We start from the raw sequence: 129,513 nt of genomic DNA, 5'->3' as shown, positions 1-129,513 counted from the left end.
AGTGCAGTCTCTACTCCTTCAGCCCCTGCCCGGAGTGCCCTCTGCCGTTCCAGCCTCCTGCACATGCCCTGCCCAGGCCCTCCCTCCCCAGCTCTCTCCTGGCACATGGCTTTCACCTGACAGGCCCCATCTCTGATGCCACCAGCCCCCGCCTCGGTTCCAGCCTAACCTGGGAACCATTTGCATCTCAGCATCCCACGTGAATGAACTGAGCCTCGAAACCAATGACCTCCCTTTTACTGATGGGGAAACCGAGGCACAGAGCAGAGCAGTGACTTGCCCAGGATCATGGCCCTCCAAGGCCTGCACCTCAGGCACTAGGCCCTGCCTCCTCCCCATGTGCCCTGTCCACCAACAGCCGCTCTCCCTCACTCCCGTTTGAACACATGCACCTCGCAGCATCAACAGACATTGCAACAATACACCGGAGAGTGTCCAAGGCAGAAAGCAGGCGGCGCTAACCCGGATGAGCCCGGCCCCTGGAGCACTGACAGCAGGAGCCAAGTACACCGGAGCAAACCCTTCTATTTTATATACGGATTTTATATATATGTATGTATTTGTATATGTTTTATATTATTATAAATAGAGCTATGGGCCCAGGCGATTGCTGTGGTCGGTATGGTGCAGTCCTTTCCCCCCACACCTAACCCCTGCGCTATTCTGTACTGCGCCCGCCTGCCGGGGCTGGGCTGGCTGTCCCTGGTCAGGCAAGCTGTTGCTGTGCCGGCCGCGGGGTGGAAACGGAGGCTGGTGGAGACAGGAGATCAGGAAGCAGGTGGCTTCTTCGGCAGGGAACGTTTACAGACAGCGTCTGACAGCTGGCGGGGGGAGGGTTGTAATTGAATTTATGATAAACCCGAGTGTGGGACTAGAGGTGTTATCTGCTGGGATGCCCAGGGCAGGGGCTTGCCTAGATGGGAAGTATGAACCCCCCACAGGCTCATAAGGGGTTAATGCGTGCCTGAGAGCCTGTTGCACCTGGAGGGCATGTCAGGCTTAGTTCAGGAGCAGGCCGAGCTGGGATGGTTTCCATATGGCGGGCGGGGGACGTAGGGTGGTCAGGTCGAAGACCAACCCAGCCTCAAGGGGAAGAGAGAGGAAGCTGCAGGAGCCAGGTTGCACTCCTATGGTGGCGCCTAGGGAGGGGTGAGGAATTGAGGGACGTGGCCCTGGGGGTCGGTGTCCTGACGGGGATGGGAAGAGAGAAGGGGGATGGGAAGAGAGACGGGCATCTCAGACTCCTAGGAGGGGGAGCAAGGTGGTGGCGTTGTTTGATGCTACTTGCTGAAGAGCCTGGCCCTGAAGTGAGAGGCTGGGTGGGGCAGAAGACTTCTTGGCTTGCTACCTGTGTCTCTTAATACGGGTGACGGTGGGATGCTAGAGGGATATGACTGGAGGGCTGAGTTATCCCCCCACACACACACCCATGTCATGTGGTGGGGGACATCGCTATTAACAGGCGCTGGCAGAACCATGTTGTTTTCCCTTTGGATCAGCCCGTGAATGAACCACTGCTCTCACCATTCCCGTGACACCCAGGCAGAGCCTGCAGGGCAGCTGAAAAGGGCCTTGGCTAGGGGCCTAAAACGCTAGTAAAAAAAACCCTAAACAATAATGGCCGGTGATAACAATTTTATAGGGAGCCGGGGGTTTATTGCCCCCATAACAGAGTGTGATGTAACGGCAAGGAGCTCACTTCCTCCAGAGTCTAGGAATCCCTGGAGGGAACGCTGCAGGAGCGCCCAGTGCGGGGCAACTCCCAGCGTCTCCCAGCAGGGGGTGCTCTGGGAGGGGGGCAGCAGCTCTGGTTTGGGGGCGCTCCCAGAAACTCTACCCCCCGCTGGTTTTCAACGAGGAAGTTGAAGCTGGCAAAAAGACAAACTTCGCTGCCTTTTGCGGGTTGCCCCCGGTTTTCTCCCTCCCCTCCAGGGCATGCTAAGCCCCTGGATCTGATCGCAGTCCCTCCAGGATTAATCTAGCCCATAATCTTCAAAGCCCCTGCACCAGCATCCTGCATTCAGGCGACTCCCCTCCCCAGCCGGGCCCTTCTCAGACACACAGCAGACACAGTCAGAAGGCGAGGGGAGTTCGCTCCAGACTCATTGGCACCTAAAACAAGATAGCGTCTGTGCAAGCGGGTAATTACAGCGCCTGGGTCTTCCTGCGGCCCCTGTTTGCAGAGGGCCAGCTCAGCGCTCAGGAATCCCGCTTGTCACCTGGAGATGGGAGAGCAGAGCAGGGGGAAGGGGGTGAGTGGGTCTGAGAAACCCAAATTGCTCCTAACTGAAGGGGTGGCAGAGTTCAGGCCGAGACTCCATCGCCCTTTGAAACAGTGGTCAGAGGGGAAATCCCTCCACGTAACAAGCTCAGAGAATCAGAGCAGGCGAGGGCTGGAAGGGACTGGAGAGGTCAGCTAGTCCAGCCCCCTGTACCCAGGCAAACCAGCGACGCCCCCCTAGGCCATCCCTGACAGGGGTTTGTCCAGCCTGTTCTTAGAAACCTCCGGTGATGGGCCGTCCTTCCACCACCTCTCTGGGTCCCCTATTAACTAGCCGATAGTTACAAAGCTTGTTCTAATCCCTAGCCTAAAGCTCCCTTGCTGATGGTTAGGCCACTGACCTGCTGGCCTACCTTCAGTGGCCATGGAGAGCAATGGGTTCCTGGCTTCTTCGTAACCTACTAACATCTCTGAAGCCTCTTAGCAGGAATGTACAACTCAGATTCCAACATCAACCTTAACTCTGCCCTCTCCCTGGTCCTCCTTCCCTCCAGGGTGTGAACCTTCAGCGGGTGTATCTGCCCCCCGGAGTATTCCGGCAGCATGGTCCTTGCCTGAGTGAGGATAGATCCGGCCTCCACCCTCACAGCTTCAGAGGGGACTGGTGTTTGTGCTACGCTGGGGAGGGCTCCCCGGATTAGTCAGGAGTCTGTGCATGCTGGAGGCTTCACCCCACAGGACCTGCTGGGACTGGCATAGCCGTGAGCTCCCCACAGCCCGTCAGCACTCAGCCCCTGCTCCCTACAGCGCCTCCTGCTGGGAGAGGCTGAGGGTAGGGGAGTGAGGAGCTGCCTTTCCTGCCAAGGCAGGTGAGGAGAGCAATCCCACTCATTGCAGCAGCAGCCGGGGCCTAGAGCGTGAAATCCCACAGGAAGAAAGCCAGGGGTCCAGGCAAATTCATCTCTTTGCTCCCCATCCTGTGGAGCGGGAAAGTCTGGCCAGGGCCGGCTCCAGGCACCAGCCCAGGACGCAGGTGCTTGGGGCGGCTAACGGAGAGGGGCGGCACGTCCGGCTCTTCGGCGGCGGGTCCCTCGGTCCCTCTCAGAGCGAAGGACCAGCCGCCGAATTGCCGCCAAAGACTGAAGCGGCAGCGGCAGAGCTGATCGCAATCGCGGCTTTTTTTTTTTTTTTTTTTGTGCTGCTTGGGGCGGCAAAAACCCTGGAGCCGGCCCTGAGTCTGGCTCAGCCGAGCAGGTGGGCACCGTGCCTGCCTGGGGCGCTGTGTATTTCTCAAACCACCTGGGTTAACATCAGTAGCAATTAGCTAGGGCTGAACCAGCTTGTTTTAAATATGAATCCGCCCCCTCAACCACTGTGAACCTTTCCCTACCCCTCTGCCGGAGCCAGAGTTCCGCCCTCCCCTTTCCTCGAATGCACAAAGGCCTCTTCCCTGGGTCACCGGGCCACCAGGTCACCCCCGACTAGAAGGGAGCCGAGTGGCTGGGGGGGATCTGCCAGAGCAGCTGGCTGAAGCTGAGAAGGCAAGTAGCAGGCTGCTGCAGGAGTAGGGCCCGGCCATGGGGCCTGGGGACAGAGCAGGCCTCAAAGGTGGTTTTGGATTCGGGTGTGAACTCTCGGATGCTTCCAAAGCAAAGGGCAACCGGCAAAATTTCTGGGGTTCTAGCATCACTGGGGTCAGTCATCCCATCACGGGGGAGGGGAGTGCTGCCTCACTGCCTCCACCCTCATCCAGCTCCTCCTCACGGCTCCTGCCCCATCCCCGCGGCTTTCCCTTCTTCCCCATCTGGGCCTGAGCCCCTCCGGCTGCAGCGCTTCAGAGGAGATAGGGAGGGAGTCAGGATTTTAAGTCAATCTCATGATGTGGAGGGCCTGATGCGTGATTTTTGAATGTGTGGGTTGGCCAGACGGGAGTACAAGGGGAACGAGGATCCGAGCTACTTCTGTTTTAGGATTGGCCCAACTACTAGCACTTAACGCACACACTCCTCTCGTGCCCATCCTTAGTTATCATCTGTGTTGTATACAGCTATGGATTGTTATGGCCTGGTTTTCTGTGCCCTCCACCTGGACATTTCACGGCCTCTGATGGGGGCTGCCGTTTGCTAATGCAGCATTGTCACGGGAGGGGCACACTGCACTCTCTCTCGTAGGAATTTACTTATGTTGTTTCCTTGCATGTCAAATCCAAGTCACTCCGATTGTGTTCCATCCAGATACTGTCAATCTGGTTAAACACCAGGTTCCAGGCGACTAGGAATAATCCGGCTCCATCTTTCAAAAACAACACTAGCGTTGGATTTCTTTTTAAAGCCACAGAGGGTGAGAATTGGAGTGGAGAGGATGCCGAGACGTTATTGATCCAGAGGGCGTCAGAGTTGACGGGGGAGAACTGGGGACGTTTTGAACTAGAGAAGAAACATTTATCACAACATTCTGAAAAAAAAAAGTTCATTTTTTGGTGAAAATGTTGCAACAGTGGAAAAGAAGGAGTTGTGCTGAGCCATGGACTTTTAAGGCTAGCAGAGCCCAGCTGTCTGACCTTCTGTATAATCATAGGCCAGAGAATCTCACCGGTACCGCTGCACTGAGCCCAATATTTTGTGTCTGGCTGACACATATCTTCCAGAAAGGCAGCCAGTCTGGGTTTGAGGACATCGAGGGAGCGGGAGTGTACCTGTTCCAATGGTTAATCACCCTCACTGCGGGGTGCCAGTGAAAATGCCAGTCCCGGCTGAAACCCGACTTCACCTGGCATCAGAGTCGCCGTCCGGTCTGTGTCGCAGGGCACATATTTAGAGAGAACGACAGAGCAGAGAAGTGTAAGTTTAGAGGGACTCAGCGATGCAATGTTATTAAAAATTGATATTTCAATGAGCTAATCCCTTTCTCTCTGGCTTTTAATTGATTGTCTAAAAAGCATTACCTCCCCCCCTTTTTTTTATTTGCGGGGAACATTAATTTTTTTATGGCCAAACAAATCTGATCGTAGTGGTAGAGGTATCCACACAGCACTTTCAGCAGCCATAAACAACTAGGCTAGCTGCAGACATCTGGGGCAAGGTCATTGGCTGGCAGAGCCAGGAGGTCTGAAATGATTCTCTCTGGAAGGCTGGCATGGCAGGACACTGATCCATCCTGAAGGGACAGGCCTGATTTTGACAGTGCAAGAAGGGATGGTGTAACGTTAAGGGCCCAATCCTGCCAGGTGCTGAGCACTTGCCTTGATCCAAAAAAAGCACGAAAGCCTGAACTTTAGAGGCAAAAAACAACCTGAAATAAACCTTTCCAGGCCAAAACAAGGTCATCATCCAGCTATGCTGCAGTAACAGCAGTGTCATGTAGTGCATAGCGCACTGGATGGGGACATGGGAGACCGGCGTTCTATTCCCAACTCATCCACTGGGGGACTTTGGGCAAGTCAAGTCCCCGCCGTGTGCCTCAGTTTCCCCATCTGTGAAATGGGGATAATGCTGCTGACCTCCTTTGTAAAGTGCTTTGAGCTCTACAGATGAGAAGTGCTGTATAAGAGCTGGTGACACAAAGACACTGAGCTGTGTTGGGCGCTAGTTACGTCATGATGACTGATGTGGGGTGTACCAGGCCTTTGTGGCCCCCTATTGGAGGCTCCACTGCTCGCCTCTGCCCCAGAGAACAGTTATCTGTGAAGAAAAAGCAGCCGATTTGGAAACCAGCAAGTTCGGCCCTGCAGCAGCCGGAAGGGCTGGGGACCAATAAACAGCCTGCAGCTGATCTCCAGCCTTTCTCCATGATCTTCCTTCCCGCATGCTGTGGGACGCGGGCACGGCCTGTTTTCAGGGGCAGGCTCGGTGCTCCGCCTTGGATGCTGGCCTTTAGAGTTGGTGCCATGTGTTGGCAAAAGGGCTTGCGTCCCCCAGCTCCAGACGCAGAGCTGCCCTCCCTCCGCTGGCATGGGGCGAGTGCACAGAGCAGCATCAGCTGAGACCACCAGAACCAGGCCGAAGTGAAGCAGGAGATCCTCGGAGTAGGTTAACGCACAGGGGTCCCCCACTGTTCCGGGCCCTGCACAGAGAGGGCAGAGTCCCTCTCTTCCCGGGGGCTGGATTGATGGAGGAGGCCCGGATCTGAGGGAACACAGGGGCTGGCTCCCTTCTCCCAGCAGGAGGAGATGGGTTTTCCCAGTGGCACAGGATGGGGAACTCCAGGATCTGATGTGATCACCGGCCTCGGGTAGGCAGAGCCCCTGGGTCTGCCCCCTGCCTGGCTGCAGGGCTCCGGCCCACACAGGGTTAAGGAGAGGAATGCTAGGCTGGGCTCTTTGCGTTGCTGCTGCAGGAAACAGCCAATGTCTGTTTCTTTTCTCTCTGCCGCCTCATCCGTCTCTATTAACGTGACAGGCGGGCGAAACACAGGCTCCTGTGGAGGCTGACACAGCACCTCCCAGATGGGCCCTGTGGGGGAGCCCAGGCAGGCCTGCTGCACTCTGTGTAACCTCTGACTCAGCCCCCGTCCATCTCTGCACACCGGTCCCCTTGGCTTGCCCCTTCTCTGTCGCCCTTTCTCTGGGAGAGGAGGCGCTGGCAGCAGTGGGAGGACAGAACAGAGCGTTCTCATCCTCCCAGCAGTACGGCTCAGCCCCACACACCTGGCAGGAAGCAGAGCCCGGCTGGGCTTCAGGTGTTGGACAATCAAACGCTCTACAGCGAGGGGCTTCCCATCTCTTCACCCCATGTGCCCCATGAAACCTGCCCCGGCACACGCCCGGCTGAGGACCGATCCCGGGCCCCGGCTACTGCCCCGGTGCGCGCCCGGCTGAGGACCGATCCCAGGCCCCGGCTACTGCCCCGGCGCACACCCGGCTGGGGCCCGATCCTGGGTCCCGGTTACTGCCCCGGTGCGCGCCCAGCTGGGGCCCGATCCCGGGCTCCGGCTACTGCCCCGGCGCGCGCCCGGCTGGGGACCGATCCCGGGCTCTGGCTACTGCCCCGGCGTGTGCCTGGCTGGGGACCGATCCTGTGCCCCGGTTACTGCCCCGGCGCATGCCCGGCTGGGGACCGATCTTGTGCCCCGGTTACTGCCCCGGCGGGCGCCCGGCTGGGGACTGATCCCGGGGTCCGGTTACTGCCCCGGCTCGCGCCCAGCTGGGGACCGATCCTGTGCCCCGGTTACTGCCCCGGCACGTGCCCGGCTGGGGACCGATCTTGGGCCCTGATTCCTGACTGGGTGCGCTCCCAACTACATGGGTTCCAACCAGTCTGGACAGAGCCGAGGCCTCTGGCACCTCTCTAGGCGCTCTGCCCAGTGGGGGTTGGCCCCAGCTCCTTGGCACCTCCCCAGGCTCTCTGCTGCCCTGCATTCCCTGGTCATTTGTCACCCTTCCATACTGGAGCAGCGTCATGCCATTCATGGCCTTTGCTGTAGGGTTTCTAAGGACGCCTCCCTGTATGGTCCCCAGTTACACAGTGCTGTCCGAGCAGACGCAGCTCCATCCCATCACAGCTCCATCCCCGGTACCCAGCAGCGCCAGCGCCCTCTCTGTGGCCTACCTGGCAATGCGGGGCTGGCACGGCTGAGAGCTGTGTGCAGGTGGGCACTGGAAAGCTGTCACCTCACTCCTCAGTGACCTTACCTGTGACACTATAACAGGGTGACTGGGCCCTTTATGAAGGTGTATGCAGCTGTGACTGATTACCTGCTGCCCAATTGGTCTTAAGGGAAGACACGTGGGCCTTACGCCGGGGGAGACAGCAGCAGGGGAAGGCTGGTTGCTCACCCAGTGACCTTTTCTAACCCAGGGAGGGAATGAGGAAGCTGCAGTGAGCAGGAGATCTTGGGTAACTAGGGTGGCCAGCAGAGGGGTGGTTGCCTGCTGGTCTCTCTGAGCCAAAGACAGGGTGCTGAGGAAGGCTGAATTCTAGCTCGGGAGGGCTGGGTGTGGTTAAGAGCCGACTGGGACAGATGAGCACCAGGCCAGTGGGAGATGCTAGGGCAGAGTGGGAGCTTTCGTGTTGTGGTGGGGGACTTGGAGGGTTGCTTTGAACTGTTTGTGCTCCTCAACCAGCTCCACGCTGGGGTGGTGGTAGCCACGAGGCAGCCTGGGTGGAGAGAAATGGAAACTGAGCCAAGCTTATGCGGAGCCAGGCTCGGCTAGCAGGGGGTGCTACCGGGCAGGAATACGCTTTGACAGGCTGGCATAGGGGATCAGGCTGGATGGCGGTCAGGGAAGGAGGATTCCAGTCAGGGCCTGGCATATCCTTAGCACACTGTTGAGGCCTTTCTGAGTGGTGCCCAGAGAGGAGGGGAGAGAAAAGGCCTGGCTAGTCCCATCTACTGCTAGGGCAGAGCTGGCAGTGCCCAGCTAATGGAGCATGGCCGGTTAATGGGGCACTGTGGGCGATGGTATTGCTGCTGTCACACACCGGGGTCAGTGGGGCAACAGAAGTGCTCAAAGAACAGGAGTACTTGTGGCACCTTAGAGACTAACACATTTATTAGAGCATAAGCTTTCGTGGGCTACAGCCCACTTCTTCGGATGCATATAGAGTGAACCATATATTGAGGAGATATATATACACACACATACAGAGAGCATGAACAGGTGGGAGTTGTCTTACCAACTCTGAGAGGCCAATTAAGTAAGAGAAAAAAAACTTTTGAAGTGATAATCAAGATAGCTCAGTACAGACAGTTTGATAAGAAGCAAGTGTGAAAATACTTACAAGGGGCGATAGATTCAATGTTTGTAATGGCTCAGCCATTCCCAGTCCTTATTCAATCCTGAGTTGATTGTGTCTAGTTTGCATATCAATTCCAGCTCAGCAGTCTCTCCTTGGAGTCTGTTTTTGAAGTTTTTCTGTTTTAAGATAGCCACCCGCAGGTCTGCCAAAGAATGGCCAGACAGGTTAAAGTGTTCTCCCACTGGTTTTTGAGTATTATGATTCCTGATGTCAGATTTGTGTCCATTAATTCTTTTGCGTAGAGACTGTCCGGTTTGGCCAATGTACATGGCAGAGGGGCATTGCTGGCACATGATGGCATATATCACATTGGTAGATGTGCAGGTGAACGAGCCCCTGATGGTGTGGCTGATGTGATTAGGTCCTATGATGATGTCACTTGAATAGATATGTGGACAGAGTTGGCATCGGGCTTTGTTACAAGGATAGGTTCCTGGGTCAGTGTTTTTGTTCAGTGATGTGTGGTTGCTGGTGAGTATTTGCTTTATGTTGGGGGGTTGTCTGTAAGCGAGGACAGGTCTGTCTCCCAAGATCTGTGAGAGTAAAGGAGTGCTCAGTAGCTGGGACTGGGAGGGTACTGGAAGTGGCTGAGAGCTGGCACTGCCCAGCTTGCTGGCAGGGAGTTGGCACTGCCTTGTTTTGGGCACTGAAGGAGAAGAGCGAGAGGACGGCAGCTTGGAGACTGGACGGGGGAGGGAGTGGGGCTCCTCATTCGGCAGCCGTTGGCAGTGTGTGGCCCATTGGTGCCAATTCTGTGTAGGCGAGACTGGCGGAGTTAGGCCGAGCTGTGCCAGCAGCACGCATGCTACAGTCCATGGTCGGCGGGCACCATGCCCGGCACTCTCTGAGTGAGGGGGGTGGGGTGGGATCCAGGTGACTCCCCTGCTCCAGGGCTCCCTCCCTTTTCCTTGCCCACCAGATAGAGCCCAGCCCAAACCTGGGATGAGTGGGGAATCAATCTCCAGGGGGGAGTTATAGTGCTGGGACTTTTCCCAGTCCTCCAGCGCAGGGTTAAAATGTAGCTGCTGGTTCTCCCACTCCCAGTGCCCCAGGGGAGTGAGGAGTCAGAGAGAAGCTGCCACATTGCTTGGGTCATTTCAGCCTTTAGGGCCAAATTCAATCCTGGTGTAAGAAGGCAGAGCATCCTCCACTGCCAGAAATGTTCCTGGGTCAGTGGGTCTCAACCTATTTACCATTGTGGGCCGTATCCAACACTACCTGTGTGGCCCTGAGGATGTCACCTGGGCCGCAGCTGTGTGCTGACTGGGCCGCAGGCTGAGAACCACCGCTGTAGATGGAGGTTGGCTCTCCTGGAATCTGGACCAGCTGCTGCAGGGTGTTATTTGTATCAAGGCTGAGACTCGAAATCCGGACCAAGCCACACTGGGCCAGGCCCTGTACAAACCTAAAGTGAGTGAGAGCCCCAAGTCAGATAAAGGGGAAATGGGCCCAGGCAGGTGAAGTGATTTGCCTGAGGTCAATTAGCATGTCAGTGGCACAGCCAGAAATAAAACCCAGCTGTCCTGAGTCCCAATCTAGTGCATGCTGCAGGCTCACACTGAATCGGCAGCCTGCGGAGGTGCTATTTAAGGCAAAGCTAAAGGGCATTTGACTTCATGGGTTAGATCAACGGGCATTTTATTTTCCCATGTAAAGTGGTTATTTTGCACATGCAGCAGCTGTTCCACCAGCAACAATCAATCAATCGCACACAAAAATAAAGAAACATCCTTGGCCGATTATAAATTTGTTTGAAGGAAACACCCCACAATGCTGCATTATGTATCACTGGCCAGATCGTCAGCTGATGCAAACCGGTGTAACTCTACTGAAGTTAATGGAGTGATGGCGATTGATTTGCACTGGCTGAGGATTTGGCCCATTGTTTAGCTAAAACAGATGGAGAGGGTGAAACACAAATGCATCACTCCTCCCCCTTCTTGTCTCCTCCCCCCCCAACAAAATAATTTCAAATGGCTCATCTCTGAAGTATTTCTACATCCCAGTGTGATGAAGTAAAAATGTTCTTAATGTTGTCTCTAAATACTGTGTGGGTGCCTCAGTTTCCCCTATGCATTTCTTAAGTATCTAGGTGGTGGGATCAGGGTGTGCGATTGTTGCAGAGCCCTAGAGGGCAGGGGTGTGCAAGGGTCTGCACAGAGAATGGCCGACACCCTGTCTCCTGGCAACCAATGGCCTGGGCCCCTCCCCTGCAAAGGTGCCAACACAAAAGATGTTAAAAAACAAAAAAATCAGGTAACCTCCTCGCCCCACCCCAAAAAAAAAAAAAAAAAAAAAAGGAAAAGGAAGGGCTAAAAAGTTTCAGTTTGAAGCTGGCTAAAAAAATGGTGGGGAGGCCAGACAAACCTCCTGGCCTCCCCTAGCCCCCCAAGATGAACCTGACTAAGGGGGTCCTGTTATCTGTACCTGCAAGGCCTGTCTTGAACTGTGTTCCTGTCATCTAAATAAACCTTCTGTTTTACTGGCTGGCTGAGAGTCATGGTGAATCGCAGGAAGCCGGGGGTGCAGGGCCTTGTCTCCCCGCACCCTCCGTGACACCCAGTAATTCCCATGATGTTGTTGGTGTTAAACATGTACGCAGAAGAAACCGTGTGTTATTAAACAGACACCCTACCCCCGACAAGCTGAGGTTCAGCCTGGAACTGATTGTTGTATGTGCATTATAACATCATAATAAAACAGGGGGCCACCTGCTCAGCGTGTTTACATCAGCAGAGTGCCGCATGTCAATAGAGCTACGCTGCTCTGCACCAACTGAGGACCTGGCCCACAGCTGGTAAAGTCAATTTGGACAAAGCCCCGGTGAGAGGAAGGACGTTCCGGTGGTTGCATCACTAGCCTAGGACTATGGAAATCTGCATTCAATTTCCTGCTCTGCCACAGATTTCCTGCGTGACCTTGGGCAAGTCGCTTAGTCTGTGCCTCAGTTTCCCCTCATCCGTAAAATGGAGCTAATAGCACTGTCCTATATCAGAGCGGGGTGAGGGTAAATGTATTACATATTAGGAGGGGGCACGGGGAATGGGTGACCTAGAAGTACCTGAAATGGAGAGACACAACAGTTGCCCTACTGGACCAGGCCAAAGCTTCATCTCATGGGTGACAGGGGCCAATACCTGATGCGGAAGGTATAAACCTACCTGAGCATGCAGCTAGGAAGCACTTTCCACCCTAAGGCATGCATGGCAGTCGTTTGAGCTGCTGAAACTCCTTCTGGTTAGTGTATCTGCAGCTGCTCTTCTAATGCATGTAAATCTCCCCTCTGGTTTTGAAATGCACTACATTGAGGTTAGTCACCCCGCTGCCACCCTGTTCTTCCACAGCTCAGTTTAACCAGTGGCTGGTGGAATGATTGGAAATCTGCCTTTTTCTTGAGTATTATGGGATGGGAGAAGCCGAAGTAATTGCTCCTGCGTCTCACTTACTATGCAGTATAATCATTATAAATTAGTGATGTTCCCTTTCCCCTTTGACCGGAGGCTCTCAAAATGCTTAACACTAGCTGCCTAAACCTCACAGCACTGCTTGTACAGATGGGGAAACTGAGGCACAGAGCGGGGAAGGGGGCTTGTGTAAGGCCACCCAGTGAAACAGTTCTTAGGTGCCCACAAGTCCTGGTGGTCCAGTGGGAGCTACTCCTGCTCCATGGGGAAGTCACCTCACAAGGTAAGGAGTGAGGTGAAGAGAACAGACACTCTCCAGGCTAAGGCACTAGACTGGGACCCAGGAGACTGACTGTAAACTCCTCCGGTGGGGACTGTACTACAGCACCTAACCCAGTGGGGCCCTAGGGTGACCAGACAGCAAATGTGAAAAATCGGGACGGGGTGGGGGGTAATAGGAGCCTATATAAGAAAAAGACCCAAAAATCGAGACTGTCCCTATAAAATTGGGACATCTGGTCACCCTATGGGGCCCTGATCTCACTTGGGCTCTCTAGGCGCTGCCTGGGATAGAAATAATAATTAATGATCTGGATTCGGTTCCTGGCTCCGATGCAGACTCATTTAATTGGTCCGTGCCTCGGTTTCCCCTCTGTAAAATGGGGTGGGATAACACCCCTTCCTTTCCGTCTAGACTGAGAGCTGGTGGGGGCAGGGGTTGGCTCAGTCTGTATTGTACAGTGCCTGGCACCACAGGGCCCCCACCCTAAAATACCCCCGAGGAGAGGGGCCGAAAGGGGAGGGGTCAGGCTTGAGCCCACCCTTTGCATGGAGCTGGCGGCCGCGCCCCCGAGCCCGCGGGAGCCGGGGAAGTGTGGGCTGCCCCTCTCCTCGGAGGAATACGGCGGCGGAGGGGCTGGGCTGGGACGTGCCCGGGACCGAGACGGAGCTGGGAAGCCGGGGCAGGGCGCTGCGCTCTGCCCGTAGCGCCGCTGCCGAGCTCCCCGCCCCAGCCCCGGCGGCGCGGCCCGGACACGGGCGTCCATGGAGCCGGGGCGCAGCGGGCTCGGGAGACGGGCAGCCGGGAGCGCCGGGGCCGGGCAGGTAGGAGCCGCCGCTCACCGCCGCGCTGGGGGGCACCGAGCCCGCAGGAGCCGGGCGCTCGGGAGTCCCCGGGGGAGCGCCAAGGACGGGACCCGGATCGGGGCACCCCCTGGGGTACCCACCGCCCCATCCCCTGCTATAGGGGACCCGGATCGGGGCACCCCCTGGAATACCCACCGCCCCCACCCCTGCTATAGGTGACCTGGATCTGGGCACCCCCTGGGGGTACCCACCGCCCCATTCCCTGCTATAGGGGACCCAGATCAGGCACCCCCTGGGGTACTCACTGCCCCATTCCCTGCTATAGGGGACCCGGATCGGGGCACCCCCTGGAATACCCACCGCCCCCACCCCTGCTATAGGTGACCTGGATCTGGGCACCCCCTGGGGGTACCCACCGCCCCATTCCCTGCTATAGGGGACCCAGATCAGGCACCCCCTGGGGTACTCACTGCCCCATTCCCTGCTATAGGGGACTCAGATCGGGGCACCCCCTGGGGTAACCACCGCCCCCACCTCTGCTAGGATCGGGGCACCCCCTGGGGTAACCACCGCCCCTGCCCCTGCTATAGGTGACCTGGATCAGGGCACCCCCTGGGGTACCCACCGCCACATCCATCCCCTGCTATAGGGGACCCGGATCAGGCTGCTCTTTTCCATCCCAACAGCTGGGTGTATAGGGGCTGTTTCTTTACAGCAGGATGTAGAGGCCTTGGGGCTGTTTCTTTTGAAAGGAGCCCAGAGCTGGAGAAAGAGTCCAGAACTCCCCTTCTAATGGCCCCCCAGACCTTTCCCCTCCGTCTAACACCATGGGCCTGATGAAGTTCTCTCCTCCTTAGGGGTCTGTCAGCTCATGCCAGGGGGTTGGCCTGTCTCCTCTTTCTAAAGTAGTCCCAGGAAAGAAACCTCTCTCCGGGGAGCTCTGTATTTCACACCTTGCTAAAGGTTTCCCAGGTTGGAGCAGTCCTTCCACCCCAACACCAGAGCTGTGGGTAAAGTTCCTCCAGAAAGGTGCTCCAGATGGGGGGTTTCCTCTGTGACCCCTGGGTGATCACATCACTGATTGTTTCCTTATTCACTTAGCCCACAGTCCCAGTCCCTCCTGTTTTGCTGTGTGTCAGAGAGGAGCTTTTCCGGTGCTGAGTCTTGCTGAGTTGATTGGGTGCCCGCTCCTGTGCTATCCTCAGTGACAGCAGGCCAGGAGCCTGCCTCTCTGGGCTGTTGGTTGTGGTGAGCTGTGCTTAGAGAGGGACCAGGTGAGGAGAGTGGCAGTAATGCTCTGTCTCTCCATAGCACCGTCCATCCTAGGATCTCAAAGCACTTCGGACTCGGGAACGAATTAAGATCTCTGGGTGGTATTATCCTCATTGCGCCAACGGAGAAACTGAGGCACAGAGCAGTTAGTGATTTGCCCAAGGTCACAAAGTGCGGCAGAGGCAGAGCCTGTGAGTGGGCAGGATGGAATCGGGGCAGAATTTGATTGGTGCTTTTCCTTGAGGCAGTGACACAGCCAGGGGATGAAGGTGCATTTCCCAGGACCTCAAGGACCCTGCATTGCAACTTTTCCCATGGCTGCGGACATGTGAGCTGGGTCCCACTTGGGGTTGTTCCATCTGGCTTGCTTGAGAGAAAGGGTCCCACATCACAGAGAGCTGCAGGGTTCACAGCCGGAGTCCCCCCTCTCTCCCAGGGCATGACTTAAGGATCCTGTAACTCCCCTTGTACCCGCTCTCCCCACCACCTTGTGGGTCACACCCTGATAAGATCACATTGCTTTAGGATGTGACTCTGCTGTGGAGACAATAAGGGTGTGGGCAGCACAGTTTTCACAAACCCTGCTGACGTCCCTGGCGGGTGATAGGACGGACCCGGGGAGCAGACAGCTGGATGTGTGGTTTTTACTTTCCTAGGGCAGGAGAAACCCTGATAAGATCAATGTGCTGGGGGTAGGGGGCCCACAGCAGAGACAGCGGGAGCCCTGCCTAGGCATTTCCGAAGGCCTCTGATAAGATAAGATCACCCTGCTGCGGGCTCTTTTCTCTCCCAAGGTTATTGGTTAACCTGCAGGATTCCTTGGCCATAGTGTTTGTTTAGAAAACAATCCGCCCAGGAAGAGCCCAGGTACAGGATTCTCTGGGGTCAAAGGGAGCCGGGCTGGAGAGGAACCCAGCCCTACTGCATGGGACCAGTGTTCAGTCTAGGCTGGGAGCCTGGCTCTGACCGGGGCTAGCACCTGGCTTCCAGAGGAAGGTGTCAGAACCCTGCAGTGGACATGACCCGTGGCTCCTTCCTAAGCTCCATCAGTTAGTGGCTGGAAGGCAGGTGACAGGGAAAGGTCCCACTCTCTGCCCTATGATACCTCACTAGGGTTGGGCGGGTGAAGGAGTGCTTGCTGCTTCCAACAACAGCCCCTTGTGTCTCTTCCAAGGACACCCCTGTCCGTAGAGGGGGTGTCTCCGGGGGTGACCCACCAGAGGGCTGCAGCTGCTCTTGGAGGCTTTAGAGAGAGCGCTTGAGGTTCTGCCGCAGTGTAGGCTGACCCAGACTGGAGGCCTGTCAGAGACTAACCCTGTGAAACATAGATGTTAGAGACAGGAGAGACGCGTTATTGTCCGGTCCAGTTCTCCAGTACAGTATTGTTCTCTATGGGAGAGTCCTTAGTGCTTTGTGGTGTGTAGCTTTAAAAATCCTCTGCACTGGGGCTGCCATCCCTCCCATGGCAGACTGTTCATTGCAGCCCGCGATCCAGGATTCGTCCTGATGGCCCGGCTGCATTTGGCCTTCCCGCATGGAAGAGGAGAAGTTTTCGATCCCCTGGATTGACCCCGCCCTCTCTCCAGACCACCTCTGGAATTCCAGAGCAGGCAGAATGTTCTGGAAATTCGAGAGCTCCTCACTCATTTCCATAGCACCCAATTAGCTTCATCCCCACTGAATCCAACCATGTTCAGTGAGTGTCATAACTCCATCCTCTGAGCCCTAGTTACGCCCCGGCCATCTCCCTCCTCCTCTTCTCAAAACCTAGGCTTGAGTGGAAGCGGAGGAGAGACTGAGACCCAGAGGCCTGCCGAATGGAGACTCTGTAGGCAAGCAGGACCCGCGTCGTCCTCCTTACAATCCTGCAAAGGGGTTCTGGCTCTTGGAGGTGTTCTACACGGTGCCCACCTTTGTTATAGAGAGGCCCATGGGACTGTTAGCTCACTGTATTGAGCTGTCCATGTAAGGAGTGCAACCAAGCTGAGGTATATGGGCACCGTCAAAAATCTGCGCTCATTGCCTGTAACAAAACCTGCTGCACATTGGTGAAGTGTGAGCTACACAGCCTGAGAAGTTGACTCTGGAATCATAGAGGTTAAGGCCAGACTGGACAACCTGATCATCCAGGCTGACCTCCTGTACATCACAGGCCACCAACACCACCCAGCACCTGCACGCCAAACCCAACAACCAGCAAACTAGCCAGCCTCGGGTGGGAGGCTCCTGTTTCTCGTGTCCCAGCTGGACGGGCTCGTCTCCTGGTTTGGAGACACCCCTACTTACATCAAATTCCCCCCAGTCCCCTCTTACTCCATGAACAAGCTGTAAGGGGGAAATACCCCCTTCCCTATACCCCCTGCAGCAGCAGCATGATGATGGTGTCCTGTGCCACAAGGGGAAATCACTCGTGTGTCGGGCAGGGGGCAGCGCCTGGGAACTGCCAGACCCTCCTGTTCTGGGTGTTCTAGACATCGTGATCTGGAACCGATTACAAGTCACCTAGGTGTAGAAGACAGGCCCAGGGCCCTGCCAGAAGGTGTTTACAATCTAAAGCCCGCACTGGCTGGTGTTGCTCTCACAAGCTTGGACTGGCTGCACGTGTGCCATGGGCGTTGAGGTCTTGCTTTTTGGAAGCCGCTGGTCTCCATTTGCAGAGATGCCCCTGCAGGGCTTCCCCTTTGACTTGTCGCTCATGGGCGCCTTCTGCTGCTGTGACTCCAGTTCTGCGCGTGTGTAAGTCGGGGGCCGAACCCTCCCGGCTGCACACGAGCGGAGCAGGCTCTAAACGGGTGCTGTGAAATCAAGGGGCTGATGGATTTGCCTGCACACCGGCATAGGGGGCCAGACAGGCGCTGTGCAAAATTCCCTCCCCCAGCTCTGCCAGTGCCCCTCAGTCCTGCCCTGCAGCCCCCCCTGCTACCCCAGCCCCGGGCCCTCCCCCAGCTCTGCCAGTGCCCCTCCGTCCTGCCCTGCAGCCCCCCCTGCTATCCCAGCTCTGGGCTCCCACCCAGCTCAGCCAATGCCCCTCCGCCCTGCCCTGCAGCCCCCCCCCCATCTATCCCAGCCCCGGGCCCTCCCCCAGCTCTGCCAGTGCCCCTCCGTCCTGCCCTGCAGCCCCCCTGCTACCCCAGCTCTGGGCCCCCACCCAGCTCAGCCAATGCCCCTCTGCCCTGCCCTGCAGCCCCCCCTGCTACCCCAGCCCTGGGCCCTCCCCCAGCTCTGCCAATGCCCCTCAGTCCTGCCCTGCAGCCCCCCTCTGCTATCCCAGCCCTAGGCTTCCCTCCCGTACTCCTGCAGATGCCCCTCAGTTCATCCCCGTGCCCCACACACTGCCCTCTGCTCTAGCACAGGTGGCTCTCACCTGAGCAGAGGCGGCCCATGCTGAGCGCCTGTGAGGTGGTTTAATGGTTTGCACAAATAGGGAGTGGATGAGATTCAGAAGTTTGGTTCCTCTGAGAGGCATTCGCCAGCCCGACCTCTAGAGCTTAGGGGAGCTGTACTGCTCCCTCTGTGCATTTCCCATCCGATTCTCCCCCCTTTCCCTCAGATACAGCATCCTCGTGTTCTCTGCCTCCTCCCGCCCCTTGCCGCTGTCTCTCTGCACAGCCCCTCCACACCTGCGTGCGGGCCTCTCTTCTCACTGCCCTGAGCTCACCCCGGTCCTGGCTGCTCCAACTGCTGAGGCAGTGGTTCGATAGCTCCGTAGCTCAGCGCAGCCCTGGCCCGGTGGAGTCGGCCCCTGCTCCAGCTTCTTGCATCCGGAGCTGAGATTGCGGGTCGGCTTTTCCGGCTCCCCTCCCTTCCGAGCAGCGGCTGTGGCGGATGCTGAGGCTTGGGGGAGAGTGAATCCAGACAGGCGGCTTCACTCTGCCTTCCCAGCTCCCCTGCTGTTCTCATGATGACCTGGTTTTGTGGGCGGGGGGGGGGGAAAGCTATTCCATGTCTGGGAGGGGGCAGCTTTTCAGTGTCTCAGCTGTGCTCATTGCTGTGGGGGCTTCCAGAGGAGAGGCTATTGGCCACCTTGGCCTGCTGCTGGATAATGACGTGCCCCTAGGGAAAGAGAGGGCAGGTCACATGCAGTGTCAGGGCCAAAATGCAGGGGCCTTGCTGGGCACCTGCCTGGGGTGGGTGGCAGGATTCTGAGGACCCGAGAGCCTGGACCAGCCTCTTCCGTGCCCTGCCGTGGGTCAGTGAGAGTGAACACGGATGCACGGTGCTTGGTACGTAGCACTGCGTCCGGGGACCTTTTGTTCCTCCCCGTCCGTGTGCAGCTGAGCCCAGGACATTCAGGAAGCAACAGACCTGGCCAAGCAATATGTGTTCTGGGGCTCCTGACCAGACCCTTTTTGTCCCATTGACTCCTTCCCCTGCTGTAGCTCATTCTCTATTGCACGGCTACCAGCGCTCTGGCCAGATCCAATTCAAGGGCGCTGAGCAGTGGGGTTCCCACCCCTTCCCTTTCGGAGTCTGGGGTCCTGTTAGAAAGCCAGGCCTGCTGGGAGAGCTGGTTGCAACCCGGAAATGCCCGATGCAGCTAAAGCAGATGGTTGTAGAAGTACCGCCCAGGGCTGTCGCGTGATTTGGTAACGTGGGGCTACACAGTCGAGATGATGCTGTTGGTTCACAAGTGGTCCAGGCACTGCTGTGTTATAAAGGAGTCCCAGTGGGACGTTCCTGGGCTCCCTGACATGGTAATTGTTCAAGGGTAAACGCCGAGTAGATCGCTTTCCCTGGCATTAAGCCTTTTCTCCCTGTTAATTTCACCCTATTAACGCTGCTGCTCAAATCCCCTAGTGCTCCTTCCAGGCCCCTCGCTGCATGAGCAAACCACAGTGTTAAAGTCCTGTCTCCACTGCACTCAAAACCGGTTTAGGATTCTCGCCTCTGACTTGGTTCCAACCAACTTGGGTGAGTTGGGTCCACACAGCCAGGGGCGGATTAGGGTTTTGTGGGCCCTTGGCCAGAGCAAGTGTGGGCCCCTCCCCACCCCTTCTACCTGCATTATCCCCCGCCCCAGCTTCCCCCCCTCCCATGCTCTAGCGGGCTTCCCCCGCTCCACCCGCCCGCCCGGGGCAAGCCTCCGATCCCCGGGTAGGCGGAGTGGGTTGGGGCACAGAGGTGCCCATTTTTCTGGGGCCCGCCAATTGGCTGGGGCCCCTGGGCACAGGGGCTAATCCGCCCAGCGGCTAATCCGCCACTGCACACAACAGCTGTGTTTTACAACACAACTGTGTGTCTGTCTAGAGCGTGTATCCTCCGCTACCCCACTTCCTCTTTGTAGCCGTGCATCTTGGAAAATCGGGGCAGCTACGCCACGGCGTCCTAGCAATGGCGAGAACGCCTAGAAGATGTACGCATGTGGCATCCGCAACATGGGGCAATGCATTGTGGGACGTTCTGCCACAGGACGGTCTGAGAAGGAGGAGGAATGGCCTGCTCAGCTAGTCAGGCACAACTAGTCATGTCATTAGTGTTGGGCTTCCAGAGTTCTCTATGTGAGAGGCAGGCTGCCCTAGTGGATAGAGCACTCGATCTGGGCTTGGGGGACCTGGGTTCTATTCTTGTCTCTGCCACTGGCCTGCTGGGTGACCTTGGGCAAGTCACACCATAGTTCCGTGCCTCAGTTTCCCCATCTGTAAAATGGGGATAATGATACTGACCTATAGAAAAGCTTGATATTATTCGCCATAGTGTCATTTTGCAGCATCGATATTGGGCTGAACCAATTAACAGGAATCATGTGCCAGCCAGCAGTGAAGACAGGTTCTTACCTGCTGAGGCACCGAATTGAGTATGAGCCACGTGGTTTGCCGATGCAATCAGCGTTTAGACCCCACTGCACCGCCGGCGGGTCACGCGCTCCGTTCCCAGCTAGGGCCTAGGTTTCCCCACCTTTGGTCGAGACCAGCTTTGGAATTCTCTTGCCGTGGCCCCTGGAACGGAGACCCAAGCGGCAGCGCCGCCGCCACGCAAAGCGGAGCCGGTGGTGTTTGGCTTCTGAGTAATTCTGTTGGTTTTTATGATCGCTTTGAATTGCATGAATTATTTAACGTGCAGCCTCCGTGACTTGCTGTGAGCGGCTCCAGCTGGGCTGGTGCAGGCAGGCTGTTGTGTGTGGTAGATGGCGGTTGCCTTTAGGAAGAAAGCGAGACGCTTGCTGCTTCCTTAGGAATGGCCCAAGGCTACGGCCTTAGGTAGACTGGCCGCAGGACGTGATAGCTCAGATACCGCGGTGATGGGCACAGTCTACAATCCTTGAGAGAGACAAGGTGGGCGAGGACCAACTTCTGTGGGTGAGAAAGACAAGCTTTCGAGCTTCCACCGGGCTCTTCTTCAGGGCTGGGCTATCACTGCTGTCTCCCGGCTGCTTGGGGGCCCATAGGAAATGAGTTTGGTGCCTGACTGTCATTGTTCCCTTTTGGCTTTGTGGAGCGTGCGGGGAGCCCGGCACCTGTCAGGATCGGGCTCTTGGGAATGAACATCACCCCACCCCCCCACACTCCGTGATCACGACCGGTGTCTGCTCTCAGCAGCAGCACTGGGCAGAGTGACTGCCCACGGGGAAGCTGGCACTGCCCCGCGCCTTTCTTGGGCACGGAGGCCTCTCGTCTCTAGGGCTGTTGGATCTGGCGCCCGTTCACCAGCGCTGGGTGTGCTCGGCAAACCCACCCATCGCTGCGAGTGCTTTATTCAGAGCACGCAGGGAAAACCACACGTGGCCGTACGCTGTGTGGGGCCGTGGCCGCAGACTCGCAGACGCTGACTTGGAAGATAATTGCGTACAGCTCTCTAAAACATGTAAGGGATGGCATGTTTCATAACAGTGGAACGCCCCTCAGAGGCAGGAAAACGAGCCCTGTTTCCTTGTCTCTGTTGTTTTTTCCCCTTCATCCCATGTGAGCCCCACTGGTTTATTATGGTAGGGTTAGTCATGAACCGGGAGGTCCATGCATTAGTTTGCTATTGTAGAGGTGCTCATAAACCCTGAGCTGCATCAGAGGTTTGTCACTGCCAGGTTGGTCATAGGCTCCGTGTACTGGTTTGTTATTGTAGGGTTGCACCTAAGGACAGAGTGCCACGCACTGGCTTGTAGCAATGCTCAGGGGTATGGGCTGCGGCACACCCTAGTTTGTTGCTGTAGGGTTGGGCATAAATGCTGAGCTGCCGTCAGTGGTTTGCTGCTGTTTGCCTGTTCCAGGAAACAGTCGTGGAAGCCTTTGTCTTCGGGATATAAAGCAGCTAGGGAATCACAACGGGTGTCAGGAAAAAAGGGGAAATTGTTGGTAGGTTTCCCCCCCTCCCCTCCTTTGACAGTGTCCCTTAAAAAAACAAACAAGAACCACCCACATCTTTTATGTCTTAAATGCAAGAGAAATGTGTGTTGCAGACAGGACTGCACTGGGGTAAAACAGAGCCCGTTTCACAAGATAACGGGGCCTCTTACAACAACAATCCAGGATTGGGCTAAAGAAGGATTCACCCCTTCCCCATCCCAGCCCTCTCCTCTTGCCAAAAGCTGTATAGGTTCTGGTCAGATAAGTGTCCAGGTGGTCAGGGGCTTCCCGGAGTTCTCAGAGGCTCTTCGCTCTGCAGATTTCCTGTTGAGACACTTGTGGATCACAGAGTTTAGATCTGGATCTAAATGTCCCGGAAGCCTGAGAGCTTGAATGGGCAGCTGCACACTTCCTGTATTAAATGGTTTCCTTTGTTTGATTAAGGAACCACAATGCAAAGAAAGAACAAAAGTAAAGTCTCTGTCAGAAAGAGCATGGTGTGTGCCTCCCCTCTGGAACAGGCTGCAGCAGCAGCTCTGAGAGTAATATGGCTGCTGCCTCTGCAAGTAGATGAATTTCTTAGAAATGTAAAAGTGCAGGAGGCAGAAAACAGGCATCTCCATTTCCAGTGTACACAGCCCACGGAGCACGCTGCTGAGTCTCTGATGCTGCCTGCTTGCGGCTGGGTTGGAAAACTGAGAGAGGAAAAACCATTCTTATGGGTTAACAGCAGTTCTACTTCTGGCCCTAGCCAAAACCAGGTAGCACAATAGAGGAAAAATGAGTTAAAATGCGAGTTAAGAAGGTTTGGGATGAGTAATTTTGGGCTGGTTCTTATTCTACCCAGGCCAGTTTGCCCATCCCTACACAGAATAATGATGTAACAGTGAAGGTTTATCTGTGAAACATTTCTATTGTGTTTTCTTAGAGGGCGTCTCAAATGCCAGGTGTTACTGACCAAGCGAGCTGGGTGGCAGTGGCTTGGTGAGCTGGGACTTGTGCACCCGGATCTAAGTTTCCTTTTTTAAAAAGTCTCAAATCCCTTGTGATTGCAAAGAACTTTCAAAGTGGGACCAGAGTGTGAGTGGTGTAGCGATATCTGCCTTGGGCAGCCTGAACTTTCCCATTCATCTGAATGAGATGATGATGATGATGATGAGATGTTGACTCTGAAACCTAACAATGGCTGGTTAACTGTCAGCTGTTTCACGGCTGATCAAGGCATGCAGTAAAGGAAACAGTCTCACAAATTATGGAGCCTGCTGTGAGTGGAGTCTAGTTTGAGTGTCCAGGGGGTGGGGCTTGGTTTGTAGCTTGGGAGAGTACCATGACATTTGTTTCCAATTCAGTCCCTGACTTCGCTCTCCCCCAGAGGTAGCATATTAGTGTCAGGCTTCATAAGAGAGAGAGACAAAGCCAAAAAGGAAGAGGCGATGAAAGAAAAGGGAGAGAGGGAAATGTCAGAGCAGGGAGGGTTGCAATTCAGTGGTGTTAAGGGTCCACGGAGACAGGCTAGAGGTCTTGAGGGACAACAGAGAGGTGGATGGTTGGACAGGAAGAAGATGTGCCGAGATGGATGGGTGAACAGATGCTCCAGGTGGAAATCTGCAGAACCACACTTGAGCTCTTTGCATTTCCACTCTCGTTGCTTGAATGTGCCAAACAGGCCATCCCATCTGTTCCTCATTAGGAACTCGAGGTCTCGGAGAGATTCATTAATGCTGCACTGCTGTCAGCTCTGGCAGAGAGAACCTCATGGCACAGACGTTGGTGTCCCCGTCCCACCCTCGCCTCGCTCGTCTACCTGGCGCCGGGAACCCCGCTGTGGTGTTAAGCTCTGACGATTCATGCCTCATGCCAAGAACTCCTCCCTGGTGCTGTTCTCTCACTCCTGGCACCAGGATCTGCCCTGGGAACCCGATTCTGATTCGCTAAAGCAGCTCTGGCGCCAGGAAATCCACCCAGCTGCTGGTAACTCAGCCTTGGCGCTACTAACCCATCCACCCCGGAGCTAGCAATACAACGTTGGCACCGGTTATGCACCCCAAGGCCAGTAACGTGATCCTGCTCTGTGCCGTTACTCCACCCTGGCACTAGATATGCAGAGCGCTGCTCGGTGCAGGGCTGCCTGCCGGCTCCGCTCCCCAGCGGAAAGAAGCAGGGTGTGTCTGTGACGCCTGGAGAGCTCTGAGCAGCAAACCTTCAGTGACCGGCTTCCCTCCCTGAAAACAGAAAAAAATAAAACCCACATTATGATCATTTCACAAACGCCAGCAGCCCCTTTGGCCCCGGCGGGGCTGCTGGCGTTTCAGCTGTTTGCAGTTTGGCCCCGTGTGTGCCCGAGGGCTGGTAACGTAGCGGTGGCCCGTAGCCACCCTGGCAGTGCGTGGCAGCACTGGATGGAAGCGAGCGCCTCTCGGGGGGGAGATCCAGGAATTGTTCTGTGCCATCTGTCCATGTGCTGGCATCTTCCTCCCGTCTCTGGCCGCGGGATTCTGGCACTGTCTGCTTTCTCCTGGGGTTGGTAATCCGGTCACGGTGCCAGCCTCTCCGTGCTTGTGCCCATAACTCCATCTCAGGGCATCAAACTGTATGTTGGTCACTCCGTTGTAGTGTCAGCAATTCTTTTGAATGAGAGTTCCTAGCGCTGACCCCTTCTGGCCATGAAAGACCCCACAACACTTTTCCTAAAAGCCGGGGCATTCGCTCCAGCATCCCGGTCCTATTCCAAACAGCGTAATTCTGTTGTGCTTGCGTAAGTCATCCGTGTCCCCCCCCACCACCACCTTCAATGTAGTGTCATTCTGCACTTCCTGTCCTAAAGTGTCGTGTGCAGCCTATGGGCCCGCTTACAATACAAAATCAGCTGGGTCACTCGACATGGCTACATCCCACTTGTCTCCTGACAGTTCCAATATTGTTGTGCCTTGTCGTGTAGATGGGACCTAAACCCGTGTCTGCTGCAGCCCTCCTGCCGCACAGTTCAGTGACATGGGATCAGATATGCTTAGGTTGGTATCTAACAAATGTCACTCATTTTAATCCCAAAATGTCCTACATTCCCCACTCTCGGAGAATTATTTGACAGAAATAAAAATTTGTGCTCCAGAGGTTCTAGTGAGTGATTGATGCTAAAGGAGGGAAGCCCACATAGTTTGTTTCCTACATACACAATGTTTAGGTGCCTGTCATTTTGGGGGTTCCTCAGGCATTTCTTTCCATATTGGAAAATGGCATGCTGAAAGGCATGCTTAGGTCCTGTCCGTGCTATGAGGTGGAACAATGTTTCAGACACGACACAGTGTTGTGACTTGGTTGCTCTCGCAACGTAGACGGGCCTTTTCTGTACGCTGTCAGACAGCTCTTGTGTTCCACCCCAGAGGTGGCCGCATTTCGATGCAAGGAGATTTGACTGGCATGAAAAGGCATACAAGTGGTGCGAAGGTATATTTTAAAAAAAGATCTGTCCGAGAGGAACAAGCGACACACCGTTTGGGGGCTTGATCCCCTGTTTGTCAGAAGCGTCCAGGCCTGATCAGCTGGTCGGTCACTATGGCGTGTGTGCCATCTCTGCCATCACTTTCCTGGCTCCCAGGGTCAGTGGTAGATGGATTGACTTGGGGTACAGTCGGCTTCTGCAGTTGGTCGGAGTGCTTTGGGATCTTTGGAGACGAAAAGGGCTGTAGATCTGTGAGATGATGTCATTATTTATGAGCTCAAACCTCCTGCTGCCCTGCAGCGACCCTTGCGCTTTGATTTGCGTTAAAGCTCTGGAGAGCCTTCCTCAGAGATGATTTCTCCAGGGCCTGCAGCAGCCTGGAGCTAGCCCCTGTTACATCCCTGCTGCCAAGTCTCATCCCCACACACCTGTCCCGGTTCCCCTCTTGGAGCCGCAGCAGATTCTCAGGCATGGAGAAAGTTGGTCCTTGTGCATCTCGAGGAAGAATCGAGGGGTTAACAACTGGACTGTTCCATTTCTCCTCTTCTGTATGATGCACCTTGGTTTTTCCCGAATGGTTCAGCCAGAAAGAGAAAAGCGGGAGGGGGAACCAAGGGGAAGATGTCACTATCTCTAATCTATCTGTCATTTTTATTTTACAGCCAGTGCCGGGGAGGAGGGGAGCATGAGGCTGCTAGGACAATGCTGAGGAGGCCCCCGACCCGGACCCCGGGGAGGATCTGAAAACAGGTGAACGCAGAAGGAGGAGCGAGGGGTGGGGAGGAAGACAGACGGAAGGAAAGCAGGCTAGGAAAAAGCCTGGAGCTCCTTGGGAGTGGATCCCGGCTGCAGAGGGCTACGCCATGGCTACGAATTTTAACGACATCGTCAAACAGGGCTATGTGAAAATGAAGAGCAGGAAATTGGGGGTAAGTGGGGAGGGGATTGTGATGCATGATTCGTTATCGTTAGCTTTGAAGGTCTCTCCCCCCCCCCCCCTTCTCCCTGCTTTTGAAACACCGGGGCAGCTGCAAAATGCAGAAAGACCCCCCCCCCCCCCAGTCCCTCTTTTGTGTTGAGAGCATCCTCGCTCGAGATTCTGTCTCTGGGTTATGCCCGAGCATCCTCCTCAACCCCAGCTGGCTCTGAGCGCCCGTCCCCAGGACTCCTGTGCCGTGGGTAGGGGGCTGGCCATTGTCGCTGGTCATTCTGGGGACGGGTAAAGTTGCAGCTGTGGGGTTTCCACTGGGGGAAGGCGAGGGGGGTTGTCCTTTGAATTCAGCTGTAGGAATCTCCCTCCGAGAGCAAAACTCGGCTGAATTTGGATCAGCCCAGCAGACAAGCTGTGCCTGGATCATTTTTTTGGAAAAAAGCACCTGACCCCCTGGGTTATTTATAGGCTAATGGGAGAGAGGCGAGAAGATGGTTTTGCACTTGTTGCTTTCTGTGTAATTCAGTAGGAATTTGGCACTGTGGTTTGTGCTCGTGCTGTCCAGACAGGGCAGGCTGCGGATTTAAAGCCACGAATCAGGCCTAGCGGCCAAACCCAGCTTAGATCCCTACACCCTGGTCACCCCTGGGCCCCTTCCATGCCACTGACTGCGTTTGCACATGACGTCAGCACCGGCTAGGGAATAGTTAAGTCGCCCGTTGGGTCCCGAGCCTGTGCATCGCCTGGGATCCCTGGGAGGTTGGTTGTGCAGGCGGAGGAGTGTGTGGGTGGAAGTCGGGGGTGGGGGAGGCGTACATGGTGCTATACTTCCCTGTAGCCCTGAGGGGGATGGGAGGCAGGGTGGGATGTGTTAGCAGGTCACTGATTTGGGGCCCAAAGCTGGGCATGCTCCGCTCCCATGGATTGCAATGGGGCCTTGAGGTGATTTCCAAGGATTGGGTCCTTAGCGAGAGAACCGGGGTCGTTGATCTGCTTACGGGAATCACGCTCGCTGCATGGCCCGAGTCCCAGGAGCTCTGTGCCGCTCCGGAGCCAGCGGCAGGCAGAGGCTGCTCGAGGCGCAGGGATGGCAGGGGGAGCTGCTGGTAGAGGAGGTGCAAGGTCTTGCTCCACCCTGCCCCTCCCCCAAAGAGCAGTTCATTTTTTGTCAGGCGAGATGCAGGTGATCCCACGTGACCGGGGCTCCCAAGCTGGTTGGCTTGACCCATATTTTAGGCAGAGTTGGTGGAGAGCCGGTGTGCTTCGCATTTCAATGGAGATCCGTTCTTAAAGGGGCCAAACTGCAGTTGCTGAGACAAAGAAACCCCCAGCCTGGCGCTGGGTGGAGCCGTGGGGCGGCGCACGGGCCTTTCCCCCCTGCAAAAGGAGGTCAAACCCTGGTTCATGGCAAGGGCAAGATCTCGGTCTGGATGTGAAATAAACCATCGCACAGGTTATTTGGCTGTGAGTGGCATCTCTGCTCGGGATGGAGTCCGGTCTGGGGCAGGGCAGGGTGGACGCTGGTGTGGGGGACCAGGGTTGGAATAGCATGGGGGGGCTGCGGGTCAGGATTGAGGGGCATCAGCGGAGCTGGGTGTTTGGGCCCAAGCACTGGGGTAGAAAGGGGAGCGGTGGGTTGGGATTTCGGGGCACTGGCAGGGCAGGACTAGCTGGGCCCCCACATCTCAGCTCTGGTGGGTTGCAGCTGGGCCTGGCTGAGCTGTTTGAGGGCAGGGTGTGCACAGTGCCTGGGCTCTGGCCAGCTCCATCAGCACTAAATCACCCCCAGATAATGTCACCCAGCCATCCCGCCTGCAGCCGCCGTCTGGGCACATTCTTCATCCCGGCCCCAGCTGCCCTGGCTCCCGCCCATGGGGAACGGCAGCTGTGGGGAGCCCATCGAGCCTCCCGATGTTCCCCAAGCCTCCACGCTGCAGCAGCCCCTGGGCCCAGCCACAGGGTACAGTTTGTTCCCGCATCTATGCTCGTGGCCCCATGGTGGGCTGCAGGATCCAGGGCTCCAGCCCTCCAGAGGGACTGCCTGTGGGTCTTGGCTTTAAAGTGGAGTTACTGCTGCTGGGCACCAGTCTGTGCCCACTGGAAAGGAGCAGCTCCTGCCCCCTGCCGTACGGGGTGAGAGAGGAGTCTCGCCTCCCCACGCTCCCTGGCATTTCCTGCCGACAAGGCGGCCGGTTGCAACGTGGCCCATGGGAAACCTGCTAAGTCTCCCAGGCCAGTCGCTCACTAAGGACTTGGGGCCGATTTGAACCGGCGACCTCATGGTGAAAGGCCTTGTTGGTCGGTCAGCCCCAGGGCCCTGCGCCAGCCGGATCTCTGCCGTGCCCTGCTGACCATTGCCAGCTGCGATCCTTTCCTCTTGCCGCTGAGTGGGTGCGGCCTTCTGCCGAGCCACCAGACCGGAGCCGCCCGGGTGCATGTGGTGGATCTGCGTCTATCTTGGGCATGGTAAAGTGAGACAAAAGAGCTTTCGTGGCTTAGTGCTTCTGTAACGCATTCACCTGCCCTTCGCCGGCATGAGGGACCCAGCCTCCCAAGCTCTCCTCTCGGATGGGTCTCTAGCCCCCTTGTGCAGCTGGGGAGACAGAGCCCCAGAGCTGGGGGAGGGGGACAGGCCAACGTTTTCCCAAAGTGGCTGCTTGAGGCATCTGGGTGGGGCCCCGGAGGCGTCTGAAACCAGTGGCCGCGCCCGGAGCTTTCCCAGCATGCTCGGGATCTGACGGGGGCCTTGTCGACGCCAGGAGCGGTCAGCAATTCTCTCCCCGCTGCCCCAGCATTGGTGCAGCTTCAGGGGAGGGAGCCGGGGGGGCAGCCGAGGTGGCGAGACCCAGCTGTGGGGACGCCGGGCGTCTTGAGCGGGGAGGCCAAGCGCGGCTAACGTTGCTCCCGCCTCTGGATGGAGGGAGAACGTCTGACTATCTTCCATGCCGGGGCCGCCTCAGCCTCCTTTCCATGGTTCCGGCTCCTGGCGCCCCGTCCCTGTGTGCTAGGCTCCCCTCTCCTCATTCAAAGCCCTCCTTTAAGGGGCACGGCTGCTGTGAAGCCAGCGAGCGTCGGCCAAGTGCTGCCGCCGGCATCGGGTGCTGAAGAGAGCGAGGTTCTGAGGGGTAGGCCCGGGGCCAGCCTGGGAGTGGGGAGAGGGTCCCCCAGCCCTGTGTGGCTGGGATACATCCCCTGCCCTTGTACTGCCTCTCGTGCGAGGGCTGTTCGGTGAGTGCTGCCCTCTGCAGGACTGGGTAGGACTCGGCCCAGCCCAGGTGGCCGTGCTGATGTGCAGAGCTGAGCGTCCGCCGCACTCTCTTAACACATGGGGCAGTGGCCTGGTGTCGCCTCCTCCTAAGGACACAACGCGGCCTGGGCCTGCAGCGGCCTGGGCCTGCAGCAGCCTCTGGCTCTCCTGGTTGGCATTATCTGCCCCTTTACATTGTGAGCTCCTCAGGGCGGGCTGTGTCTCCCATTGGGTCGTGCACCGTGCGTAGCCCGCTACTGCCACTTAACGACACTGTGAGGTTTTGGGGTTCAACCCAGACCAGTAGGGGGTTCTGTCCTCACCTGCCCTGCCGTTCTGGGGGCCTCTAATGCTGTGCTGCTGTGGCTCACAGCCCGGATCCCGGCCGCCAGCATGCGGGTCACAGCCTGGCTTCCACTGCCTGGTTACTGTTTGCAGAGTGACTCCATCGCCTTGCCCCCGGTCCCAGATTTACCCCAGTCCGCCTGCCTGGGTCGTGTCCAGCGCTCTCCTGGGACAGTCACAGACGCTGATAAGTTCGTTGCGTCTTTACAGAGTCAGTGCGCTGCGGCTCGTTAATGTAACTGGGCTTTGACATACACCCTCATTTCAATCCCAGCGCTGGGTTGGTTTGGATCAAAAGTACAACAAGTTTATTTAATCCAACAGAGAGAGGATTAAGTGATGCCAAGTATAAGGAATAAAGATAGATGGGGTTACAAGCAAACAGAATTTAAAATACACTTCTAAGGCACAACGTGGTTTCAGAAAGGGACAGTCTTTGGTAAGTAGGGTGACCAGATGTCCCGATTTTATAGGGACAGTCCCGATTTTTGGGTCTTTTTCTTATATAGGCTCTGATTACCCGCCACCCCATCCTGATTTTTCACACTTGCTGTCTGGTAAGCAGGTTTCTCACCTACACTCAGCTCCCGGAGACGTCAACCTCTTTGGGCGACGGAGCCAACGCTCTGTGATTTTTAAGAGCTCTGGCCTCTGGAATCCCCCAAGTGATGGATGCCCCCCCCCGGTGTCTTTTTACCCCCCTTGTATCACCCCAAAGTTCATTCTTCAAGCTTTCTGCTGCTCTTCCTTTTTTGTGGACGTCCCATCCTCCTGCTGATGCGTGTGCAAAGGGACTTCCGACGTTTTGATTCCAGGCTGCTTAATTTACATTGGAGACAGGTAGACAGCAGCCACCCCTCCAGTCTGGGAGAAAACCTGTTTCTCCCTTTGTTTGGTCGCAGACTTTAAAGCACAATATATCAGTGAGGATCCATAAATCCTCCTACAGTGTTAGTGTCTGCATTTTACAATGATAATCAGCAGTGCGTCACAGGCTTTTATAAAAGACCTCACTCCTTCACTGCTGTAATACAGTAACATCGTATACAGTCAGTTGCTTCAATTGCTTCTCATTTGAGGTTCCGACCCCCTGTCTTTGTAGCTGAGGCTGTCTCCCCTACTGATGCCTTTCTTCACCTTTTATGTAAATGGACCTTCCTTGTCTCTGGTCACATGTTGCCTAATTTACATCAGAGACGCTTTCAAGCAGGTGGAACACGTTCCTTTGTCTGCGACAGGCGTGGCTTAGGCCAAATACATTTTAAGGACATCTTTGCAGCATGTATCTCTGAAGTCCTTTGGGGGTTTACCGGACGTACATCGTGCGAGAATATTAATGATCAGTGAGTTATTAGTTTTCCAATGACGTATGACATGCCACCTTTGGGGTATATAGCATGACCACAGCGTGTTAGGTGTAGTGAGTATGCTCGGCCTGACGAGTTGCTGATGCAAAGTAGCGAACCCCCACTGGGCCTCTGTCACAGGCACCCCAGGCCAGCACAGACAGCCGGCTCCTGCTCTCGTTGAAGCCATCGGTGGTGTATGGAGCTGTGGAGGCAGCAGCGGCATGACGCACACACTGTGCTCTCCCTTGTGGAGCCTTCATTTTAGTTTGTTCCTGATTATTTATTTTTCTCCTTTAAAATAAAAGGCTGAGAGGAGCTGAATGCCTGTTGGATGTGGCAGGACAATGCGGTTGACTCCAGCCAGGACCAGGGAAAATGACCAGCACAGGACACATGGGATCAGTTCCTTGCTCTGTCACTTAATCTGAGCCTTGGTTCCCCATCTGTAAAATGGGCACATTGATTGGTGTCTGTGAGGTGCTTAGCTACTGCAGGGCTGGGGCCAGCGGTGTCCAGACGTAGACTAGCATCCCACTCACAGAAGCCTCTGGTATCGTCGTCTTCTCTGTAGCCTCAAAGTGAGTGGGCTGTAGCCCATTTCTGACACTGAGCCAGGCCCATCTGCTGCTTATCAGGGACCATCTGAAAGGAGCTTCTGTTCCTGTCGGGGGCTGGCACTTCTCCAGTTCCCCAGGTGCTGCAGACACTCCCCAGACAGAGGTGTGTGAGGGACACACCCGCCTTGGAGGCAAGAAACAGTCAGGCCTGGATCCTGTAAGCCAGAGCTCTGTGTGCAGAGGGCTGCAGGACTGGGCCCACTGGGAGCGCTGGGGTTGCGGGAAGCCCCCTCTGCAAATCAGCTCTCGGAGCCTCACTGGCTGTGGGTGTCACGGGCTCTGAAATCTGCATCGGGGGCTAATTCTCCCAGACAGCTCAGTAAAGATGTTTTCTTAGAAGCAGCCGGAGATTCGCCGGAGGCGGGCCTGGGCGACCGGGCTGGGAGGAAGTGCTACGTGCCAAACAGCCGCTGCACTCCCAGGGGGCTTGTTATGTGTCTGCAAAGCTACAGCGCTCTGGCTCCCTGCGTCTGGGCTGTCCAGAAACCTGGGTGTTTCACACAGGCTTTCATCCTTCATGCTCACTGCGCTCCCTCCCACACGGGGCGCAGAGCAAGTCTGGTTATACGAAACCAAACTCGTGAGGAGATGTGATCAGCACAGTCTGGCCTGGCTCCGGCGGGGCACTGCTGGGGGGAAGCTCGCTGCAGTCTGGCCTGGCTCCGGCGGGGCACTGCTGGGGGGAAGCTCGCTGCAGTCTGGCCAGGCTCTGACAGGGCACTGCTGGGGGGAAGCTCGCTGCAGTCTGGCCTGGCTCTGACAGGGCACTGCTGGGGGGAAGCTCGCTGCAGTCTGGCCTGGCTCTGACAGGGCACTGCTGGGGGGAAGCTCGCTGCAGTCTGGCCAGGCTCCGGCGGGGCACTGCTGGCGGGAAGCTCGCTGCAGTCCGGCCTGGCTCCGGCGGGGCACTGCTGGGGGGAAGCTCGCTGCAGTCTGGCCTGGCTCCGGCGGGGCACTGCTGGGGGGAAGCTCGGTGCAGTCTGGCCTGGCTCCGGCGGGGCACTGCTGGGGGGAAGCTCGCTGCAGTCTGGCCTGGCTCCGGCGGGGCACTGCTGGGGGGAAGCTCGCTGCAGTCTGGCCGGGCTCCGGCGGGGCACTGCTGGGGGGAAGCTCGCTGCAGTCTGGCCTGGCTCCGGCGGGGCACTGCTGGGGGGAAGCTCGCTGCAGTCTGGCCTGGCTCCGGCGGGGCACTGCTGGGGGGAAGCTCGCTGCAGTCTGGCCTGGCTCTGACAGGGCACTGCTGGGGGGAAGCTCGCTGCAGTCTGGCCTGGCTCCGGCAGGGCACTGCTGGGGGGAAGCTCGCTGCAGTCTGGCCTGGCTCCGGCAGGGCACTGCTGGGGGGAAGCTCGCTGCAGTCTGGCCAGGCTCCGGCGGGGCACTGCTGGGGGGAAGCTTGCTGCAGTCTGGCCAGGCTCCGGCGTGGCACTGCTGGGGGGAAGCTCGCTGCAGTCTGGCCGGGCTCTGGCCCAGCAGCTGGCGCTGAGAGCGGGCAATGGGTGCCAGGGTGCAATCCCCGGGATTAGAGGCAATAGCTCCGTGAGCGGACAGACAGACCTTCTGGCTCAGCACCAATGGTAGCAGAGCAGGGAAGGGCCAGTTGATCTCCTTCCCTCCAGCAGGCAGGGAGCAGAGAGCGAGCTGGTTAATTTCATGCGAATTACAGAGAACAAAGAAGGGGGGCAGGAAAGGGAAGGTGAATAGCTGGGAGGGAAGTGATGCCGAGGGCTGGCAGGGAGAGGAGACGAGGGGGGGGAAAGGGGGCAGCTCCCCCAGAACAAAACCGCTGGGAAGGAGGGAGCGGGGGTCGAACTGCTGCAGGGAGAGGACCAGGAGGGGGCTGCTGGGGCCTGAGGGGTAAAGCAGCGAAGGGCTCTGTGCTAGGCAGAGGGGGCAGGTGTGTGTGTGCCCGGGGGAGCACGCGCAGTCAGGCAGACATGGCCGCTGCTCCGGCTGCCGCTCATTAAGTGAGACTGCGCTGCAATTAACGCTGGCAGAATGACGGGGGGGGGGGAGGGCTTGAGCACCCCAGGGGAGCAGGGGGTGGGGCAGGAGAAGCTGTAAATCCAGCCGGCCTCCGCTCCCCCCAAATCCAGGTTAGCCTGCAGGGCGAGTCCTGGGACTCTGCAGACGCTGGTGCAGGCAGGGAAGTACCTGCTGCCCGTTTACCCTCCAGAGAGGAGCCAGACCACAACAGCCCGTCAGTCTGCCCACCCACGGTCACTGGCATCTGGACTAACTGGATTCCTATTGTAGCACCTTCTGCCCAGAGTGCTCGACAGACACTAATGAGTTAAATCCCACCCCCCCCTGAGTGGTGGTATCCCCCAGGGAAACTGAGGCATGGGAGGGTCAGCGCAGGGGCCACAGCTCGGGCGGTGTTGATTCCTTGGTCCCGGGCTGAGATCGCTAATCACCCCACAACAGTTCAGGACAGGAAGTGAAGAAGGAGCAGCCAGTTGGGTCTGGAAGAGCCTCGAGATGCGTCATGTCCGGCGGCAGCAGAAAGGCAGAGCAGGCGGCTCTGAGCTGCCGTGACCGGTTGGAGCCCGGCTCGGCTGCTGCGCGCGGTTCTGTCTGGCGGGAAGCGGGCGAGGGCGCAGCGTGATGGGAGAAAGACGATAGCGGCGTGGAGCAACGTCCGTTCCGAGCTGAGACAACAGGCGTTCGTGGGCACGGCGAGGAGCTCCCTCCTTCCTGTGCGTCGTAGAGAATGTGTCCTAAACCCCACCAACCTTTGTGGTCCAGGACTCCTGGGTTCTGTTCTTGGCTCCTTGCGTGCGTCTCTGCCCCTTGCTGTGGCTCGGTTTCCCCTCTGTGAACTGAGGCTAACGATGTTCCCTCGCCTGGAGGCTGGCGTCTCTCATGTTCGTACCGCGCGTTGAGCTCCTCGGAGGCAGGCTGCTGGGGCGGTGTGTGGTGCTGGCTGACGGCGGGGCGCCTTTCTCGCTGGGAGAGAAACCGTCTTAGGTGGCAGCTGGTAACAAGGGAGTCTTGCCCGTTCCTCTCAATGGGCTGGGAATGCCCCTTCGAAATGCCCCTGGCGTTAACCCTTTCCCTGCTCAGCTGGTGCCAAGACTGGTGCTCCCTGCCCCATCCTCCCGTGCCAGCAGGCTGTCAGCCTTCCGTTTGCCGGCTGCTCCAGACGTTGGCTGCGGTGCTTTGGGATGTTACAGTGGTGGCGCTGTCGGGCGAGCGGCCGGTGCAGCCGGGGGAGGAACCCCTGGGGCACAGCAAAGGACGAGCCATTGCCCTGTTTGGAGACGCCCAGGCACTGGCTGGGCACGCTGCTGCGGACTGGCTCAGTGCGGTGTTGCCGGGATTTTAACCACCTCTCCCGGCAGGTTTATGGTCCGGGCTAAAACACGAGCCGCTTGAGCCCAGCTGCTCAGTGGAAGCTGTAACAGTCACCCATAGGCTCTCTCACCCCAGAAACCCCGAGGGTGGAGCCCCGTGGGATAGACAGCGACTAGAAACGGTTGCACATGGTTCCTAACCATTCTCTCCGGGACGTGGCTAGTAGAGCACAGAGCCTGGCACAGGTGGGGCCTAGCGCATGGGCTGGGGCTTGGGAGAGCTGGGTTCTATTCGGGGACCTCAAGCCAGTTGCTTTGCCTCCCTGTGCCTCAATTTCCCCATCTGTAAAATGGGGACGCTGATCCTGCCCTCCTTTGGGAAGTGCCGAGGGATTCATTAGTATTGTCTTTTGGAACAGGGTGAGGAGGGATGCGGGGGAAAACCTTCCTGGGAATTTTAAATACCTCCCCTCCCACCTCAGCAAAAGTGCAGTTTAATCCACTGCAAGGGTGAAAAACAGCAGAAGCTTCTGGGTGGGTCCCAGGGCTGAGCCCTTCCTGGCGGATGACTTGGTACTGCCCAGGGGAACCACTCCACCGAAGGCAGGGAAAGCTGCCCCACCCACAGCTCGGGTTGGTGGCTGAATTTGAACAGGGGTGCTCCCGGCCAGCAGATGGTTGGGTTGGCACCTCTGCCAGCCGCCACCAGCCTCCGCTGCCAGCTACAGGATTCCTGGGGCCCGTGGAAACTCTGGGCTGGCCGCGGCGAAGGCTCTCTGGTTTAACAAGCAGACGAATATTTATGAATGCCCCCTGCGTTTGTACGAGCGCCATGAGCAGCGCTGGCTGCTTTGGTTTCTGTGCCAGCCCTCTGCTTCAGCAGCCTCATGGGGCTGCAGGCGTCAGGGGTGTCTGGTCCCCCCGGCCCTGCATCCCGGCTGGGGAGCGGTTTGCACCCGTGCTATCTGCGATGACGGCGGCAGGGCAGGGCGGGAGAGAAGCGGGCTCCTGGTCCTGGTTCCCCTCCCGTCCTGAACTGCAGCGGAGCATTGCTCTAAGCCACTGAACAGCTGCCGGGCCAGACCCTCAGCTGGTGTAAATCGGCATAGCTCCAGTTCAGGTTGTTTAAAGTGGCTCTTGAAGTGACCCGTGTGGATTTAGGACCTGATTCTGATTTTAAAAAGGGAGTATCTCCATAGGAGCCAGGGCGGTTACACACCGGGGTGTAAGTCGGGAATAACTCCATAGGGGCCAGAATGATTACGCACTGGGGTGTAAATCGGGAATAACTCCGTAGGGGCCAGGGCAGTTCCACATGAGGGTGTAAGTTGGGAGTCACTCCGTAGGGGCCTGGCCAGTTCCACATGAGGGTGCAAATCAGGAGTAACTCCATAGGGGCCAGGGCAGTTATGCAGGGTATAAGTCAGGAGTAACTCTGTGGGGGCCAGGGCAATTACAGGATCGGAGCTGTTGCTGGGAGCAGCTTCCGCTACACGAGGCATCGGGGTGTTTTCCAGTTTGACAGGCAGGGCCGGGAACAAGTGTCTGTGAGGCTTGGGGTGTTCCCGTGCAGTGGGGCCGAGCTGTCCCCACCTCTCTCTGTCTTTCAGCTCTGGTGGGTTTGGGGTGAGATGGACCCTGGGGCGCGGCTCCTGGGCTGGGCCGCAGTGCTTGGGGCACACGATCCTTTCTCAGGTCAGGGCCGTGCGCTGTGACTGGCACGGGGCTGCCCTGGCTGCGGGTGTGAATGAATCCATCGCCCTGAGGAATGGCAGCCCAGCACTCTCACAAGGGGCGGCGAGGAGACGAAGGGGGTGAGCCAGTGGGGCTGCAGAGATGAGAGGATGTTGGGGGAGGGAGGATGTGATTTTAGTCAATTAGGCATTAACGGGCCATCGCGGGTAAAATGAGGGTCCGGCTGTAGAATCTTGCCTGTATGCTCGGGGTTCTGCTGATCGCCATATTTGGGGTCGGGAAGGAATTTTCCTCCAGGGTAGATTGGCAGAGGCCCTGGAGGTTTTTCGCCTTCCTCCGCAGCATAGGGCAGGGGTCGCAGGCTGGAAGATTCTGTTGTGGGTGAGTCAGCTTTTGTGGCCTGCATCATGCGGGAGGTCAGACTAGATGACCATATTGGTCCCTTCTGACCTTAAAGTCTATGAGTCTATGAGTCTATGAGACGCCGCGGGAGAGCGTCGGCATCAGACTGTGCATGCGGTGCGAGCAGATGGGAAAGAAAGGGGCGTGGGCTCACTTGGCATCCGGGATACCAGGAGGGGGTGTGGCCGAGCGCTGCCCATCCTGTCCTTACCTTGCCATTGTTTGCTGCCTCGGCATGCTGGCCTGGGGACCCCCTGGCTGGAGCGGCCCATGCTCTGTGCTGGGGACCGTGTGCTCCTCTGTCTCATAGGCCACGTACTGCTAACAGCTAGTGGAGATCCTCCTGGAGTTAGTTCTGCCCTCTCTTCACCCACGGCTGCTCAGCAGAATCTTGTGGGGGGCAGGAGAGTGACACGGGGCGGGTTCGAGGTCGCCGTGGCTTTGTTACACCTTGCACGCCGCCGCCATGCCATCCTCCATCCGGGCATCAGCTGGCGGGCGCTGCCTCTGCTTCCTGTTCTGTTCCCAGCCACAACCTCCTGCCAGACAAGAGAGGAGCGAGTAGGGGGCGGAGAAGGGGTGGCGTGAGGGCGGGGCCTCAATGAGAAGGGGTGGGGCCATGGTTCGGGCGCTGTTGGCTCCCCCACTTTGAGGGACCTTCTGCCGCTCCTTCCCTGGTCCTTCCCCAAATCTCTGCAGGGCTGTTCCCTACGGTGTAGGGTCCAGTCTGCATCACACAGCTCCATAAAACAGGCGGCTGTAAAGTGGTGTCTGGTCCTTTCTCATTGGATCGATTGATCGATCTGACTGTCTTGTCTAAGACCCCAGGCCCTGCAGTTTCTGAGCCCAGTTACTTGTTCAGATTCACACAGATGTGGCCATAACGCTGACAGCTCCTCGGCTCTCCTTGGCCTAGAAGAAGCTGGACTGACCCATGATAGGAAGCAAACGGGGTTTCACTGCAAGAGGTTTCCCCTGGATTTTGCTATAAATGAGGTTTGGTCATTGCTCAAGTTTAGGGCTTAACGGTAACCCGATGCTGCCCCTTCTTCAGGGATGTAGCAGTTCCCTGGGCAGGGTCAGCAAAGGGAGGTGCTGAGTGTTGCTTACTTTGCTCCATGTTGGATGCTGTGCGTGGGCTAGTGGTGACAGGAAAACCCCAGTCAGGACGCGTTTGATCGCTGGGTAAAAAGCCCCCTGCCAGATGTCCCTGTGCAACTGCAGGGGTGCTGCAGCCTCTGTGTTGGTGTCTCTCTGGCAGATCTATCGGAGATGCTGGCTGGTGTTCAGGAAATCCTCCAGTAAAGGGCCCCAGCGGCTAGAGAAGTATCCGGACGAGAAGTCAGTGTGCCTGCGTGGAAGCCCAAAGGTTGGAGAGTCTCTGCTTACCTGCTGCCCCTTTGCTCTGACGCGGCTGAATAAATCACCGAGGCAGAGCTCCCACCCCCAGCCAGCGCTCTTACCCCATTCCCCACAGCGCCGCCTGCTGGGTGGGACCGGAGCAGCTGGGCGCTCCCCCATAGCCAGCGCTCCCTCCTCACTTGTCGCAGTGATTCTTACGGGGCCTGGCCAAAAGTACGTTGCGGTGAAGAATACCTTGGGCAGGGTGATTGTTATGGGGTATGCACGGTATGAGGGTATGCAGGATCCAAGTGTCATGGCCCTTTACCTGCCTATGCCCCGATGAGCTTACGCTTCTCCTTCCCCAACCTGGGTTCCTCAGGAGAACCGTTTTCTGGCCAGATGTTTTCTTGCTGCAATTGATCTCCGATAGCTATGGGACTCTTCCCTTGAAATACAGGTTCTCACGTGGCTTTCTATGCCCCCCATGCTGAGGGCCCCTGCGGCTCTCCCTGGGGAAGGTAGAGGCTCCCCCTGAATATCTAGTGCCGAGCGGTGGAGAAACCAAGAGGAACCAGGCGGAGGAGGGAGACTTTGAGGGAGCCCCGTTGCTCGGTGCAGAAAAGGAGGGGAGTGGGTGGGGTGCGGAATGCAGATGGCAGCAGCTCAGGAACGCGTCTCCCTCTGCAGGTCACGGAGATCAGCAACGTGAAGTGCATCACGCGATTGCCGAAAGAGACCAAGAGGCAGGCCGTGGCCATCATCTTCACCGATGACTCGGCCAGGACCTTCACCTGCGACTCGGGTAGGAGGATGTCTGCGGGTTTTGGCTTGGAGCTGGCACGGTCACGAGCTGCCGGGCTGGGGAAAGGCCAGGGGAAGCAAACATAGAGATTGGGACTGGCAGCCAGGACGCCTGGGTTCTCCTCCCAGCTCTGCCTCTGATTCCCTCTGTAACGGTGGACAGATCACTCCATCTCCCCAGGCCAGGCTTTCAGAAGGGTGTGGAGCCCTTTGGAGAATGTGGCCCACAGTGCCTGTCGCCCTGTCTGTGCAGCGAGGCCCCTGTGACTGCCAGGGCAGTGTGATCTAGAATTGCCGCTTTCACGTTCCCAGGCCTTGTGGTTGCAAAGTCAGCTTTAAAACGTGCCTGACTGGCTGGCGTCTGCCTGAGTCTGCAGAGAGCCTGAACTCGCCGCTGGCTGGGTGCAATCCCCTCACCTCCTCTTTAGGGCTCAAAGTCACCTCCACGGGCTAAAGATGACCATTTAAACAGCTACATTAACTGGTCATTTTTAGCAGCAACACCCATCTAATACGTTTACCCCACAGACCCAATCCCCTCCCTTGCCTTTCTGGGGGGCCCAACCGCCCCTAGCCAGCGGCTGAAACCGCCTGCTTCCCCTGGACAATTTCTCTAACGCCGCTGATCCAAAAACATGGGGGCAACATAAAGACAGAATCGGAGCTCAGCAGAAATAACCCTGGGGCCACTGTGCTGATTGCAGGATTAATTCTCCTTCGCTAATTAAATCCCTTCGTTCTGAATGCCAGGGAAGCTGGCTCAGGAGTTCCAGCTTGCCACCCAACCCGGGAAGCTGCCTGCAGGACTGGGGGCCAGCCTGCTGCGGCACGCCGGGGGGCTTGAGGGAGATCAGCCCGCCCCTTGTATGGGGACTGCGGGCGTTAATCCGTCCATGTGGGTAAAGCGCTTTGAGATCCAGGCTCCTGACGCCCTGGCCTGGCCTGGCTGGGGGAAGGAGGGAGAGCTCCTTCAGAGGCGTTGTGCCTTCCCTGGCTTACAGCTCCACCACCGCAGCTGGGAGCCTCTTTGCTCCCGCAGGCGAGGCAGGGTTGGGCCTGGGCCGGAGCCGGTTGGGAGACTCCCAGGTGCTGGCGGCGGGGTAGGTGATTCTCTTCCCTCTGAGTCAGTGCTGAGCCAACGCCCTGGCATGGTGTCATGGGCCAGGCTCCCATCCTAGTCTGGAGGTCACGGTGTTCCCCGTAACCGTGACTTTGATTGAAGTCCGTAAGCCCCGCGAGGGCAGCTCCTCTCCCCTCTGGGTGTTGTGACCTGGCCCGCGTGGTGGTGGCCCCTCGTAGGGGGAGATGTGCCAAACCCCAGTGACGTGGCGACCCCATGCGCTAGGTGGCAACGCCAATCAAACCTGGCCCTCCACCTCCATCTCCGGAGGGGCGGATGCACCAAACCCCGAGAGGTGCGGTGTGCACAGGTCACAATGTTCAGAGCAGGGAGCTGGCACCCCCCGCAGGACAGGAGCCGCTTCTGCGGAGTTAGCATGGGGTGGGATCGCTTCCCCGCCCAGCCCCTCACTCCCCCCCCCCTTTCTGTGACATGGCCTCGTTTCCAGCACCTCTGCCAAACATTGATTGAAATTGTCCATGAAAAAATTGTAGTCTTCGCCATGGGGCACTGTGTTGGGAATAAGGTGTCAACCCCCCGGTGCTGAGCACTTGTCGTTATTGGAAATCGCATGAGGAGGGGTGTTAACTCTGGGGTCACCGTCAAATTCAAACCAGAGTAATTTCTGCCAACCCCAAATCTCCCCTGGATTTTCCACTGGAGAAGGCATTTTCCACTACCCTGGCTAAAAACTACTCTGTAGTACTGCTGGTGCAGAATGTCTGCTGTGTTCCGCCCCAGAGGTGGCTGCATTTCACTGTTGGGCGAGTGATCTCTTTACTATATGGACTGGGCCACAATCCGGACTCCCTCCTTTGTCCTTCCTGTGGCAAAGTGCCCACTGGGCACCAAGTGCCCGTGAGGACAAAGGAAGAGTCTCCTAAGCATGGACTCCGGGAACTGGCCCATCATACAGCACTTGGGATCCTTTGTGATGAACGGGGCTAGAGAAGGGCAAGAGGGCTGTCGTCAGCAGCCTGGCCAGCTCAGTCTGTAGAGCATGGGGCTCTGGCGGTGCAGGTTTGAGCCCCGGGTTCGCTTGGGGGTGCTCCAGGGTGAACAGATTGGATAATAGGTGGCCCGTTGATCTAGCAGACAAAGGTATAACAAGACCTGGAAGTTAACACTAGACAAATTCAGGCTTAAAGTGCCACGTTTTAACAGGGAGGGTAATTAACAACTCACCAGGGGTCGTGGTGGATTCTCCAGCACTGGCCATTTTTAAATCGAGATTGGCTGGTTTTCTGACCGATGCCCTAGATCAACCAGGAATTAATTCAGGGAAGTGCAATGGTCCTGGTTATGATCACATTGGCCTTACAAGCTGGGAAGTCCCAGTGGTGCATTTCTGCTCCAGCAAGCAGGGGACACACGGCAAGGTGTGACCATAGTGCAGGGCACGTCTTCTGTTTGGGGAGGGGGATCCTGTGTAACGGGGCGTTCGCCAGCTGGCTTGTGCTGGGGGAGCCTGTGGGACGCTGTGGGGGCAGGGGCTGACGGGCGGCTCTTGGCTCCCTGCAGAGCTGGAGGCCGAGGAGTGGTACAAGACCCTGTCCATCGAGTGCCTAGGAGCACGTCTCAACGACATCAGCCTGGGGGAGCCCGACCTCCTGGCTCCCGGGGTGCAGTGTGAGCAGACAGGTGAGCGCTGGCGGTGCCTGGCAGGCTGCCCTGGGGAAACAGAAGGCAGCTGGGACGGGGACCGCCCTGAGAGAGGGGGCTGGGCTCCCCCCTCCTTTAGGAGTACGAGGGGGCATTGGGAGGGGGCCTGGGTCTGTCCCACCGTGGGAGTGGGGGTTGCGTGTGGAGGGTCCACACTGGGACAGGGGGCCTGGGCTCGCCCCCCCTTGGGGATGGGATGGGGGGGCCCTGGACTTGCCCCCCTGGAGAGGGTGGGGGTATAGGGATGGCGCCTTTCTTGGTTTCAGCTGCCTGTCTCCCCCCGCAGATCGGTTCAACGTGTTCCTGCTGCCCTGCCCGAACCTGGACGTGTACGGGGAGTGTAAACTGCAGATCACCCACGAAAACATCTACCTCTGGGACATGCACAACCCCCGGGTGAAGCTCATCTCCTGGCCCCTGTGCTCGCTGCGCCGCTATGGGCGCGATGCCACCAGGTTCACCTTCGAGGCCGGCCGGTAGGACGCTCCTCTCTCCTTCTGCCCGGCCTGCTGGGAGCACCAGGCAGGGAGCTCCGGTGCTGGGGCAGTGCGCTCTGATTGCAGATGGGGGGCGAGCTCTGGCAGGCCGGGATCCTGAGCCACTGGAGACATCCCTATAGACACGCTGGGGGAATACGAGTAATAATTGTGCTTGTGGAAGTGAGGGAGGGTGAGATTCCCTCGCTGCTCTGCCGATGCACCTCGGTTCCAGCCCGGGGCCTCTCCGGAATGGAAAGGAGAAGGGATCCTGTGGGGGTGGTTTTTGCAGTAGGGACTAGTGACAAGAACGCTTGTCAATTACAACGTGTGGCAGGATTTGAACCAGGGTCTCCAGATGTCTAAGTGCAGTTGCCTGACCACCCACCTTCCTCCCTTGAAGGTTTGTGCCAACTTGGTTTGCAAAGTAACTTGGATCAGCCAGGCCTGACTGTATTAGGGACTCCAGATAATTACCTGCTCGAGAGGAAAGAAACATGAGCTTTCCTTTCATACGAGACCTTCCCCTCCGCTGACTCACCACACTAGGCTTTTATAGCGAGAGAAAAACCCTCATCCTCTCCAGTCTGCCCTGCCCTGGAGACGTCGAACTGGCGCCTGCAAGAAAAAAGCTGCGTATTTCTTTGGCAGCCGAATCTGGCAGTGATTCTTCGGGGAACATCCCATCCGCTTTGTGCATGAGACCGCGCTAGTCCAGGGCACCTCGCTTAGTCCCCTAGCATGGGTAGATCCCAATTCCTTAGAATTGAGAGGGAACGGATTATTTATTTGGAGACTTAAACTGGTCAGCTGTGGTATCGTGTCAGACCCAGAGCACACAAGGGGCCTACGGCTGCATGGAGTTTTGTGGGCCAGTTGGCAAAATTGGCTTCAGTGTTCTCCCGGGACTAGTTTAAAAAGGTGATCACCAGATCAGGATTTCTCTGGGTTTTAGAGATCAAAGGTACTTCTCGCTAAGGGGCTGTGACTATGGGGACAGCCAACTTGAGAAGCCATAGAGCAGAGGTCCCCAAACTGTGGGGTGCGCCCTCCTAGCGGGGGGCAGAGGAATGTTCAGAGGGGTGGGGAGGGAGTGCCACCCAGATCTGCTCCTGGCCCCAGCCCTGTGACTGGAGTCCCACTCCCCGCTGTGGCTGCGGGCCCCAGCCTCCTTGCCCGTCTGCGTCCCACCCTCCCGAGCCACATCCCTTCTCCAGGGGAAGAAGGGAGGGACGGACATGGACAGGGGTAAGAGGGGGCGCGAGGTAAAAAGTTCGGGGACCACTGCCATAGAGGGACCTGAGTTTCAGAAAGTGCTGATCCTCCCATCTCTGAAAAACAGGCCCCTTTAAGGTGTGTCAAACTGGGAAACCCAAATCACTAGCCACCATTGGAAATGTAGGCCTGGCTTCCACTCGTGCTAGGCATCTACATCCCCAACTGAACAAGAGCTGGAAGGCTGAGCCCCTCTGGAAATCAGACCCACCGTGTTTCCAGATGCTGTAGAAAACTGGTTCTTTTGGGTCCCTAGAGTGAAACCTGTGCTGCTCCCATAGGCCAAAGGCTAATGCATACAAAATGATCCCTTGCCAAGATGTATCCAGGTCGTTTTGTTAACCAAACCCCGGTCGGGTTGCTTCTGGTGTAGTGTCGTTCAGCGATAACGCTCCAACAGCCTAAGTAACGTTTGCGGGGTCTGTGTGAGGGGATGGAGGCATGTGAGTGTGGCTCCAATGTGTCTATGTGAATGCACGTGATGTGCAAGCGGGGGGCATGTGTGCATAGCATGCGCGTGTGTGAGAGGTAGGAATAGTGTGTGTGTAGGGGGAGCATGTGAATGGCTGTCAGTGTGGATGTGTTGTGTCATCTCTTAGTCAGTGTGTGCCTGGGCGTAGCAGGCACAGCGTATCTGTGCGCCGTGGGAGAACACCATACTCCGGGTGACACTGTACATTGATGTCCTCTTGCTCAGCAGGATGTGTGACGCAGGGGAAGGGCTCTACACCTTCCAGACCCAGGAGGGAGAGCAGATTTACCAGCGGGTGCACAGCGCCACCCTGGCTATCGCAGAACAGCACAAGAGGGTCCTGCTGGAGATGGAGAAGAACGTCAGGGTGAGTACCTGGGGCCGGGAGCCCTTCGTGAACCAGCTCCCTGAGCACAGTAGCTTATGGGGGAGGAAATCAGGGCACAGGATGGGGAGTCCTGTCAGCAGAGCCATTGTTCAGGGGAAATATACAGATTTGTAGCCTTTATAACACAGATGGTTTGGTATCACCAGTGGTATCTGAGCCCACAGTGACCTTTGCCAAGGGTTCGAGCTCCCAAACGACGACCATGTCAGAATTAGCCGGGTGAGACTCACTCTTGGGAAGATCATGAGGATTGGAGATGCTCGGCACACACGAGGAAGGGTGACCCCCAAGTAATACCCTGACAAGTCATCCAGAGTTTTATTAAGCATATGTACAAAGCCACAAACACATCCAAAGAGACCCCATAAGCTAGCCAGCATTAATGATTTCATACTCTCCTCCCAACAGAAACACCGAGATGGGTGAGATGAACAGGCAGGTGGCCATCTCGTTCGGTGTTTCTGGATGTGCTTCTCTGCCCACTTTGATTAGGCAACACCTTTTATCCTGAGTTTCTTGTATGCCCACGAGTTTCACCCCCTTGTCCTTATTTTCCACGCCCCATGAATTTGAGGGTGTTCCATTTCTCATAGGCTACCCACTTCGTTCCCCTTCTTCTCATTAACATCTATGTCAGTGAGTTACCATAGCAACTTGAGGTTATTACTGTACAGCATTCCCTGAAATGTTACTCTCCGGCTTTTTGCTGTAGTACCTGGTACACTGCGGCATGTTTTCCAGAACATCTCGTACTGTCATCTTACACTTTACAGCTCAGCTCGTTGTTGTCTGCCTGTTTCAGCATGAGGCGTCTAGGGCCAAGCCACCTCTCTTACAGCCCTAAAGCCTTAGGCCTTGCAGCACATTATCTTACTTATATACCTAATACGCACTCACCAGTCCTATAGCCCTGTGGTGTGGTCCTACCCCTTCAACCTATAACTTCCAATCTCATCTAGCAGCCATACATTAGTCAGTCAATCATAGGATTATATATGTGATTAGCTACAAATTCAGTGCACAAAGCTCGGACAATAAAAAAGGTGAGGGGTCCCCTGTAACATTTCCGTACCTTGTACGTGCTATGTAGAGCAGTGGTTTTCAAACCTTTTTTTTTTTCTGGCGACCCAGTTGAAGGAAATTGTTGATGCCTGCGACCCAACAGAGCTGGGGATGAGGGGTTTGGGGTGTGGGAGGGGCTCAGGGCTGGGGCAGAGGGTTGCGGTGCGAGGGTGAGGGCTGTAGGGTGGGGCTGGGAATGAAGGGTTCAGGGTGTGGGAGGGGGCTCTGGGCTGGGGCAGGGAGTTGGGGTGCAGGAGAGGGTCAGGGCTTTGGGGTGGGGCTGGGGATGTGGGCTTTGGGGTGCAGGAGGGGGCTCTGAGTTTGGGGGGGCTCAGGGTTGGGGCAGGTGATTGGGGTGTGGGAGAGGCTCTGGGCTGGGGATGCAGGCTCTGGGGTGGGGCAAGGGATGAGGGGCTTGGGTGCAGGAAGGGGCTCCAGGGTTGGGGGGGGGCTCAGGGCTGGGGATTGGGGTTGGGGTGTGGGCTTACCTTGGGCAGCTCCTGGTCAGCGGTGCAGCCGGGGTGCAGAGGCAGGCTTCCTGCCTGTCCTGGCACTGCGGACCGCGCTGCACCCCAGAAGCGGCCAACAGCAGGTCCGGCTCCTAGGCGGAGGCGCGCGGCTCTTGCCGGTGCTCGGGGTGGGGGCAACGCGCGGAGCCCCATGGTCTCCCCGCCCCCCAGGAGCCAGACCTGCTGCTGGCTGCTTCCAGGGCACAGCAGTGTCAAAACTGGTAGGGACTAGCCTGCCTTAGCCAGGCAGCCCCGCTTAGGGGACTTTGAAAACCACTGGTGTAGATCACTACACGTGATCAGTGCACCTAGAGATCACAAATACATGGGGATGAGTTCATGTTATAGGCCCTGGTCCAGCAACGCACTGAAGCATGAAGTCACTGGGACTAAACCAAATGCTTCACTTTTTTACTCATGTGCTGCGATGGATGGGGACCACCGTGTGGATTGTCGTTTTCTTTTCCTGATGTGCCCGTTGAAATGCCTGACCTCTGCGTAGGGCTTAAACGTATTTCCAGGGCCACGTCCCTGTCTCCTCTGCCTGGAACTATAGAGAACTCTCTGACTGGCTAATACCCAGCACAGTTCCACAAACCGCAGGTAAAACCCAGCCAGGGAGCAAAACCACTTCCGAGCAACAGACACGAGCAGCTACGGCAGACACCAAAGTGACAAGCACCGCAGAAAAGCCTAGAAAGGAAAAGGAAGCCCTGTGAACAGGTTAAAAAGCACTCGCACGGTGGTTTATATTTCATTTTTCAATTATAAAAACAGTCCATCCCCCCCAACAATGAGATTGGTACAGTCCATGGGCTTTTTCCCTCCATGAGGGGACATCTCCATTCATAAAAACAGGCGGCTGCTATGAAAGTCTAGCCAAAATGCGGGAGCTGATTGGCTGACCAGGTTTACCTGCTTTCATGAAGCAAAGTATGGGATGGGCCCTATGGAATTAACCCTTGCCTATGGGGAGCCTTGCTCTGCATTTTTAATGCATTTTCCTTTCTCTCGCTGCTTGTTCTTGGAATACAGTCGCCCCAGTCCTTTGTGAGTATAGTCCATTCCTTGCGGTAACCTTCTTTGAACCTCGTTATCCATTACAGCGCAAACAACAGAATCTCTAATTAGTCCATCTGCAAACTCTTCACTTTCCCATGGCTTAGTTTTGTTGCACAGGTCTGTCACAGGAAGGTCAGTGGTCTCGCCGCACTCCTTGTGAGGACAAGGCACCTTTCCCAAGGGATGCTGCGTGACTGTCTAGCCATGTGCAGTCCCCTTTGTGCTCACACTGGGCCGTATTATAGCTCTCCAGTGCTTCCGGGCTGCCCCATGGAGCAACATGGAGGATTTCGCCCTTTCTCTGCCAATGCCACTTGTTTCCAGGAGAATTTGGGAGTGCTGCAGCTCCCGTTCCAATTCCCGGCCACGTCGCCTTCCACGCTGAGGAATCCAGGGGGCTTCGGGGGCTCCATTGTTTTGCCCAAGGTTTCTGAGCCCAAGTAATAAAGGTGACACATGGAGAAATTGATCTCTCCTGATCCCAGTCACCCGACACACTTGGGATTACAAAAGATGACGCCCCACCACGTGACAGAGTTCAGAATCCGCTGACTCCAGTGGCTGCTGTCAAAGTTCTCAGGCCCGACAGCTCATGCCACCTTGGCCAGACAATAATTGTATTTAACTCGGTGGAGCTGAAAGCAACTGGATTTTCCAGGCTGATGTTTAAAATAGTCCCCACCACCTTCTGTCTCTCTGCTCCAGCTGCTGAACAAGGGCACAGAACATTACTCCTATCCCTGCACGCCCACCACCATGCTGCCCCGGAGCGCCTATTGGCACCACATCACCGGCTCGCAGAACATCGCCGAGTCCTCCAGCTACGCCGGTGAGTGTCTCCGTCATTCCTCCTGTGCGCCGTGGGATCATTCCATCCCAGAGTTTCTCTAACTGCCTCTACTGAAGGGGCTGGTTTGCTGCTCCATAGGCTCTGTATAGGGCTGGTGAAGCTTACTGTGCTTCCCATCCTAGCTTCTCATCCCTGAAGCCACTGTAGGGAGAATGCGGTCAGAGCACTGGCAGTCACTCAAAGCCCAGATTCTCCCAGTGGGCTGCTGTACAGGAGCTTCCTGCTACTCCAGTCCCAGCCCCTTCCAGCAGGAGGCGGTGTAGAGATTACTGCAGGAGCTCCATAATAGTCCAGTCCTAGCCTCCCCCAGCAGGAGGCACTGAAGGACACGATTGAGGTTCCTTTACTTCACCTTGCAATACTAGGAGGACCAGGAGCGGCGCCTGGGTTTTTGCCGCCCTAGGCGGCAGCGCTCCTCCTCTGAGCATTCAGGGGGCCTGGGGTCTTCGGCGGCGGGGGTCCTTCCGCTCCGCATCTTCGGGGCACTTCGGCGGCGGGTCCCGGAGCGAGTGAAGGACCCGCCGCCGAATTTCCACCGAAGACCCAGAGCGGAAGGACCTCCCGCCGCTGAATTTCCACCGAGGGCGGCAAAATGCCGCCCCACAAATCCTGCCGCCCTAGGCAACCGCCTAGTGGAAGCGCCAGCCCTGATGAGGGCCACGAAACAGTACAAAATTCTGCTTTGTCCACAGGTGAAGTGTACTCCGGGGCCCAGGCCAGCTCGGACACAGACCTCCTGAACAGGTTCATCTTACTGAAGCCAAAGCCTGCAAAAAGCGGCAAGAGCGACAGCAAAGAGCCCAAGTCTGCTTCTCAGTGACCGTGCTCTGAGTGGAGAGACCCCCCCCCAGGCCAGGCCATGCTGGAGAAAGGGGGCGTTAAGTGCAGGAGACATTTGTTTTCCAGTGCTCCCCTCCCCTCCTTTCCTGAGGGTGCTGAAGTTCTGGGAACCCTCCCCTCTCTTTGGAGAAGTTATCAGAGCTCCTGCCTGCAGGGAGAGAGTGTGAGACTGGGTCCTCTGTGCTGGGAAGAAGGCTGGAGATGGCCCCAGGTGGTCTGGAACTCTAGCCCTGGCCATGCCGTTCTAGCAGACCGAGCATGAGGAGCTAACGATAGGGAAGAAGATGTCTAGCTCTATGTTGTTAAATGATTTTAAATATCTATTGCTTATACATATTCTATATTAAGAGACTTTCCTTCTCACACGAATGCAAGTTTCTTAGCCACTGAAGAGACACTGGGAAGATGAGACACCAGAGATTTTTAATTCTTGGGTGGGTGGATCTTTCTTTTTTCCTTAGGGTGGCATCGTGCGGGAAACCCAGCCCCAGTTGGAGCAGATGCCCCACCGCCTCTGCTGGGAAGGGAAATCCCCCAGGATCCCCTCAGCAAGGCTCAGAGCGGAAGGATGGCGTTTTCTCAAGTGGCCGACGGGTTGCGGTTATTGTTGGCAGCCAGTGGGAGCAATGAAGTGTCACTCGAAGCGGGGCAACTGAAGTGAACGTTTTGGAGAGGCTGCTGCAAATCCGGCCTGTTCCTTTAGGGGCAGAGGTGCCCCGGAGAGTCCCATAGGTTGCCCAGGCTGCGAATGGATGCTCCCTCCTGAATCCAGTAGCGCTTTCCCTGGGAGAGGGAGTATTGGGGACTCGCAAGTCTACGCTCATTTTGCACTTCTCGAAGATACCAGAACACACACCGTGGAACTTTCTGACATCTCAGGAGAAACTGGTTTTCTTTCCGAACTGTGACTTCTGCACAAACGCCCCCAGCTTCCGGAGGGCGGCGTTCTCAGTGGGCTGGGGACCGGCTGAGCGGGGTTTCACTCCATTAGCGGCGTGTCCTCAGTTCAGATTCTAGCAGCTAAGCGGCTGCAGCATGGATTTCCCTTCCAAACCAAGCCCTTCTCTCGAGATAGCCAAAGCACGGCAGTTTAGTTACACGGGACGGGGTATCTACAGGGCTGCCTCGTTTTAGCACAGGCTGGCAGGGCTACACCCCTCCCACCCTTAATACACAGCCACTAAATATTGCATTGCCTCTAAGCTACGGTAGCAACCTGCCCAATCTACCTGTTTGGCAGAGCCAGCCTTGTTGGGAGACGTCCGTGTTGAGAAGTTCCTTTCTTTTACCTCCCCGGGTCGGCCAATGGCCCCCGTTTCCTCTGGGGCGCTCTCAGCTGCAGCAATGCTGAAATCCCATTGACAGGAGGCTAGCCAGAGACAATCAGTTGGTCACATGACCTCCTCCTTGTAAGAGACATTGTGCTTCTAGCTGATGGTGGGGGACCCAGGTTTCATTTCCACTAGATGCCCCAGAGCCTCAAGGAGCCAATGCTGGCAGAGGGCTGGAGTGCAGCCCAAGGCCCCTTTCAGTCTTCTTTGTAGCTCCTCCCTCCCCCCATGGTGCCAGTGGGTCACTTCCTGAGAATAATTAGTGAACCCCTGGGCATGTGGAAGTTGGTTTTAATATGCTGAAATCAAATCAAAGCAATTGATTTTCTAGTTCTGCTATTTATTGAATACCTTTCAGAAGGGCTATCTTTTTATTGCAGTACCAACGCTGGGGTGTCCTCGCTTGGGTGGTTTTTAAAGCGTAAGGTACTGTCTCTTGGGGATGGGGAGACCCTGTGGACTATCACCTGTAAATACTCTTGTTTTCTGGTTGTGCGTGTAGATGATGAGTAAGACGACGAAGACCTTTCAGACAGATCTGCTGGAAAAGTCCTGGCACACAAGCCCAGCGACTGTCCAAACTGCCCTGTTGCAAGCCCCACTAAATTCAGTGCCCTTTTCCCACGACACTTGTTTAGAGTGCCAGGAACCAGCCAGGTTCAAGTCTAGACCACATACTCTGTGGTACAGTGGATCAGATGAGCTTAATGGATGTACGTCCTCACGGATGAGGTGTAACCTGCTATCATTTCCTAGCCTAAATGCCTATCTGGGTTCCCTGGTTATTAGCTCTTGTTTTAGGCACTAGGGTCAAATGCTTTTGTTCAGGCTCCAGGAGCAGACCAAGTCCTCAGCTGTGGTTCTAATGGAAGTACACAGAGTCTCTGGCCCTGTGCCTTTAAAACATCGCTGCAGAGAGACACTGTCAACTTTGAAAAGTGTTTGTAAGACTAGAGCCGAAGTGCTGGGCTATCCCACGCCGACAGGCCCTGCCCTGAGGTTTGGAGGTGTGGAGCTGCTGAATGCTGGGACAGGTGAAAGCTTGAGCAGGAACTAGGCTGCCTCAGGAATTTGATGCACAGATGCGTTAAGCCAGGCAAGAGGGGACATAGCAGTTATTGCCAAAAATGTTGTGTTTTTTAAAGGAACTGCTCAATCAATAAACAAACTTTACTCACCCTTCCTGTTTGTCTACTAACTCCAAACACGGAACAGGGTGCAAGGAGGGATACATAAGAATAATGGTGCAGTGAAGACAAAGATACTGATTATCAGGGAATGCTTCCTAACATCTGAAACACTCCAAGACTGAATTAGATCCAAGGCCGCAGTGTGTCAAAGGTCACTCCACAGGCCATTTCATGGGAGCGTCAATGAAGCCTTAAAGCAGAGTATTGGCGGAGAGGGGGCCGTCTTTTCCAGAGTGAGTGATCTTCACTTAGCTCCTCTTTCTTTAACCGTTATGTAATCCTCTATCCATCACTGTAGTGATTCAAATGATCCTAAACCCCTCCCCAGACTGACCCAAACAGGGTGAATGTTGCTCCCAGCTGTCCTGCAGCTCATTATATGCTCTCCCGGCTCTTCAGAACAGACGCTGGGGGGTAATTTTCAAATTTTCAGAAGTACACGAGCAAGACAAGTGCACAAGTCCCACTGAAAGGCGTTGGTACTTGCATTCCTAAACCCAGTAGGAGCTCACTTCATCAGACAAGGGCTTAGAACAGTCTGGCAGGCGCCCAGGCTGGGCTGTTTGCAAGCAAGGGAAGGGGCGGAATCCCCAGGTGGTTAAGGCAATGGGTGGATTTTCACCCCACCGGGAAAACATGCTGCCTCTTCTTTTCACAGGGCAAGGAGCTACTAAGTGGGGCACGGGGCTCTTACTGGAAGATTCTCTGCACCTTGAAGTCTTTAAATCATGATTTGAGGGCTTCAATGGCTCAGACATAGGTTTGATACAGGAGTGGGTGGGTAAGATTCTGTGGCCTGCGTTATGCAGGTCAGACTAGATGATCATAATGGTGCCTTCTGACCTTAAAGTCTATCCCCTGCCCTGGCTTGGTTATCCAGGGCATGCCGCAGCAAAGCATCAGGGGAAAGCTACACTTCAGGCCTGGACATGGAGGCAGTGTTGCCCAGCCAAGACCCCTGCACCACACATTTGTGGTGTGACCAGAGCAAGTGGCTCTCTGCCTGTTTCCATCTCTATTGATCCTGGCCGCTGCGCTCGGAATGCCCCTCCTCCCTGACTGGAGTAATTAAACACAGATCACTGTCTGCCTCAGCCTGCCCACAGACAGCCAATGGCATTTCTTTAGACTCTCATCTTTAAAGTCCTGCTGGGTGACAGTGGTGGGGGGAGGCCAGGAGTGTCTGGGGGAATTTCAGCCTTGGCACCTGTAGTGACGGTTTGATAGGTGTTGATCTCCCGGCACTGTCCAGGTGTGACGCTGGCTGAATCAGAGGGGTTATCAGTGACAGGCACCCAGCTACCCTGTTCCCCATACAGGGTACATACTGCTCACGTACAGCACACCCCCGAGGAGTCTACATCCAGCTAAGCCTCCTTGGCACATAGGGTCTCTCTTGGAGCACTGCCTTCTGCAGCAGCCCAGCTCCCCAGCCCAGCTTCAGACAGACTCACCTTAGCCACAGATGCCGCGTTATATACGAGTGCCAGGGCTGGTTTCTATAGGAGATAATGTCAGGAGCAGCAGAAAGCAAAGAGAGCAGTCGGTCCTCCAAAGCAGACCTCATTCTGTGAATGTCTGGTGGCGAGAACTGATGGCTGGGACCTCTCCTCCCACAGCCTCAGACAAGCTTTCAGGGACGGCTGAACGTAGGAAAAAGGCTTTATTCAGCGTGGTAACAAACAGGATACAGCTGTGCAACTGAGCTGAGATACATGCTTCCAAATCCCAACCGACGGATGGCCAGAGTCCAGTGACAACAGGCAAGAGATAGGGTCATTTACACAGATTCACCCCCCCACTCCCCATTACAATAATATACCACACCTGGGAGCGTCCCTGCACTATGCTGGAAATCTCGCCCCTGCTTCCCCAGAGCAGCTTCCATGCTCTAAGGGGCGACTGATGGGAAGCCGTCTCAATACACATCACATCCCCACCAGTTGAGTGCCAGAAAGGCCTGAAGGTTCAGCACACAAGGAGCAGGGCTGCACGTTCACTTGGCTACGATTAGCCCCACCCCAGGAAAAAAGCAGGTGGCTCCATGAACCGTGCGGCTCATCAGTGTGACTTGGTCACAACGGGAGATTCTGCAGGAAAGGGGCAGGGCTCAGTTTATAGTCAGGACATCACTCTGGATCTCGTGACTTAGCTGGGTCTGGAGGTCGCTCAGTTTCTTCTTCAGCCCGGACAGTGCCGAGAGGACGATGGTCTCCGGCCGCAGGGAGCCGCAGGACTCCACGTTGTAATAAAACCTGGGGGTATTGGAGGAGATTAAGATTCTTATACAGGAAGGCAAAGAACTGGAGATTTCTCTCTGTAATGTGTTTCCACCCTATTGTATTTCACTGCAGGGAGATCTCATTCTCAGCTCCTGGGAGTCTTGTTAGCCCTTCCTTTCCACCCACCTTTGCAACAGCAGCCGTAGATCCAAAATGACGGCTTGTAAGTTTACAGGCTACTGCATATCGCTCAGAGAGCTTCCACGACGAATTTCTGTACCTGCTCACAATTGCTATGCAGCGCCGAGCACAATGGGCTTGGATCTGACTGCGCTGGTGGCAGCTTTGGCCACTACTGCAATACAACTCACTAGCAGTCATTTCAGCACTGGAAATGGGGATACCAGTATGTCCCAGAATCTCAGCTCAAACTGCCCAGCTTCAAACACATTCATCGTAGACAAAGATGCAGCATTGTACTCAAGTGCCAGAGCAGAGAAGCCAGTGGAAGATGAACAAATGTCTCAATTTGAACATCAACGCGACAGCTCCGTACCACTCGCCCAACTCCCCAACAAGCCTTTGATGACATCAGGGTCTCCATATTCATTCTAGTCCTTCCCGATGCCTCCAGAGAAGCCTCATGTACACTGTGATGGGTTATACACACCCCGCCCTGTCTGGGGCAGGGTTAATCTGCCCTGCCCTGCTTCACCTGCAGGAGCAGTCAGGCATGGAGGGGGCAGTTAAAAGGAGAGAGCCAGCTCAGCTCAGAGGAGGCTGGGAAAGAGGCAGATCCCTTGTGCTAGCTCCTGAAGGACAGCCCAGCCTAGCTGAGGACCAGGATATAACCACACACTGGAGCCTCTCTGTGGGAAGAGTAGGCCTGGGGCAGGACTATTGTGTTTCCTTTGTTACCTGGGGCTACTGTGTTTATTGTTCTACCTGGGACAGGCTTGTGGTCTGAAGGGGATTACTGCAGTTGAGACTCCTCCTCCCCAGGAGATGAGAGCCCTCCACAAAGCTCTGCTGGTTTGTCCCGTCTTGGAGACCATGTAGTGATTTGTCATGAGCCCCAAAGCACCGTGGTCCCACCCAGCTGATCTGAGAGGAGAGGCTCACTGAGTCCCACTGAGTGATTCCCATTCTCTGGCAGGACAGGCTCTCTTGGAGGGAGAAGTCAGCCAGTCCTGGCTGCCATTTCACTACTCCATCAATGGGCCCTAACCTACTCTCCAGGAAACACCAGCTCCCGAGGCTGGCAAATTGTTCTGCAAAGTCACTGAACCCCACCAGAAAGGCCCAGACAACGGGCTGAGGCGCTTCTAGGTGGCGTTTGGAAATGCCCTCCTCCTTCCCCATGCGCTGCCGCAGAGAGCCAGCTCCTTACCGCTCTGGCTTTCCATTGGGGTCGTAGGGCGCCTGGGCCTCATCCTCGTCAATTTCGGAGTATTCGCTCTTTGGCCTAGGATCAAACACAGCAATTAAGGTTAGTGCTGAAACCCACCTCCCCACCGGCTCCTTCCCACCTTGGGCAGCAGTTTGGTCCCAGGAGTGGCCAACATTCAGCAGCTGAATGAACTGGGGCAGGAGGATGGCGTTAGTGTATTTAAGATTATAGAGAGGGAAGAGTCCAATGGCCAAAGCATGATACAGTCTGCCAATAGACATTAGCCAGCACGACTTTACATTGATGCTATACCTCAGTGGCTCTCAACCTTTCCAGACGACTGTACCCCTTTCAGGAGTCTGATTTGTCTTGCGTTCCCCAAATTTAACCTCACTTCAAAACTACTTGCTCACAAAATCAGACATAAAAATACAAGTGTCACAGCACGCTATTACTGAAAAATTGCTTACTGTTATTTCTACCATAATTATAAAATCAATTGGAATATAAATACTGTACTTATATTTAAGTGGGCAGTCTATAGAGCAGTATAAACAATTCACTGTCTGTATGAAATTTTAGTTTATGCTGACTTCGCTAGTGCTTTTTATGTAGCCTGTTGTAAAACTAGACAAATATCTAGATGAGTTGATGTACCCCCTGGAAGAGCTCTGACTACCCCCAGGAGCATACATACCCCTGGTTGAGAACCACTGCTATACTTTCTTAACTAAAGACCTATGTGTGTTTCCCAACCTGGGGGACAAGCCTGCCGTTGGAGAAGGGGGTGCCAGGCTAGTTCAGGGCTTGGCACAGGAGAGGATCAAAGAGGATGGGGAAAGGACCCCAGCTTCACTTCCTGCCTCCTACCCTCAGACTGCAAACAAGCTACCATGTTTGCAAGATGTCTCATTAAAAGCCACCCAATCTTCCCGGCGCATCTGTGGGGGCAGCTCACAAGTACAGGGCCGCAGGCAGCAGTCTGCCAGTCCAAGTGCCTCTTCTCTGTTCCCCTGGCACTCAGCTGAGCCTTGGATGGCACCAATGGTCACTCCTCACCTGCAGCAGCAGGTAGCCTTCTAGTGCGGATGTGTGTAGGAGGGAGGAGGGTGTCAGGAAGGGGAGTAGGGGAAAATGTCTGCAAAGAATATGGAGAAGGGGTGTGTGTGTGTGGAGTACTAAGATAAAAGGAACAGAAAAATGGAGAGAGAGGAGCAACTGTGTCAGCACATGGCATTAGGACTAGGAGAGGGGTGTGTGTGTGTGTGTGGGGGGGGGGGGGGGGTCCCATTGGCCAATTCACACCATGGGCAGCTCCAAGAAAATAACTGGGAACCACTGTTCTATTCAAATACACACACTATTTCATCGTTGCTCTGCCTAAGGGCGAGCTGGCATTTTCATTCCAAACCCCTATTTTCAGTTGCTTACCAAATTCTTACACGTTACCTCTGGGGCTAGAACTTGACCAGCTATTGGAAATGATGTGAAATGAAATTAAATCGAGTTTGTAGTGAACACGTGTTTGACTAAGAATATTTAGAAGGGGAGACACTAAGCTGTCAAACTAAGGATCACCCAGGCCTAATACTACGGGAATATCTCAAGCTGAAAGTAGCATTAACCACCCAGATGATCACCTTTACTGGAGGGACAATACAGATGCTATGGGAATCCTAACTTTAAGTAATCTCATGACTTGTGGTTTTAATTTCTCAGCCACAGTGTTGCATTAATGTAGTCTCTTGTACTGAATACAGAATATTTTCTCTTGGTTGTGATCACAGGTGCCACTCAACCAATGCTATTCTCAAACCAGAACATACCATTCCTCCGGCTTGGGGTAAACTGTGTGCCTCAATGCATTGTCTGGATCGTACTCAAAGGCTACCCCTGCTGTAGGGTTCCACTTGGCATGCTCCTTGCCAAACCCCTTCTTGGCATAGGCTCGCAGTCTCAGCTCCTGGCCTTTCCGTAACTTGACAATGAGGATATCTGAGAAGAACACACACTGAGTCAAATGGGGTGGGAGAGTGGCTGCAAAGGAGAAATCCTCGCATGGTAGCACGCTTGCATTTGAGTGATGAGTGAGTGGGGAACTATTCATGTAGAGGGAAATCGCCTTAGAAAGCGGAGCTCATTTACAATCTTAGAAGGGCTTATTCATGCCTGGATATCAGCCATGCAACTCCCACCGATGGAAAGACGGGAGCTGTACACGTGGCTGAGGGCATGATTTGGCCCTTAGACCACAGCAGATGGGGAGCAGCTGTTTTTGCATCTTTGCTGTAATACCCAGTTATAACCGTGAGAGAGAGAGGATCTCCTTTACCTCCCAAACAAACACTCTAACTCCAAAGTAGCAGTAAATGCAGGGTTCACATCTGTTTACTGGAACAAAAAGTTAACCCTGTGCACACTGGCATTTCCACACTGCCTGCTTTGCCTGTCAGTGCCACATCTGCAAATGCCCCAGGGTTAACTGACTAGTAATTTGGGGTATGGGTCAAAGAGGAAAATCGGTTTCTCTCTGCAGCCCTTCTATACAGTGACTCACTTACCATCCTGCTCCACATAGTCATTGGGGTCATTGTCTCTGCTCCGTGATGTCACCTGCATAGAACGAGCCACAGATGAGGTCATTGGGGGACCAACCCCTTCTCCCAACTTCAAACCCTGAGTCACCCACTAAACTAAGAGGACAGTCACTGCAAACAGACTTAGCCTGTAGTGAATTATTGAAGGCAGGACAAGAAATAATGGGCTTCATTTGCCACAAGGGAGATCTAGGTTAGATATTAGGAAAAACTTTCTAACTATAAGGATAGTTGAAAGTCTTGAATTGGCTTCCAAAGGAGATTGTGAAATTCCCATCGTCGGAGGATTTTTAGAACAGGTTGGACAAAAACCTGTCAGGGTTGGTGTAGGTTTACTTGGTCCTGCCTCAGCGCAAGAGGCAGGATTAGATGACTTCTCTTGGTCCCTTCCAGCCCGACATATCTAGGATTACAAATACGGGCCACCCTATTGAATTTTAGTGGATCAGCTTTGGACAGCCACACCTAGGCTGGTGATTTTATAGTGAGGAAGAGCCAGCCTATACATCTTTCCAACCAGCGTTCCCATATGATAGGATGACCGAGTGGTGCAGTCTGTGGGCCAAATGTGACCCCTGTGGTTCCATAACACTGCACAGAGTTGCTCTATCTTTAATATGGAGGCTTAGCCTGCAGGCAACAGATCCCAGCATGCAGTGCTCCATCATAATCAAAGTGGCCTGGCTGCTCAGAGGAAGGTTCGGCACAGTATTTTTTAAAAAGGAAAACATCTCCGATCTGCTCTACTTTGTGAAAACGAGGGGCAGCCTTCAGACTACTCCCCTGTGGTTAGGTATTTAGTTGTATTTTAAAGACTCGCCCCACCAAATCCCTTTGAATCCATTCTCCTGAGGCTCTCTTAACATCCTTCTCAGAGGCCTGTCAAGAGCCACATGGCTCTGATGCCTCATCTGAGATACCGCTGCTACCTAGCACTGCCGAGGGCCAACGAGCAAACTTGCAGGCAGCAGAATTTCTGCCAGGCCTTTGAAGGTTCTGAGAGCCCTTCCAAAGAGCCCCACAGCCATCATGATTTAAAGCACAAGTCTAGGTGATGCAACACTGAGGCTGTCTAGGAAGAACTTGGCAATGGATGATCGAAGAGTGCGTACTTGGAACGTGGAGGGGAAGATAGACAGAATACATGAAAGCCTTGTACGAGCTTGAGCTAGGATGCCTAAAATGTAAGGACGTCATATCTATCAGACAGGAGCCTTGCTCTTTCTGCTTAGAGAAAGGGTAGGGAAGAGACCTTAGAGACTGACTTGATCTTATACTGACCGGTATAACCCGGGGGTTGTTGGAGATGAGATCACGGGATGTCACGTGACGAGTCTGGTCTTCATTGCACCGGACATCCAGGGTAAACTCCACAGAACACTCTGGACAGAACTCATCACATGTACAATCCTAGGGAGCGGGGGTAAGAAACAGGTCAGGACCACTGTTCTCTGCCAATGAGAACGTGTAGCATCCCATGTCAGATCAGGCCATTCTCCCCACACAGCCCTCTCAACGAGAGCTTGGCGTATCTCTGAACTCACCCTGGAGTACTGCAGCTTATCCACAATGTCATCGCTGGTGAGTGGGATCAGACCTGAGGCGAGATGTTAGTTAGGGAGAGTGCAGAAAACACCATGAAATACATCTAAGTGATACCAAGGGACCGAACACCCCTCCAGTGGGACCACCAGAGAGGGACAAAGCTCCCGGCATCTCACCATCACAAAAGGTCCCATCAGTAGTTAGAGACAGAAAAAACCCAATAGGGTCAGTTTCCACACATCGTGTGGGCCAGTGTAAAATACGGTGTTGATGAAATTACTGTAAGGTGGGTGCGTGACTGGTTGAAAGACTGTACTCAGAATAGTTAGCAATGGTTCAGTGTCAAACTGGGACCTATCAAAGGGGTGGGGGAGCCCCAGCGGGGTTTGTCCTGGTCCAGTACTAGTCAATATTTTCATTTATGACTTTGCTGGAGCGGAAAGCATACTTACAAAATCTGCTTGTTGCCAGTACACCTCTACCCCGATATAACGCTGTCCTCGGGAGCCAAAAAAAATCTTACTGCGTTATAGGTGAAACCGCGTTATATTGAACTTGCTTTGATCCGCCGGAGCGCGCAGCCCCACCCCTCCGGAGCGCTGCTTTACCGCGTTATATCTGAATTCGTGTTATATTGGGTCGCGTTATATCGGGGTAGAGGTGTACTTTGGAAGACAGGATTAGAATTCAGAATGATCTTCATAAATTGAGATTCGGACTGAAATCAACAAGAGAAATTCAACACAGACCAGTGTAGTGCTCTGCACTCAGGAGGAAAAATCAAATGCACAAATACAAAATGGGAGCTGACTGGCTAGGCAACAGTACTGCTGAAAAGGATCTGGGGGTTATAGGCGATCACGAATGAGTCAACAGTGTGGTACTGCTGCAAATAAGGCGAATGTCACACTGGGATGTATTAACAGAGCATTGGATGTGAGACATGGGAGGTAATTGCTCCGTTCTGCTCAGCACTGGTGAGTACTGCTGGAGTACTGAGTCCAGTTTTGGGCTCTACACTTCAAGAAAGTTGTGGACAAATTGGAGTGGGTCCAGGGGAGAGCAACAGCAATGAAAAACGGTTTAGGAAACCTGACCTGTGAGGAAAGGTTGAAAGAACTGGGCATGATTAGTCAAGAGAAGACTAAGGGGGTGGGGGACATAAGTCTACAAATATGTCAAGGACGGTTATTAAGAAGATGGCAATCAACTGTTCTCCATAACTACCCAGGGTAGGATAAAAGGTAATCAGCTCAGTTTGCAGCCAGGGAGATTTAAGTTAAATATTAACTATCCTAGTTAGAAAGGATTTTCTAAGGACTGGAATAGGTTACCAAGGGAAGTTTTTAAGAACAGGCTCACAAACACTTGTGGTCTAGGTTTACTTGGTCCTGCCTCTGCACAAGGGGCTGGACTAGATGACCTCATGAGGTCCCTTTCAGCCCTATGATTCTAGGATTGTTCCCTACAATACATTCTAGACATACTTAGGGACCACAATGATTTTCCTCCTTTCTTTAAGATACTGGTTACTCACCCAATCTGTGTGCAATGAACTCATCATGGAGCACAGAGGAGTTAGCATCTATCTGGACCCAGTCTATGGCTTCAAACAGAACAGAAACAAGTAATCAAAGCTCTTGGCGGTAGAAAGAAACTGAGTTCATGGGGCCTGCACCCCCATGATGATATATGGTTTCAGAGAGGCTGAAAAGTTTTGATGGTCTTAGGTCCCATGTGCAAAACCTAATAAAAATAACTTAACTAAATGTTAAAGGCTCACGCACATTAGCAATTCATTTGCATACCTTTCCCCAAATACAAAGGGCACAGGGAAGTCTGGCACAGGTGAGAGGGTGGCTGGGAACCCAAGGAACAGTGACAACGGCAGCTGATTGAGTCTAAGGATATTCCTACATGGCAGTTTGGTGGGTGATTCCCAGCCCAGGTAGTACACGTGCTAGCTGTGCTTGAGCGACTGTGCTAAAAATCGCAGTGTGGTCACGGCAGCAGAGGTGACCACTCAGCCTAGTTGCCCAAGGGGATGCCTGGGACTGCACGCAGCTGGCTAGCCCAAGCCACGGCCTGTGCCACTGTGTCCCCGCTGCTATTTTTAGTGTGGTCGCTCAAGCAGACCTAGTACACGTATGACCACCCAAGCTGGGAATCCCCCTCTTCACTGCTGTGCAGATGTACCCCTACGGGATCTTCTTCAGGAACAGACAACAAAAGACTAAAGGAGGAGAAAATACCTATTATGGGAACTTCAGCTATAAACACTCTTCGGATGGAATTCGCTACCCTGTAACAGAGGAGAAAACCAGCATTGAGACACTGAGAAACACAAGTCATGAACATCAAAATGCATGTAATCCCGTGTGAGAGAGACAGACATGAGGAGTTACCCTGAGCTCAGCTAACATGAACTATACCCAAAGGAGAGCTCAGTATGAGGACAGGGACATTCAGGGTGTCTCTCTCTCTCTAGTCTGATACCACATCCACCATCATAGTATCCGAGGGAGAGTACGTCTACACTGCGGAGGCTGTACTGACACAGCTCCTCCACTGCTCTGAACGATGGTAGTCATGGCGATGCATTTGGTGGCACATCTGCATCTACACTAAGAGTTAGGTTGGCATAGCTACATTGATAAGGGGCGTGAGCTATGTCGACTTAACTTTCACGCATAGACCAGGCCTGAGTGTCTTAAGATACAAGGTTTGCCCCAAATAGACATGGCCAAAGTGCAGCCTGCCAAGACTAATGATACCTGCTCCCTGGATCCTTTTCATTCTCCATTCATCCACCGCTAGATTTGTTTGCCCACCAGCAAAGCTTTATTGATAAGAGTAAACCCAATGGGGCTCTATGCAGCTTTCACCACTCTGCTCCTAATGCCACTGCCCTTCGTTAATAGCGGGCAGTCTATAAACAGAGCCCGGAGCCTTCATCTGTGATCCCTGTTCTGACCACTCCTGATAAGAGGTTCAATCATACTCTTTCAAGTCTCCCCATAACAAGCCACCCCCAGGTTAATATGACTGGCAATTCCTGCTGAGGAGAGAGGCCCTAGTGGAAAAGTAGGACGTGCTAATGATTATCTGTGAAATTCTTACAGAGGTCACAATGCCATAAACTAAAGCGTACACAGTAATACAGTCACGGCCCCTTGTGCTCGGCAGAACATTGGAGCTAGATTCTCCAGCAAGGTCCCTGGATTGCGTGGAACTCTAGCGTGGCAGGCCGAAGATTAGTTTAATTTAAATTAAAAATGGAGAGTAATAAATTAAATATGAAAATATAATCTGAATCCTAGCTCCTACTTATGTGTGGAGGCCATTTATTTCACCTTTTCCCTATGTTTCACCATACCACAGACTTTTGTATTGATAATGCATCACAGACTTTTCTTTATCTGGAGGGGAGAGGTTAGAGGTTTTGGCAGCCAGGTAGGGATAGTTGGCCCTTTTGGCATCCTGGTAGGCATGGGAGGTCTTCTGGGTTTGTGGGATAAGCACATTATCTGTGTCTACTAAAACAACCAGCAGTGAAATGGCAGACAATGCTGACACTTAAATTCTGAACTGTAGGTTAACAGCTCCACTGAAATAAATGGGGCAGTTCACACCTCTCAGAGGTATGATTTCAGGCTGTCTACAGATTCACGCAGACAGTAACGGCTTGGGTCACATTTGTTTCATGTTTTTAAGGGATTCTTCACAAACAAAAACTAGAAATGTTATTTTTTAAAAGGAAAATAGATTCTGGAGTACAATTCTGTGGCAAAAATGAGGAGTGCACAGAGCCCTGAATATACTTAGCCAAGGATCATGCTAAACATCAAAATGTAAAGATGAAACATACTTGTGAATGAACCTTTAGAGCCAGGGCACAGATAGTTGGGGGACAGGGTTTGTTTACGGGGAGACATTTCTTTGTCTTCCCCCAGCCAAGGCACAGAAAGGTCAAGACCAAAGTAGCGGGCCCAATCTATGGAGCTGGAGAGTGGGAATTGTGGTGCCTGGATCATCCCAGTGTGGGTGGCATTTCTCCTTGTTTTGCCCCGCCCCCAGCAGTCCTTCAGCCTGGTCACCTGCCCCCAGGGCCCCAGCAGACAGGTCTGTGCCCCAGCATCATCCTACCATCTGGCAGCACACTGAGGGGAAGAGGGCACCATGCACTAGGGGGTCTCCTTCTCCCACCTAGTGGGGCACCCCTCAGGCATCTTAGAGCCAGGGGAGGACAGGAACCTAAGGCTGGAAGGTGGGCAGGGAAAAGCTCCGAGAGGGAAAGGAGTGGGTGGAACCTCAAGGTGCAGTGAAGCCCTTTGCCCTGTTCTCCCCAGGAGGAAGGGGGGGGGGGGGCAAGTGAGTGTGGGATGCGGCTCAGGCCCCTCTCACCTGTGGCGCAAGAGGATCAGGATCCTCCCCAAGGGAGGAGTGTCTCTCCCCCCCACCAGCCTTGCAGCTCTATGCAGCATAGCACCCCCTGGCCCTCCGCAGCCCTCCCACCATTCCCTGAGTGTCCCACTCCCCACAGCCCCCCCCGCTCCCTGCAGCCCCCCAACCATTCCCTGAGTGCCCCACTCCCCGCAGTCCCCCCAACCATTCCCTACAGCCCCCCCGCTCCCTAGAACCATTCCTTGAGTGCCCCACTCACCACAGCTCCCCTGCTCCCCACAGCTCTCCCAACCCCCTACAGCCCCCCCAACCATTCCCTGAGCACCCCACTCCCTGCAACCCTCCCAACCCCCTGCAGTCCCCCAACCATTCCGAGTGCCCCACTCCCCGCAGCCCTCCAACCCCCTGCAGCCCCCCCGCTCCCCTCCAACCATTCCCTGAGTGCCCCACTCCCTGCAGCCATCCCCCCACTCCCAGCAACCAGCCCCCCGCAGTCCCCCACCATTCCCTGAGCACCTCACTCCCCGCAGCCATTTTCCAACCCCCTGGAGCCCCTCCCGCTCCCCGCAGCCCTCCCACCATTCCAAGTGTCCCGCTCCCCCCCACTTCTTGCAGCCCTCCAATCCCCCGCAGCCCCCCACCATTCCCTGAGTGCCCCACTCCCCGCAGCCCCCCCGCTCCCCCACAACCATTCCCTGAGCGTTCACGCCCCGCAGCCCGCCCAACCCCCTCCAGTCCCCCAACCATTCCCTACAGCCCCCCCGCTCCCTAGAACCATTCCGAGTGCCCCTCACCGCAGCCCCCCGCTCCCCACAGCCCTCCCAAACCCCTGCAGCCCCCCCACCATTCCCTGAGTGCCCCATTCCCTGCAGCCCCCTGCAGCCCCCCAACCATTCCGAGTGCCCCACTCACCGCAGCCCCCCGCTCCCCACAGCCCCCCCACCATTCCCTGAGTGCCCCATTCCCTGCAGCCCCCCCACCATTCACTGAGCACTCTCACCCCCTGCAGCCCCCCCAACCATTCCCTGAGTGCCCCACTCACCGCAGCCCCCCGCTCCCCACAGCCCCCCCACCATTCACTGAGCACTCTCACCCCCTGCAGCCCCCCCAACCATTCCGAGTGCCCCACTCACCGCAGCCCCCCGCTCCCCACAGCCCCCCACCATTCCCTGAGCGCTCTCACCCCCCGCAGCCCCCCCAACCATTCCGAGTGCCCCACTCACCGCAGCCCCCCGCTCCCCACAGCCCCCCACCATTCCCTGAGCGCTCTCACCCCCCGCAGCCCCCCCAACCATTCCGAGTGCCCCACTCACCGCAGCCCCCCGCTCCCCACAGCCCCCCCACCATTCCCTGAGTGCCCCATTCCCTGCAGCCCCCCCACCATTCACTGAGCACTCTCACCCCCTGCAGCCCCCCCAACCATTCCGAGTGCCCCACTCCCCGCAGCCCCCCACCATTCCCTGAGTGCCCCACTCCCCGCAGCCCCCCCGCTCCCCGCAGTCCCCCCAACCATTCCCTACAGCCCCCCCGCTCCCTAGAACCATTCCTTGAGTGCCCCGCTCCCCACAGCCCCTCCCACCATTCCCTGAGCGCTCTCCCTGCCCGCAGCCCCCGCTCACGCCAGGTCCGTGTTCTCGATGATGAACTTGACGTTCTCGTCGGTGAGCTCGGTGATGCGCACCGTGGGCTGGTTCGCGTACGGCATGGCGGGCCCCGGGCCGCGGCCTGCTCCGCTCCGTCCCCAGCGCCGCCGCGCTCCGCCCCCGCCGGCCCGCGCCTGCCCCCCAGCGGCCGCGCGCCGCCCTGCGCCCCGGGAGGACCCGCACCGGCCAGACCCGCCCCGCTCCGCAGCTGTGCGGGGCCGCCCCCAGCCAGCCAGCGCCGGGCACCTCCCCCCGCCCCGCCCCCGGGGCTCGAGCAAGGGCGGGGCAGCCCTAGCACGGCCCGGGCCAGGACGGAGGATGCACCAGGCACCCAAACCCGGCTCCCTCTGTCTCCCCCGCCTATGATCATAGCATCTGCGGGCCCCCACCAGGGCTAGGCGCTGTACAAACACCTTCCCGCAGGTCACCTCCTCCCCTTTGATCTCGGGCCCAGCCCTGTGCTGGAGCTGGCCGAGCCAGGGGCGCTGGAAGCAGATGTGCAGCGAAGGAGCCGTAGGGTGACAACACACAGGAACCCACTTTAAATAGGACTTTTTTAATTCTTTACAGTTTACAGAATCGTTTCTAACTAATTTACAAACAAGTCAGCCGGCTACCAGGGCCGGAGCCCAGCAGCAGGGTGGATCACACATTCAGAAGCAGGCTTTACAGCTACAGTCACTAGTGGGTTGGTTGGGGAGTCGGTATGCCCAACCTCTGCACCCAGTGTCATGACCATCTTTGATTGCATTACTCCCATAAGAAACAAATCCAGGAATGAGTTCACACAGGTAAAAACAGTATGGGGAGAGGGGCACTCAGGATATCCCAACGACAGCCTTCCCAAGAGCACCATCTAATAATGCCAACTGGCCCCTGCTGTGAGGTCTCTTCCTGAAAGTGTTATTTCCATCAGTGATGTGAAAACATGATGTCCAGGAGGGGTTCAAGGCACACGTGGTCTCTGCAGTTATAGAGGACTGGGGCAGTGGGGGAGTGCAAGTGAAAGATGTCATTGGGGGCTGGACTAATTCAGTTCAATCAACCTTTCGTCACAATTGTCTAATAATACACTAAGCAGTGTTTTTACTACACCTGGGATACTAGGAAAGTCTAATCAAAATAGGCAGCACAAATAGGAAGCCCCGTCTTAAGTTATTTACAAATCCCAGCAAATATAGATGCTTGTGCCATTCTGCTAGACAGGCTTCTGCGGGGGGGGGGGGGGGGGGGGGGGATTTTAACAGTGCTGGGGACGTTCACTGTTATGATGGCTCTATATTCTTGTGCGCACTGGGATTCTGCCTTCAATCTTCTTATAGGCAAAGGGCATGGCACAGACTCTCAGCTCCCCCTCTCTTCACCGCCGCTGGTTCAGTCCCGCCAAATTCTTTATCTGTTGCACACCAAGTGAATGGAACAGAAATGAAAAGACGATGAAAGTAATTAATACCAGTGGTACATGGATGTTCAGTGTGGCTCCATGTAGCTGTTCCTTCCAGGTGGTTGGGGATCTGTCTCTGTGGGAAGGGACTAGGCAGATATCAGGCAGACTGGGATTACAGCAAGAATTCCCCGATATTGCATGCTCACCACCACAGCAATCTAACCTGTTTTCTTCAATTACATCCATCCTCTCCTCTCTTGCACTGGTGTCAAGCCTTCTTAACAGCCAATGAGGGCTGCCGCGTGGCTCCCGCTACAGCACAATCAACATCACTTCCTGAATTGGCTAGAGGTGTCCTTGGAAAGCAATACAGACCCTCTTTCCTAACTCTCCGGGGTCTTAGTGCCCCGCGTAGTAAACTCCAGCCTTGGGAGGAACAATCTCAGCACCTGGACTTGGACTCCTCCCATCACTGACGTGCTGCTTTTGAACTACTGAACTTGTCCTTTTCCTTTTAAATGACCCCTTTAACCTCTCCCACTTTGTGAGTAATGTAACTGATGGTAAAAAGATGCCCCGATACACTCAATCTTCAACAATGGGATGTGCCCTGACACCTGGTGCAAGCAGAGTTCATCTACAGTGATGAGATTCGCAGTGTGGCAGCAGTAACTCTAATATAGCATGCAGATTTCTTGTGGCAGAGGATCTTGGAGTCCTTTCAACAAATGGTAGGAAAAACCCTAACGGTCTGAGGTGAAGAAACTATTCTGACAGGTGACCAGTCTAGGAGGGTGGGATTAATCCTTAACTGCAACAACAGTAAAAATTGTTCCCAAATAATGCTCCAGTCTTAAACATGAAGAAAAGCTTATTTCTATTAGTGGGAAGGTAGTTTTGTTGCATGTGTAATCTGTGTTGTAGAGAAATCCAGTACAGAAACACAGTGCTGACAGGCTTTGCTTGCTAAAATAATAGTATAATATAATCTATTTATTTAGCACCCTTTCATCCCAAAGGAACTCAAAGCACTTGATCAGTTATAAACAGGCATAGAGGAAACACTTCATATATCACAGACCTGCTACCTCCTCGGTGGTGGAACACAGCCTCTTTTTAGTGAAAGAAGAGGATACTGTATCCAAATGAGATTGTAGAAGTAATTTAATCCAGAACATAATCCCTCGACTAACAGTATGGCCAGGACACTGGCACAAGCACCCTGACTCTCACAATAAGTGCACCAGGGGATATTTAGCCATCACAAGTGGTCAGGAACTTGGTTTTACATCTTACCTGAGCACAGACCTCTTCAGCAGCACAGTATCTCCTACCATAAAACTGGAGCAGGGGTTCAGGACTGACTCCGAGGGAAATGCACCCCCTACTGTTTAACCAAACACTAATTCCTAATTCGGTCACTGACCAGGAAAGACATTACAAGGGAAAAAGACGGATACGTTCTTTATTCTGACCTCTCTTCCTCTCCTCCTTCCTTCCCCCCAATCCTCAAACATCCAACCTGTAGCTGCATTTTTTTTTTTTGGCACTGTATTGTGAGTTCTTTCATAGGGAAATCAGCAGGCCATTTAAATATTTCCTCCCCAGAAAAAAACATTTCAAGATGCTCGTGACTTGAAGCTCCACCAGTAAAGAAGCTAACTGACACTAAGCTACTATCTCCCTGACAGAAATACCTCAAGAGACATGCTCTCAGCTGGGTTCTAAACTTGGGATGGAGAAGAAACCAACGTCAAGTCTGGGTGAGGAACAGAAACAACCCTCTTTAGATGCTCTGTTTTCAACACAACTTACAGTAACTGCAGCTCCCATTAGGCCCTGGACGAGTGCTTCTCCCGTTGACTGTACCTAGGCAATACAAGAACACACTATTGCTTTTTGCTGATTTTACACTTGTATAGGCTCATAGGAGAGGTTTACATACATGTAACTCATTGCAAGCATGTGTTGCCGTGATGGAGGTGTTTGTATACACCCAGTGATGCAGAAAGGTGACATCCAAACACAGGTTCAGAGTGGAGCACACCGACAACCAGTACATAGGCCAAGTGGTGACACGCACGGACTAATATACTAAAACCATAACACAGGAATGGTTCAAAAGCAGAGGAGGGACTCGCCTGGAATTCTCCCAGTGATGTTATCAAAGTGGGCCAGTCTGGCATCAAACACCGTGACTCAATGTAACTATTTTGCTGGATTTACATGGAGAGGCATACACATGTAATTCACTGTCTGTGTGATTTATACACATTTGTTGTTATTGTACTAACAGTGCACATGGCTCGCCCCTCAGTATATTTTCTGTGTGTGTGTACTGGCTGGTTTGTGCCTAGGTGCTTGCTGTGCATTAGCACTGAACCACGTCCAGTTGCACACACATCACCTCACCTATGTAGGGCAGAGTGTACGTCTACATTGAAATCACGGGTGTGATTGCAGCTTGAGAGGCCGAGGCAGCATGGGCTGCAGAAGCCTGTGTGGAACCCTGGGTAATAACTCAGGCAGCTAGCGCGCACTTAAACGCATGCTGCTGCAGCTTCTCGGGTCCACTGCCCAAGCTAGACTAAAGATAGCTTGGGTATGTCTGCACAAGCTGCAACCAACCCATGAATGCAGTATAGACATGCCCTATGTTCCATAAACTATAGAGATAGTGTTACCTGTTTAGCTGTATGACCCATCTTCATGGCATCAGCTATTCTGTTTTCCAGGAAGCGCCAAGTCTCTTCAAAGTCAGAAGACGAATCCTGCATCATCACCAACTCAGTAGTGTTGTAGATGCCAGCCAGCACTGTCCGACGAGTGTACCAATTAATCTGCAAGGACATGAATCATGAGTAAGGCTACGATTTTGTCACAGATATTTTTAGTAAAAGTCATGGACAGGTCACCGGCAATCAACAAAAATTTACAGAAGCCCGAGACCTGTCCCTGATTTTTGAGGGGGTCCCCCATCAGGGCAGGGGCCTGGGAGCTGCGGGGGGGGGGGGGGGGGGGGGCGGCGCTGACTGGGAGCTCCAGCCTCTGGGCAGAAAATGTCACTGAGGTCTCTGGAAGTCACGGATTCTATGATCTCCGTGACATAATTGTAGCTTTAATCATGAGACACAAGGTTAAGCACTGTCCAGTAAAATGCAGATCTCATAAGCTGACCTGGGGAGGGGAGAGGTAGAATAGAGGTAATCTCTCCCAAGTCACCAGCTGGGCAGTGATTGATCCAGGGTGAAGGGACAGCTCAGCAGACAAGACAGATTTAAATCAATGGAAGTTAGAACCCTAAATACCTTTGTGGCTCTGGGCCTTAAACTAGTATTAATGTACAAATTGTGCTTATGCAGTAGGCCACCACCCTCTGACACTGCAGCTGCTCTCCTGGCACCAAACTGATATCACAATTACACTGACCACCTGGTTCTGAGCAAGAGAGAGAGAGAAAAAGAAGCATGGAGAAAATTGCTGACCAAAAGTCACACCACCACTACCTGCTTCAGAGGGCAAATAGGTTGCTGCAGGGGTCAGGAAGGAATCTAACCTCAGTCTATTCTGCGCTGCCCAGTCAGCCAGATGCATTGTGGAAGAGTTCACCTTTCCGTAAGGCATGTGTATCAGCCAATGCAATGCTAATAGCCTGATGCAAGGGGGTTCCAAAGAGGATGGATCTAGACTGTTCTCAGTGGTAGCAGATGACAGAACAAGGAGTAATGGTCTCAAGTTGCAGTGGGGGAGGTTTAGGTTGGATATTAGGAAAAACTTTTTCACTAGGAGGGTGGTGAAGCACTGGAATGGGTTACCCAGGGAGGTGGTGGAATCTCCTTCCTTAGAGGTTTTTAAGGTCAGGCTTGACAAAGCCCTGGCTGGGATGATTTAGTTGGGGATTGGTCCTGCTTTGAGCAGGGGGTGGGACTAGATGACCTCCTGAGGTCCCTTCCAACCCTGATATTCTAACATTCTACGATGCAGTATAACAAATCCTATATTCAGAACCAATCCCCAGCTGTGAGCTGCCAGGGATTCAAACAGGTATAAAGAGTACTGATACCACATGCCGAGTTATTACATTGCTGCTAGCAATGCCATAAGATGCATTTCAACAGGCTATACCAGTTCAAGGGTGAAACCCCGAAACTCCCCAGTTTGTCCATCCCACTTGAATAATTCCCATGCCAAGCAAAAAAAAAAACTGTAAAGGGACTCTTACTTTTCAACTTCGTTTGCTTTCGTGATTAAAAACCCCAAGTTGCAGCAGAGGAAGGAGCAGCGGTGGTTGCTCCATTCACAATTAAAAGCACCAGAAAAAACGTCGGACATAAGTTGCGAAAACATGGTTAGAAATTGGCAAAATATTGGTTGGATAGAATGTCCTTCTACCAGTTACACCAGAAGCTTGCAAACCTTTACCCCCAACATAGCCACTTGTCTCACATGTATCCCATTCTTTGCCCTTGTTCCCCTGCTGCTTCAAAGCATGTACCACACGAATCCACTGTGCAAAGTAGGTGACGGAGAGCTCCATTTGTGTTCAAAATGGCCCTACTGCAAGTGACTGAGCTAACGCCTTCCTAGGGAAACAGGGAATGGGATCAGCTTCACAGCTCCCCACAGACAACTTGATGACTCCCTCAGAAGTAGTGATGAATAGATAGAGAATGTGAAAGAGAGGTTCTTCCATTTCAAAGATGCAGGGGAGACTTTCAGAAACAGCTCTGAAATGTCATCAATGACTTTCAGACTCCATAAGGTACTTAGATTTCCTGGTGTGATCACCTCCTTTCAGCTTCTTTCTGGTTTATTTCTTTAATTTTTCTGTCATCTTATTTATTTTCCACTGCAGTAGTTATTTTATACTCATATGTGAAGTTTATTAAAGTAGTTTGTTAAGATGGCTCATTTAACTTTCCCCACTCCCCACCGATGTCTTCATGAATTAAAATAATTTATTAATTGCTTTAATTAAGGTTATAATTTACTTTGCTTTTATTTCCTGCCAGAAAGATGAAGGCTTTAATAAGCTACTGGTATTTTTAGGTAGCTGCTTTGAAGGGTTTGAGGAGAATCTGCACATGCTATCATCAATGGTGGAGACAGTAGCCTGAACAGAAACATTTCTTTTAAGCTGGTGAACGTTTGGATCAACTTTTCTGTCCCTGAGTTACACTCGCATAAAATCTCAAATTGTGGTTGGGTCTAAAAAAAAAGAACATTGTTATAACAAAGTCTAAGAGAGCGACACCTTTTAGTTTATGTCAATTACAGCCAGTATAAAGACACAGGGTACAGTTTTCAAAAGCACATAAGTTTCTTAAGAGATGATTACTCCTGGGAGAATTCTGCGCCACTTCGCAATGCAGAATTTTGCAGAAATTAATGTTGTGTGCATAGAATTTCCTTTCGCCCATGGAAATGGGCTGCAATGCTACTGGCTACCACCAGGGGCCGCTGGACCCAGCAGAGCCCAGCTCACACACAGAAGACACTGCTGGGGGGGAAGGGGAGGGTGTATTGGCTGTGGGGGGAGCACCGCGGCTGGGCTCGGGGGGGTGAGGGCGGGAAGGGGTTGTGTGTGTCTGGCCCCCCGGCTGTGCTCTGGAGGGGAAGGGGGTAGAGAAACAGGAACTGGGTTGTCATAGGGGTTTCTTTAACTCTACGCCTGGGGGAATTTGTGAGTGTGTGTGTATTATTACAGACATACTTGCTGACAGGTATTTTGAAATAAGTTACCAAAATAACTGAAACTGGTGTGATTATGTAGTGTTGTTTTGACAACTAAAATTTGCAGAATTGTGCAGAACTTTAAAATATTGTGTGCAGAATTTTTAATTTTTTGGCACAGAATGCCCCCAGGAGTAGACGATGTTCCATTTTCAGCAGTGACTTAAAAGCCTACGTTTCATTGAAAGTCAATGGGCTGAAGAGCCAGATTGTAAAGGTATTTAGGCACCTAGAGATGCAGGTAGGCTTTTGAAAAATCCCACTAGGTGCCTAAGTCCCACAGACTTTCAACGGAACTTAGGCTCCTAAGTCACTGTTGAAAATGGGAACTTAAGCACTTCTGAAAATTTTGTCCTTACTCAATTCTACAACAAGGATAAAGGCTTTGCTCTGAAACAGACAGGATTGCAACGCACACTTCAATCCTTTACGTTGCTATGCAGTGCTAAAAGGTCCAAGTAGTCTGTTTGCATGGCGCCAGGACTTACATCGGTGGACTGATCTCCTGCATAGTGCCACATATCGTCCACCATGCTAGCGAGGAGGTTTAGGCTGGAAGGGATGTTGTGTGGAAGCAGCAAAATGCTTACAGCCTGAGAAGGAAGGAGACAGACAAGTGGAGAGAAGCACACAGCATTAAAACAAACCGACACAATCTTTTGCATGCATTGATTTTTTTTTTTCCATGTCGCTATTGTCCTGTCTCCGCCTCGAGCAGAAGGCATTCCCAGTCCCATTCATCTAGCAATGGTCTCTTTCATGTGGCTTCTCCTTGAGTAGCAGGGCCATTATGAATCCTATTGGTGCCTCTCTTTCTTGCAAGAAAGAAACACTCCCATCCTCCTGTGGGAGGCCTCCATCTTCCTTCACAACACAATTACTATATTAACGCTATCTTCCTTCTCTCTGTGGGGAAAACTGGATGAAGCTATCCAATCCAGCAGCGATGCTTATAGATCAGCTGGTAGCTACTGAAGCTATACTGACTCCCACTGGAATTGAGCACCTCACCTGCAAACACCTCCTAGTCTTCTTCTGGCCCAAGGAGGGAAGAGGCTAAATCCAAGAATTAAGCTTGGATGTTCAGCAAGGCAGCATCAAGTTCCAACAAGCTCATCAAGCTACCTTAGTTTGTGTTTTTGAAGGTTTATCATTAGCACACTGGAGATGCAATATAGTGAAATAAGCACCACTTCACTTCACCATTTCCAAGCATCAGATGAGCAGAATGCAACAGACCCCAGGACTACAGACTACAGACCCCAGGTGCTACAAGGAACCTGACTTGCAATTTGAGTGCAGGAGCAATCCAGCACAGAGACTGAATTCCCCTTGGAGCTCCAGAACGGAAGGGATGCATCATGAGATGTTTGCCATTTTGGGATTACAAGAAAAGACAACATCAATCTCTGCTGCCAACTGTTACCCTCCAAGGACATCCCCCTATGTCTTGAAGGAACTGTCTAGTGTGGGTTTCATACACAGCTTTGGACTGGTCTGATGGACAGATTAAAGAACACACATGCTAGGGAATCCAGAGGCTTCAGGGACATATTTAAAAAGAGAATCTGCAGGTCCATTTTGTACCTGGGGCCATTTCTCAATGTATGGGATGAGCATCCTCAGTCTGGCTTCCACAGCATCTCTCAGGAACTGGTCTGTCTTCTTCTTCCTGGAAGAAGAAAAACCATACGTCTATCTGCTAAAGATTCAACTTTGAATTTTCATTTTTAAAGTTTTAACCTCCATCCAAACTTAGCAGATGAGGTGCATCCTTCCCATCCCCTAATTCTGGCTCACCTATACAAGCACATGTCTGTACGGATGGGTTCATTTGAACATGAATAAGTTTGCTTCTGAAGCATGTGTGTCACTGGACAGTACTTCTTCTGTCTTACACCCTGGTGCCTGTGCACCTAGGAAGACATACGTTTCCTCGTATAGTTAGTAACTACAACACATGATACTCACTCTGCCTGGCCCAGCTGCACCAGCTTTTGCTGTTCCTCCAGCAGATTAGAGAGCTCAGAGTTGCACTGGGACACAAAATGCAGTATCAGCTCACTGCCGTCATTATGAAACATCCCTGCTGCAGCAACAGAGAGGCCCAGAGACTGTGGGAAGGAAGGAGAAAGACTCAGTAGGTCACTAATTGCTGAACAGGCACCATGTAGGGAATGCTGTTCGATATTTGATTTGGTACAAAACATCACATGAATTCAAAACAGAATGAAGTTACTTTACTGACAGAACAAGGAGTAATGGTCTGCGGGAGATCTAGGTTGGATATCAGGAAACACTATTTCACTAGAAGGGTGGTGAAGCACTGGAATGGGTGCTAGGGAGGTGGTGGAATCTCCATCCTTAGAGGTTTTTAAGGCCCGGCTTGACAAAGCCCTGGCTGGGATGATTTAGCTGGTGTTGGTCCAGCTTTGAGCAGGGGATTGGACTAGATGACCTCCTGAGGTCTCTTCCAACCCTAATATTCTATGATTCTATAAACCTCTCTTCCCAGACCCTTCTGTGCCCCTGCTGCTCCACACTGCGTCTAAGTTTGACATTATCTTCTAGTCAGTGTATAAACAGTGGGTCAGTTCTGCCCTGCTTTATAGACAGGAGCAACCCCACGGATTTCCGTAAGGTTGCTCAAGTGTAAGGGAAGAATTTGGCCCTGGGTCTCTTTGAACTGCATCTCTCTCTAATTTCTTACATGCTCTCGGTCTCTCCTGCCACATACCTTGGCTCCCTCTGCAATGGCATCTGCTGTCCAACCGTGAGTAGGCACAAACTCCAGCGACGCTGTTAGGATTCGCTGCTGCAGCTGCTCTTCACTCTCATAGTCCTCGGATTCCTCACCACCCTGATCAGTGTAACTACAAGAAGGTGTCATTATAGTGAGGGAATTCTACCATCAAATATCAAAAACCAGGACACTACATCCTATTCTGCCACCACTGGCAGGTGCTCTCTTGATTCAGATACACATTGGGTTGTGCTTTGCTTTATGGTTCTGCTCTTTTAATAAAAACCCTGTCTCTCTAAAATCCTTCCTGTCTCTGGTGAAAATGATCCTTAAATTAACAACAGTTCACATAGGGGCAAGGGAAAAAAGGGAGGGCTGGACCTAGATGGTTACATGGTGACTGCCCAGTTTTGAATATTGCTTGTGTAACTGTAAATTGTTTTGTCACCGGCCTTGTATTTAGTATATAAGGCAACCATAACTGCCAAGTTTAAAAAAATCTAAAACTGAAGCATATGCTATGCAAACGAGAAATTCCTGCTTGGAAGCAGTTCCTATTCTGCCTCTCTGATGGCCAAGAGAACTTGCCTTTTGTCAGAGCAAAACTGAATGCCAACCTCAGAAATATCAAGTTCTGGATTAAACCTGGAATTCATGATTTATGAGTAGGTTCTACATTTGGCAAAATGCTATCTCCAATCCCTTTCTCAGCAGGTACTGGCTATGTAGGTTACCTGTGATGGGAGCGCTGGGGCTCCTGGTCAGGTTGGTCACCTGGTGGGTGTGATTCAAAACGTTGCTGGGAGGAAGATGGTGGCGGCTCCTGTTTCTGTTCATCTGAGACTCTCCTCAGCAGAGCTGAGGCCTGGAACGCACGCTGGGCTGGGTACAACGGGCATCTGACCACTGAAATGGAAACCACAAAAGTCATTGGTCTCCTTTAAAGGAGAGTGAGGAGGCACCAGGGGTGAATGAGAACAGAAACAGCGATTGGGGGAACTAGCTTTTTCCTCCAGAAAAATGTCCATCCACCTGCAGCTAATATTTGTGTGCTTGAAATAAAGGGAAGATGTTTTGTGGTAGGAAAAAATCCTGCAGTTTGTGATCTTCTTCCAAACAGCAGAGGATTTCACAACCTTGCACTGGAAGCCAAGCAAACACTGACTGGAGGCCACTACAGCATGACTTGCCTCCTTTCTTTCCATGCTGAAACCAGTAAGGAAAAGAAAGTAAAGAGCCAGTGAACTTACAATAAAGAGCTTATGACAGACTAACCAAATCCTGACAATGCTACCCTTAGACTAGAGCATTTAATTTTAAAGTGACCTGTTCAATGACAAAATGCTTCTCTAATTTGGCTATCCCATAATAATTGTTTTTCTTTAGCCAAACTGAGGTTTGTTTTTTTTTAAATTTAATGTGTGTATATGTATATTCTGTGTCCTTCCCAAAGGGGCATGCTGCTGATCTGACACAGACTGCACTTTAAAAAATCTGGGTTCACTGACGAAGCAGCTCATCTGACTTGAGATTGTAAATAAAAACTGGCTTCCTCCCCTGGTAAATGTCACCCAGTGACAGATGATATGAATGAGCTGGCCTGCTACTTTGCTAATTCCTTTCTGGGTCTGATCATAGTCATGCCCCAAACTGCACTTTGGAAAGAATGTGCATGGCTTATTATGTATATGCCTGGGGAGGAACGGGCCAAGGAAAGTTATTAAGGAAACTAGTTTTCATTTTCAGCCTCACTACCAAGATATTTAAGTGCAGGCTTTTATTTAAGGCTTTTCCACTGGACGCTAATTAAATTTTGTCTTGGCCAGAATGGGGTTTACGGGTTAGTACATTAACACAGTTGCCCGTCTTTGGCTTAGAAAGAACCAGTTCCATAGGGCTTGTCTACACAAATAGTTAGTTCGCAGCAAGCTGGGGTGTAAATCTACCACACGTTAGCCAACTGCGCACTAGCTGTCCCTGTGGATCCTGCTGACATGCACTAACAGTTCCCTAGTGTGCTCTGATCTTCCTCATTTTGAGATGGGAGTAAATCAAAGCACACTAAGGAGCTGTTAGTGTGCGTCAGCAGGGTCTGCATGGACACTTGGTATACAGCAGGCTAGTGTGGGGTAGATTTACACCCCAGCTTGCTGCAAATAAGCGCATAGACAAGCCACTGGCTGCACAGTTCAGACACCTTCTAAGCTCTCCCTTAGGTGAAAATACACAATCTGGGACAATCTTACGCAGTTCCCTTTTTGGGGGGGAGGGGCGGGAAGAGATTAATGGGATGACCTGATAACCCTAAAGGAGATTTTCTTTATGTCCCAAGAGCCAAGAAGTTTTAACAGCAGAATCCTCCTTTCAATATCCTTCACCCAGCACTTCCTCTTCCATAACAGGCTCTTATCAGCCATCATTCCCTCCCCCAACCCCCCGTTTCACGCTGTTCTACTTCTTATGACTAGAACTGGCAAACAGTTGTACATAAACTGCAGTCAAACAGGGCTCCCTCATTTTTCATAACACTTTATCACCACTGTCTGAGCCACTTGGCTCCAGTTAACCCAAAACTTGCAATAGTTCTGGATTCATGGTATTAGAGACACCAATTTCTCTTCCTTAAAGTATGTGACCTGCTGGTGTTCTTCACCATGTCAAGCCCTTACTATGCCCTGTGTCCCAATGACCCAGCCAGCCGCACATACCACGGTTAGAATAAAGCTCAGAGGATCTTGCACCCTAACACTAAAGCCAGCACGAAGGGTACACAGTGCGTAAGAGTTCTGGTGTCAGCATGGGACACTGCAGTGAGGCCTCTACTCCTCTCCACAGACCGAGTGCTACTCTTTGTCATGGCAGGTACTGACAGCTTGCTGTGCTCGTTCATGGTTTGGCTACAGCTGATACACGCAGGGCTCAGGGTACCAGAATACCGGTTAAACATCTAATTCACTCTAGCACAGTGGTTCTCAAACTTTTATACTGGTGACCCCTTTCACATAGCAAGCCTCTGAGTGCGACCCCCCTTATAAATTAAAAACCCTTTATTATCTATTTAACACCATTATACATGCTGGAGGCAAAGCGGGGGTTGGGGTGGAGGCTGACAGCTCGCAACCCCCAACTAATAACCTCGTGACCCCTTGAAGGGTACCGACCCCCAGTTTGAGAACTCTAGCGTGTGGAGTACCCCCTTGTCAGTTAGGCACCTGCTTTTCCTTAACACTCATAATGTCTCAATGCCATTTGACCCCCTACTATGCCCTGATACCCAGAACATACCAAAGCCAAGTGAATGTCTGGTTCATGGCTCAGTCCCAGATGGATCCAAATACTAGCACTGTGCCACTGGCACTCTCAGATAACCACTTAAACACAACCACACCAGAGCTTCTGCCTACATAGCTGATGTGTCTGAGCTCTACTGGCAGCGTGTGATTTCGTTTGCAAGTTCCTTGGGGCAGAAGCCATCGCTTTTAATCTGTGCAGTGTCAAGGGCCATCTTGGTCAGGGCCGGCTCTAGGCATCAGCAAACCAAGCATGTGCTTGGGGCAGCACATTTTCAAGGGCAGCATTCTGGCCATTTTTTTTTTTTTTGCTTCTGGCGGCAAAAGCCTAGAGCTGCCCCTGGCAGCAGCAGCGCGTCGTGCATGGGGGGTGCCCTGGGGCCGCTGCAGTTCGCGTCACGGGGGAGCAGCGCCCACACCTTGTGGCTGGGCCGGGCAGGCTTCGAGCGGGGGACACTCAGGCTGGGGGACACCCCACAGGGCACACGGAGCCGCCTGCAGGTGCCGCAGGGCGGCCGCCCCCCAGTGCTGCAGCCGGGGCTGGGTGAAGCGGCCCAAGCCGCCCAGGGACTGTGGCAGGGCGGCCAGCAGCAGCAGTGGGGCCATAGAGGGCGGGGTGCTGTCGTGCGGGGCCTGCGTCCTGCTCTCCGGGGCTCCGCTGCCTCTGGGGCTACCCTACCCCGGCTCCTCAGCCCTCTGCCGGGATGGTCCCCCGGCTCTGCCCTCCCGGGTCCCGGCCGGTCCTGGAGGCGGGAGCCCTGGATGGAGGGACCCTGGGCTGAGGCGCGGCCCGGGAGCCCCGCTGCGTACCCCGACCCTGCCAGTGCCGGACTGGCTGGAGATGAGGGGGGAACGGGCAGAGTCATCACTGGTGTGGGGGAGCCCAGGGCTGGGGCGGCAGGGGGTGCGGGTGGGTGGGTGGGGGGAAGAGAGAGCCCAGGGCTGGGGTGGCAGGAGGTGTGGGTGGGAGGGGGGAAGAGAGAGCCCAGGGCTGGGGTGGGGGGCAGCCAAAAATTTTTTTGCTTGGGGCGGCAAAAAACCTAGAGCCGGCCCTGATCTTGGTGCTTGGTAAATACACACACCTCTACCCCGATATAACACAACCCGATATAACACGAATTCGGATAGAACGCGGTAAAGCAGTGCTCCGGGGGAGCGGGGCTGAGCGCTCCGGCGGCTCAAAGCAAGTTCGATATAACGTGGTTTCACCTATAACGCAGTAAGATTTTTTGGCTCCCGAGGATAGCGTTATATCGGGGTAGAGGTGTATCAGTCTAGTTAAATGGTAAACTTCTACAGAGCCTTAACCACAGAGCTGGCAGCACGCCCCCAGGGCACCCCTGCAGGGCACCTACGCCAGCCAGGTGTGTCTGTAAATGGTGTTCCACAGCGCCAAACCGCTGGCACCCGGCACCAACCGCACTCTCTGCAATGCCACCCCGTGGGCACCCAGCACCCACCCCACTCTCCACAGCGCCACCCCGCTGGCACCCAGCACCAACCGCACTCTCCCCAATGCCACCGCACTGGCACCCAGCACCCACCCCACTCTCCACAGCGCCACCCCGCTGCCATCCAGCATCCTCACCCCACTCTCCCCAACGCCACCCCACGGGCACCCACCCCACTCTCCCAACACCACCCCGCAGGCACCCACCCCACTCTCCCCAACGCCACCCCGCAGGCACCCAGTACTCACCCCACTCTCCCCAACGCCACCCCACGGGCACCCACCCCACTCTCCCCAACACCACCCCGCGGGCACCCAGTACTCACCCCACTCTCCCCAACACCACCCCGCGGGCACCCACCCCACTCTCCCCAACACTACCCCGCGGGCACCCAGCACCCACCCCACTCTCCCAACGCCACCCCGCTGGCACCCAGTACTCACCCCACTCTCCCCAACGCCACCCCGCGGGCACCCAGCACCCACCCCACTCTCCACTCTACCACACGCCGCCGGCCGCCTGCCCCAGCCCGCCGGGACACACACCTCGGCCCAGCGCCAGCCGGGTAACCCCGGCGCCCCGATCACCAGGCCCGGAGCCAGCCGGACCCCCCTCAGTGCCCTTCACCTCCCGCCCCGCGCTCGCCCTCACCCGGCGCGCAGCGCAGCAGCCCCCAGCCCGCCCGCCGCAGGCTCCCCGCAGCCGCCGCCGCCGCCACCGCCGCCATCTTGGAAGCGGGCAAGGCCGGGCCGGGCCGGAGCCGTCAGCGCGGCGCGCCCGTGGGGGCGGAGGGCGCGGGCCGATGACGGGGCCAAAAAGGCCGGGCCGGGCGTCGGAGACGGGCAGTGCGGCTGCGGTAGAGAGGTGAGCGGGGCGGCGGGACTCCTGTGGGGGCCCCCTTATTCCCTCTCTTTGTTCCTCCCTCCCCCGCAGTGACTCCTTTGGGAGCCTCCTCCCCTCCCCCTATTCCCTCTCTCTGTCCCCTTCCCCCCCCCCAGTGACTCCTTTGGGAGCCTCCTCCCCTCCCCCTATTCCCTCTTTCTGTCCCTTCTCCCCCCCCCTCCCCTCCCCCAGTGACTGCTTTGGGAGCCTCCTCCTCTCCCCCTATTCCCTCTCTCTGTCCCCCCCACCAGTGACTCCTTTGGGGGTCCCCTTCTCTACCCCTATTCCCTCTCTCTGTCCCCCCCCCCAGTGACTCCTTTGGGAGCCCCCTCCCCTCCCCCTATTCCCTCTCTCTGTTCCTCCCCCCCCCAGTGACTCCTTTGGGGGACCCCTCCCCCTATTCCCTCTCTCTGTTCCTCCCCCCCCCCAGTGACTCCTTTGGGGGACCCCTCCCCCTATTCCCTCTCTCTGTCCCTCTCCTCCCCCCAGTGACTCCTTTGGGGGGTCCCTCCTCTCCCCCTATTCCCTCTCTCTGTCCCCCCCCCACCAGTGACTCCTTTGGGAGCTTTCTCCCCTCCCCCTATTCCCTCTCTCTGTCGTCCCCCCCCACCAGTGACTCCTTTGGGAGCTTTCTCCCCTCCCCCTATTCCCTCTCTCTGTCCCCCCCCCCACCAGTGACTCCTTTGGAGGCCCCCTCCTCTCCCCCTATTCCCTCTCTCTGTCCCTCCCCCCCCCCCAGTGACTCCTTTGGGAGCCTCCTCCCCTCCCCCATTCCCTCTCTCTGTCCCTCCCCCCCCCAGTGACTCCTTTGGGAGCCTCCTCCCCTCCCCCTATTCCCTCTCTCTGTCCCCTTCCCTCTAGTGACTCCTTTGGGAGCCTCCTCCTCTCCCCCTATTCCCTCTCTCTGTCCCCTTCCCTCTAGTGACTGCTTTGGGAGCCTCCTCCCCTCCCCCTATTCCCTCTCTCTGTCCCCTCCCCCTATTCCCTCTCTCTGTCCCCTCCCCCCCCAGTGACTCCTTTGGGAGCCTTCTCCCCTCCCCCTATTCCCTCTCTCTGTCCCCTTCCCTCAGTGACTCCTTTGGGAGCCTCCTCCCCTCCCCCTATTCCCTCTCTCTGTCCCCTCCCCTCAGTGACTCCTTTGGGGGACCCCTCCCCTTCCCTTATTCCCTCTCTCTGTCCCCTTCCCTCAGTGACTCCTTTGGGAGCCTCCTCCCCTCCCCCTATTCCCTCTCTCTGTCCCCTCCCCTCAGTGACTCCTTTGGGGGACCCCTCCCCTTCCCTTATTCCCTCTCTCTGTCCCCTCCCCTCAGTGACTCCTTTGGGAGCCTTCTCCCTTCCCCCTATTCCCTCTCTCTGTTCTGCCCCAGTGACTCCTTTGGGGGCCCCCTCCTCTCCCCCTATTCCCTCTCTCTGTTCTGCCCCAGTGACTCCTTTGGGGGACCCCTCCTCTCCCCTTATTCCCTCTCTCTGTCCCCTTCCCTCCAGTGACTCCTTTGGGGGCCCCCTCCCCCTGTTCCCTCTCTCTGTCCCTCCCCCCCAGTGACTCCTTTGGGGGCCCCCTCATTCCCTCTCTCTGTCTCCCCCCCCAGTGACTCCTTTGGGTCCCCCTCCCCCCCCTGTTCCCTCTCTCTGTCCCTCCCCCCCAGTGACTCCTTTGGGGGCCCCCTCATTCCCTCTCTCTGTCCCTCCCCCCCAGTGACTCCTTTGGGAGCCTTCTCCCCTTCCCCTATTCCCTCTCTGTTCTGCCCCAGTGACTCCTTTGGGGGACCCCTCCTCTCCCCCTATTCCCTCTCTCTGTCCCCTTCCCTCCAGTGACTCCTTTGGGGGCTCCCTCCCCCTATTCCCTCTCTCGGTTCTCTCCCCCTCCCCCCCAGTGACTCCTTTGGGGGGCCCATCCTCCTATTCCCTCTCTGTCCCTCCCCCCAGTGACTCCTTTGGGGGCCCCCTCATTCCCTTTCTCTGTCCCTCCCCCCCCCAGTGACTCCTTTGGGGGCCTCCTGTCCTCCCCCTGTTGCCTCTGTCCCGTCCTCCCCAAGAGACTTATTTGGGGGGGCCCTTTGCCCCCATGCCATCTCTCTGTCCTGCTCCCCCTAGTGATGACTTTGGGGCCCACCCCCATGAGCCCTGCTGTGCTGCGAATACCTTCATTGGGGGCGATGGATGCCAAAGGCACCCTGCCCCCACCCAAAGTCAGGAGGAGCGAGATTCTTTGTCCCTCTTCCCTGGCATGAGGGCACCTTCTCACCTGGGCATTGCCTGGCATGAGGGCTTTCCCCCTCCCTTCAGCTAGCAGCCTGGCGTAAGATCTGCTCAGTCATTGCCTTGTGCTAGGCTGATCTGCCTTAGTCATATCTTGTTTGCTGGCGCAGGGCCTTCAGTGTGATCTTGGCCTCTGCAGCTTCATTATCTTTGGGGAGAGAGCCTTTTTATTTTCATTTCTCCTCCATTGTTCTGCGACTGGCATTACACTGCTATTAGTTTGATGCTGGTTCCCATCTGTTTCTTCTCCTGGTGTGTCTCTAGGATACCAGCATACCATGCCTGCTTTCACTGCAGCATGTCCACCTTAATGTGCTCCTAGTCCAATGCCACCTTCTTTACACGCATTGTATAATAGGATTGACAGCTGTCATGCCCTGGTTATTTGGGCAGAAGCTAGATGACCACCTAGGACAACAAAAGCTAAAAACTAAGGCTGTCAAGCGATTTTAAAAAATTGTGATTAATCACACGATTAAAAAATTAATCATAATAAATCACACTGTTAATAATAGAATACCATTTAAATATTTTTGGATGTTTTCTACGTTTTCAAATATATTGATTTCAATTACAACACAGAATACAAAGTGTACAGTGCTCACTTTATTTTTATTTTTATTACAAATATTTGCATTGTAGAAAACAAAATAAATAGTATTTTTAAATTCCCCCATTACAAATAGGGTGCAATCTCTTTATCATGAAAGTTGAACTTACAAATGTAGAATTAAGTACAAAAAATAACTGCATCCAAAAATAAAACAATGTAAAACTTTAGAGCCTACCCGTTCACTCAGTCCTACTTCAGCCAATCCTCAAACAAGTTTGGTTACACTTTGCAGGAGATAATGCTGCCCGCTTCTTGTTTTCAATGTCACCTGAAAGTGAGAAAAGACTTTTGCATGGCACTGTTTGTAGGCTGCGTCGCAAAATATTTACATGCTAAATGCGATAAAGATTCTTATGTCCCTTCATGCTTGAACCACCATTCCAGAGGACGTGTCTGTGCCGATGACGGGTTCTGCTTGATAATGATCCAAAGCAGAGTGGACCGACGCATGTTCATTTTCATCATCTGAGTCAGATGCCACCAGCAGAAGGTTGATTTTCTTTTTTGGTGGTTTGGGTTCTGTAGTTTCTGCATCTGAGCGTTGCTCTTTTAAGATTTCTGAAAGCATGCGCCGCACCTCGTCCCTTTCAGATTTTGGACGACACTTCAGATTCTTAAACCTTGAGTCGAGTGCTGTAGCTACTTTTAGAAATCGCACATTGGTACCTTCTTTACATTTTGTCAAATCTGCTGTGAAAGTGTTCTTAAAATGAACACATGCTGGGTCATCATCCGAGACTGCTATAACATGAAATATATGGCAGAATGTGGGTAAAACAGAGCAGGAGACATACAGTTCTCCTCCAAGGAGTTCAGTCACAAATTTAATTAACACTTTTTTTTTTTAACGAGCATCATCAACATGGAAACGTCTTCTGGAATGGTGGTCGAAGCATAAAGGGGCATACAAATGTTTAGCATATCTGACATGTAAATACCTTGCGATGCCAGCTACAAAAGTGCCATGCGAATGCCTGTTCTCACTTTCAGGTGACCTTGTAAATAAGCGGGCAGTATTATCTCCCGTAAATGTAAACAAACTTGTGATTGGCTGAACAAGAAGTAGTATTGAGTGGACTCTAGGCCCTGAAGTTTTTACTTTGTTTTTGAGTGCAATTATGTAACAACAACAAAATCTACATTTGTAAGTTACACTTTCAGGATAAGGAGATTGCACTACAGTACTTGTATGAGGTGAATTGAAAAATACTGTTTCTTCTGTTTATCATTTTTACAGTGCAAATATTTGTAGTAAAAATGATATATAAAGTGAGCACTGTACACTTTGTATTCTGTGTTGTAATAGAAATCAATATATTTGAAAATGTAGAGAAAATCCAAAAATATTTAATATCAATTGGTATTCTATTGTTTAACAGTGCGATTAATCACGATTAAAAATTAATCATGATTAATCTTTTGAGTTAATTGTGTGAGTTAACTGTGATTAATCAACAGCCCTTCTAAAAACCTTATTGCACTTGGCATTGGAGATCTGATTCTTGGGTCCCTTTTGACTTGCTACCTCTACTGCCCTTGACTGTCTGAATTGCTCTGAAGCACCTAAGAAATCCTGTTCCTTTGATTTGCCAGCATGCTCCTCCCATCTCTCCCCTCCACCCCCAGATATCTGGAAGTCTTATTAAAGGCCTCCTCCCACTCTGTCTGTATTTGTAGAAAGAAGTGTGGCTTGGGCAACTTAATTGCTGGTGGGGGGCTATTTTATTGTTGTGGGAAGGAGTTTTTCTGTGTTTGAACGTTTCCAAGTGCCAGATCTATTACCAACTTGAAACAATTTTGTGTGGTGAACTGTGGGTATGTCCTACTTTCTCTTTATTAATCCTCTCACTTTCCCTGAGCGTAATGTTGCATCCTTAGTCTGAAAGAGAAGCACAGTAGTGAGAGGTGTTTTGGTCTCTTCCTAATTGCTGACATGACAGCCATTCACGTAATAAAACTTTAAGTTTAGTACTGTGTAATGCAGATAGTAAAAAGAAAGCTTCAAAGAAAGCTGTGCTGCTCCCAATGGATTCCTCTGCAGTCTTTCTGAAGTGTAGTCAGACAGTAAGTATTAGGTTGGTAAGAAAAGGTAGCTTAAGATCAAAGGTTTTATGCATCTGTCTGAAGTAGAGGTAAAAACTGAACAGACAGTCAGTGAATAAAGAAGAGCGGTGTCCCAAGACCTGTTTCTGGCATGGAATTTCTGTGGCTAATGCCACAAAATACAGATTCTCTCCTGTTGATGTGCATATGTGACTCCTATAAATGTTATGTGCTCATCAGATCTCAGATAAAGAATAAAGCCAGTAACTTCTCCACTGACCAGATCTTCCCTTTGCTCTGAGTGAACTGGAACATTTCCAGCATCCCTCGAGAAAATGGTTTTATTCCCAATTACACTAATACCTGCTTTTGCATCCCAGCTGTGAAACTCCTCCATGTGGCTGTTTCCTAATCCCTGTAAGCACTTGCCTGGCTCTGCTCCTCCAAGAGGTTTAATCCTCCCTTTCCTGTGTTCTTGTTAACAAGATCTGCACGAGGGAATGTATTTAAAATGCTCACCAACAGCAGTAATAGCTTGCAGCACTGCAGTGATGCTTAGTTCTAGGCCACTGGAAGCTCCATGGTTTGATACTCCACATTATTGTGCTCTAGGAAATTGAATTTGGAAGTTTTAAGTGTATGTGTAAGGGTTTATGAAAAATAGGTTGTGACTGATGCAAAATGATAGAGGATTTCACTTTAAATACTATCTGCAGCAGATAGAGCATGGGCAAAAGCAGTGCAGAACACTCTGCTTTGCTCTGCTAATATGCTTCTTCCTATTTTAGAGAGTCGGTTCCCCCTCCCCCCTGTGTCCATTCATTCCTTGGTCTCTCTTCTGAGATTGCTTAAAATGTTGACCGTTGTGGCAGTGGTTTTGGTGCTGCATATACATGTCCGCTAGGAATTGAACTGAGACTACCAGTTGATTTCACGAAGGTTACCAAAGAGTCGCTACTTAGCAGTGACTTTGCTCACTACTTACCTGAGCTGGATTTGATCCACAGTGAATATGGCTGCGTCTACACTGCCAACTAGCCCTGTGATCCCATGCTTATGTAAACATACTTGTGTTAGGTCTTATCTGACCTGGCACGCTAAAAATAGTTGGGGTAACTGTGGTAGCAGCAATGGCAGGTGCTAGCTGCCCTGAGTACAAACCTGCTCAAACCCCATGGGAGGTATGGACGCTGGGTGGCTAGGATGAGCTGCTACTGCCCGTGTTACAGCAGCTGCACTGCTGTGTTTAGCACGCTACTGGAGATGAGAGCTAGCAGGAGTCTGGGAATCACACCCCATCTCTTACAGATGTAGCCTGAGGCTAATTCGATTCTACTACAGTGCCTGTGTCAGCATAGCCCCCTAGTGTAGACGCAGTGTACGCCGACAGAGCTTTTGTGCTGGTGTGGGAACTCCACCTCTGCGAACAACAAGGCATCTACTCTGGGGATTCACACCCCTGACTGCCATTTATGCCAGTATAATTTTTTTTAAACGTAGACCATGCCTTTAGAATAAGAAATCTTTCACCTCAATTACAAGTCCCATGCTTCTGTAAGTCCTGAAATAATGAATTCTGTTATACTTTTACAGTTACCTCCCTGAGTGATTTTAACATGCTTCAGTAATAGAAACTTTTTCCAAAATTGAATGGGTTGGAACCCATATGAAAATATTAACGAAAAGTGGACCTTTAATTTTCACCTGATTTTAGTTGCATCTAAGTGTTTCTTTTTTTCCTGGAAAAAGAAGTTGAAAGGGTGGGTCTCCAATTTGAACACACACAAGTGACTCAGGCCTGTGAGATGAAAGATAAAGTGCACTACTGGCATACGTGCCCGTGCTCAGGCTCAGTTGAATGAGGACAACAATGCAATGAATTTTGGGAAGATGGAGAAATGATTCTCCTCCAGAAGTTTTATGTAGAAATCTAGGGAAACTGCTTTGAACTCTTCTCCGTAAAGAGGGAAGGCTCATAAATGTGTTGCATTTTTCAATATGTGTAACTCAACTGAAGGTGAGCAGTGCACCTTGTGTGTCCAGCTTTCACTGTCTGCTGAAGAATTCCTCAGTTGTTGGAGGTTTGTAGCTTTGCTGCTCTTTCAATTCGGGATTCTTTTCTTGCCCATTTTTGGGAGGGAACAATCTTGAGTTCAGAGACCAGTTGATTAAAATGTATGTGAGACTGAGATAAGACCCGAGAAGTAGGGTAGAGTGCTTTCCACCCTGAATCATAGTCCTGTGGCCTCTTATCTGATATGCCTTGTGTAGTGCAACGGAAACCTTATTGTAACTGAAAAGAACCTTCCCTTTTTGTTGTAAAGCCAAATGACCTGCCATCTTTTTTACTTTTACTGGTTTTGACATAGTCAAATGTTTGGTTGTGACATCTCCCAGGGTACCAGCTGGACTGTGGAATCTGTGCCCCCTTAACTCTCTAGCTCAGGATATCTCTCACACTGCTTTGCTAGTGAAAAGTAGCCCCTCCAGGCAATGCTCATGCACCGCCATGAGCATGAAGGCACACCGGTGATAAATAAAGAGAGGCGGGTAGTTCCCTTTGATGGACACCAAGCCAGCCAGTTAGCGGTAAAATCCCTCTTGGTAACTGTTCTCTACTTACTTTACCTGTAAAGGGTTAAAAAGTACCCCAGGTAAAGGAAAAAAAGTGGGCACCTGACCAAAAGAGCCAGTGGAAAGGCTAGAACTTTTAAAATGGGGAAAGAAACTTTCCCTTTGTCTGTTAGACTCTCCGGGCTGTAGGGACATGGAGCAGCAATGCTATAAGCAGGAATGCTGTGTAAGGTTTGAACCAGGTATGAAAAAGTATTTTCCATACCTAGCAGGACTCATTGGGATAGGGAATGTTTAGGTAGACGTGATCAGGTTACTTCTTTATTTTGGCTTGTGGATCTCCTCTGTGCTAACCCCAGATGCTTTTGTTTGCTTGTAACCTTTAAGCTGAATCCCTCAAAGCTATTTTGGGTGCTTATTTTTTTGGAATTGCTCTTTTAAAATCTAGCAAAAGCCTAAGTTCCAGATGTATTTTCTTTCTTTTTGTTTTTAATAAAATTTACCCTTTCTAAGAACAGGATTGGATTTTTGGTGTCCTAAGAGGTTTGTGCATGTTGTTTAATTAGCTGGTGGCAGCCACTAATTACCTTTATCTTTTTTCTCAGCTCTTCCCCTGAAAGGGCTTGAGGGTACCCCACAGGGAGGAATTCCCAAATGCTCCTTCCTGGGCCCAAGGGGTTTTTTTGCATTTGGGTGGTGGCAGCGTTTACTAAGTGAAGGTCAGAGAAAAGCTGTAACCTTGGGAGTTTAATACAAGCCTGGAGTGGCCAGTATTAATTTTTAGAATCCTTGCGGGGCCCCCCACCTTCTGCACTCGAAGTGCCAGAGTGGGGATTCAGCCTTGACAACACCCAACAAAGTTACATGAATGGCTGGGAGAGCATTCATGAACTGTATACTGGGAGACACCTGCAAATCTCCCCAGCCTTGCACACCAGAAATGTGCATCTTACACAGCTCAAGACCCCCTTGGACAGTGCAAGCTCATAAGTCCATATTATCAAAGAAATGTATATACACGAGCCCTTGTTAACCTGAGCAGATTCCCCAGCCACACCAGTTGAAGCTCACTGGTTTAGATAAAATATTAAAACAAGTTTATTAACTATAGAAAGATAGATTTTAAGTGATACAGTCATAGAAAATCAGAATTGGTTACAAAAAGAAATACAGTGATAAAATCGCAATCTAATTCTTAAACTTTACCAAGCTAAGTAAAATTTAAAGCAAGGACCTTTCTTGCCTCACCAAATGCTGCAGGTAGTTCATAGTTCACAGTTCTTAGTTTGCAGGCTGGTTCCCCCTACAGCCTGGGACCACTCGTCTAGTTCAGTGATGCCTCTTTGTAGAGCCCTGCATGGATACAAAATTTGTATCCGCATCCAATCCACAAAAATGGTCCACGGATATCTGCAGATTTGCAGGTCTCTACTTCTTTGTCTTTCAAACTATCTTGCTCTGTGAGGGGAGAAGTAATGAGGAAGCCATTGTCTTATTTTATACCCTCCTCCTCTCTTTGAGGTTGACCCCCAGCTGGGGTGCAGGTGACCAGCAGTCTGTTGTGTACTTGAGATTTGAATTGTCCCTCTATGCAATGTATAGTTCTTGTTTCCCTTCCCCCCCCCCCCCCCCCGCTGGACAATGTCTCTTTAACACCTGGCTGGGTGTTGGACACTCCTTTGTCTCTGAGGAGCTAGTCTGTGGGCGTTCCCCAGAGTTATAACATACTTCAGTAACCTCATACAGTAAAACTTATAACTAGGGCTGTCGATTAATCGCAGTTAACTCATGCAATTAACTCAGAAAAAATTAATCGCAATTAAAAAAAAGTAATTGTGATTAATCATACTGTTAAACAATAGAATACCAATTGAAATTTATTAAATATTTTTGGATGTTTTTCTACATTTTCAAATATATTGATTTATATTACAACACAGAATACAAAGTGTACAGTGCTCACTTTATATTATGTTTATTACAAATATTTGCACTGTAAAAATGATAAATAAAAGAAACAGTATTTTTCAATTCACCTCTTACAAGTGCTTTAGAGCCTACGCACCCACTCAGTCCTACTTCTTGTTCAGGCAATCGCTACGACAAACACGTTTGTTTACATTTACGGGAGATAATGCTGCCCACTTCTTATTTACAATGTCACCAGAAAGTGAGAACAGGCGTTTGCATGGCACTTTTGTAGCTGGCACTGCAAGGTATTTACCTGCCAGATATGCTAAATATTCGTATGCCCCTTCATGCTTCAGCCACCATTCCAGAGGACATGCTTCTATGTTGATGGTGCTCATTAAAAATGGCTACAACACTCGACTCAGGGTTTAAGAATCTGAAGTGATGTCCAAAATCTGAGCGAGACGCGGTGTGGAGCATGCTTTCAGAAGTCTTAAAAGAGCAACACTCTGATGCGGAAACTACAGAACCTGAACCACCACAAAAGAAAATCAACCTTCTGCTGGTGGCATCTGACTCAGATGATAAAAATGAACATGCGTCGGTCCGCTCTGCTCTCGATTGTTATCGAGCAGAACCCGTCATCGGCATGGACGCATGTCCTCTGGAATGGTGGTTGACGCATGAAGGGACATATGAATCTTTACCGCATTTGGCACGTAAATATCTTGCGACGCCAGCAACAACAGTGCCATGCGAACACCTGTTCTCACTTTCAGGTGACATCGTAAACAAGAAGCGGGCAGCATTATCTCCTGCAAATGTAACCAAACTTGTTTGTCTGAGCGATTGGCTGAAGTAGGACTGGTGGACTTGTAGGCGCTAAAGTTTTGCATAGTTTTATTTTTGAATGCAGTTATTTTTTTGTACATAATTCTACATTTGTAAGCTCAACTTTCATGATAAAGAGATTGCACTACAGTGCTTGTATTAGGTGAATTGAAAAATACTATTTCTTTTGTGTTTTTTTTTATAGTGCAAATACTTGTAATAAAAAATAAATATAGTGAGGACTGTACACTTCGTATTCTGTGTTGTAATTGAAATCAATATATTTGAAAATGTAGAAAACATCCAAAAATATTTAAGTAAATGGTATTCTGTTGTTGTTTAACAGTGCGATTAATTGCGATTAATTTTTTTTTTAATCGCTTGACAGCCCTACTTATAACTTTACACATAGTGTCACTACACATATTTCAACAGGATAGTGATGTTCAGTAGATTATGCCTTGTGAGGTATCACTTGAAAAGTCATACTTTGTAAAACATATGACCATATATAAGTGGTTACTGTGGGTTTACAGGGTGTTAAATGGGGTACAGTCTGTTGCAGTGATAACAGGAGTACTTGTGGCACCTTAGAGACTAACAAATTTATTAGAGCATAAGCTTTCGTGGGCTACAACCCACTTCTTCGGATGCATATAGAGTCTCTAAGGTGCCACAAGTACTCCTGTTATTTTTGCGGATACAGACTAACACGGCTGCTACTCTGAAATCTGTTGCAGTGGTACAATAGGCAAGGCTGATGTAACACTAATTTTAAAATTGGAGGTATTTAAGGGATGAGAAGAAAATATGGTGAGTTAAACAATCTCTGAGTGTAGTAAACCGGTTCCTAATTAGTAATAGTTCCACCAGATGAAAACAACTAGAGAAGTGGTTCTCACGTTATTACACATGACAGGATTTCTCAAACTTTCATTATTGCTGCCCTCACCATACTCTAGTTTCCCCAAATGTAAGCACTTCTTTAAAAAAGAAATGTCAGGAGGAGAGCCAAGGGCCTTAATTTGGATGATTGGGGATGCTGAAACTAAGATGTATGTTCTCCTCATGTGCAGGGGGAATAGATTAACTTCTTCTTTGCTGAGTCACTGTCACAAGCAGGAGTGCCTATTCATTTCTAGCTTGGGATTATATAAAAAACTTTTTTTCCCCACTTCCCTTAAACTTGGTTTGCACTGTCCCGGCAGCTCCTCCTGGAGGAAGCAAACATCACAATGTGAGAGAAACTGAATTATGCTCGTAGACAGAGAGATGGTATTTCTTCATGCTATGTTAACATGCAGATATGGGACCTCTGTTTCCAGTGCCCAAAGAATTATCCTAGCTCTTAAAAGAGGGCAACCCTCTGGATTAAGTGAAAATCCACGTTCTTCCTGGTGGTCTTAGCACTGATTTCTTCCTTTCTCAGTCTGGCACTTTCAGGTCCAGTGATACGGCAGAGATGGCGGAGTATGGAATCTCAGTTGGCCAGCGTGTGGCAGTGATCTGGGATAGCTCCTCACCGGTTGAAGGACTGAAGAATCTGGTGGCTAAGATTCAGGCATTGGTGGGACCTGAGAGCCGCATATCTGTGGAAAATATTGACCAACTGTCCCATTGTAAGATGGGGATATAATTTTTACCACACATTTTGGTTTAAGGGCAGTGTCATGTTCTGTGGGTATGTTAATGGATGTGGGCTAGCATTTGCCTTGATTTGTAACCTAGGGCATCTTTAAGTATAAAGGTAGAAATCCTTTTGTGACGTGTACTGCTAGTACTAAACAAGAAAGCTATTCACCATAGTCATGCTTGTTAATGGATAAGGCTGAGATTTTGTAAAAGTCAGGGACAGGTCATGAGCAATAAAGAAAAATTAACTGAAGCCCATGACCTGTTCCTGACCTTTACTAAAAATATCCATGATAAAATGCAAAGGGACTGGGAAAATGCAGGCTGGCTGGGAGCTCCAGGGCCCCCACCACCCGTGGAGGGCTCAGAGCGTCAGGATCCCCCTGCCTCCCCATGGTGGAGGGGAGCTACGGGGTCCCCCTGCCATGGTGGCTGGGGAACTGCAGGGGTCCCCCTGCACTCCCACCCCCCCCAGCGGCTGGGAGCCGCAGGGGTCCCTCTGTCCACAGCGGCTGGGAGCTTGGGGGGCCCGCTGCCTCAGGCACCGCTGCGGGAGGTGGTGAGACCCTGCAGCTCCCAGCCACCAGGCCTGAAGTCATGGAGGTCTTTGGAAGTCCCAGATTCTGTGACTTCCGTGACCTCCATGACAAAATCGTAGCCTTATTGACGCCATGTGGTGTGATTGTCACGTACGTGTGTACAAAGGAGATCAGAGAGGGGATAGCTGGTAAGATAGACAAGTGTGTTTTTTCTCTTTTCATCTTTCCTTCTTTTCAGCGGCGCATGCAGAGTCCAGTTTTGATGTGGTTCTGTCAGGCATGGTAGCAGGCAGTATGACACTGCACAGTGCAGAGGTGCTGGCAGAAATAGCTCGGATACTCAAGCCCGGGGGTCGTGTCCTTCTGAAAGAACCAGTGGCTGCGCAAATAGGTAAGAGCAAGTCTGCTATGTTCTTGCCCCTGGATCTGAGGCAACCAAACATCCTTTCATCGAGGATTAGGCCAAAGCTGAAGGGCCAAGAGGTTTGAATGTCAGTCAACATAAAGAGTAGTTCTGCTCCTGTGATTCATTAATGTAAGCAGCACGATGAGATCTTGTGTCTGAGCTTATCACTGTCATGTTAGAATCTCTGCTGATGACCATCTTGTATCGAAAATGTACGAGCAGAGAGAGACTTATTCTTGTAAGCCTACTGCTATGGTTAGTGGATGCACAGAGCTGATGCTAGAGTTTGTAGTGACTTAAGTCAGGCTTTTTTGGGCCTCTGTGAAAGTAAAATTAGGTCATGAGCTGTTAGTGGCTGGGGACCATCTTTTACTCTGTAGCACAACAGGGCTTTGATCTTGATTGGGGCCTGTAGGTACTTGCATAATCTAAAAAAGATAAAGTGAAGTTTAGGAGAGAGACGGTGCATCTTATACTATCACAATTTACAAAAGATGTGAATGGAGTCTTACTAGTAGGTAATGCCAACTACCCAATGGAAAACAGATGCACCAAAGCTGTTAATTAAATCAGTCGGTGTAAGACCTGATGCCTTCTGGAATGAGCTCTTTAATGTATATTTCTGAACTTCAGACTTTTTAGGACTTTAGATTTTTGAGGACTTCCACGAGCCTGTCGAAGTGGGAGCTCCCATTTTTCTCTTTAGTAGGTGGAGATGATTTTTTTTTTTTCTTGGATGCTGGAGAAGCCTTTGTGATCTTAATGTATTTGACAAGAGCATAATTTTGAACTAATTTATAGTCTGAGTTGAAGAGCCGGTTTGAATGGATGAACGGCTGAGTTCCCAGATGTGCCTGGAGTGATTAGGCAAGAAGCATGTAAACAAAGGGATTAGCTGGAATGCTGCCTTCTAAAGCACTGTCAGTCCTTTCACGTTACAAGCAACACATCTAGTTCTTAATAATGAGCTTTGTTTTGCGTTCCCTGTCATGTTTCCCAGGTGACAACAACAGAATCAAGACAGCAGCCAGGCTCCTCACAGCTCTGACGCTTTCCGGGCTGGTGGAAGTGAAGGAGGTATGTGTATATGTACTAACCACCTCCCGAGAGCTCCCATTTCAGGACTGTATAATGTAGAGAAGAGTCTTCCAAAAGGGGTGCTGGTTATTCACTACCTAGCCATCCTAGTGTGCCTGGAAATATGCAGCAGCACAACCAGCAATGAAAACTCTGCTCTTAGTACTGCATGAATAAGAGTTTTTTCTTTGCAATTAAAAAAAAAAAAAATCCATGTATCTTCAAATGAATAGCGGCAGTAAACTGTGTAATATCACCAGCTGTGCAACAGCCGGAACCGTGATCCACTTCGTGCAAGCTGGAAGAATGAGCCAGTCTGAAGTATAATGCAACATCATGGGACAGAGGCAAAACCCATCATTAAAGGTTAGGGTTGGGAGAGACCTCAGGAGGTCATCTAGTCCAACCCCCTGCTCAAAGCAGGACCAACCCCAACTAAATCATCCCAGCCAGGGCTTTGTCAAGCCGGGCCTTAAAAACCTCCAAGGAAGGAGACTCTACCACCTCCCTAGGGAACCCATTCCAGTGCTTTACCACCCTCCTAGTGAAATAGTGTTTCCTAATATCCAACCTAGACCTCCCCCACTGCAACTTGAAACCATTGTTCTGTCATCTGCCGCCACTGAGAACAGCCGAGCTCCATCCTCTTTGGAACCCCCCTTCAGGTAGTTGAAGGCTGCTATCAAATCCCCCCTCACTCTTCTCTTCTGCAGACTAAATAACCCCAGTTCCCTCAGCCTCTCCTCGTAAGTCATGTGCCCCAGCCCCCTGATCATTTTCGTTGGTCTCCGCTGGACTGTCTCCAATTTGTCCACATCCTTTCTGTAGTGGAGGGCCCAAAACTGGACACACTACTCCAGATGTGGCCTCACCAGTGCCAAATAGAGGGCAATAATCACTTCCCTCGATCTGCTGGCAATGCTCCTACTAATATAGCCCAATATGCTGTTGGCCTTCTTGGCAATGAGGGCACACTGCTGACTCATATCCAGCTTCTCATCCACTGTAATCCCCAGGTCCTTTTCTGCAGAACTGCTGCTTAGCCAGTCAGTTCCCACCCTGTAGGGGTACGTGGGATTCTTCAGTCGTAAGTGCAGGACTCTGCCCTTGTCCTTGTTGAACCTCATCATATTTCTTTTGGCCCAATCCTCCAATTTGTCTAGGTCACTCTGGACCCTATCCCTACCCTCCAGCATATCTACCTCTCTCCGCATCTTAGTGTCATCTGTGAACTTGCCGAGGGTGCAATCCATCCCTTCATCCATATCATTAATAAAGATGTTGAACAAAACCGGCTCCAGGGCCGACCCCTGGGGCACTCTGCTTGATACCGGCTGCCAACTAAACATCAAGCAGTTGATCATTACCCGTTGAGCCCGACAATCTAGCCAGCTTTCTATCCACCTTACAGTCCATTCATCCAATTCATACTACTTCAACTTGCTGGCAAGAATACTGTGGGAGACCGTATCAAAAGCTTTGCTAAAGTCAAGATATATCACATCCACTGCTTTCCCCATATCCACAGAGCCAGTTATCTCATCATAGAAGGCAATCAGGTTGGTCAGGCAAGACTTGCACTTGGTGAATCCACGTTGACTGTTCCTGATCATCTTCCTCTCCTCCAAGTGCTCCATGATTTTTCCGGGGACTGAGGTGAGGCTGACCGGTCTGTAGTTCCCTGGGTTCTCCATCTTCCCTTTTTTAAAGATGGGCACTATATTTGCCTTTTTCCAATCGTCCAGGACCTCCCCCGATTGCAACGAGTTTTCAGAGATAACGGCCAATGGCTCTGCAATCACATCAGCCAACTCCCTCCGCACCCTTGGATGCATTAGATCTGGACCCATGGACTTGTGCATGTCCAGCTTTTCTAAATAGTCCTTAACCTGTTCTTTCACCACTGAGGGCTGCTCACCTCCTCCCCATACTGTGTTGCCCAGGACAGCAGTGTGAGAGCTGACCTTGTCCGTGAAGACCAAGGCAAAATAAGCATTGAGTACTTCAGCTTTTTCCACATCCTCTGTCACTAGGTTGCCTCCCCCATTCATTAAGGGTCCCACCCTTTCCCTGACCTTTTTCTTGTTGCTGACATACCTGTAGAAACTCTTCTTGTTACCCTTAACATCCCTTGCTAGCTGCAACTCCAGTTGTGTTTTGGCCTTCCTGATTACTGTCCTGGGTGCTTGAGCAATATTTTTATACTCTTCCCTAGTCATCTGTCCCATGTTTCCACTTCTTGTAAGCTTCCTTTTTATGTTTAAACTCACCGAAGAATTCACTGTTAAGCCAAGCTGGTCGCCTGCCATATTTGCTATTCTTTCTGCACATCGGGATAGTGTTTTTTTTTCCTGTGCCCTCAATAGGCTTCTTTAAAATACAGCCAGCTCTCCTGGACTCCTTTCCCCCTCATATTAGCCTCCCAGGGGATCCTGCCCATTAGTTCCCTGAGGGAGTCAAAGTCTGCTTTTCTGAAGTCCAGGGTCTGTATTTTACTACTCTCTTTTCTTCCTTTTGTGAGGATCCTGAACTCAACCATCTCATGGTCACTGCTGCCCAGGTTGCCACCCACTTCGACTTCCCCTACCAATTCTTCCCTGTTTGTAAGCAGCAGGTCAAGAGGAGAATGGCCCCTGGTTGGTTCCTCCAGTAGTTGCACCAGGAAGTTGTCCCCAACACTCTCCAAAAACTTTCTGTATTGTTGTGCACTGCTGTATTGCTCTCCCAGAAGATGTCAGGGTGATTGAAGTCCCCCATTAGAACCAGGGCTGGTGTTATGGAAACTTCAGTTAATGGTCTGAAGAAAGCCGCGTCTACCTCATCCTCCTGGTCCGGTGATCTATAGCACACGCCCACCACAACATCACCCTTGTTGCTCTTGCTTCTAAATTTAACCCAGAGACTCTCAACAGGCTTTTCTCCAGTTTCATACTGGAGCTCTGAGCAATCATACCCCTCTCTTACAGTGCAACTCCTCCACCTTTCCTCCCCTGCCTGACCTTCCTGAACAGTTTATACCCATCCATGACAGTGCTCCAGTCATGTGAACTGTCCCACCAAGTCTTTGTTATTCCAATCACATCATAGTTCTTTGACTGTGCCAGGACTTCCAATTCTTCCTGCTTGTTTCCCAGACTTCTTGCGTTCGTGTACATGCACCTTCGCTGCATGGTATGATGTGACCACACAGGGCATTGGAATATGGCAGTTCTGTACAAGGATTAACACTCACTGTGTCTTGCATTCCAGCTGCAGAAGGAGCCTTTGACCCCTGAGGAGACCCAGTCAGTCCAAGAGCATCTGGGGTACCAAGGCAACGACCTTTTGTCTGTTCAAATGGAAGGCAAGAAACCCAACTTTGAAGTGGGATCCTCAAGTCAGCTCAAACTTTCCTTTGCTAAGAAATCTGCTTCATCAGGTAAGAGATAAGAGAAGGCTGGTATATGTGCTGGGAGTGTATGAGCTCCTTGCGTTGTACAGTGGAGAGTATAATTTTGAATGCTTAATGAAGAAGGATGTTTGAAAACATGGTTCTCCATAATCTTGGTTAAAAACCATTTTATATCTGTTGGAAGCTTCCATTTCTGTTTCAAAGGTTAACTGCAAAGCAAAGGAGGAGGGAAACCTGTGCCCTTTCCTGTTGCTTTATGCAGCTCTCTCTATGCATTACAAAGCATTTTCTGTGGGGTTTTTGTTTTGTTTTTAGAAACACCAGTACTACCCAGTCCCTTCCTTCCTTCCTTCCTTCCTTTGTGCAAAAGGGTCTATGCGAGATCTTTTGAAGGCTATGAATGGCGATTAGATTACTGGAGCTACAGCTGTCTCGGCTCCCAGCATCAATGCCTGCTCTAATGTCAGCTAACTATATTTCACTGCATTTCAAGCAAAACAAGAAATAAAAGGGGTGATCATATCATGAAGAGATGCAGCATCTATAAATGACATCTCATTTTGGTGTCAAAAATGGGTGGACCGGGGAGGATATTGTCACTTTTTTTTCCATAACTGATCTCTGATGAAGGATGAGGAGAAGTGGACAGAGGATTCCTTGCACAAATCAGGTTTAAAGATGGATTCGAGCGAGAGCGCGGCTGCTTGGCTTCTGAGAGCAGTGAGCGTGTTCCACAGGTAGGGTGCAGTATGATAAAAGGCACCACAGCACAGGGAGTGAATTTTTCAAGAGTGATATTGGAAGCATTTCCTTGCTGGGAGTAGGTCTGATTCCTGCTATTCCATCATCTATGTCTCTCTTGTTTTGGCTCCAGGCAAGCCTGCTGTGGACCCTGCTGCCGCAAAGCTGTGGACTCTCTCTGCCAATGATATGGATGATGAGGGAATGGTAAGTTCTGTTTTAGTTTTCCACACAAAACTTAGAAGTTTCATGAAATTTAACCCACAGTACTCAGTAGGGCTTTATAGATGAGAGGGTGGCGTGAGAGCCATATGGAAAAATTCCTCTAATATTACATGGCGAGGGGTTTATTGCCTGGACCATAATTCTGACACTTGGGTACAAGCTATACCAGGTGTTGTCATTTCTTTGACTCTAACATCGGCAGTGTCCCTATTGAACCAGTTTCCTTCTTTTGTTGTCTCTTCCTCCATGTTGTCTCTTTCAGGATCTCCTGGACTCAGATGAGTTGCTAGATTCTGAGGATCTGAAGAAGCCAGATCCATCTTCCCTCAGAGCTCCATCCTGTAAGGAATCGGGTAAAAAGAAAGCCTGCAAGAACTGGTGAGTACTAGACTTGATGTGTTGGTGAATGTGCTGACTTCAAATCAGATTTAACCATCGCCCTTTAAAAAACAGCAGGGCATGGTGCTGTTTCTCCAAAGAATTACTCATTTGGCTGGTATCTTTACTTTTTTTTTTACCCTTACTGTATTTAGATCCATATTTCAATATTTAGTTAAGAAACACATTCAGAAATCTGTTAGCCAAGTGAATTTCTTTTTGTAGAATTTTTCAAAAATTTGATTCTAGTGTATACATCTCTTACATTTTGTCAAGGGCTTCTGTGTATTAAAATTGCAATAGTATAACTAGATTTTTTTTTTTTTTTTTTAAATAAGCTAAACTGATTTTTAAGGAAGACTTAAACTGCTTTTAAGTGAATCTACATTAAGGGTGTATGCTGGTGTAACTAGAGTGTTTTAAAATCCGTTTACTTATATCCCAGGCGTAAATGTTCCCCTGTGAGATGAATAGTCCTCCCCCAACACACAGACTCACTTGGGGGCAACCAGAGGATTCACACAGGCTCTTTTTATAACTACGACTCATCCTCAGTTTTCTTCCAGAGAAATATTGCATGTAGATGTTAAAATAAGAGCTTGGTATTTGATAGCATTTCCCCATGTGCTAGGTGGGGAGAGGGAAGTTCAAGCAACTGGGACATTCAACATAGTCCTATGGGCCAGTGGTTCTCAACCAGTGGCCCACGGGCCACTTGTGTCCTAATCAGCACACAGCTGCAGCCCATGCAACATTCTCAGGGCCATGCCGGTAGTATGTGGGCCACATCCACACAATAAATAGAACACACAAAGAGCTGCGTATCCGGCCCACAATGGTGAATAAGCCGAGAACCACGGCTATGGGCTATGACATTAGAGGGGATAATAAAGGTAGGGGTGTGTGTGAGAGAGAGGGTCTGCGCGTGCGCTAAAGCCTGTTGTGTGGAATGCTATGTTGGGGCTGTAATCTCGTGTGGGTGGAGGACCGAGGAAGAAATGTTAGAGGGTGAAGTGGGTAGAGTCAGTGGCTAACCCCATTGCAGACAGGTTTAGTATGAGTCCTTTTTCTTCTGCAGCACGTGTGGCCTCGCGGAGGACCTGGAGCAGGAGAAGAAAGAGAGCTTGCAGCCCAAATCTGCTTGTGGAAATGTAAATATCCTTCCCATCTAGCCTGTGGTATTGACAGGCAGGGAAAGAGTGTATTCTTATCTGAGAACTAGTTTAAAAAACCAGTGCTTTCTATTGAGTTACTGATGTCAGCCCATAGGGAGCAATTACTCACCAGTATTTGTGGCCTAGAAGCAATCATTCTGTCTCTGCAGGGCTATCAGCTTTTGTAATATTTGGCTTCAGTGGGTCTGTAGTAACGGCAGTTGTATTTGCAGCAAATTCTTGCTCTGCACATTCACTCCTGGTTATATGGATACCTCTCTAGGAAGAGCTAGACTGAAGTATCCCAATTCCGTATAATTATGATTCTCTTTCATGACCTACCTGAGCTGAATTTGAATCCATTGAGCTGCTCAGTATTTACTAAGAGAACTCCTCTCCCTGAAGCCACCTGTGTTCAAAGTGAAACAGGAGTTTCTGAATGGTTTGGAGAAACTGAGAGCCCCAAGAGTTGGATGTTACAGCAGCTAGGCTTTAGCCCTAATCTGAAGAGACTGCTGCCTTGTGTGGTCAGGGAAAACGCATTCTTTGTTCATTCAATCCGGGACTACTTCAGACCTCAGTCCTGACTCAGCCAGGTTTGTGCTGATTGCTAGAGGCTGCAAGCAGATTCTTTCGGTGCCGGTTTATTCTCTGGTGGGCCGATTGTAACTCTGTGTGTAGGGCAAAATACTTCCCATTGGGAAGAGAACTGAAACCAGGAAACCCCACCCTTTGTTTTTGTCTGACCTTGGTAACGAGCTGACTTTTTTTTTTTTTTTTTTTTTTTTTTTTTTTGTCGCCTCTATGTCTTGGCAGTGTTACCTGGGGGATGCATTCCGCTGTGCCAGCTGCCCCTACATGGGGATGCCAGCCTTTAAACCCGGAGAGAAGATACTCCTGGCTGAGAACAATCTTCATGATGCCTAAGAGGGGGATGTTACAGAGACACCATTGGCGCACAGCAGTTCCACAGCTCACTGGCTTCAGAGCTTATGTCAGCCCCTCTCCCCTCCCATCTCCTCAAATTTCCCTCTCCAGGAAATGCTGCTTTATGGGGAGGGGAGAAGAAGTGGGGGTGGGTTGGGACGTTGAGGGCACGTGGAGCTGATGTGATCTCAATAGACTTAATTCACTTTTGGGTATTTGATAATCTGCAGTGATGTCTGGTTTCCTGTCACGTACGTAATACAGACTTGTTAATGTTAGGTTTTCAGATTTATCGGCTGAACACTGAGAGGTGCTGGCCGTCATAGTATGTGCTATTGGCAGAAGGGGTATTGTACAATGGGAATCGGATGCCAGGCTGATCTTGTCTGAGTGTATCTGGAACCCCAGCCAATGCCTCTGAGCTCAGATCAGACCACTCTTTGCCATATTTATTCCTGGGGAGTTAGCTTAGTTTTTGCTCAAGTCTCATGAGACGACACCTATCTCCTGCTTTCTTTGGGGCTTAGTTTATTAAAACATGGAGCTGGTTTGTCATTCCGTATGATGTACACAAAGGAATTCATAGGAACTGTTAGCAAAGAGAATCCTATGAAAGTCCCTTGCAGAATTTAGCAAACATAATGGATTTCCAAGTGTCCTGAGAAGCTGCTAGTGATAAACTTTCCCTACCCTCTCTCCTTCCATGAAATGGTAAAAGCTTCGTTCAAGCAGCTTGAGAATAGTCCAGCATGTGAAGTAGAAAGTGGATTATATATGGAGTCTCTGCCTTGCTGCCCCTTCTTCCATCCAATAAGCACTGGGAACATAAGGGTTAATGCTAGTGACTATCTTCTCTTTAATTAGTATATCTACAATGTTCTATAACTAAGACTTAGCAATAACTACTGATTTATCCTAATGTTGGGGTGCTATGTGCCACCACCTCCTTCCCACCCCCTGAGAGAAGCTGACCTTTGACAGTGCTTTAGCATTTATTTACCTACGTGGTGTTACAGTGTGAAAGATTTTCAGGGCTGTAGCTAACCTCCCCTCCCTGCAGCTTCAGGGCAAGGGAGCCATTCCTCAGAAGTTCCCTGTTGTTCACCAGGTTTCTTTTCCTTGGTTTCCCACCTCACACCCTCATATCAACTCTTTTGCATATAAAAATGAAATCCTCCTATTTGGAGCCACTTCGGTACAGGATCCAACTTCACATGCTTGTCATTAGCCTGCACTGACTTGAAATAAGCTCATGTAGTGGGTTAGGATTAAGGGATGTTCTGTTTTTAAAGGCTGTGACCACAAATAAAGCATTTGTTAAAAATTGGTCTTGGTGGAGCTTTAAATATGGTTTAAAACTGTTCATTGACTCTCAGCTGATTCTTGTTGGCTTGGCTCTGTTCTGTCTGCTTGAGCTATTTGTAAGCAGAGACACTGAGCACAGCTTGGGAGCTGTCCTCCTACAGTAACTGTGCCAGCAACAATTACACACGCACATATTTCATTCTACTCGGTGTGGGAAAGAATAGAATCAAAACTTCAAGAAGAAATACAAAATTTTCTCCACTGAACATCTATTCATGCATTTCAAAAGGAGGCTGTCTCATAATTTTGGGGTAGGAGGAAGAGGGAAGTCAGGTTTGCAGCAGGAGGAATAAAGATAGGTGACTAATTCTCTATCAGCAGGAAGCATGAGAGGATGTGAACCCTGGTGATAGGGGAAATGTCCCTACACTTGATTTGTGAGTATAGGCCGTGGTGTGAGCGATGTGCTATTCAGTGTGGGCCCCAGCTAGATGCCAGAGGTAAATACGAAAGACTGAGGTTATACAACAGCCTCTCAAGTGACTACAGACCGTGACAGTTGTCTAGGCTGCCAGCTGACAAAGGGCATGTGGACGTTAAGGGGCTTCCTGGAACAGTTTCGTAGTTCTACTGCTGGAGAAATGGTTCTGTCATGAGCTCTCTAGCAACTCCAGAGGAAACACTGTTCTCTTGGCAAGTTAGATAAACACAGGGAAAATCGCAACAACCTAAAAACTCTCCTAGGTCTTCATAGTCTGAGGAAAGGAGAGAAAGGCCTCTATTTCCCGCCCCCGTATTCCACAAGGTATTTTCTTTTGAAGTGATAGCGCTTTACAGTTTTGGGGGGTTAGAGCCTGTGTGGCCAAGGCGCACATTGTGCTTTGAGCAATCCCTGATCCTGTGTGGCTGTGTGCTGAGCTGGTTCCCTGAAGTGAAATGTGATCTAACTTACACAAACTGCAAGGCACATGCCCACTGTGCTGACACGGGAATGGAGAGGGGGGTGCATTAAGAGCTATTATATCAGCTTCATGCTGCCAAAGGGTCCCTCTGTGTTGGGGTAATCCTCCCACAGACTAACTCAACAGAGGGGAGAATCTGGCTCTTTTCAGAAATGGCTGTAGATCGATTTAAAACATCTTCTTAAAACTCCTTCAGTAACTATGTGGAGAATAGCCCACCAGACCCATTTAAAGAGTCATCTGTTTAGGTCACCACATAATGCTTCAGTATATCTTAGTCTTGCTTCCTTTTCAAATATAGAAGTGGTAGAGCTACTAGTGAGGCTTTAGTGTGAAGTGACTATGTGAATTGGTCTGCTGCAGGCGGAGAAATGTCCTGGCAAAGCCAAGAGGTTTATTTTTTGAAGCAGTTTGTAGAGTGAAAGGTTGGTTAGCCTCTATGCTGCTCATCTAGACAGTAGTATTTTTTGAAGTGACAGTGTTTCAGCAGGAGCATCTCCTGGGCTTTTCCTCCTAGAATCGTAGGACTGGAAGGGACCTTGAGAGGGTCCAGTCCCCTGCACTCATGGCAGGACTAAGTATTACCCCTAGACCATCCCTGACAGGTGTTTGTCTAACCTGCTCTTTAAAATCTCCAGTGATGGTGATTCTATAGCCTCCCTAGGTAATTTATTCCAGTGTTTAATTACCCTAACAGTTTTTCCCAATGTCCAACCGAAACCACCCTTTCTGCAATGTAAGTCCATTGCTGCTTGTCCTATCCTCCGAGTTTAAAGGAGAACAGAGCTCCTTTTCATGGGGATCCATAACTGGGGCTGTTCACATGTTGGCAACTGTTTTTTTGTTTGGTTTCTAAAAGTACCTTTGAACAAGTATAGTGCTTATAAAAAATAGTTTGAAACTGGAAAGAAGTTCTCTTAAATGGCCTTTTGGATTGCTTCATCTTGCACAGGTGACTGAAAATCACAAGTGCTTTCAGCCTGGGCATAAAGCTGATCAGGATTTGGGGCAGGACCAAATATTCTCTATAGAGTAATATTGCATTTCTGGGAGTATTATGGGAGTTTTATGCTTTCTGGTGCTTGAGAGTTATCCGGGCTCTGAGAGGGACCAGCTATCTGCCTAGATGCCAGATGTTTCCATGTGAAAAGTCCAAGGGTAAAGGTGGTTTCTCAAATGAATCTGGTCTCCATGTGGAGATGGCAGCCAGTCAGGATTAAATAAAATATGGGGTTTGGATACTTTAGTTACAGGGGCCCAGTCAATTTAGAATCTAGTCAGTTTTAAAAAAGCTAAATGTAATTTCAGATACTTCAGAGGCCTCTGAGTTCACATAACCATTGTTGATCTTATAACAATCACAATTTCTTCTATAAAACATATTTTCCATTATTGCTGTGTATGAGGCTCACAGAAATGGGAGTTTACTGTGCCAGGGAGCATTACTGGAGGGAAGAGGGGTACACTACATAGCAGATTTGTTTTCATAGATGGTGGCTCCCTAGTCCCACACCCGACTGATCAGCATCTATCCTAGGCCATAGGCTCTGTCTTCAGCCCCTCTAGCCCAGCCCCTAGACAAGTCCGCACCGGCTATCCCATCCTTTATCTGCTGACCCCTAAATCCAATCTCGTGGTGGGTGGAACTCCCTGGAGTACACCCACCCTTTCGGCACACTGACCAAAGGCTAGGACAGAAATGAAAGCAATCTCTGTCAACTGCCCATATTTCCCTCCATCCATCAGTTTTGATCTGGGGCCTTGTAGACCCATCTAGTGGTGCAAGCTAGTTGGGTTATTTATGCCTATGGGGAAGGATTCAGGAGCAGTTCTATGTAATTTACTTATCTGGCCCCCCCCATTATAATAGTATCTGAGCACCTCAGAGTCTTTACTCTATTTATCCTCACAACACCCCAGAGCAAGTAGTAGTTGAGAAACCTCACAGTGAACCAACCACTTAACTACTGGCTGTTCAGTAGAGCCACTTGTGGGATAACTTTGTTTGATAGCCACATTTATGAAAACAAGTAACTGAGAGACAACATGGATTCTATGCCTTGTGAGAAATGTAGAGTTTGCTTCACTTCCATTGATAGTTAGGGCCCTGGAAACATCAGCAACTCTTCAGAGGAGGAGTGAAAGGCCAACCTCTTGTCCCAACCTTTGAGATTCCAGAACCCGATCAGGAGACGTGAGTGAGTGAGAATGATGCCTTCTCTCCTGGAGCAGGCCCAGAAACAGAGGAAGGGGAAACCCTTCCGTTGCCTGAACTGTTGGAAAGGGAGACCACCTATGAGCATGTGGAGCTGCTATTAAACTAACCCGACGTCAGGATGCAGGGTGCTGAGCCGTAGGTAATCTGCGCATAGAACGTGTTTAAGTGTTTGGGGTGCCTGTGATTGGAGCCAGCTATCGTAACACTAAACCAACGTAATTTTATGAGAGTTCTCTATTCTAAATCTCTTAGTAGCTGGATCTTCTTTCATACGGCATTTGAAAAGCAACAGGCTGCGATTATAATTAACTCTTGAGATTTGAAAGCCATTCTAATGCTTCTGGGGTAGCGAGGCGGATCCCCCTTATCCACCACTGTAAGCGTGAATGGGGCAGTTGCCTGAGATGTGTCACGTAGTTTGTACCTCACCGCAGTCACAATTCAGTGATTATTTCATTTTCCATTTGTGGAGGATATCCACACCTTCCATGCGTTGTCCGTGCTGAATGACAGCTCTTCAGGGGCCTTGGACCATCGGGACACCAACAGTCTTGCATACACAAATGGACTGGGCCAGTGCTGCTTTCGCTCAGACCTGATTCCTCAACAGGACACTATGGCCATGTCTTCACTTATTGGGGATCAACACTTCTGCGATCGATGCAGTGGGGGGTCGAAGTAGTGGGTCTAGTGAAGACCCCTAACTCGACCACAGAGTGCACTCCAGTACTCCACGGGAACAAGAGGATAAGATAAGTCGACGGGAGAGCATCTCCCCTTGACGCAATGTGGTGTAGACGCTACAGTAAGCTGACATAAGAATGACCATACTGGGTCAGACCAAAGGTCCATCTAGCCCAATATCCTGTCTTCTGACAGTGGTCAATGCCAGGTGCCCCAGAGGGAATGAACAGAACAGACAATCATCAAGTGATCCATCCTCTGTTGCCCATTCCCAGCTTCTGGCAAACAGAGGCTAGGGACACCATTCCTGTCCATACTGGCTAATAGCCATTAATGGACCTATCCTCCAGGAACTTATCTTTTTGAACCCTGTTATAGTCTTGGCCTTCACAACATCCTGTAGGAAGCAATTCCACAGGTTGACTGTGCGTTGTGTGAATAAATACTTCCTTTTGTTTGTTTTAAACCTGCTGCATATTAATTTAATTTGGTTCTTGTGTTATGAGGAGTAAATAACACTTCCTTATTTACTTTCTCCACACCAGTCATGATTTTATAGACCTCTATCATATCCCCCCTTAGTCATCTCTTTTCCAAGTGAAAAGTCCTAGTCTTATCAATCTCTCCTCATATGGAAGCCGTTCCATACCCCTAATCATTTTTGTTGCCCTTTATTCACGTAGCTGGAGTAGCGTAACTTAGGTTGACTTTCCCCGGTAGTGTAGACAAGGTCCAAGAGAGGGCAGTGCTAATTCTGCTGAGAAGGATAAATCTAACTTTAAAGAAGGCACTTGACATTGAGCTGAGCCCAGGTGCCAGACTGTAACTAAAATTGTATGTGCTTCCACATATGGCTGCATAAAACAATGAGTAAAGGGGAAGAGGTTTGAGGACTGTGAAAGGTGTGTCATAGATGTCCCAGGCCATGACTCTGTCACCTGGACTTCAGATGATATGAATCATGATGTCAGGAATATCTGTGCCAAGTTTTTTGCACGGAGAGTGTTTTCAGAGTGTTTATTGCACTGAGGTATAAGTTCTGACTAAGGCAATGGCAACTTGTATTTACGGTATTACTTGAATAAAAATAATTGTTAATCAGAGCCTGCCATTGTCTGATCTGCCCCCTAGAGGCTGGAGCTCCACCTTCCAAGATGGAGGACAACCTTTTGTTCGCAGTCACACGCTACATTCTGACACAACAGCAGCTGCTCCTCGTAGGATGTGCATTTCAGAGTTTGTGTTTAACTCTAACGTTTAACTCAAGGGTTGAATCCATGTAAATGCTCAATGCTGCATGTTGTCCATCTTCATTTAGTTGGGGATTGGTCCTGCTTTGAGCAGGAGGTTGGACTAGATGACCTCCTGAGGTCCCTTCCAACCCTGATATTTTATGATTCATTGCCAGTAAATTACTAAACCTTCTTTCAGAAAAGCACTGTTTGTAAGAGAATTGAAAGGATTGGGTTAGAGCAATGGTTCTCAACTCACAGCCCAATCAGCACACAGCTACAGCCCATGTGACATCCTCAGGGCCACACAGATAGTATATATGTTGTGTGGATGTGACCCACATAACAACGAGAGAGCTGCAGATGAGACCCACAATGGTAAATAGGTTGAGAACCACTGAGTTAGAGGCTGATAAAGGATAGCTAAGTGGTTTGAGCATTGGCCTGCTAAACTCAGGGTTGTGAGTTCAATCCTTGAGGGGGCCATTTAGGGAACTGGGGTTAAAAACAAAATTGTCTGGGGATTTGTCCTACTTTGAGCAGGGGGTTGGACTAGATGATCTCCTGAGGTCCCTTCCAACCCTGATATTCTATGAAGTAGAAGGTGAAAAAGTAAAAGCTGGTGTTCAAATATTAGTTGAAAATGGCTGTATGAAGCGTATGGGGGTGGGCATGGTTGGTGTATTTTGTATAGAGGCACTGCCAGGACCACGTGTCACGTGAACATCCCATGGTGGGACATGCCCTGATATACTGATGGTATCCCAGCAGTTGTTTAAATGGTGTGCACCCTCCCTACAGCACGAAGAGCCTGTACAAAGTTAGACCCCAATGCTGCAATGCATAGGCCTGTGTGTGCAAGAACGGGGCCTTACAGAGAAATAAAATGGAGACTGGCTGTGTGTAAAATATTTCCGTGGAAGAATGCTTGATGATCAAAAAACGATATGTGGTTAAAGGCAACTGGTGTGAACAGTAATGGGTCAGCGTGTTTGCGTGATTGCATGTCGGTGCAGTATTTAAATAAAGCTGTTTTGGAGGGCTGAAGAGAGAATAAGAGCCCTGTTAGGGTGTTTTTGGTTTGGTTTTTTTAAACTGTTCTGCAGCAAAAGCTGAAATGCACGTAGCCAAAGCTGGTGTAAATAAAACCTTGTGTTTACAAATAAAACGCTATAGGTTTTTGTGTGTGCTGGTTAATGGCGTGCTGTGCGTGTATTCTGGTTTTAAAAAGGTTACATCTGGCTTAAGCCATCGACCAAAGACAGGTTTGTAACGGGCTTGAATTTTCTAATAGAATGAGGATATCTGTATATTTATGTTGATAGTTTGAGAGGTACAAATAAATAAATAAATTGTGATGGGGTTGGGGGGTGAATAAACAGGAAAAAACCCACAACAAACTAGATTGTTTGCTACACTGGTGGCATTTTCTGGTCTGGGGTAAAATTTTCAAAAGCCTCTGTTGAAACTTGTGGTGTTTTCCAAAAGTGACTTGAGCCAGGTTTACACTAGTAAGGTTTGCCAGTATAGACACAGCTTACTCTGCCGAAAGAGTGCTTTTGTGCTGTGGTATAGATTATATCTGTTCTCCCAGTGAAATAAATTATACTGGCAAAAGCACATTTGTGCCTTTGTGCAGGGCCGGCGCAACCCATTAGGCGACCTAGGCGGTTGCCTAGGGCACTACAATTTGGGGGGCGGCGACCGCGGCAGTATTTTGGCAGCGGGACCTTCCGCCGCCTCTGTGGGGGGTGGCATTTCGGGGCGGGACCTTCCGCCGCCTAGGACAGCAGAAAAGCTGGTGGCGCTCCTGCCTTTGTGACTACAATAATCATAGACATGTAGGGCTGAAAGGGATCTCGAGAGGTGTTAAATGATCTGGGAAAAGAGGTAACTAGTGAGGTGGCAAAGTTTTCAGATGATACAAAATTACTCAAGGTAGTTAATGCAGTGTTGTCCTGGGAGTGACACAGCTACAACATTAGAGAGACACAGCGGGTGAGGTAATATCTTTTGTTGGACCAACTTCTGTTGGTGAGAGAGAGAAGCTTTCGACCTGAAGAAGAGCTTTGTGTAAGCTCGAAAGCTTGTGTCTCATCACCAGAAGTTGGTCCAATGAAAGATATTCCCTCATCCACCTTGTCTCTCAAGATAGTTAAGTCCAAAGCAGACTATGAAGAGTAATAACAGGAGCTAGCAAAACTGGGTGACTGGGCAACAAAATGGCAGAGGAAATTCAACGTTGATAAATGCAAAGTAATGCACTTCGGAAAACATCATCCAAACTCTACATACAAAATGATGGGATCTAAATGAGCTGCTACACTCAAGAAAGAGATCTTGGAGTCACTGTGGATAGTTCTCTGAAAACATCTGCTCAATGTGCGGCGGCAGTCAAAGCTAACAATGTTAGGAACCATTAGGAAAGAGAGAGATAATAAGACAGTAAATATCACAGTGCCGCTATATAAATCCATGGTATACCCACACCTTGCATACTGTGGGCAGGTCTGGTTGCCCCATCTCAAAAAAGATATATTTGAAGTGGAAAAGGTACAGAGACAGGCAACAAGAATTAGTAAGGGTATGTAATAGCATATGAGGAGAGATTAAAAAGACTGGGACCATTCAGCTTGGAAAAGAGATGACTAAGGGGCTTTGAAGGTAGTCGCCATGGAGCTTCCTACAGTTGGAGGAGGTTCCCAGAGGTGAAGATGGGTCTGATCTCCCCCGTGCAGCTGGGAGCACCCCAGCTGGGGGCTCCTAGCTGCTAGTCCCAGCTGGGCTGGGGAGGGACAGGACTTCCTCTTTACCTGCATGGCTGCTCTCGGGGGGAAGATCAGGCCCACCTCCAGGTACCTTTTGGGTTGGGACTCCAACGGTTACAACATCCTGAAATTTCAGATGTAAACATCTGAAAATATGAAATTGACTAATTAAAAAACCCTCTGGCCATGAAATTGCTCAGAATGGACTGTGACTTTGGTAGGACCCTCTGATGGGGCACGTGCCCCACACTGGGCTCTAAGGAGTTAATAGAGCCCTAGGGAGCCCATCCCCATTTTTCTAACCTTTCCTCATAGGTCAAGTTTTCTAAACCTTTTATCAGCGTTGTTGCTGTCCCCCATCCTCTATCCCATTTGTCCACATCTTTCCTAAAGTGTGGTGTCCAGAAGTGGATGCAGGTTTTGCATTTGTTCTTATGGCAGGGTCTGGCGCCGCTTTGAGTTGGTGTGTCCTGGTCTGTGGAGAGATTACTTCGGATGATGAGCTTGGAGAGGTTGGGGGCTTGTTTGAAGGTCAGAAGTGGGTTCAGGAAAGATTTTTTTCAGAATGGGGTCCCTGTCGAGTATGGATTGTAGTTTGAAGATACCCTGTATGGGTTCCGGGGTGGTAGGTGACAACTAGTGATGTGCTGTCAGAGGGGGGTTCTCTCTGGGTATTTGGGAGTCCCATTCCATGATGTGATCTACCTCTCTAGTGGAGTGTCCTTGCTTGTGAAGGAGGTTTTGGGTGTATTAAGATGTATATTCCAGACTTTCTCCTCAGAGCATATTCTGTGGTATCTGAGTGCCTGGCTATAGATTACAGATTTCTTGGTTGTTTGGGGTGGTTACTGGGTTTATGAAGGTAGGTGTGGTGATCTGTGGGTTTCTTGTCTAGGGTTGTCTGTAGGGTTCCACTGTGAAGCTGATGGTGGTGTCCAGGAAGTTGATGCTAGTGTGGGAGTGTTCCAGAGAGAATTTAGTAGACTGGTGGTGGTGGTTGAAGTTGTGGTGAAAAATCTGAGGGAGTTTGTCATCTGTCCAGAGGATGAAAATATCATTGATGTATCTCAGGTATATCATTGGTTTTGTGGTGCATTTGCCCAGAAATTCTTCTTCAAGGTGGCCCATGAAGAGGCTGGCATATTGGGGAGCCATCCTAATACCCATGGTTGTTCCCATGGTTTGGACAAAGTGTTTGAATGTAAAATTGCTATGGATGAGTTCAGCGATGTGTTTGGGGTGGGATATCTGAGGGTTGTTCATTGTCGTGTAAATATTTGAGGCAGGCAGCTTTGCTGTCATTTTGAGGGATGTTGGTGTTTAGGGAAGTGGCATCCATGGTGGCGAGGATGGTGTTTTGAAGGAGGCTGTTAATGTTGCGGAGTTTGTGGAGGAAGTCATTTGTGTCCTGGAAGTACCTGGCCCTTGGCGTGGTAAGTGGTTTGAGGATGGTTTCTATGAATCCCAATATTCCTTCTGTAAGAGTGCTGTGGCCAGATATGATGTCTGCCTAGGTTCCCTTGTTTGTGTATCTTGGGGAACATGTAGAAGATCCCTGGAGGAGGTTTGTGTGGGATGAGTTTGTAGAGTTTCTCTTGGAGTGGTTTGGGGAAAGATTTGATGATATCCTTAAATTCTTGGACAAACTGGAGTTCTTTATAGTAGGTGATGTCAGAGAGTTGTCAATTGGCCTCGTTAACATATGCATCATGGTTGAGGACTATCATAGTGCCCCGTATGTCTGCTGGTTTGATCACTATCTGGTGGTTAGATTTCAGGGACTGTACCACCATCCTTTTGGTGGTGGAGAGATTGTGATGATGTGATTTTTTTTTTTTTTTTTTTTTTTTTTTTTTTTTTTTAGGATTTCAGTCAATTTTCCCCCCTCAAGCAATCAATGTAATGATCAAGAGTGTGGTTTCATCTTCACTTTGGTGTCTGATTAGATCACAGGTGGACAAACTTTGTAGCCCGAGGGCCACATCTGGGTATGGAAATTGTATGGCGGGCCATGAATGCTCACGGGTGGGGGTGGGGAGGGTCTCCAGCTGGAGGTATGCGGGCTCTGGGATGGGGCTGGGGATGAGGAGTTTGGGGTGCAGGAGGGTGCTCCAGGCTGGGACTGAGGGGTTTGGAGGGTGGGAGGGGGATCAGGGCTGGGGCAGGGAGTTGGGGCACAGGAGGAGCTCAGAGGTGTAGGCTCTGGGTGGCACTTATCTCAAGCAGCTCCCGGAAGCAACGGCATGTCCCCCTTTGGCTCCTACGCAGAGGTGTGGCCAGGCGGCTCTGTGCGCTGCCCAGTCCGCAGGCACCGGCCCTGCAGCTCTCATTGGCCGCAGTTCCCAGCCAATGGGAGCTGTGGGGGCGGCGCTTGGGGCAGGGGCAGCGCATGGAGACCCCTGGCTGGCCCTAAACGTAGGAGCTGGAGGGGGGACATGCCACTGCTTCCAGGAGCCACGTGGAGCAGTCCCTGACCCTGCTCCTCGGCTGGAGCACAGGAGTGGGGCAAACCCCAGACCCCATTCCCCAGCGGGAGCTCAAGGGCTGGATTAAATCAGCTGGTGGGCTGAATGTGGCCTGTGGGCCGTAATTTGCCCACCCCTGGATTAGATGATTCTTTTTTCTTATGATTATCAGTGGCAATTGTGAGTGGTGTCATCTTTGTTGTGAAATAATTACTTGAGGCAGGGTCGGTGGAAGAATTCTTTTAGTTCTTCACGAGTTAGTATGGTACCTGGCTCTGTGGTGGGCAGAAGTTGAGTCTGTGATGCTCTATACCACCAGGAGTGCCCTGTAACCCCCATATTCATTATTTATATATAATTGTGATATTTCATATAAAGCATGCCATGTAAGGTATCACGGGAAAGGTTACAATCAACTGAAAGCCATTGTTCTATCTAAATATGTATATCATTAATACATATGAAGTTATGAGATTGTGTAGTATGGTTGTCACTAAAATATGCTGTGAATTGGGGAATCTGGAGTATTGTGTCCAGTTTTGGGCCCCCCACTACAGAAGGGATGTGGACAAATTGGAGAGAGTCCAGCGGAAGGCAATGAAAATGATCAGAGAGCTGTGGGAGAGGAGAGGCTGAGGGAACTGGGCTTGTTTAGTTTGCAGAAGAGAAGAGTGAGGGGGGATTTGATAGCAGCCTTCAACTACCTGAAGGGGGGTTCCAAAGAGGATGGAGCTCGGCTGTTCTCAGTGGTGGCAGATGACAGAACAAGGAGCAATGGTCTCAAGTTGCAGTGGGGGAGGTCTAGGTTGGATATTAGGAAACACTATTTCACTAGGAGGGTGGTGAAGCACTGGAATGGGTTATCTAGGGAGGTGCTGGAATCTCCTTCATGAGAGGTTTTTAAGGCCTGGCTTGACAAAGCCCTGGCTGGGATGATTTAGTTGGTGTTGGTCCTGCTTTGAGCAGGGGGTTGGACTAGATGACCTCCTGAGGTCCCTTCCAACCCTGACATTCTGTGATTCTATGATCGCCCAGATATTAGATTCTCAGAGACGAGAACAAGGGAGCTAACCAATGCCCAGGCGGGTGTCAAACAACCATCAACAGCCATCGTCCAGCAAGGGAGTTACAATTCAATGACTCACTTGGACAAGGCCACACCAGGGGAATTGCTCAAGCTTGCCTGGTGACTCAGCAATGCCCACCAGACATGCCAGGATTTATGTTCTCCAAGCACATGGACTAAGGGTATAAAACAGAACACAGTGGCCCCATGCTTGGTCCTTTCTCTTGTCTCCCACCTACGCTGAAGGCAACAAGAATGCTGGAGCTGAAGAGACTGATCCTGAGGCTAAGAGGGAAAGCCTGCATATGAAAGACTAATATCCAGGGGAGTGAGAAAAACTGCTTAATCTAGATATTGCCCAGTCTATAGGTTGAGAGTTTAGATTGTGTGCTTATGTTTTACTTTTTTTTGGTAACCACTCTGACTTTTTACCTAGCAGTTATAATCACTTACAAGTTTATTGATTACAAAAAATAGATTTTTTTTACTGTTGATCTTTACCAGTGAGTTTTATTGAAGTGCTTGGTAAATCTGCTCAGGTCAGAGTCAAAGGCTGGTGCATGTCCATTTTTCCATTGATGAAGTGGTGAACCAATTAATAAACTTGCATTGCTCAAGAAAGGGTCTTGAGCAGTGCAAGACAGTATATTCCTGAGGTACAAGGCTGGGAGCTGGGGGGATTTGTCTGGTGCCTTTCTGTGTGTGATTTGTGGGTGGCTCTGGGAGCATTCATGCAATCTAGTTCAGTGTGGGGCTCCACATGCAGTTATACTGAGTGGTAACAGCATCTGGAGGGTTTGCTGCTTGTCACCCGAAGGCATTGTGAGAGACAACCCAGATTAGTGAGTTAAGGGGGCACAATGGTCCCACAGTCACAGGTTGCACCCCAGGGACCCCGTGTCACTGTCCCTTAGCGAGTACAGATAATTCATCTCCAGTTAGGGGTAGTTTTAATGAATTGATGATGATCAGGTGTCGTGTAGTCACCATGCGATGGGTACTGGAGCCATGGTTTCTCCTGGAGGTGGTGGTCTATGGGTTGTGAAGAAGTTGTAGCTGGTTCCCCTTTTTGTTTTTGGGGTGGATGTCCGTCAGCAGGGTTTATGTTTTATCATTGGTTTGGATTTCTTCCATGATTTCCAGGTAACTTTCCTGATTTTTTTTTTTTTCTTCCAGTGTGTGGGAGCATGTGATAATTTCTTGTTTGAGGGGGTCCCTCTTGGAGTATGTGAGGTGCAATAAGTGGTTCCTCAGTTTTTCTGAAGTCCTTCTGCAGAGCTGTTCAGCATATTGGGAATTATATGTAGTGGTCAGAGGGTTATAGATGGTCAGAGCTCTGGGCATGATGTTTTGTTTTCTTGCATTTGCTCAGAAAGTAGATGTCACTGGTAAGTTTTGCTTCCTACCTGGTGGTGTGGACTCTGCCTAGACACCATTTGACTTGCCCCTCTCTGGTGTTTAATGACAGAGCAGATTAGAGTTCTTGTTTTTGGTTTGTGATTCCTATAGCTGACCGCACTGCTGAGCAGATCTAGGAGCTAAGCCTTTGACCTTGTGTGGGAATAGTGAAAGACAACCGAGAGATTGCACTGGCGGTGAGGTTCCCCACTCCCTACTGAAATCATTGAGCTCAGATCATGACGAGCTGGGTTAAATAGTGGAACCGCAGAACATGACATTGTGGCAGTGGAGACAGTGGCCAGCAGCAGCAGTGGCCAGCCATGGCAGAGGAGTGGTGGAAGAGAGACAGCAGTGGTGGCAGAGAAGTAGTGGTGGAAGAGAGACGGTGGCCAGTGGCAGCAGCAGAGAAGTGGCAGAGAGACAGCAGCCAGCGATGGCAGAGAAGCGGTGGCAGCTGTGAGCTAGTTGCAGAGACATTTCTCGATGCCTCACCCTACCCCCCCCCTCCCCCCCCGGGGGTGGGAGGTGAACACACCTCTCTGAACCCCAAAATGTAACCCTTCTGCCAGGTGGAGTTGGCAGCAACAAGGGCTGGGCTCAGTATCTAGGGGTTCCTATTAACAATACAAAACAGAATTGGCTCAGGTCCCCATCCAGTAACCTGGGAAAACCCAACACCCCCCGGGCACCTCCAAGGGGCTGTACTTCCCCACTCGCAAGCACTGAGTCAGTGTAGAGCAAAAGAGGACCATTATCACAAAGGGGAAAGGGAACCCAGCATTACTCTGGGAAAACACCACCACAACATTCAAAAGCATGTGACCATAAGCAAACCTGATCCCACAGTGTGTTGGGCAGTGTCCATCACCTCAGTTTCCCACCTTGCACTGGGAAAGTTTGGTGAGTGAATGTCCCCTTAATATTTGTGAGCTTGAGCAGATTCCTTAATCTCTCCATGGCTTGCTTCCTGCTCCCCTGAGGCGGTAAGGTCTTTTGGGCTAGGAGTGTCTCTAACTATGTGTATGTACAGCCCCTAGCACAAGGAGGCCCTGATTTCAGCAGGGCCTGTAGGTGTTCTTATAATTCCACTCCTACTACTAATAGTTCTGCGAATGGAATATGAACACAGCTGGACTTCACTCAACAATTAAAATGAAACCTTGGCAATTGTTATTGTTTATTGGTGGCTGTGACCAGTATAAAAAAACTTGCACACACGTCTTCAGCCTCAGACAGTAGGAACATTAAGCTTGAAAATCTTTATGCCTCTATGGACAGAGATTCAACAGTGATTTAACTGTGGGTACACTTCTGTGTCAACGAATTATCGGAGCGAGAAAGGCAACAGTCCCATTGCAACCCGTGTTTCTGCTCAGAGGATTGCAACTGGGTCTGATAGGAGGCAGAGCACTTTATTTTAAGTGAGATCTGAAGCACGGACAGGACAAAACTGGGGCTTGTCTGCCAGTGCGATAAGCCATCTAGCGTGACTCGGACCACACTGATTAGTCTAATGTCATTCGTACACTGCATCAGAGGCTGACCTTTTCTTTTTCTTCACTGGTGCATATAGTTCTGTTCTCTCTTCATCCATTTCTGCAGCCTCTGGATATTCCTGGCTGAAGTACATAGAGCTATAATTCAGGCCGTCTTCAATTGGGTTCGCGGGAGTCTGGGACATTCAAAACAAAACAAAACACATACATGACTGTGGTCTGAGGATCTCATTGAATGAAGACACCAAATACAGAACTGGCCTTTGCCTCTTGAGTCTGTCTTCCACCAATGTTCTTTAAGCAAAGGTTAATTAGACGGGGCTGCTGATCAGACAAAGTCTCCTCAGATCTCATTAGGAAAAACCTTCTTGAAACGCTTTTTCTCATGAGATTTGTTAGAGGCTGAGGTCCTGGATGAAGGGCAATAGTAACTGTTAGAGTTTCTAATCTGCCCCTTAGCAAATTTTCCTTTGCTTCTACCACAGAGAGGGAGCTGGGATAGAAGGATGCTAGTCCCTGCAGACGTTGGGTTAGCTGGTGCCTAAAGCAGCGTGCCTGCCTATGTAGTTGTGTGACGCTGTCTACAAACCCAAAATCCGCCCACGGCTTTTTTAAAGGATCTGTATTAAATTCGAAGGATCAAAGCAGTTTCTCAGACTTGGCCTTTAAAAAAAGAGCTGAGCACCAAAGCAGGTTGGCTGTGGAGAGCCCAGTACTGCAGCAGGCTCAGGCCCAGCTCCTGAAAGGTATTTAGATGCCTGACTCCCAGGGAAGTCAATAGGAATCAATTGAAATCAACCCCTCTTAAGAGGCACTGAACACCCATTGACCTCAATGGGAGCTGAGGATGCTCCACACCTTGCAGGAGGTGCTCAGCACTTTTCAGGATGGGGCCCTGAAACGAAGATGGCTCAATATTAGCAGGGAGGAGCTGGAGAAATAAAGGAGAGGAAAATGGCAGCTGAGAATAACAGGGTGGGGTAATGGCGGTCTTCACTATCATAGAACCAGGAAAGAATAACAGAGACCTGCTTTTTATAATCCACCCTTTCTCCTCCAGCCCCAATGAGTTAAGACTCCATGAAACCTGATCTCGGGGTTCCAGATCAGGAATTTGGAACGAATGAAGCCGAAGCATCCAACCCAGTACAGAATCCAGCACTAGGGAGGTGGCCATCTGCGATGGATATGTTTCAATTAAGCTGATGGTTCTTTCATTCAGGACCAAGCCATAATGTCTGAATTAGAGGCTCCTTCCCAGCTCTTGGGGCAGAACACAAAGCCCACTGCATTACCTCCGAGATCAGCTTTAAAGCACAGTGGGAATGTGGGAACCATCTAGGCCGACATGGCTCTCGCTCTGCCTTTGCCATCATTGGTACTCTTGAGAATAATCTCAAAGGGTTAAAGAACCAAGCTTTGCTTTTATTGATACACTCCAAACCCTGCAGGAGTCTTTTAAATACGGTTTGTTTACAATGGACTCTTAGCAGAAGAGATGTGCGAGGGAATCAACATAACTTTGGGGCTTTGGTATGTGAAAGACCATCAAAGCCAGGAGAGAGAGAGCTGAGCTAGAAATCAGGCAGTTCCATGTCTGGCAGGCTGCAGTCCTCCCAGGGGCTCTGACCAGAATTAAGAGCTGGTTTTAGCTTTCATGTGGATCTTGAGTCACTTATTTGTCATTATTTCTCAGATGGGATAGAATGGGAGGCATGAATGCTTCACACACTGTTCATTTTGGACTGGGTTAAGGACATGAGGGAAATTCAGAATTTAGTCTGTGTGTCTATATCAGGGCTTGTCTACACTATGCGGGCAGCAATCGATCCAGCGGGGGTATAGACATGATAAATCGACCGCTGAGCACTCTCCTGTCGACTCCGGTACTCAATCAGAACGAGGAGCGCAAGCGGAGTCGACGGGAGAGCATCAGCTGTCGACTTGCCACGGTAAGTAGATCTAAGTACATCGACTTCAGCTACGTTATTCACGTAGCTGAAGTTGCGTATCTTGGATCGACCCCACGCAGTAGTTTAGACAAGCCCTCAGTGTGACTAATACCGTCTTCCAGCACCCCTTCAATGAGTTATTTACCTCTCCCTGCAACTCACCCCTGCTTACTGATACGCAGATCCCCCCCTTATACATCACTTCTGACTCTGTCCATTAGCAAGATAAATACGATCCCCTCCCGCTTGGGAAATACAGAGAGGCCTTAACTATCCAAGGAGTAGATCAGTCAGTCTAGGCAGCACCCCTGAAGGCACATGTCTTGCATTCCCAAGATAGTGACTACCTTCCGTTTCCCCTCCCACGTCTTGAACGTTGAGGTGAGTTTTGTCCACCAGCCCGTATCACCTAGTTTTGGGGGGCACTTAGTTTTGATTGATCCAGGCCCCCTCTAGCTTTAACCCACCTTTAAATGCAAGTTAGAGTGTTTCTGTGTTAGAAAATAAAGAACTAAACCGAACAAAGCCCTACTGCAAACCCAGAGCAACCTACTCCCCTTGCAGTTCCTCTTCCTGAAACACGGGTTCGGTTACATCCCAGCTGCCTGAAAGTGATCATGAAATGCCTTGATCACAAGACAGTTGCTTTGGGGCGGGAAACGGAGCAGGGTACTTGATGTTGTAATGCTCGGTGGGACGGGCAAAGCAGCTTTGTACCTGAGGTTGCGGTTGTCTTTCCTTCTGTTGTGCGAGTCTAGTGGTGCTTTTTGGCGTGTGATACAAGTCAGGGGGTACTTCTGTGGTTAATTTGTAAAACAAACAAACAAACACTAATTAGTATGTAAGTTACATAGAATGGTGACTGTAGCCTTTTCACAAAGAAACCCTGCCCCCTACCTCAAAGATACAGAGCTGGGTTAATGTAGGGCCTGATCCTGAAGGATCCTGAGTGCCTGGGAAGCATTCAGCATCTTGTAGAACAGCGATGTAGGGCCTGATTTTCAAAGGAGCTGAGCACCTGTGACTCCCCTGAACTCCCCCTGAGTCCAGGGCTGAGGGAACTGACTTGCTGAAACGGGTCCTTAGCCTCTATGGATCACTGGCTTTGTCTGGAATCATTGACGATAGGGCTGGAAGGGACCACCTGGGATCATTAGCACAGGTTTATTCTCTATACCTGACTCCTATGTGTGTCGCCTGACCGCTTGAGCACATCTAGAGAAGAGGCCACAGTGACTTCCTCTGGCCTCAAGAGGGCAAAAATTGGAGCAATTTCTCGTGCGTTCTTGCCTTGTGCTGGCGTCTCTGTGTGCATATCCAATTGGCTCCTAAAGCTTTCCTCAGCTGGGAAACCTAAAAACAGACAACGGGCAGACTGAGTGTCCTGGAGCACAAAATAGCAACGACAAATTCCTACAGATAAATAAGAATAATAATGAACTGATTTAAGTTAAACCGGTGCAACTTGTGTGTGTAAATAAGCCCCAGTGCCCTCGCTGGTACGGTCCTCTGTAAGGGTCATATTTTGTTTGCTCAGAGACTGGATTTCTTGCTGTTAGTTTTGTTGGCAAAGCAATTTCTGATGTTGGCTGTAAAGTCTGTGGTCTGTGTTACCTACACTCTCTGGACCTGGTCTAAGATGAAGATCTGAAGTGAGCATGTTGCTCTCATTGGATAGGATGCATTTTGCTTGGAGGAGCAAACTCACATTTTGGCCGTTTGAAGTAGCAGATGATGAGCACGCTCAGTGTCAGCAGGAACAGAAGAGGCAGACCCACTATCAAAGCCATATGTTCTGTGTCGGGCAGAGATGAGAGACAGTATTCATGTCAAGAACACATTGACTAAGTGAGAACAAATAACTAAACGAGGTAACATTATTTCATGGTTGGGCTTGTAATAACGCACAACAGTCATCAAAATAAAACAAAACTGCTTGAAATTTTTCACCTTTTTCTTAAAGGAAAAATATTTTAACAATTTTTGCCAACGTTTTCTCCCACGTTTTTGGTCTAGTTATATTTGGTCAATTTCTTTTCAAATTTCAAAGTGAAAATAAAATTAAACCCAACCCAACCAAGCAACCAAACCTCCCCCGAACAGAGAAATAAATCATAACATTTTCCAATGATTTTATTTCCATTTCTCTCTGATCAGCTCTACTAATGACTAATAGGCCATGTAGTGGCAAAACTTGATAGTGTAGACAAGTTAAGTCTGCATACAGCTGCCGCAGAAAGTACATTGCTTGTGCCTGTGCACACTTGTTTCCTTGCATTGGTGAAGTGTGTACTCACCAGGAGTGCTTGTGTTGATGCACAGTGTGGTGCACAATAGGTAACTATCCCACCATCCAGTGCAGTGTCTTTTGGGAATGCATGGTGGAGCAGAACTGACTCACACAGTGGTGGCTTGGAGCAAGAGGTCAACTTCCCATAATGCAATGTTGTCCATCCCTAATTTCTCTATCCCATCATTTTCACACCTATTTTCGATTTTCCATGAATCCGTGTGGGACCTGTCACTGTCCACCATCTCTGACAGAAGCCTGGAGCCTGCACAGCTCTGCACTGTTGTCATGAGCTTTGCAAGCACAGGATGGAGGATCCTCCTGTATTTGCAGAGCCAGAAGAAGAATCACAGGGAACATGATGATTTCCTGGCAGTCAGTTTAATGTAGGACATAGCGAGAACCGATTCAAGGTCGTTGTTGGTGCTCACAGAGCAGCTGCAAACAGTGGAGGGCCGCTTCTGGGCCCAAGAAATGAGCACTGACCGGTGGGATCACATCATAATGCAGGTTTGGGATGACTAGCAGTGGCTGCAGAATTTTTGGATGCGCAAGGTCACATTCCTGGATCCTCTCCACTGAGCTCACCCTACTCTTCCAGCGCAGGGACACCAAAATGAGAACTGCACTGACCTTTTCCATGGATATGCAAGTGCTGGTGGATCACTGGGGATGCTTCTCTGACATCACTGTTGGTGCATGACAGTTGCATCTTTAAGAACACTGGACTGTTAAGAAAGCTACAAGCAGGGACCTTCTTTCCGACCGGCAGATTACCATTGGCGATGTTGAAATGCCAATAATGACCTGGGGAACCCAGCCAACCTCTCACTTCGCTGGTTCATGAAGCCACACGCTGGCCACCTTGACAGCAGCAAGGAGCGATTCAACTACAGGCTCAGCAGGTGCAGAATGACAGTTGAATGTGCTCTTGGTAGATTGAAAGGGTGCTGGTGCTGTTTGACCACCAGATTTGGATCTCAGCGTGAAAAATATTCCAATGGTTATAGCTGCCTGTTGTGTCCTGCATAATATTTGTGAAGCAAAGGGGGAAAACTTGCTGCAGGAGTGAAGGTGGAGTGGCTGTCTGCTGAATTTGAACAGCCAGACACAAGGGCTATCAGATGAGCTCAGCGAGGAGCTATATGACTTATGGAAGCTTTGAAAGAGCACATTAACAGGAAGCCACAGTCATGTGCTATGGTATAATCTGCTCAACCTGGGGTGGCAGGCTGGGGGCCTGTTAGCAACTGTGTGGCACTTACTGCACATCTGTGCATATAACAGTGCCCATACCTATTAATGTTGGGGGGTCTGCTGTACATTTATGACAGCTTTAGTGTTCGGTACTGACCCATTGGGTTGGGAGTGTACAAGACACTCATTTCACTGCCAGCAGACATTATATACCCTGTTGTGTAAACTGATAACAATGCATTACCTTCAAAACAAAAGCTTTTTATTCACTAACAAAAACAACTCCTAAAAATAATCCAAACAACTTTAAGGCAAATATATTTTAACTTTAAAAAATTGAGGAAATTTAGTAAATGAACAAGAGGAAGGAGCATTGATATCCATTGTAGCTACGCCTACATCAACTGTGGCTCTCTCAGGTCAATGTAGATGAAGCTGTGGCTGTCCATGCTTTTCCCGCAGTGTGGAGTGGTAGGGGGTAGGCCCTGAGGCCATGAGAATAGCTGGGGGGGGGGGGGATGTAGGGAGGAGCTATGCTGCAGTTCTCCACTGACTGCAATGGGAGTTGAGCCCGGGATTGTTGAACCTGGAGGTCAACAAAAGCTTGCAGCATCCGAGTTTGCTGTCAGACCAGCTCTATTATGTCCTGGAGCCTCTCCTGTGCCTCTCTCCTGCCCCCTTTCCTTCTCTGTACAGTCTGCAATATTCACCCTCCAGGCCTCCTGGAAAGCACTGGCTTGAAGGCTCTTGCAGAACATGGCCTCCCATGTCCTCTTTTTTTTTTTTTTTTTTTAATCTCTCCTCCTTATCTGGCACAGTCGTTCCGCTGGTGTGGAGGGAGAACCCCTTGAGGCCACATAACACACAGAAGTACCATTGTCAGGAGAGTAGGAACGGAAAGTGAAACTTAAGACTCAGAACTCCCCCCCTTCCCTTGCTCCCCTACAGTGTTAAACAAGACAAGCTTATTGACGCTTGTGCTTTGGAGTTCCTGAACCCCGGTGCCACTGGCAGCAGCAGCTACGGTGAGTCTGACCTGCCAAGGGTGAAGGAAATGAGGAGGAAATTGCTCAGTTGCATGAAACTGAGTATAAGGAAAAGGCACTGAAGGCTGGCACCATTTTCCACAGGTGGTGGTGATTTTAGCTGATATCTCACTTGTGAGAGTAACAAAGGCACAGAGAGCACTGCTGCTGCTGGGGTCCCAAAGCCCCCCAGGCCCATATGCGGCTAGCCTGTGTGCTGCATTAGTGCCTGCCAAAGTTATCATGGATGGGTGTGGGGAGGTGTCCTGCCACGGAGGAAGAAATAAGGCCACCCTCCCTAAAACTTTCAGCAGAGGACAGCAGAGAACCTCCATGGAAGGTTCATGGAAAGCTCTCAAAGGGGTTTCAGGGACATCCCTGTGTACGTAAACAAACTGCTCTGCATGCCCTGCCCCCCTCGTAACTCTAGAAGTGAACAAAAAGCAGATATTAACTCTGCCTCTCTTGGATGTACCACTGCCGCTTCTAGCACGAGTAAATTAATGAAAGTCCAAAGCTGTGTCCTGCTATTTTACTGCTTCCCCGTAATGGAGAATTTATTTACACACTTACCCGAGGTTCCTTCCCCTGCATCGGGCTCACTTGTGCTAGACTGGCTGCACTGTGGTGGAGTCAAAAACATGTCCTGACTTGCTGCACAGCTGGATCTCCCAGTTGTCCTTCCCCCATATGCTACCTCCTCCACTGTTCACAGCAGAGGCCTGTGACTTTAGGCTCCTTGGAGGTATCTGGTGCTGTGCGGGGGATGTCACTGCTGAGGATGGCATGCACCTTGTTGTAAAAGCAGTGGGTCTGCAGCTTGGGACCAGATTGATTGTTGGCTAGGGTTACCATACGTCCGTTTTTTTCCCGGACATGTCCGGCTTTTCGGCACTCAAACCCCCGTCCGGGGGGAATTGCCAAAAAGCCGAACATGTCCGGGAAAAATACCGGCCGGGCACTTCCTCTCCCACGGCTGCTCTGCTCCTCCCTTGACTCAGACTTCGGCTCTGTTTAAGAGCCAAGCTGCCCGAGCCAGCGCTACCGGCTTCGGGCAGCCCCCATGCCTCCGGACCCCGAGCCGCCGGCCGGGCACTTCCCTTCCCAGGCTCCAGCTGCTCTGCTCCGGCGGCGCAGGGTCCGGAGGCAAGGGGGCTGCCCGAAGCCGGTAGCGCTGGCTCGGGCAGCTTGGCTCTTAAACAGAGCCGAAGTCTGAGTCAGGGGAGGAGCAGAGCAGCTGGAGCCCGGGAGGGGAAGTGCCCGGCCGGGGGCGCAGGGTCCAGAGGCATAGGGGCTGCCCGAAGCCTGAGCGCTACCGGATTCATGGTTTGCCGGGCAGCCTCCAGACCCTGTGCCCCCGGCTGGGCGCTTCCCCTCCCGGGCTCCAGCTGCGCTGGGGAAGCGCCGGCCAGGGGCGCAGGGTCTGGAGGCTGCCCGGCAAACCGTGAAGCCGGTAGCGCTCGGGCAGCCCTTTTCGCGTGGCTGGGAGGGAGGAGGGGGAGTTAGGGCGGGGACTTTGGGGAAGGGGCGGGGTTGGGGCGGGGCCGGGGGTGAGAAAGGGGCGGGGCCAGGGCCCGTGGAGTGTCCTCTTTTTTTTATTTTTTAAATATGGTAACCCTATTGTTGGCCTCTGGTCTTCTGGTACGCCTGTTGCAGCTCCTTGGCTTTCACGCTGCCCTGCTTCTCGTCCCCAAGGTACCCCTCCTCCTGCATCCCCAAGCAGTCTGCTGGTAGATGTTGACGTTTCTATAGCAGGGTCGGAGCTGTGCCTGCACAGCCTCTTCTCCCTACAGGCCTAGGAGACCCAATACCTCCTGTCTACTCCAGCGAGGAGCGTGTCTGAAGCATGCAGCTGCCATGGTCAGTTGTACACAGCAGCAGAGAGCGGATAGAGGTGTGTCCACCAAGCTCTAGGCAACCAGGAAAAGTCATTTCAAAAATTCACAAGGGCCTTAAAGCGGAGGGAGGGGTTTCCAGTCTACATGACCCCTGGGCAATGGAGCTGACAATTGTGACCAGAGCGGTCAGCATCAGGCATTGTGGGACACCTGCTGGAAGATTGGTAGGGTCACCATAAGTAACAGTGTCTATACTTGCACTGTGTCAACCTCTGTACATTGACCTCGGCTCAACGCTGCTCGGGCAGGTCGTGTTACTATGTCAGCATGATGGGGCACTCACATCTGTGGGAGACCAATTTAAATGCAGACACATCCACAACTAGATTGACGTAAAGCGGCTTATGTCAACCTAACTTTGTAGTGTAGACAAGGCCAGGCTTAGCGCTAAGGTTCATGTTGACTAGGGAAATTCCACAGGATTAAAAGCTCTTTCATTTATGTAGCACCTTTCATCCAAATGGAACCGAAAGTGCTTTTCTGGCTGACTGCTCAAATTATACACTGTAAATATAGGTTTCAGAGTGGTAGCTGTGTTAGTCTGTATCAGCAAAAACAAGGAGGAGTCCTTGTGGCACCTTAGAGATTAACAAATTTATTTGGGCATCCTGATTTTGCAGGTGTGATTCTTTTACTTTTTTCTTATAATAAAGTTCTTCTTTTAAGAACCTGATTGATTTTAGTGTCCTAAAGATAAAGGGTCTGGTCTGTACTTACATTAAAGACAATTGGTTGGTATATTATTCTCAAGCCTCCCCAGGAAAGGGGGTGAAGGGGCTTAGGGGGATATTTTGGGGGAACAGGGACTCCAAGTGACCCTTCCCTGAATTTTTGTGTAAATCACTTGGTGGTGGCAGCAATACTGTCCAAGGACAAGGAAAGGAATTTGTGCCTTGGGGAAGTTTTTAACCTAAGCTGGTAGAAATAAGCTTAGGGGGGTCTTTCATGTGGGTCCCCACATCTGTATCCCAGAGTTCAGAGTGAGTCCACAAAATGCCCAATTAAATTTGTTCGTCTCTAAGGTGCCACAAGGACTCCTCGTTGTTTTTGTAAATATAGGAGTAGCGTTGCACATGACTGAAATGCAGCCATCTCTGAGGTGGAATGCAACAGCTGTCTTACCGTGCATAAAAACACTACACAAAATGCAGGGTGAGTTTAAGTGCACAGGATGCCATTTCAAGAGCTGGGTAAATACTGCAAAATAATTTCTGCAAATACAGGTTTACATTTTTAATTTGCTTTGACTATGATTACACCCTTAGTTGTGTTTGTTTTCTGTGAGTAGTCTATAGAAAGAGTTCATCCATCCGGCCTTGTGGTATCTGAATGACTAATACTAGTGCAAATACTAATGAAGAGTGAATTTTCAGAGCTGACTACATACATTTCACTCTTGGCGGCATATTTCAGGTTTCTGGAGGTGGAGGAGCTCTGGGTTCAAAGGATGGAGGGAGGAACCGATTTCACGTGCCAGACTCTCAGCTGCTCTAAATTGATGTTGCTTTATTAAAGTCAGTGGAACAACATCAGTTTACACTAGCTGTGGAGCTGACCCTGGGCCTGTGTTCAGTGAAGGGTGGTTGTTTGTTCCATACAATTAATCCAGCTCATCTTTAAATGTATAGCCGCAGGGCCTGATTTGCAGATGTGCAATTGCACCTGAAAAACGTGCATGTGATTGTGTGTGTGTGTGTGTGTGTGTGTGTGCAGTTATCAGGGATAATTGTGTGCACAAAGTAGTTATCTGGTTGAGCAAGATCAAATTAGACACCTCATCTGGCTGAAAATCTGTTTGTGTCACTATTTTGTTTCTAATTCTCTAAAACCGATCATCTTTGATAATGAAATAGGATAGGTATCCTCCCCCCCAGCCGTGATTACCTTGCTGGGGCGCAGTAAAATGAACACACCCTTCTGCTGCCGTTTGATTCGCCGGTTTCTGACCTGAACCTAGAACATAAATCAGCAACACAGAGTCTCACTTTGGACGCTGGGATTTTCAAAGGAATTTTGGTGAGCTCTGCCACAGTCACAGCCTGGCAGGAAGCAGCCCAAGGAGGGGGGGAGCTGCTCTGGGAAAGGCCTGGGGGCAGATGAAGGTAGGAAGTAGCCCAGGACAGTAGCAGTGAGTCTGAGGTAGCAGCAGCCCTTAGCTGCATAATACAGGGTCCCAGGGCTGGCCTGCATTCTTCTACTCACCTCTCCCCTCCCCCCCCCCCCCCCCCCCAGGAAAGGGATGTATAAGCCCCTCTGGTGCAAGGGGACAAGGACCCTGAGCCCTGGGTGGGGCTGAAGGCCTGGCATAAGGTCATGACACTCTTGTTTGGCTGGGTTTTTTACTACCCTGGAAGAGATGGGACGATCAGTGTCCTGGACAGAGGGCTAAGCTGCAAGATGGGGCACCAGCTGTGAAGAGCCTGCTGCACTACGCTTGGCCACAAGGGAGCGTGCTGGCCAGTGAGTAACCGCTTCACACCTGTCCAGAGGGTTGTTTCTTCCTAGCCCCTAACAGTGAGTGGTGGGCTCTGGGCTTACCTGAGCTTTAGGGAGAGAGGAAGGTGTCTGCCACCAGCTAAAACACCTCTCAGCTGCTTCTCCTGGCCCTTAGATAATTAAAAGGGCTTCTTTTGACATGGTCAAGCTCAGACTCCCTGCTTGTGTGAATAGCCCCAGTTTTGCAGAATCAAAACATTGCCCTTGACAGACCCCTCAGTGGGGACAAGAGCTTCTGATGGGACTTATGGGGTTTGGTTTAAAAATGAGGCCATAACAACCATGTGAAAAGCAGGTGGGACACATGTCCCCCTGGCTCTCAGGGGCTCTCCCCAGTAGCCAGCATTTGGAATTAGCTTTAATTACCTTTCCCCATTCAAAGAATTAAGATCTCAAGCATGGTTTGCATTTTTTTCCTTTGATCTGCAGGCGGGTCTCTTCTCCCAGCTGAGGAGGATTTGGCTCGGGTCTTGTTTCCAACCTTCCTAACTGGCACAGACTGAACCCTACTCCCTCCGTGTGCCCCCAGCTCCTCTATTTGCCACCGAAACACCCAAGTGAGACTGAATCAACACTAAGAGCTTGTCTACACTAGAGCAGTCAATCAGTTGTGCTTCAAACAATGATGCTGCATCAGCCACTGAGTGTGTCCACACCCTCAGCTGGGATAAGGTTTGCTATTACATCCACACCTGGGCACCATGGACTGATTGAAGGTTGGGCTATGATCCGTGACCGCTGTCACGTGACATCTGTCCGAGCAGGTGGCTCCCTCAGCCAGTGCCTCTCCTTAGCTTGCCTGTCTCACTCCCACCACGCACCCTTCAGCCCCACCCCCTCAATATTCCCCTCTCTCCCCAGCCATAGTTCACCCACCATCCGGCCATCCCACATTACCTCCCTGCAATGCCCCCTCTACTCACACGCTGCAGCTCGTCAGCTGGCAAGGAGAAATGAGTGAAGGACACTCACTGCTCAGGCTGGCACCCGCTTACCGTGAACTTCCAGTTTTGTGCCATTCCCGGGAGAGCTGTGGGTGATATTCCCCACCTCACAGGTATAGACTCCAGCATCCTGAACCTGCACATGAGGTATCCGAAGAGAAGCAGACCCTGCTGTGAAGTTTTCAGACTGCGTAAAGGGCCTGTCTGAGGGGCTCAATTTCCTCTTCTCTTTGTACCATGAGATAAAAGGTATTTCACTTTCCTCCATGGGAGGGAACCTGCACTCCATAATGGGCTCCGACCCCACAGCCGCAAAGATACAGGGCGGGGACTGATGCACGTCCAGGGCAGCGGCATCTGCAGAGCCTAGAAGAGGAAGAGAAAATAATCCTTTAAAATAATGTCCTGAAACACTTTATCTTCCAAGCC

General features: G+C 51.5%; 4 protein-coding genes across 6 annotated transcripts; 2 read left to right on the top strand and 2 right to left on the bottom strand.

Moving 5' to 3' along the window:
* Window positions 1–26,299: 26,299 nt before the first annotated feature.
* On the top strand, window positions 26,300–49,156 carry DOK4 (docking protein 4). Its single transcript, XM_065416633.1, has 8 exons — window positions 26,300–26,365; window positions 38,577–38,684; window positions 39,347–39,461; window positions 42,102–42,221; window positions 42,529–42,718; window positions 44,691–44,832; window positions 48,192–48,315; window positions 49,029–49,156. Exons 1-8 carry the CDS (start codon window positions 26,300–26,302, stop codon window positions 49,154–49,156), a joined length of 993 nt encoding a protein of 330 aa, XP_065272705.1.
* Window positions 49,157–53,343: 4,187 nt separating this feature from the next.
* POLR2C (RNA polymerase II subunit C) lies at window positions 53,344–65,603 on the bottom strand. The gene is made up of 9 exons (XM_065416351.1): window positions 65,475–65,603; window positions 61,704–61,753; window positions 60,989–61,057; window positions 59,451–59,503; window positions 59,188–59,316; window positions 57,871–57,922; window positions 57,136–57,304; window positions 55,310–55,384; window positions 53,344–53,952 (listed from the first exon to the last, which is right to left on the bottom strand). The coding sequence occupies exons 1-9, from the start codon at window positions 65,558–65,560 to the stop codon at window positions 53,808–53,810; spliced, it is 828 nt and encodes a 275-aa protein (XP_065272423.1). The 5' UTR covers window positions 65,561–65,603; the 3' UTR covers window positions 53,344–53,807.
* A 1,118-nt stretch (window positions 65,604–66,721) lies between these two features.
* Window positions 66,722–83,247, bottom strand: COQ9 (coenzyme Q9). Of its 2 annotated transcripts, none has more exons than XM_065416461.1 (9): window positions 83,127–83,247; window positions 76,096–76,267; window positions 75,356–75,491; window positions 74,590–74,732; window positions 74,206–74,290; window positions 73,107–73,211; window positions 69,570–69,725; window positions 68,701–68,754; window positions 66,722–66,894 (listed from the first exon to the last, which is right to left on the bottom strand). In XM_065416461.1, the coding sequence occupies exons 1-9, from the start codon at window positions 83,245–83,247 to the stop codon at window positions 66,859–66,861; spliced, it is 1,008 nt and encodes a 335-aa protein (XP_065272533.1). In that variant the 3' UTR covers window positions 66,722–66,858. The 2 variants fall into 2 exon arrangements, with proteins under 2 accessions (XP_065272533.1, XP_065272534.1); XM_065416462.1 differs by lacking the exon at window positions 83,127–83,247 and adding an exon at window positions 80,754–80,829.
* On the top strand, window positions 80,931–103,061 carry CIAPIN1 (cytokine induced apoptosis inhibitor 1). Of its 2 annotated transcripts, none has more exons than XM_065416463.1 (9): window positions 80,931–80,966; window positions 92,645–92,834; window positions 93,625–93,777; window positions 94,793–94,869; window positions 98,119–98,287; window positions 99,135–99,208; window positions 99,489–99,604; window positions 100,683–100,755; window positions 101,575–103,061. In XM_065416463.1, the coding sequence occupies exons 2-9, from the start codon at window positions 92,678–92,680 to the stop codon at window positions 101,683–101,685; spliced, it is 930 nt and encodes a 309-aa protein (XP_065272535.1). In that variant the 5' UTR covers window positions 80,931–80,966; window positions 92,645–92,677; the 3' UTR covers window positions 101,686–103,061. The 2 variants fall into 2 exon arrangements, with proteins under 2 accessions (XP_065272535.1, XP_065272536.1); XM_065416464.1 differs by having other exon boundaries at window positions 80,937–80,966; window positions 92,659–92,834.
* The last annotated feature ends 26,452 nt before the right edge of the window (window positions 103,062–129,513 follow it).

Source organism: Emys orbicularis, chromosome 14 (genome assembly GCF_028017835.1).
Source record: "Emys orbicularis isolate rEmyOrb1 chromosome 14, rEmyOrb1.hap1, whole genome shotgun sequence".
In the NCBI taxonomy this organism is placed as follows: Eukaryota; Metazoa; Chordata; order Testudines; family Emydidae; genus Emys; species Emys orbicularis.
This window is presented reverse-complemented; position numbering and strand designations above follow the sequence as displayed.

Bases quoted from the DNA above. Each gene is read 5' to 3' on its own strand.
- DOK4 (XM_065416633.1), top strand. From the start codon at position 26,300: ATGGCTACGAATTTTAACGACATCGTCAAACAGGGCTATGTGAAAATG. The intron at 39,462-42,101 runs GTAGGAGGATGT...GGCTCCCTGCAG, and splicing joins GACCTTCACCTGCGACTCGG to AGCTGGAGGCCGAGGAGTGG. The intron at 42,719-44,690 runs GTAGGACGCTCC...CCTCTTGCTCAG, and splicing joins TTCACCTTCGAGGCCGGCCG to CAGGATGTGTGACGCAGGGG.
- POLR2C (XM_065416351.1), bottom strand. From the start codon at position 65,560: ATGCCGTACGCGAACCAGCCCACGGTGCGCATCACCGAGCTCACCGAC. The intron at 59,504-60,988 runs GTGAGTAACCAG...ATCTCGCCTCAG, and splicing joins GTTCATTGCACACAGATTGG to GTCTGATCCCACTCACCAGC. The intron at 57,305-57,870 runs GTAAGTGAGTCA...TGTTCTTCTCAG, and splicing joins TGACTATGTGGAGCAGGATG to ATATCCTCATTGTCAAGTTA.
- COQ9 (XM_065416461.1), bottom strand. From the start codon at position 83,247: ATGCCAGGCAATGCCCAGGTGAGAAGGTGCCCTCATGCCAGGGAAGAG. The intron at 73,212-74,205 runs GTACAAAATGGA...CTTCCTTCTCAG, and splicing joins ACATTGAGAAATGGCCCCAG to GCTGTAAGCATTTTGCTGCT. The intron at 66,895-68,700 runs GTAAGTTGTGTT...GGTGTGCAACAG, and splicing joins TAATGGGAGCTGCAGTTACT to ATAAAGAATTTGGCGGGACT.
- CIAPIN1 (XM_065416463.1), top strand. From the start codon at position 92,678: ATGGCGGAGTATGGAATCTCAGTTGGCCAGCGTGTGGCAGTGATCTGG. The intron at 92,835-93,624 runs GTAAGATGGGGA...CCTTCTTTTCAG, and splicing joins TATTGACCAACTGTCCCATT to CGGCGCATGCAGAGTCCAGT. The intron at 99,209-99,488 runs GTAAGTTCTGTT...TGTCTCTTTCAG, and splicing joins ATATGGATGATGAGGGAATG to GATCTCCTGGACTCAGATGA.